Source organism: Phyllobates terribilis, unplaced genomic scaffold, assembly GCF_046119375.1.
Source record: "Phyllobates terribilis strain yellow unplaced genomic scaffold, ASM4611937v1 Scaffold_2__4_contigs__length_985480577, whole genome shotgun sequence".
Classification (NCBI taxonomy): domain Eukaryota; kingdom Metazoa; phylum Chordata; class Amphibia; order Anura; family Dendrobatidae; genus Phyllobates; species Phyllobates terribilis.
Window position 1 is genome coordinate 643511318 of NW_027362762.1, and position 144179 is coordinate 643655496.

Sequence of the window (144179 nt, forward strand, 5' to 3'; positions counted from 1 at the left end):
AGAGCCTGTTGCGCATAAGACTTAACTTGCACTGGCTGTGCGGCTTCTTATTAAATGCTACTGTTCTACCGTTTATGAGGACTCTTGTCAAGTGTGTCTGGTCAGCAAGTGAAACAACCTACGTGTCTGTGCCTGAGGGTCAATACCCCTGTGTGAATGAGAGAAGCTGCAGCACATGGTCTATGGTCGCCCTGAGAAATGGTTCCGCCAGAATTCCAAAGAATTCGTGTAACCTGTCTCACCCCTATCTGAACCTAGCGGCGTGCGTGTAACAAAAGGGATTATGATTGCATGTTTGAACAAAAAGGGAAAGATACCCGAAGAAAGAGAGAGGTTAAATATTTAAGTTAGATGGGTGTTGACAGCTGGGAAAAGGGACTGATGGAGATGTGAGGGAATAGGGTCACTGTTGCAGGTTGTAAGGCGAGAATAAGCGAGTAGTCTGGTCACTTCTTTTTCTGTGACAGGCTTGAAGATGGAAAGTGAACATGAGGTGCAGGAGGGAAGGGGATCCAGACTCTGAGGGGATTGTGCAAAAATGTCTTGACTGATATGATTGATTTTTTGTAGGAAATAAGTGGCCAGATCATCAGCGCTTAGGTTAGTGATGACGAGGGTCTTTACTTTAAGGCTTAGCAGGGAGTGGAAGGTTTCAAAGAGTCGTTTAGGATTGTTGGCTTGAGATGTGATGAGGGTGGTAAAGTAGACTTGTTTAACCAGATGTAGAGCAGAGTTATAAGTTTTGAGCATGAACTTATAGTGGATTAAGTCTTCTGCTGAAAGTGATTTTCTCCACAGACACTCAGCGCACCTTGAGCAGCGCTGGAGAAAACATGTTTGCATCGTGTGCCAGGGCTGCCGTCTATGCCGGGTCATTCTGTGCTGCTTCATCCAGGGCACTCTGCAATGTGTTGTTATAGTGTGACAATGCTGAGTCTGGACAGGAGAGGGAGAGCATGGGAGCTAAAGATGACTGTAGATTGTTCATAAGCTGCTGGGTATTGATGACACGTAGATTTCTGTGTGTATGGTTCTAGACCCATGCTACAAGGAGAAGCTCTAGACCCATGCTACAAGGAGAACTTTCTATTTCTCCTTCCCGTGGTGGAGCGGTCTAATGTAATGTTGCAGTAGCAGAAGGCCCTTGTTGAAGAATTATTAAAAAAATTCCTATCTGACAATGCTGGCGGCAGAGGTCACAGTTTGCTGGACAACCAAGGAATACAGGCGAGGGAGACACAAACCAGATGTGGCAGAGGCAGGTGAACACTGTCAAAGGTCTGGGACAGTTTTCTCAGGCCCTCCCAGTGCTCAGGCCCTGATACGTGGGGTACTCTGACAAGGAGGGAAAAGTTTTGGAAGATGCTGAAGGACTACCTTGGCGACCGTACCAGCGTCCTCCGTGATACCTCTGTACTAGTGTTGAGCGAACATGCTCGACACTGCTCGGTACTCGTCCGAGCATCACGCTACTCGGGATGTTCGGCGAACACCGAGCATTTCCGGGTTACTCGGACGGGAGCTCGGGTCTCCGCCCTGCATGTTTGGCGCTCTTTACAGAGCCAATGAACATGCAGGGATTGCCAGCCAGTCACTGTAATGCTGCAGCCATGTTGGTTGTGGGCATTACAGTGATTGGCTGGCCGCACAGCGTCACCTCGAGTTAAAACCGGGCGCCGCAATCTTGGACACAGTCGCTCCGGATTAGACAGTGTAGGGACAGCGCTGCTGATTTAGGGAGAGATATAAACTGCGAAATAGTTAGTGTAGGGTCTGTAAAGGCTGCCAGAACAAACAAACAGTCCTTTTCAAGACTAATATCCATCCCAGATACCAGGCAGGCAGGCTGTATAGGAGACACAGTGGTTATACCAGCAAACGCTGCATTACAGTCCTGTGTGCTCCTGTTGCTGAAATTGCTGGACTTAGCACCAGGTGTCGAGGGCCAGGAAAAATCCTTTTTTTTTTCATCTAAATCCTCCTTTTTTTTCCCTCCTTCACACTGTACAAATACCCATCTTATTAACCTTTTGGTGTGTCCCCCCCCCCCAAAAAAAAGCATGTCTCTGATTTTTCAGACACAAATATAACTGTTGAAAATAGTCTGGTGTAGGCTAGAGAAACAGAAGTGTTGTTTTGCACTTCCACGGTTCAAACCTCTGTATTATCCATTTTGGGCCATTTGTATCTAAAAAAAAAACAGTTTGAGTGTGTCGCTCACTGTTCAGCCGCAAATCTATATATTTAAAAAAGTCTGGTATACCCAAGTAAACAATAACTGTGGTTTTGCCATCCCACGGTAAAAAATCTCTATTATTCAGGTTTTGGTATATTTTCCGTAAAGAAAAACAGTAGTGTCTCCTGATTGCTGTGACACAAAAATATATCTGTTGAAAATAGTCTTGTGTAGGCCCAACATCCCAGTGTGGTTTCGCAGTTCCACGGGTCAAATCGCTGTACTATCCAGTTTTGGGCCTTTGGTATCTTAAAAAAAAGCAGTTTGAGTGTGTCGCTCACTGTTCAGCCGCAAATATCTCTATTTAAAAAAGTGTGGTATACCCCAGTAAACAATAACTGTGGTTTTTCTCTTCCACGGTTCTAATCTACTCTTTTACCCTTTTTCCATTGATAGTGCAAGTGTAAGCTATTTTACTTCATTTACAATGGGCAAGGCGCGTGGCAAGGGACGTGGAAGTCGACGTTCTGGTGATGGTTCGTGCAGAGGACGGGGCCATGGCCAAGGTGAAAATGTGCCACAACCAACAGCCACATCTTCTCGCTCCCACTTCTTGACCGAATTACTAGGGAAGCACAGAACAACACCAGTATTGAGAACTGATCAGTGTGAACAGGTTATTAATTGGATAGCAGATAATACTTCCAGTTACCTGGGCACCACCACCTCCGGTCTGTCTTCCACACGGTCAACTCTTAGTAGCCGTGAGTCTCGACCGCATACTCCTCCTCATCCTGATGCTCCTTCCTCTCACCATGCCGAGTGTCGTCAGACAGCAAGTGATCCCACACTTGGACACTCTGAAGAGCTGTTCACTGGTCCATTTCCATATTTGGGCCCCTCGCCTGATACGCTTGAAGTGGTGGAAGAGGAGATCCCATGTTGCGATGCCCAAATATTTGAACAGCCACGGCCACAGGAAGTCGACGTTGGCAATCTGTCACAAGAGGTGGACGATGACGAGACACAATTGCCAGGAGGTGAGGAGGAGGATCGTGGTGCGCAAGTGGAAGAGGAGGAGGTGGTGGATGATCTAGTAACTGACCCAACGTGGAAGGAGGACATGCAGAGTGACGCCAGCAGCACACAGGGGGAGGGAGGCAGAGTACCCCAACAGGCAGGAAGAAGCAGTGTGGTGGCCGCAGACAGAAGGCAGGCAACCGTTCCCCGTAACACCAACACGAGGGACGTTGCCAGTACAAGCGGTAGGTCTTCCAGAGTCTGGAATTTTTTTAAAGACTCTGCTGATAACCCCAAAAAGGCCATATGTTCCACCTGCCATGCCAGCATCAGCAGGGGTGACAAAACTACCAGCCTGACCACCACCAGCATGATCAGGCACATGGTAGCAAAGCACCCGACTTTGTGGGGCGAAACCCAGGGTCCACGACCAGTGTCAGTGGGTGTCACCACTTCTTCTTCCACTGTTGTGCGTGCAATAGAACCCCCTGTTGTGTGTGCAAGGCAATCCCCTGTCCATACTGCATGTAAAGATGCCCCCTCCTCTCAGTCTTCACTTGTTATGGCAGTTTCTCAAGAAACAGCATCAACGTCCACGTCCACGTCCCACCGCAGCGTTCAATTGTCCATATCCCAGACCTTTGAATGAAAGCGGAAATTCGCAGCTAACGCCCCACAGGCCGCAGTCCTAAATTCGCACATTTCACGACTGCTTTCGTTGGAAATGCTGCCTTTTAGGCTGGTGGAGACGGAATCCTTCCGCAATCTTATGGCGGTGGCCGTCCCTCGGTACTCGGTCCCCAGCCGACACTATTTTGCCCGGTGTGCCATCCCCGCACTACACAAGCACGTGTCCAAAACATCTGCCGTGCCCTCAACAACGCAGTTACTGGGAGAGTCCACCTGACAACGGACACGTGGACAAGTGCTTGTGGCCAGGGACGGTACATCTCTCTGACGGCACACTGGGTAAACATAGTGGAAGCCGGGACCCAGTCGGACCTTGGGACGGAACACATCCTCCCCACACCGACGATTGCGGGCCCTATGTCAGTCAAAGTTGCCCCCACAGTGTACAGCTCCTGCGCATCCTCCTCCTCCTCCTCATGTTCAGCCTTCATCTCAGATATCACCACATCAGTTACAAGCTGGAAGCATTGCAGTACTGCCTCCGCCAAGAGGCAACAGGCTGTGCTGAAACTCATAAGCTTAGGTGATAAACCTCACACTGCTTGTGAGTTGTTGTCAGCTGTGAAAGAGCAGGCAAATCTGTGGCTGAGACCGCTGAACCTACATCCCGGCATGGTCGTGTGTGACAATGGCCGTAACCTGGTGGTGGCTCTGAGGCGAGGTGAGATCACACACGTACCATGCCTGGCTCATGTGCTTAACCTCGTGGTTCAGCGGTTTCTTAAATCGTACCCCAAGTTTCCAGATCTGCTCGTGAAAGTACGCCGCCTGTCAGCTCATTTTCGCAAGTCGGCTACAGCTTCCGCCACCCTTGCTGTGTTGCAGCAGCGTTTGCAGCTTCCGGCACACCAACTGGTGTGTGATGTCCCCACACGTTGGAACTCTACCCTCCACATGTTGCAAAGGATTTGTGAGCAGAAGAGAGCAGTTGTGGAGTACCAGTTGCAACAAGGCCATCGATATTCAGGTCAGACTCCACACATAAGACCTCAGGAGTGGACCTGGATGTCTGACATATGTACCATCCTGACATACTTTGAGGAGGCCACCAAGATGGTGAGTGGCGATGACGCCATCTTTAGTGTCAGCATCCCACTTGTCTGTCTTTTGCAATGCTCTCTGCAGAGAATTAAAGAGGAGGCATTGCAGCCAGAGTATGATGAGATGGATCAAGAAGCCGTAGCGAGCGATTACACACAGCCCAGCCTCATCTCATCCCAACGTGCATTGGGGGACAATGAGGGAGAGGAGGAGGAGGAGGAGGAGGAGGAAGAACAGGAGCTGCTATCATGCGTTGTAGACGGTTGTACCTGTACAAGTGTCATACCGTCGGTTCAGCGTGGGTGGCCTGAGGACAGGGGGGAGGAGAAAGAGGAGGAGGAGGAGGAGGAGAGCATGGTCAGTCGTCATCATGGTGAGGACATGGAAATCTTGCCCATTACCAGTCTGGCACGCATGGCTGACTTTATGTTACGCTGCCTTAACCGTGACCCTCGCGTTGTCAAAATGTTGGGTGACAGACATTACTGGTTGGTGACACTTGTAGACCCCCGCTACAAGGAGAACTTTCACTCTCTTAATCGTGAGGTGGAGAGGTCTACAAAAATGGGGCAGTACCAGAAGGCCCTTGCTGCAGAACTCTTAAAAAAATTCCCATCTGAACACGCTAGCGGCAGAGGTCACAGTTCGTTGCCCAACCAAGGCGTACAGGCGAGAGAGATGCAACTCCAATCCAGCAGAGGCAGGGGAACACTGTCAACGTTCTGGGACAGTTTTCTGACACCCGCCCAGCTTACAGGCCCTGAGGCGCGGGGTACTCTCACAAGGAGTGGAAAGTTTCAAAAGATGGTGAGGGAGTACCTTGCCGACCGTACCAGCGTCCTCCGTGATTCCTCTGTGCCTTTTAATTATTGGGTATCCAAGCTGGACACTTGGAATGAACTCGCTCTGTACGCCTTGGAGGTCCTGGCCTGCCCTGCCGCTAGCGTGTTATCGGAGCGTGCTTTTAGTGCCGTTGGGGGAATTATAACTGATAAGCGCACTCGCCTGTCAACTGACAATGCTGACAAGCTGACCCTTATCAAAATGAACAAGGGCTGGATTGGGCCAGACTTCTCATCACCACTAAATGACAGCAGAGTAACATAAAGTCAAATCCACTGTGTTATTTCGGGAGGTGTATTCACATGCACCGCTTCACACCCACACATGGGTATACGCTTCCTCGTTTCGGCTGTTTTATCTTCTTCTCCTTATCCTCAGCCTCCACCACCACTATACCACCAGGGTGCCAGCATTGCAAGTTCCTCCGTCCTTATTTTTGACAGCTTTTGCTTGCAAGGCATAAGCAAATACTATGGGACACCCACTCCCCAATAATGGGACTTATGTTTGTAATATGCTGTACTGCATGGCTCTTGTAAGGGGCATTGCAAGTTGCTCCGTCCTAATTTTTGGCAGCTTTTGCTTGGAAAGCATAAGCAAAAACTATGGGAGACCCACTCCCCAATAATGGGACTTATGTTTGTAATATGCTGTACTGCATGGCTCTTGTAAGGGGCATTGCAAGTTGCTCCGTCCTAATTTTTGGCAGCTTTTGCTTGCAAGGCATAAGCAAATACTATGGGACACCCACTCCCCAATAATGGGACTTATGTTTGTAATATGCTGAACTGCATGGCTCTTGTAAGGGGCATTGCAAGTTGCTCCGTCCTAATTTTTGGCAGCTTTTACTTGGAAAGCATAAGCAAATACTATGGGAGACCCACTCCCCAATAATGGGACTTATGTTTGTAATATGCTGTACTGCAAGGCTCTTGTAAGGGGCATTGCAAGTTGCTCCGTCCTAATTTTTGGCAGCTTTTGCTTGCAAGGCATAAGCAAATACTATGGGACACCCACTCCCCAATAATGGGACTTATGTTTGTAATATGCTGTACTGCATGTGACGCGCCCCCTGGGCCGTGTGTACACGTGTGTGGGATACCCGGTGCCGGGTCTCTGGGGTCTGTAGTCTCCGTGGTGGTGACCCGGTCCCGTGGCTCAGGCTGGTCAAACCAGTGGCAGTCTTTCTTAGGTTTTGAGGTTAATTGTCCGACTGCGCCACCCGTGGATTGCGGTCAGGGAGTACCACCGCTGCGAGGCAGACCGCTGAGGCTGGTGTTGTGTGCGCAGCAGAGAATGGGAGTATAGCCTCAGGGCAGTGAGTGTGGATGATGGGGGTGATGGTGCACGAGCGCAGCAGGAACGACTCAGAGTCTTTGCAGTGCAGTTCAGGGTCTTTACTGATGATTATAAGGTAAACCCTCCCGGGAGTACTGGCTAGCATAAGAGGCCTGGTCAGTCTGTGAGCAAGCAGGAGTTCCCCTGGCCAGGTGGAGTTGTAGGCCTCCCCGTCTGTCTGCAATTTTCCTGGCTACCTTGCTGTAAGTGGGTAGAAGTAGCCCACATCCCTGAGTGTACCGTGTAGTGCTCACCCGTATGGCTGGTGACTTAGGGCCTTCTGTTAGCCTCCGCTCCACGACGGCAGTGCTGGTCCCTTGCTTGTGACTGAGCCTCCGGGCTTCTATGGCCAGAGGACCTGAAATCCCCTGCCGGCTGGTTTCTGCTGCTGGATATATAAGTCCTCACAGCCTCGGACTCCTGTGTCCGGTTCCTATTGTCTTCTGCCAGGGCGAGCTCTGCTCAGCTTCCAGCCCCTGGTCTTTAGCTCCTAACTCCAACAGAGCTCTTTGCTGTTTCTTTCCCTTGCTCTCACTCTGACTCTGACTGTTCTCTGTTCTCTGACTCACTCAACCCCGCCCCAGATCCAGTTTATAAGGGCAGAATTCTCCCCTCCCAGGACTGGGGCAGGAGGATGTTGCATGTTTAAGGGATCCTGACCAGGAAACCTCCCACTTGCTCTCCGACGTAATATCTCTATTACTGTGGTGACCAGACCCCTGGGGTGCCACACATGGCTCTTGTAAGGGGCATTGCAGTTCCTCATAATTTTTGGATAGCCTTCCATTCACTGCTTAGGCCAACAGTGCACAGGAGACCCAGTTGCTATAAATGGAAAAAAAGGTTTAGTTAACGCCCTCTGACCTCCATGTGATTTCCAAGGGGCATTGGAGTGCCTCAAAATTTTTGGTAGGCATTGCACTCACTGTTTGCCCTATAACTGTGTAGCCGAACCGCTCCTTTTGTTACAGAAACATATCCTACAAGACATATCTGGTTGACTGGCCTGATATTGATGTGAATCGTCCCTGTTCCTTCAGCTCTTTCTCCTTTGCCACTACCTCATCCATCATTTATCACCAGAAGCTTTGTTTTAACGGGAGCCATAGAACTTGGATAGTAGCAGGAAAACATCCAGCAATCCTCGGAGGAGGTAGGATATGCGCCAAAACGCTGACCACCTCAGGCCTAGCCGCTACTACATACATGCGCTTGCATTACAACAAAACAAAGCAGATGCTAACTTCTATCATCCTCATCATGCTCCTCACCGTGGCACTCTCAACTCCCCTGATGGAGAAGCCAGGGCCCACCGGAGGAGTCTAATAGTCCGGTGGGCTCGGCCAATGCTGCCCTAAAGCAGGCCAGGCTAAGAAAAGTGTGGGAAAGGTTACCGGGACAAATAGGGGTGGCTGGGGACCGAGTATGGACACCCGGCCACCCCCTGGAGGCTGGGGAGCAAGCGGGGACACCCGGCCACCAGGCGGCTGGGGACTGAGTATGGATACCAGGCCGCCGACACAGCCATGGCGTGGTGGCCAAATTCCGCCTCCACATGCCTTAAAGGCCCAATTTAAAGTGCAAGCAAGCAAGCTGTATGGTATTGCAGCCTGGGTGTGGGTGGGTGGCAGGCTGCATACTTGCGCTTGCATTGCAAGTAGAGATGAGCGGTGTTCGACTAGAACTGTTCGCCAATCTCAAATTCGAGCTGTTTTGGGCGGTGTTCGAGTTGTTCGACGAACCCGAACGATTTGCAAAAAATTCGGCTGTTCGAGGTTATGTTCGATAACTGTTCGTGCACCAAAAGCGTGTCCTGCATGTCTGGCGCTATTTAGAGCACCAATCATGCAGGGATTGTCTGCCACTCACTGTAATGCCACAGCCATGGTGGTTGTGGCATTAGAGTGATTGTCCAAATCGATGGGAACTGTGCTCACAGTGAAACATGAAAAGCCGGCAATTCAGCAGCGGCATACACCGGTACCCGACAATTTAGAACCGAAAGAATAGAGCTTCACACATAGATTAGATAGATAGAAACATGTCAGTCACATATATAAGAAGTACAGTGACAGTGTTGATTACTGTACTTGCCATTTAGTGTAAAGGATTTATTAAAAAAAATATTAGTGTTTTCATGCACCGTCTCTTTAAAAAAGCCGGCCGGCAATTCAGCAGCGGTACCCTGACAATTTAGAATGGAAGGAATAGAGCATCACACATAGATTAGATAGATATAAACATGTCAGTCACATATATATGAAGTACAGTGACAGTGTTGATTACTGTACTTGTCATTTAGTGTTAAAATAAAGGATTTATTTAAAAAAAAATTAGCGTGGGGTTCCCCTTAATTTTAGGCTCTAGCGGAGGTTAAGCAGACGGCTGGGGCAGATGTTTGAAGCCTGGGAAGGGGTAATACCCATGGAGCTTCCCAGGCTACTAATATCAGCCCCCAGCTGAATGCCTAGCCTTTACTAGCTATTAAAATGGGGGACCCCCCAAAAAATTGACGTGGGGTCCCCCCTATTTTAATAGCTAGCAAAGGCTAGGCAGACAGCTGGGGGCTGATATTAATAGCCCAGGAAGGGTGCCATGAATATTGGCCCCCTCCCAGGCTAGAAACACCAGCCGTCAGCTGCCCCAGAAATGGCACATCCATAGGATGCGACAATTCTGGCACTTAGCCTCGCTCTTCCCACTGCCCTGTAGCGGTGGCAGTGGGGTAATAGGGCTGGGGTTGATGTCAGCTTATAATGCCAGCTGACATCAAGCCCAGGTTAGTAATGGAGAGGCGTCTATAAGACACCCCCATTACTAACCCCATAGTCAAAGTTAAAAAAAAACACAAACACCCAGAATAAAGTCCTTTAATTGAAATAAAGACACAATTCTTTATTGTTCTAAATTAAACCATACTTACCGTCACGCCCATTCCAGCTGAAGCCAACGATCCCCTGCAATAAAAGAAAAATAATAAAGCAACATCATCCTTACCTTTCCATGGTTCCCACGACAGCTTCAGCTCTGCTACATCGAGATGACAGGCTGGACCGCAGCAGAGCGCTGCCATCCAGCCTGTCATCCCGCGGACACTGAGAAGCGCAGGCATGCTTGCGCTCCTCAGCGTCTCTCTGTGACGGCATCCAGATGAGCCGAGGTCATGTCCAATGAACTCGGCTCACCTCATGCACGTCACTGACAGCGTGGGAAAATTCTCACGCTGAAGCGCTGAGTGCAGGAGAATTCTCCCACGCTGTCAGTGACGTGCATAAGGTGAGCTCATGTCCAATGAACTCAGCTCACCTCATGCACGTCACTGACAGCGTGGGAAAATTCTCCTGCACTCAGCGCTTCAGCGTGAGAATTCTCCCACGCTGAAGCGCTGAGTGCAGGAGAATTTTCCCACGCTGTCAGTGACGTGCATGAGGTGAGCCGAGTTCATTGGACATGACCTCGGCTCATCTGGATGCCCTCACAGAGAGACACTGTGGAGCGCAAGCATGCCTGCGCTTCTCAGTGTCTGCGGGATGACAGGCTGGATGGCAGCATTCTGCAGGTCCAGCCTGTCATCTCGATGTAGCAGAGCTGGAGCCGTCCTGGTAACCATGGAAAGGTAAGGATGATGTTGCTTTATTATTTTTCTTTTATTTCAGGAGATCGTTGGCTTCAGCTGGAATGGGCGTGACGGTAAGTATGGTTTAATTTAGAACAATAAAGAATTGTGTGTTTATTTCAATTAAAGGACTTTTTTCTGGGTGTTGTGTTTTTTTTAAATACTTTACTAGAAATTCATGGTGGTCATGTCTAATATTGGCGTGACCCCATGAATTTCGGGCTTAGGGCCAGCTGATAATGCCAAGCTGGCCCTAACCCCTTTATTACCCAGTGAGCCAACGCATCAGGGCCCTGGATGAGTTGGGTACAGCGCCAGAAGATGGCGCTTCTTTGAACGCGCCATTTTCCGGGGTGGCTGCGGACTGCAATTTGCAGCGGGGGTGGCCCAGAAAGCTTGGGCCTCCCTGCGCTGCGGATTCCAGCCCCCAGCTGCCTAGTTGTACCTGGCTGGACTCAAAAACAGGGTGAAGCCCCACGTCAATTTTCTTTAAATTATTTCATGAAATAATTAAGAAAAAAAGGGCTTCCCTATATTGTTGTGTCCGGCCAGGTACAAATAGGCAGCTGGTGGTTGGGGGCAGCCCGTTCCTGCCTGCTGCACCTGACTGGACACAAATATAGTGCGAAGCCCCACGTCAATTTTTTTTAAATTATTTCATGAATTTCCTGAAATAATTTAAAAAAATTGAAGTGGGGCTTTGCACTATATTTGTGTCCAGCCAGGTACAGCAGGCAGGAACGGGCTGCCCCCAACCACCAGCTGCCTATTTGTACCTGGCCGGACACAACAATATAGGGAAGGCCTTTTTTTCTTAATTATTTCATGAATTTCATGAAATAATAAAAAAAAATTGAAGTGGGGCTTCGCACTATATTTGTGTCCAGCCAGGTACAGCAGGCAGGAACGGGCTGCCCCCAACCACCAGCTGCCTATTTGTACCTGGCCGGACACAACAATATAGGGAAGGCCTTTTTTTCTTAATTATTTCATGAATTTCATGAAATAATAAAAAAAAATTGAAGTGGGGCTTCGCACTATATTTGTGTCCAGCCAGGTACAGCAGGCAGGAACGGGCTGCCCCCAACCACCAGCTGCCTATTTGTACCTGGCCGGACACAACAATATAGGGAAGGCCTTTTTTTCTTAATTATTTCATGAATTTCATGAAATAATTAAAAAAAAAATACGTGGGGCTTCGCCCTATTTTTGTGTCCAGCCAGGTACAACTAGGCAGCTGGGGGCTGGAATCTGCAGCTCAGGGAGGCCCAAGCTTTCTGGCCCCCCCCCGCTGCAAATTGCAGTCCGCAGCCACCCCGGAAAATGGCGCGTTCATAGAAGCGCCATCTTCTGGCGCTGTACCCAACTCATCCAGGGCCCTGGTGCGGTGGCTCACTGGGTAATAAAGGGGTTAGGGACAGCTTGGTATTATCAGCTGGCCCTAAGCCCAAAATTCATGGGGTCACGCCAGTATTAGACATGACCGCCATGAATTTCTAGTAAAGTATTTAAAAAAAACACAACACCCAGAATAAAGTCCTTTAATTGAAATAAACACACAATTCTTTATTGTTCTAAATTAAACCATACTTACCATCACACCCATTCCAGCTGAAGCCAACGATCTCCTGCAATAAAAGAAAAATAATAAACCAACATCATCCTTACCTTTCCATGGTTTCCAGGACGGCTCCAGCTCTGCTACATCGAGATGACAGGCTGGACCGCAGCAGAACGCTGCCATCCAGCCTGTCATCCCGCAGACACTGAGAAGCGCAGGCATGCTTGCGCTCCTCAGTGTCTCGCTGTGACGGCATAAAGATGAGCCGAGGTCATGTCCAATGAACTCAGCTCACCTCATGCACGTCACTGACAGCGTGGGAAAATTCTCACGCTGAAATGCTGAGTGCAGGAGAATTCTCCCACGCTGTAAGTGACGTGCATGAGGTGAGCAGAGATCATTGCACATGAACTCACCTCATGCACGTCACTGACAGCGCTTCAGCGTGAGAATTTTCCCACGCTGTCAGTGACGTGCATGAGGTGAGTTCATGTCCAATGATCTCTGCTCACCTCATGCACGTCACTGACAGCTTGGGAGAATTCTCCTGCACTCAGCGCTTCAGCGTGACAATTCTCCCACGCTGAAGCGCTGAGTGCAGGAGAATTTTCCCACGCTGTCAGTGACGTGCATGAGGTGCGCCGAGTTCATTGGACATGACCTCGGCTCATCTGGATGCCGTCACAGCGAGACACTGAGGAGCGCATGCATGCCTGCGCTTCTCAGTGTCCGTGGGATGACAGGCTGGATGGCAGCTTTCTCCTGCGGTCCAGCCTGTCATCTCGATGTAGCAGAGCTGGAGCTGTCCTGGGAACCATCGAAAGGTAAGGATGATGTTGGTTTATTATTTTATTTTTATTGCAGGAGAACGTTGGCTTCAGCTGGAATGGGCGTGGTGGTAAGTAGAGTTTAATTTAGAACAATAAAGAATTGTGTGTTTATTTCAATTAAAGGACTTTATTCTGGGTGTTTGTGTTTTTTTTAACTTTTACTATGGGGTTAGTAATGGGGGTGTCTTATAGACGCCTCTCCATTACTAACCTGGGCTTGATGTCAGCAGGCGTTATAAGCTGACATCAACCCCAACCCTATTACCCCACTGCCACCGCTACAGGGCAGTGGGAAGAGCGAGGCTAAGTGCCAGAATTGGCGCATCCTATGGATGCGCCATTTCTGGGGCGGCTGACGGCTGGTGTTTCTAGCCTGGGAGGGGGCCAATATTCATGGCACCCTTCCTGAGCTATTAATATCAGCCCCCAGCTGTCTGCCTAGCCTTTGCTAGCTATTAACATAGGGGGGACCCCACGTCATTTTTTTGGGGGGGGTCCCCCATTTTAATAGCTAGTAAAGGCTAAGTATTCAGCTGGGGGCTGATATTAGTAGCCTGGGAAGCTCCGTGGGTATTACCCCCTTCCCAGGCTTTAAACCTCTGCCCCAGCCATCTGCTTAACCTCCGCTAGAGCCTAAAATTACGGGGAACCCCACGCCAATTTTTATTTTAATAAATCCTTTATTTTAACACTAAATGACAAGTACAGTAACCAACACTGTCGCTGTACTTATTATAAATGTGACTGACATGTTTCTATCTATCTAATCTATGTGTGAAACTCTATTCTTTCTGTTCTAAATTGTCGGGTACAGATGCTGAATTGCCGGCCGGCTTTTTTAAAGAGACGGTGCATGAAAACACTATTATTTTTTTTACTAAATCCTTTACACTAAATGACAAGTGCAGTAACCAACACTGTCGCTGTACTTATTATAAATGTGACTGACATGTTTCTATCTATCTAATCTATGTGTGTAGCTCTATTCTTTCTGTTCTAAATTGTCGGGTACCGCTGCTGAATTGCCGGCCGGCTTTTTTAAAGAGACGGTGCATGAAAACACTAATATTTTTTTTACTATATACTTTACACTAAATGACAAGTGAAGTAACCAACACTGTCACTGTACTTCTTATATATGTGACTGACATGTTTCTATCTATCTAATCTATGTGTGATGCTCTATTCCTTCTTGTCTAAATTGTCGGGTACCGGTGTATGCCGCTGCTGAATTTGCCGGCCGGCTTTTTTAAAGAGAGTGTCTTCTGAGCAGTTTGTCAGCTTTTGGACACCTTTGCAGGTGTTTTCTATGTGTTTCTATGTATTTTTGTTTGCCTGCCATTGGTTTTAACGGTGTTCGACAGTGTTCTAAGGTGTTCGACGAACAGTTCGACGAACAGTTCCTCGAACATCCCGGTGGTCGACGAACCGAACCGAACCCGAACACTATGGGGGTGGCTCAACACTAATTGCAAGGAATGGGAGAAGTACAATTGAACACTGCCCTGGGACAAGGGCTTGAATGGGGATAGTTGCAAGTCTGCAACGACAGGTGCAAGGTGGGAGGCATCTTCGCATGTATCATGAACAGGGGTTTGGCATGCACACACTACAGCGGAATAGGCTCTCCTTCCCACTAAATGCACTGGGGAGGGCACAGGTAATGTTTTGGTATACACGCTTAATCTTATGTATAAGGCACACCAGGACAAATAGGGGCGGCTGGGGACTGAGTATGGATACCTCACTGCCGAAGCAGCCATGAGGTAGTGGCCAGCTTCGGCCTCCTCCAAACTAAAAGGCCCCATTTCAAGTGCAAGCTAGCAGTATGGAATTGCAGTCTGGGGGTGGGTGGGTGGCAGGCTGCACACTTACACTTGCATTAAAAGAAAACATAGCAGATGCTAACTTCTGTCATCATCATCATGCTCCTCACCTTGGCACTCTCAACTTCACCGATGGAGAAGTCAGGGCCCACCGGAGGAGTCTGGTTCTCTGGTGGGCTCGTCCAATGCTGCCTAAAGCAGGCCGGGCTAAGAAAAGTGTGTGGGGGGATGTTCCAAGGAGAAATAGGGGCGGCTGGGGACCGTTTATGGACACCCGGCTGCCCCCAGGCGGCTGGGGACCGTGTATGGATTCCAGGCCGCCAACACAGCCATGACGTGGTGGCCAGATTCTGCCTCCACATGCCTAAAAGGCCTAATTTCAAGTTCAAGCAAGCAAGCAGTATGGTATTGCAGCCTGGGGGTGGGTGGGTGGCAGGCTGCATACTTGCGCTTGTATTGCAAAGAATGGGGGAGGTACAATTGAACACTGCCCTGGGACTAGAACTTGCATGGGGATAGTTGCAAGTCTGCATCTTCTGATGCAGCAAGGATCACTTATGATGGGCACACTTTTAGACAGTGACCTGGGAGTCAGAGATGCTTCCAGGGGTCTTCCCATGCTGTTCCCATGTCTTTTCAGCACTTTATGCATGTGTCACACAGCACATGGCCAGATAAGGTTGTAAAATGTTAAAATGACATTTCCCGGTGAATGCATTTGTCATAATTGAAAGCAATACAAAAGTGCAAAAACGCATAAAAAATGCTACTTGTGAACATAGCCGAAGGTGTGGAGGAGTATTTTTGTTTTTGGTCATTTATTTTAACTTATACACAAGTCTTTTCCCTGGGAAGGATGTTCCTTAACATATTTCACAGGAAAAAAGTTTCACTTTCGTTTTTGAACGTTTTATTGTGAGCCCGTAAAAGTGGCTTAATACCTCTGACCACGTTGTTGACAGCAGTGACCTGGGGGTCAGAAATGCTTCCTGGGGCGATCCCCATGCTGTCCCCATGTAATTTGAGCACTGTCACTATCGTTTTGGGCACTTGTTAGGCTTTTAAAAGACTGCCGGGGGTGCCACCGCAAAAATGCTTGAGGCTCCCATAGACTAACATTGGGCTCGTTGCTCGGGTCGAGCACCCGAGTATCACGACGAGCTCGGCCCGAGCTTCAAGCACCCGAGCATTTTAGTGCTCGCTCAACACTACTCTGTACCTTACAACTATTGGGTATCCAAGATGGACACGTGGCATGAACTGTCTCTCTACGCCCTGGAGGTCCAGGCCGCTAGCGTTTAATCAGAGATGGTTTTTAGTGCCCCCGGGGGCCTTATAACTGATAGACACATCCTGTCAAGCTGACTCTTATCAAAATGAACAAGGGCTGAATTGGGCCAGACTTCTCAACATAACCGGATGATAGCATCGGAATATAAACTCAAATCCAATGTTTATTTTTTTGGAGTCTATTCCCATGCACCCCTTCACACCCAGACATGGGTATACGCTTCAGGATTTCTTCCATTTTATTTTGCCCTCCTTCATCTTCTCCTCATCCCCTACCACCAAATCACCAGGGTGACCATCAAGCAACGCTCACATAATTTTTTTAAGGTTGTTTATGATGCACGTAGGAACTATTTTTGGAGTCCCACCTCTAACTTTATATATAATATATATGTATATCCCCCAGGGGTCAATGTTTTTCAGTCTAGGAGACCCACTCCTTAATTATAGAAAATCAATTTTTAGGCCCTCCACTACGTCTCTTCAAATTGGTATTGGAGTGTGTCCTAATTTTTGGAAGCGCTTGAACTTGCTGCATACGTAATAACTGTATAGGAAACCCACTCCTTAATAATGTTAAGGCCAATTCAAATAAATTCTATATTCTACAATATTACCTCTCTTGTCTGAAATTTGTTTATGGGTGAGATATCGCAGTATGGATAGCGCATTCCACCAATCCAGCCAGGTATTATTGCCTTATATTGCGTGCTGCTGGTGCTTTTGATACCACTGTTAGCTACATTTAGAATAGAGACAGGTGCTAGGTGGTATCATCAGCTCGACATGAGTGTTCATTCTGGTTGCCTAGTTCTCTTCCACAGTCCATTACTTGATTTTTTTTCCATGCACTCATTGACTGATTCATAATTTTTATGGTGATCTGTACTCAGAAATTTATCATAGTTGACAGAAATTAATCGAAGTTGGCAGACATTTTTCATATTTGACAGAAGTTAATCAAAGTTTAAAAAATGTACTGATTTAATGTGTCCATTTTCAGTTTCTCTGTAGCTTCTGAATGTAAGATTTAATGGTGGAAGACTTGAAACTACTGGAGCTGAAATTACCACTACAGAACTCTCCAGTGCATTATTTCCATCCATTTCTGTGTGCGTCTTGAAGTATATTTGGGGTCATTGTCCTGCTGGAAGACCCCTTGACCTAGGATGCAAACCCAGCTTTATGACACTGGGCACTACATTGCAACCCAAAATCCTTTAGGAATCTTCACATTTCTTGATGCCTTAAACATAATTAAGGCACCCTGTGCCAGAGGCAGCAAGACAGCCTTTAAATATCTTTGAACCTCCACCACATTTGACTGTAAGCACTGTGTTCTTTTATTTGTAGGCTTCATTCCAATTACAGTAAACAGTTAAATGATGTGCTGCTTTACCAAAAAGCTCTATCTTGGTCTCATCTGTCCCAAGACGCCTGCTGGCCCTCTAAAAATAGTGGGGGCCACCTGCTGTCACTCTATAGATTGTGAGGGCGGCTTGCTGGACATCCATAAATTGTGAGGGCCGCCTAATTGACATCAAAATTTCAAACTTTACAGAATATATATTAAAAAGAAAATGTTACCACCTCAGATGAATATGTTATATTGCAGTAGAAATATCCGACTATGAAAAGCATAGCTGGTTGATGACCCTCTAACAATAGCGATGGCTGACTGCTGGCCTTTTAACAATAATAAGGGCCGCCTGTTGTCCCTGTAAAAATAGGCATTGTGACTTTCAGAGTCCCTCCTTCATAAACGAAACAGGATGTGTCTGATCATGTCTCACACAATACATGGCCAGATAAGATAGTTAAATGTTAAAATTACATTTACTGGTGAATGTATTTTTCACCATTGAAAGCAATGTAAAAGTGCAAAAACGCATCAAAAACACTATGTATGAACATAGCCCAAAGTACAGAAGAGCATTATTTTTTGTTTTTGTTATTTATTTGGCCTTATATGCAAGTCATGACACTGAAAGAATGTTTCTTAACATTTCTTCAAGGAAATCCATTTTAGCTTAGTTTTTTGTATGTTTTATTGTTAGTCCGTAAAAGTGGCGTAATACTCTGGCAAAATTGTTCACAGATATGGTATTGGTCAGCGACCAAGTGTGAATAGGTTTGAACACACAACTGGCAGACTTTAAATTGAGTATAATATTTGTCACATTTCCAAAAATGTCTGTATTATTACTGCAGTAATATGGGATCACATCTGATGACCACGGTTTTAGCCAGTGGCCTAATAGATATTGTATTAGTCAGTAGAGATGAGCGTTGTTCTACTCGAACTGTTCGCCAATCTCAAATTCGAGCTGTTTTGGGCGGTGTTCGAGCCGTTCGACGAACACGAACAATTTGAGAAAAATTCGGCTGTTCGAGGTTATGTTCGATAACTGTTCATGCAACAAAATCATAACTGGATTTTTTCTCAGTAATGATGAAAATTAATGTTAATACGCAGTTTGAGTGTACAGCGGGGTGGGGGGAGGGGCAGGGGATGGATCTCTGCAGGAACAATGAAGATCTCCATTTTTTTTTTCTCTTTCCCGCATTTACAGTGGGGAGGTGCAATCTGTCAGCCTATCAGCAGCGCACACACGGAGTGAAGTGCTTTTTTTCACACAAGCAAGGGCATGTGTCATTGGCAGTGTATGTCACATGTCCTTGCCCTATAAGACCAAGCCATTTTCCCCGTCGCCACCATTTTCTCACTGCTGCAGCTGCGTGTTAGACGGCACCGCTGTTGCTGTGTGCGCTATACCTTGTTAATTTCAAGCCAATTTTCGCACAAATCTACAGATAGCTTGGGAGTAGGGAATAGTTGTGATTGCAGTCCTTTTAAGGACTAGGTTACAGCATTTCCTACGACTTTTATCAGGCAGGTCTGTGCTCTTAAATAGATAGATTGTGGGAGTAAAGACTAATTGTAATTGGAGTCCTTTTCAGGACTAGGTTACATCAGTTCCTATCAGTTTTTGCCAGGCAGGTCTGTGACAGTGCTGTGCAAGTTTTTTTCACAGCATTTGGCTGAATCTAGCAAAGCTAATCCTTTTTGGCCTATTGCAGAGTGTGTTAGTCAGTGGAGTAGAATATCTGTGTTGCAAGATATACCACCTGTGTATAGAATACCAATTTTTTTACTGCACCTAGTGAAGTAAAATCTTTTGAGCATAGCATCATCCTATTAGTCCATCTATACTGACCTCCATCAGGTTGCAAATTGAATATAATTTTTTTCTGCATCTAGCTCTGAAAAAATATTGGGCTTCTAGCTGTGTGTGGGACTTGTTGTATTAGTCCATCTATACTGACCTCCATCAGGTTGCAAACTGAATATATTTTTTTCTGCATCTCCCTCTGAAAAAATATTGGGCTTCTAGCTGTGTGTGGGACTTGTTCTATTAATCCATCTATACAGACCTCCATCAGGTTGCAAACTGAATATATTTTTTTCTGCATCTACCTCTGAAAAATATTGGGCTTCTAGCTGTGTGTGGGACTTGTTGTATTAGTCCATCTATACTGACCTCCATCAGGTTGCAAACTGAATATATTTTTTTCTGCATCTACCTCTGAAAAAATATTGGGCTTCTAGCTGTGTGTGGGACTTGTTCTATTAATCCATCTATACAGACCTCCATCAGGTTGCAAACTGAATATATTTTTTTCTGCATCTACCTCTGAAAAAATATTGGGCTTCTAGCTGTGTGTGGGACTTGTTGTATTAGTCCATCTATACTGACCTCCATCAGGTTGCAAACTGAATATATTTTTTTCTGCATCTACCTCTGAAAAAATATTGGGCTTCTAGCTGTGTGTGGGACTTGTTCTATTAATCCATCTATACAGACCTCCATCAGGTTGCAAACTGAATATATTTTTTTCTGCATCTACCTCTGAAAAAATATGTGGCCTTCTAGCAGTGTGTGGGACTTTCTCTATTAGTCCATCTATACTGACCTCCATCAGGTTGCAAACTGAATATAATTTTTTTCTGCATCTAGCTCTGAAAAAATATTTGGCCTTCTAGCAGTGTGTGGGACTTTCTCTATTAGTCCATCTATACTGACCTCCATCAGGTTGCAAATTAAAAATAATTTTTATCTGCATCTACAGTACCTCTGAAAAAATATTTGGGATTCTAGCTGTGTGTGGGACTTGTTCTATTAGTCCATCTATACTGACCTCCATCAGGTTACAAATTGAATATAATTTTTATCTGCATCTAGCTCTGAAAAAATATTTGGCCTTCTAGCAGTGTGTGGGACTTTCTCTATTAGTCCATCTATACTGACCTCCATCAGGTTGCAAATTGAATATAATTTTTATCTGCATCTAGCTCTGAAAAAATATTTGGCCTTCTAGCAGTGTGTGGTACTTTCTCTATTAGTCCATCTATACTGACCTCCATCAGGTTGCAAATTAAAAATAATTTTTATCTGCATCTACCTCTGAAAAAATATTTGGGCTTCTAGCTGTGTGTGGGACTTGTTCTATTACTCCATCTATACTGACCTCCATCAGGTTGCAAACTGAATATATTTTTTTCTGCATCTACATCTGAAAAAATATTGGGCTTCTAGCTTTGTGTGGGACTTGTTGTATTAGTCCATCTATACTGACCTCCATCAGGTTGCAAATTAAAAATAATTTTTATCTGCATCTACAGTACCTCTGAAAAAATATTTGGGCTTCTAGCTGTGTGTGGGACTTGTTCTATTAGTCCATCTATACTGACCTCCATCAGGTTGCAAATTGAATATAATTTTTATCTGCATCTAGCTCTGAAAAAATATTTGGCCTTCTAGCAGTGTGTGGGACTTTCTCTATTAGTCCATCTATACTGACCTCCATCAGGTTGCAAATTGAATATAATTTTTTTCTGCATCTAACCCAGCCAATAGTTTTGGCCTAATACCACAGTTTGGCCACTCAGCTCTGCTCGGTTCCCATCCATTGTTTTTTTGTGCAAACAACTCCAGAGTTGTGAATTATTTAACCACCAAAATGAGTGGAAAAAGGCCTGCTGCTGGTGGAAAGGGGAATAGGCGTGTTGGGAAGGGGAAAAAAGGTTGTGTCCGTGGGGTAGGTGTTAAAGCAACAGTAACATCTGCAGAAGAAAGACCATCTTCCAGCCAAACTAAAATGTCTACTTCTTTTAGCGGACAATGTGATAAGATCCCTTTCTTACGGCCACGCCAATCGCTACAAATTCCAGATGAGGCACAAAAACAGCAGGTGCTTCAACGGATATCAAGTGCTCCTTTAAGTGGGCTCTCCTCCACATCAACTTCAACATCACAAATACTCCAGTCCTCAAAGGTGTCACCCCAATCGCACTTGCTTCCTCACAGCTCCCAAATCTCCAGCTGCCCGTCTGAGTATGAGGTAGAACAGATGGTTGAGTCTGCAGAGCTGTTTACTCATACTATAACCTGGGAATCAGAGGTCGACTCCAGCGCTTCTGTGAATCCAGACGAGGAAATGATCTGCACTGATGCCCAGAATCTTTATGAGTCGGATCCAGGACCAGACGCAGAAGGTTCTGACCATAATGTAGACCCTCATTCCCAAACTGTAACTCCTGTTGGTGGAGACAATGAGGAAGATGATGATAAGACTCAAATACCTGATTGGAGCGACAACTTTAGTTTTTTGTCAGGGCAGGAACAGGTTGGCTCTGAGGACGACGGGTGTGATAACGCACAGGGTGATGATGATGAGGTTGGAGATCCCACTTACTGTCAACCCACAGTCAGCCAAGAGATGAGGTCAGCAGAGGAGGTGGAGGAAGATGCTAGTGACGACGAGGTCAGGTTGCGCCTTCCTGGACAGAGACGTAGTACTGGAAGCACGTCAACAACTGCATCCTCAAACACAACTCTGCCTCTCACCACAAGTCGTGGTGGCTCTTCAGGTCGCATGGGTGCTAAGCCTTGCATAGCCTGGGCATTTTTTCAGATCGATAAAGATGACCCAACTCGTGTTATCTGTAACATTTGTCAGCAAAAGCTAAGTAGCGGCCAAAAAATACATAGTTTGAGTACTTCATGCATGAACCGGCACATGGACATGAAGCATAAGTTGCAGTGGGAAGCTCAGTGTGCTACAATGCGGCCTAGCCGGCCGGGCCAACCACCGTCTGCCATATCTTGTGCATCCGCGGCCTCTTCATCCTCTGTGACTGGGGGGACAGCAGTCACACCTGTTTTGGGGCGCAGACCTGCCACCCCTTTACCCGCAACAGCCAGCGTGATTGGCAGGTCATCATTCTCTTTGGAGGTGGTAACACCAGCTGGTGTTTAGCGCTGTCCGACATCAATAGCACCACCTTTGGATCAAGGCAACCTAACATGTCCGCCTGCATCTTCCTCACAGACCGGAAGTTTGCCGGGGACACCCTTATCAACCCCGTCTTAGCACAATAGCCAGCCCTCGGTCCCTCAGATGTGGACAAGTAAAAGACCATTTCCTCCTAGCCATGAGAAAGCTAAGAGGTTGAATTTCACCATCTGCAAGCTCTTGGCTACAGAAATGCTGCCTTTCCGCCTGGTGGACACAGAGGATTTTCGAGACCTTATGTCCGTCGCAGTGCCCCAGTACCAGATGCCCAGTCGGCACTACTTCTCAAAGAAAGTTGTGCCTGCGCTCCACCAGCATGTCGCACACAACATCACCGCTTCTTTGAGAAACTCTGTGTGTGACAGGGTGCATTTCACCACAGACACTTGGACGAGTAGGCATGGACAGGGGCGTTACATGTCGCTGACTGGGCACTGGGTAACTATGGTGACAGCAGGACAAGGGGCTGCTGTCCAAGTCTTGCCGTCCCCGCGAGTTGTGCGTCAATCCTCTTTATGTCAAAGTTCCTCCACTGCTTCTGCCTCCTCAACCTCCTCTCGGTCTTCCACCTGCACCCAAAGCCTGTCTGGTCATGCCACAAGCTTTCTAACTGCGCAGAAGGGATCCTGCACACCTCCTTACTATGCTGGCAGTAGGGCTCAACGTCATCAGGCGGTTTTTACATTGAAATGTCTGGGAAATGTGAGTCACACAGCTGAGGAGTTGTGGTCAGCTCTGGAGAACCAATTTCATGAATGGTTGTCTCCACTGGACCTGAAACCAGGGAAGGCCGTGTGCGACAATGCTGCAAACCTGGGTGCGGCCCTTCGCCGGGGCAATGTCACACACGTGCCTTGTATGGCTCACGTGTTGAACCTGGTTGTCCAGCAATTTTTAGCCCACTATCCCAGACTAGATGGCCTTCTGCAGAGGGCACGGTCGCTGTGTGCTCACTTCCGCCGTTCGCATCCCGCAGCTCAGCGACTTACATCTCTACAGAAGTCGTTGGGCCTGCCACTTCACCAGCTAAAATGCGATGTGCCTACCCGGTGGAATTCAACTCTGCACATGTTGCAGCGACTGTGGCAGCACCGACAAGCCCTGGTACAATACGTTCTGACGTATAGCCTGGGCCAACGAGATCCAGAGGTGGGGCAAATCACGCTGGAGGAGTGGTCTCAGATCAGGGACCTATGCACCCTTCTGCACAGTTTTGAAATGGCGACGAAGATGTTTAGTGCTGACGATGCCATTATCAGCATGACTATTCCGGTGATTTACATGCTGGAGCACATGTTAAACAGAATTCGGAGTCAGGTGGTGGCACAAGAGGAGGTGGAGGAAGTAGAGGAGGAGGAGTTGTATGCGGAAGGGCTAACATCTGCAAGGTCCAGACGATCGGCAGCACCAAGGCGGCAGGCATGTGAGGGTGGGGGAGATGGTTTTACCAGGGCGCATGGTAGCAGCCAAACTAGTGAGGAAGGTGCAGGAGCCCAGGAAGAAGTGGAGGACGAACTGATGGAAGACTCATCAGATGAGGGAGACCTTGATCACATTTCTGTTGTGCGAGGTTGGGGGGAGAGGACAGAGGAAGGAAGCATGATTGTTACCTCGCCACCAACACAACAGGGACTTGGTGCTCCTGGATGCGCAACACACATGAGTGCCTTCTTGCTGCACTACCTGCAACATGACCCTCGAATTGTGAGAATTAGAAATAATCCTGACTACTGGGTTGCCACACTGTTAGATCCCCGGTACAAATGTAAATTTGCAGAAATTATTCCTGCCATAGAAAGGGATGTACGCATGCAGGAGTATCAGCAGAGACTGTTGCAGAATCTTACATGTGCTTTTCCACAAAATACCAGTGGTGCACGTAGTGAATCTCACAGTTCCAACTTGCCAACCGTGGGACCGTCAAGTGTTCAGCACTCAAACCGTAACAGAACCACAGTATCTGCTGGTAACATCAATTTTGCGGAATCATTTCACCACTTTTTTAGCCCATCCTTTGCAAGGCCACAGGAGACAAGAAGTCTGACACATAGTCAACGCCTAGAGACGATGGTACAGGAGTATCTCCAAGTAAACATTGAAGCCATGACTGTGTCACTGGACCCTTGCTCTTTTTGGGCTTCCAATCTGGATAAATGGCCGGAGCTAGCCACTTACGCCTTGGAGATCTTGTCATGCCCCGCAGCCAGCGTTCTGTCTGAACGTGTGTTCAGCGCTGCTGGTGGTGTGCTGACAGATAAGCGCACGCGGCTCTTCACTGATAATGTAGACAGACTCACGTTCATAAAGGTGAACAAATCATGGATCCGAAACGACTTTTCTACCCCTGTGTCATCCTGGGGAGAGTAAAAGCTTGATGATTGGTTAAAATCACCCTACCAACCGTTTTAAGCTTTCAAATTACTAATCATGTTTATCTGTATCTTGGCAGGAAAATAATTTGGGCTTTGTAGCAGTGTGCAGCACTGATTCTATTAGGCCATCTATAATAAGCTCCACCAGATTTAAAATTACTAATCATGTTTATCTGTATCTTGACTGGAAAATAATTTGGGCTTTGTAGCAGTGTGCAGCACTGATCCTATTAGGCCATCTATACTAAAGCTTCACCAGATTTAAAATTAATAATAATTTTTAGCTGCATCTAGCCCGGAAAATAATTTTGGGGCTCCGAGATGCGCAAGACACATAAGTGCCTTCTTGCTGCACTACCTGCAGCATGACCCTCATATTGTCAGAATTCGAAGTAATCATGACTACTGGGTTGCCACACTCTTAGATCCCCCAAACTTTTCGATCAACCTTTTCATTTTAATAAAGACCAAAAAAATGGTCATTTTTGAAATTATAAGCATTAGCAGGTTGTTAGAAACTGAAATCAAACAGTTTTCAACTCAAAACTTTATTCTAGGTGATGTTACATTTTCACATAGGACCCCTTGTTCGAAAGGAGCTTCTGAACTCTCTCGTCCATTGAATTTGTCAGGTTTTGGATGGTTTCTGCTTCAATTGTTTTGCATGAGGACAGAATACCCTCCCAGAGCTGTTGCTTAGATGTGAACTGCCTCCCGCCATCATAGACACTCCTTTTAATGATGCTCCAAAGGTTCTGAATGGGGTAGAGGTCAGGGGAGCATGGGGGTCACACCATAAGTTTGTCCCCTTTTATGCCCATATCAGCCAGAGTTGCAGATGTTTTATGTGCAGCATGAGATGGTGCATTATCATGCAAAAAAATTATCTTGCTGTGAAATACACGGTTCTTCTTCTTGAACCATGGCAGGAAGTGCTGTTTGAGAAAATCCGCATACATTATGGAGTTCATCTTTAGCGCCTTCAGGGATCCTAAAGGGGCCGACAATCTCTCTCCCCATGATTCCAGCCCAAAACATTACTCCACCTCCTCCTTGTTGGCGCTGTAGCCGTGTTTGCGTGGGGTGTCCATCAACCAGCCATCCTCCACTCCATCCATCTGGACCATCGAGCGCTGCACGGCACTCATCCGTGAACAAAACAGTTTTGAAATCAGTCTTCATGTAATGTTTGGCCCACTGGAGCCGTTTCTGCTTGTGTGAAGTGGATAGAGGAGGTCGACAGGATGGCGTATGCACAGCTGCAAACCTCTGAAGGACCCTGCATCTTGTTGTTCAGGGGACGTTGGAGGCACCAGCTGCTTCAAAAACTTGTCTGCTGCTATGACAAGGCTTTTTTGCCGCTGCTCTTTCAACCTGACGTAATTGCCTGTAGGAAAGAGTCCTCAATTTGCCCTTATCAGCACGCACACGTGTGTACTGTGAATCAGCTACATACTTCTTGATTGCCAAGACACTTCATCCTGATCATCGCACAATGTTGATTGTAGTCATGCCTTGACCTAAACACTCCACAATTTGTTGCTTCTCAGCAGCCGACACATCCTTTTTCTTTCCCATTTTGGCAGAAAATGTAGGCTGCTTAATAATGTGAGACAGCCTTCTTAAGTAGTCTTGCCTTTCATTGGACACAACTGCCAAACTAATTAGCACAGGTGTCTGCAATTGCTTACAGTGATATAAAGAGCCCTGACACACATCACCATCAATGAGTTTAACTGACAAACAAACAAATTCTTCCCTTATCACTCCTAAACACTTTTTGCATAATAATTTGGAACACAGTGTACATGTGCTTTTCCACAAAACACCAGTGGTTCACGTAGTGAATCTTACAGTTCTAACTTGCCAACCGTGGTCTGTATGGAGTTGTTCAATAAAGGGCCCAAAATTAAGATAACATAGATGGGAGAGGTCTCTATGAATAGGAATTCCTAAGTATTTGATACCCTGTGAGGGCCAGGCAAAGGGAAAGTTGGACTGGATGGAATCCTATATGGATTTGGGGAGGGAGACATCGAGGGCCTCAGACTTCGCTGCATTGATTTTAAAATTTGACCATGTAACAAAGTGATCTATTTCAGCCATAACAGCATGGATGGATATATGTGATTGAGTGATATATACTAGGACATCATCAGCAAATAGAGAGCACTTGTACTCGGTGCCTCCCACCTCAATCCACCTAATATTGGGGTTATGGCGAATTGATGAGAGCAGGTGCTCCGTCACTAAGATGTATAAGAGAGGGGACAGAGAACATCCCTGCCTTGTCCCATTGGTGATTGTGAAAGGTGATGAAAATGTTCTGACGCGCCCCCTGGGCCTTGGGACACCCGGAGCCGGACCCTTTTTGGTGGATGCTGGTGGTTGTAGTCTCCGTGGCGGCGACCCGGTTCCGTGGCTCAGGGCGGTCAAACCAGTGGCGGAACTATTTATGTGGTTTTGATGTTTAAATGTCCGACTACGCCACCCGTGGATTGCGGTCAGAGTGAACCGCCGCTCCAGGGCAGACCGCTGAGGCTGGTGTTGTGGGTGCAGTAGAGCGTAGCATAACTCCCCTCGGGAGGAGTATAGCCTCAGGGCAGTGTATGCGGAGGATGGGGGTGATGGTGCAGGGCAGCAGCAGTAATGACACGGAGTCAGTGATGCAGTCCAGGGCCTTTACTCACAGTTCTTATTATCCAGACCACGTCTGCAGGTAACGGCTGCCCACGTCGTACTGTGCTTACCAGGTGAGGGGCTCAGACAACTCCCAGATAACTTTGGAGCGCTTCACAGGACCCCCTTTGTGTGTCCTTTGTCTGGCCTTTCTTACCAACCCTTCTGTCCGGCTGCCTCGGGCCTCCTCTTGGTAAACTTGGCGCCAGTTTCCCTGACCCTATGTGGTGCCTTCCTAGTGGGTGTAGCGAGGGGCTGCGCCACATAAAATGTCACAGCCTCCTGTTTCTAGCTGAGGGTCGTTTCCTGCCTCCACTAGTTTCGGGGACCGGTCTCCCCCTTTGGCCTGACCCCTCCACGCAGGTGGATTCGGGCGTGCGATGGCGACTCGCCCGTCCGCACCCCTGGGATCCCTTCGTTCCTCGTTCCTGGAGCCTTCTCCGCTCCTCTTCCTTCCTTCTCCCTCTTCCAGGCCTGGGCCTCTGTTGCTAGGCCCGCCTCCGGAGCAGAGCTCATGCAGAGCCCCTGCTCCCTGCCACTTCTGCTCAGACTTCTCTGCACTGAACTAAGATGGTGCCCACCTTTTATACTCCCTTCTCAATGCACCCAGGAACTGCTTCCTCCCTGCTCCTGCACTACAGGGTTCCCCTTCCTCAGTGTTCCCTCCCCCCACTCCAGCCAGGGACAGGGACTGTCGTGCCCATCTCAGGGGCATATTGGTCACCCTGCCCCACGGCAATGTGGTGTAATGCATGCAGGTGTCTGGTCCTGATCCACACTACATCCTTACCTGAGAGTGAGATATCACACCTCTGGGTGAGGTGCAATACCTCTGTAGCAACCGAGCCCTCAGGGTGCTACAGTTCCATTTATCTTCAGCCTAGGTGACGTATTGTGATACAGGGCCGTGATTTTGGCTATAAAAGGGTCCCCTAGACCCCTACCCCAAGCTTTTTAAGAGAATCATATATGGCGTGCCAGGAGACTCTATGGAATGCTTTCTCAGCATCCAACGAGAGTATCTAATTACAAATTTTTAACTGCATCTAGCCCAGGAAATACTTTGTGCCTAGTAGCAGTGTCTGCTAGTCAGCGGATTATCCCGGCTGTTAAGCAAGCTACACCACCTGTAGTTTGGTCACTTAATTTTTTCAAAGGAAATGCTTCGGGACCACGGGATACTCAGTGAAGAGCATCAGGAGGCACCCCAAGGCATAGGGGCTGGGACTGGCAGTAGGATGCCTTGCGGTGGACAGCCGAGCTCGATCCTTATAAAAGCTTTTTAACTGCAGCAGCTTTAGTGGACGCTACTGGAGCTGGAATTACGCGGCTGCTGGCATGAGACTTGCCCTCCAATAGATCCTTGTAAATGGATTTAAAGTGTATTCATTCAAATTAGAGAGACAATTTAAATTAAAAAGCTTAGAGCTGCCTCCACCACAGGGGGGATCGCTCGACCCACCAGCGGACAGGCACCAGTATTGGAAGAGGGGGGCTGGCCGTCAGGGTTCACCGCGGCTCTGGCACAAACCCGGCGATGCGGAGGTGGCACGGGCAGGAGCGGACTGAACGTGTCGGCTTCTCACTTTTTGGATTTTAGAAGGGCATGACATGCCTATATCTGTGTCTCCCCCTCCTTTTACTCCTCCACCTCTTTTCTTTTCGCATGACTATATGTACTTGTCACTTTTCCATGTGTTAGTTGTGTCTTCTGAGCAGTTTGTCAGCTTTTGGACACCTTTGAAGGTGTTTTCTATGTGTTTCTATGTGTTTTTGTTTGCCTGCCATAGGTTTTAACGGTGTTCGAAGGTGTTCGACGAACAGTTCGACGAACAGTTCGGCGAACACACGGGTGTTCGACGAACCAAACCGAACTCGAACACTACGGGGGTGGCTCAACACTATTAGTCAGTGACCAAGTGTGAATAGGTTTGAACACACAACTGGTAGACTGTAAATGGTGTATAATATTTGTCACGTTGCCAAAAATGTCTGCATTATTACTGCAGTAATATAGGATCACGACTGATGATGAGCAAGTTTCTCTGCTTCCACAATACAGCAATGCTATTAGAATTAATCAAATATGGCTGTATGCTGCTAACAAGCAAATGTAGCAGTAAAAATGGTGTATTATGTTGATTTTCATCAAAATAATCAGGATTAAGAGCAAAAAGACTATTAGCCCTGATATCTAGGGCTATGGACAGCAACAGAAAGAACATGCATTGGACCCTATTCTGTTGTCTATGCTCTCCACAAACTCTGCATGCCTAATTACTGCTATCACCAGGATTATTATTCAGTAGAATTAGTACTCAGAAGGACTGTTAGTGTAGATTTGCAATGCTGTGGAATACCTGATTAAAACAACCACCAATTCGCTCCTTCACTCAGCCCTCTCCTTACTCTGCCTGTTTCTGGGGTAAACTGTAACGAGCATAGGGTCCCGAGTCTTATATAGTCCCGATGATGCTATGCGGCCAGCCAATCACTGTAATGCTACAAAAAACACGGCATTAAGGTGACTGACAGGCAAACCATGCATGTTAATTGGATGTCTAAAATGTGCCAAAAATGCGGGTCGGGAACCTGAGCTTCCGCTCGAGCTTTCCAAAAATATTCGTCGAGCACCGAGCCTCTCGAGCACTGTAATGCTCGGGTGAGTACAGAATAGTGTGGCAATCATGCATGCAATGCATTCAAAACATATCCACACTTGGTCGCTGACCCATAGCATCGCTATACCGCCACTGTCTATAAAATTGGTCATCAGACGTGACCAAATATTACTGCGGTAATAATCCTGACATTTTTTGAGAACTGAAAAATATTATACTCCATTTAAAGTCTGCCAGTTTTGTGTTCAAAACATATCCACACTTGTGTATATATATATATATATATATATATATATATATATGTATATATATATATATATACAGTACAGACCAAAAGTTTGGACACACCTTCTCATTTAAAGATTTTTCTGTATTTTCATGACTTTGAAAATTGTACATTTACACTGAAGGCATCAAAACTATGAATTAACACATGTGGAATTATATACGTAACAAAAAAGTGTGAAACAACTGAAAATATGTCTTATATTCTAGGTTCTTCAAAGTAGCCACCTTTTGCTTTGATGACTGCTTTGCACATTCTTGGCATTTTCTTGATGAGCTTCAAGAGGTAGTCACCGGAAATGGCCTTCCAACAATCTTGAAGGAGTTCCCAGAGATGCTTAGCACTTGTTGGCCCTTTTGCCTTCACTCTGCGGTCCAGCTCACCCCAAACCATCTCGATTGGGTTCAGGTCTGGTGACTGTGGAGGCCAGGTCATCTGGTGTAGCACCCCATGACTCTCCTACTTGGTCAAATAGCCCTTACACAGCCTGGAGGCGTGTTTGGGGTCATTGTCCTGTTGAAAAATAAATGATGTCCAACTAAACGCAAACTGGATGGAATAGCATGCCGCTGCAAGATGCTGTGGTAGCCATGCTGGTTCAGTATGCCTTCAATTTTGAATAAATCCCCAACAGTGTCACCAGCAAAGCACCCCCACACCATCACACCTCCTCCTCCATGCTTCACGGTGGGAACCAGGCATGTAGAGTCCATCCGTTCACCTTTTCTGCGTAGCACAAAGGCACAGTGGTTGGAACCAAAGATCTCAAATTTGGACTCATCAGACCAAAGCACAGATTTCCACTGGTCTAATGTCCATTCTTTGTGTTCTTTAGCCCAAACAAGTCTCTTCTGCTTGTTGCCTGTCATTAGCAGTGGTTTCCTAGCAGCTATTTTACCATGAAGGCCTGATGCACAAAGTCTCCTCTTAACAGTTGTTGAAGAGATGTGTCTGCTGCTAGAACTCTGTGTGGCATTGACCTGGTCTCTAACCTGAGCTGCTGTTAACCTGCGATTTCTGAGGCTAGTGACTCAGATAAAGTTATCCTCAGAAGCAGAGGTGACTCTTGGTCTTCTTTTTCTGGGGCGGTCCTCATGTGAGCCAGTTTCTTTGTAGCGCTTGATGGTTTTTGCAACTGCACTTGGGGACACATTCAAAGGTTGCCCAATTTTTCAGACTGACTGACCTTCATTTCTTAAAGTAATGATGGCCACTCATTTTTCTTTACTTAGCTGCTTTTTTCTTGCCATAATACAAATTCTAACAGTCTATTCAGTAGGACTATCAGCTGTGTATCCACTTGACTTCTGCACAACACAACTGATGGTCCCAACCCCATTTATAAGGCAAGAAATCCCACTTATTAAACCTGACAGGGCACACCTTTGAAGTGAAAACCGTTTCCGGTGACTACCTCTTGAAGATCATCAAGAGAATGCCAAGAGTGTGCAAAGCAATCATCAAAGCAAAAGGTGGCTACTTTGAAGAACCTAGAATATAAGACATATTTTCAGTTGTTTCACACTTTTTTGTTAAGTATATAATTCCACATATGTTAATTCATAGTTTTGATGCCTTCAGTGTGAATGTACAATTTTCAAAGTAATGAAAATACAGAAAAATCTTTAAATGAGAAGGTGTGTCCAAACTTTTGGTCTGTACTGTATATATATATAAATACAGGAGTGCACAGCAAATATGGAGTCCAATAATATTAAAGAGGGTGCTAACTAGTGTTGAGCGAGCATGTTCTATTAACCCCTTTGCCGAGTATGCTCGGGCTGAGCTCCGAGTGTTTACAGCTGCTCGGTGATATGTTTAAATTGCTCTCATGTGCACGATTTGCGACTGTTTGACAGTTTTATTACATGGGAGGAATGTCTATTTCTTACACATTCCTCACATGTAATAAAGCTGTCAAACAGTTGCAAATCATGCACAAGGGAGCGATTCAAACATATCACCGAGCAGCTGGAAATACTCGGAGCTCGGCCCGAGCATACTCGGAACAGAACATACTCGCTCAACACTAGTGCTAACCCATGTGGTATAACCAAGAATACAAGTAAAAGAGAAAATAACCACATGTACGGAGCAGCACACTTCTATATATGAAAGGTATAATTTTATTCCAGAAACTTTGTAGACAAAACATTTAAAAACATTTAAAAAGTATATAGAGACAAAGGGGTCTGGCCCTCATGACTGCTCAAGTTAATAGATGGTCACCAATACAGATAGTGCAATAAATAGACAATAAATAGACAATGCTGTGTATATCATGCAATAAATACATGTGTATATAACATATCAAAATACACAGATAGAATTTACAGCATAGAGTCCATGAACACTGTAAAGGATAAACCCGAGAAAGCAATAGCCACAACGTGATTTTTTTTGCCACCTAATCATCAAGATTTGTGCAATATAAGAGCCCATTGTCTAATATAAATAAACGTGTAATATCAAATCCTTAATGCTCCTGCAAAATAGCACTATAGTCTTACAAGGTATTCTTATATAAAATCCCAATAATGCAAAAGATCTCTTATTATCAATATACAGGGATAAATATCCAAAATAAATACTATCTATAGCCTATATTCAGCGTAAGCTAAGTATATCACTTGATCATACCCATCTGCATATATCTAAATATAACACATCCGCATATACAGGATGTAATGCCCGGCAGAAAGAGATGTAGGCAGGTGTACCCCGTCACTGTGGATAGCGCTAAAGTGTACCAGTCATGTGGATAGGATGAAGGACCAGAGCCCCATGCCCCACGCGTATCGCCGCGTCTCCATGCAGCTTCGTCAGGGGAATAACGTCCACTGGTTCCCGACTTATCTTTATATCATGGTTAAATAAGCTAATAGTATACTGGTGTGTTTCCTCTGCCAACATCATCTCGACCGGACCGGAAATGACATTATCGGCTGGAGGGCGGAAGTGATGAAGTCAGCCAGGAGAGTCTGAGTGTGGGCAAACACCTTGCCCTTACTATGCTGTTGCACAACCACAAAAAAAAAACTCCCCATGTCTGTGCAGCTATGCTGCTTCCTACAGGGAGCCTGTAACCATGTTAGCCACCTTATTCACATGACAGGCTGATATGTAATTGAAGGTAATGCCCAAAAACTAGAAGATGAACACAAGCCCTAATATATAGATGAGGATAGGGAAAATGTATACAACACCTGACATATTGATCCCATTTACACATCTGAAATATCCAGCATCAAGATGAACTTTTGCTTTTTAGTTCATGCTATTTATTCTCAATCAGAAAATCAGATGTGAATCAATCTCGTGGGGGCTCAAAGGTGGAGACCAAAATAGTGCCTGTCATAGCCCCACATTAGATTGAGGGTTTGAGAGAGAATGCATGTACATGTTTGCAAGCCAACATGGTATATAGTATGACATGATACTTCCTTACCCCATATCATGGGGATATCATACTGATACTTATTATATATATTAAAGGCCTCCCAAAAAAAAAAATAATAATTTTTGTGATGTGAATGTGTATATACAGGAGTACTTCCTATTTGTCACAGAGGCTCCCTACGCACAATATCCCAATCCCGATGGTACCCGCTACTGCATGGTGAAATGTTTTAAGATTAGCTCATCTGAGAGGCAATTCAGAGGATTAACAAGCGGCTGGAGGATATCATCTGGAGGAACCCGGGAGAATACCCGTTTATCCAACAAAAGATAATCTTCATAGAGTACCTCCAATCTACAATCTACCAAGAGACTATTCCCATTCATACGTGCCACTTTCAAATCACTGAACGCATAACAGAGCAAGGACGGATTGCCAATGTTTTGATAATCATATAATATATCCAGTTCTGAAATATATCATATGTACATCAAGTAGTCGGAGGCAAAAGGGATAATGCAGTAAAAAGGCCTGCTGGAGTTATAGACCGATCGAATTATATCAAACAGATACCACCATAGCTAGGTGTAAGGAGACCTGTCTGCCCCTCCAGATAGCTAATATTTGGATAATCAAATAATTAATCCAGCTCTAAGCTGTCCTGTCAACACATCTGGGGGAGGGGGACACGAAAGAAGGCCTACTGGAAATGTTGACCCATCCAATCATCTAAATCAGATACCAAGAATGCTAGGTGTAAAGCAACATCTCCCCCCTCCAGTAAACATTGGTTATTTTAGAGGTTCAAGTTTCAGGTAGTCAGGTATCCGGCTTCGTAGAACACCAACAATGTCACTTTCCAAGTCCATAAAGTGTCCGGATGACTCAATGGGGAGAGAATATATATTCTACTGTCAGTTGATACGAGGAAGTGAATTCCTATGGGATTCCGCTGATGAAGCCCATTTCGAAGTAGTCATTAGTAGTCTGGGTCCGCCAAGAGGCCTCTCTCTCTTCCCAATCCATCTCAAAGAAGTCAACAGGGTGTCCAGACCAAGTAGACAATTATATATCATATTACAAATAATGCCGCAATAGACAGCGTGCTACTCTCAAGAAAGATCTCCCAAAAGGAGAGACCAAAAAAATGCATACAGTACAGACCAAAAGTTTGGACACACCTTCTCATTTAAAGATATTTCTGTATTTTCATGACTATGAAAATTGTACATTCACACTGAAGGCATCAAAACTATAAATTAACACAATTTTTCGGACTGACTGACCTTCATTTCTTAAAGTAATGATGGCCGATCGTTTTTCTTTACTTAGCTGCCATAATACAAATTCTAACAGTCTATTCAGTAGGACTATCAGCTGTGTATCCACCAGATTTCTGCACAACACAACTGATGGTCCCAACCCCATTTACAAGGCAAGAAATCCCACTTATTAAACCTGACAGGGCACACCTGTGGAGTGAAAACCATTTCCGGTGACTACCTCTTGAAACTCATCAAGAGAATGCCAAGAGTGTGCAAGGCAGTCATCAAAGCAAAAGGTGGCTACTCTGAAGAACCTAGAATATAAGACATATTTTCAGTTGTTTCACACTTTTTTGTTAAGTATATAATTCCACATGTGTTAATTCATAGTTTTGATGCCTTCATAGTCATGAAAATACAGAAAAATCTTTAAATGAGAAGGTGTGTCTAAACTTTTGGTCTGTACTGTATATATATATATATATAGATACAGGAGTGCACAGCAAATATGGAGTCCAATAATATTAAAGAAGGTGCTAACCCATGTGGTATAACCACACTTAGTCGCTGACCAATACCATCGCTATACTGCCACTGCATAAAAACGTGGTCATCAGACATGATAAATATTACTGTGGTAATAATTCTGACATTTTTTGCAAGCTGCAAAATATTATACGCCATTTAAAGTCTGCCAGTTGTGTTTTTATTTTATTTATTTATTTATTTGACTCACTTATATAGCGCTATTTATTCCACAGCGCTTTACAGACAATATTTGCACTATCCCCATTGGGGCTCACAATCTAAATTCCCTATCAGTATGTCTTTAGAGTGTGGGAGGAAACCAGAGAACCTGGGGGAAACTCATGAAAACACGGGGAGAACATACAAACTCCATGCAGATGTTGTCCTTGGTGGGATCAAAACATATCCACACTTGGTCGTTGACCAATAGCATCGCTATACTGCCACTGCATAAAAACGGGGTCATCAAACGTGATCAAATATTACTACGGTAATAATCCTGACATTTTTTGCAAGCTGCTAAACATTATACTCCATTTAAAATGAGCAAGGCGCATGATAAAGGACGGTGAAATTGACCTGAAGCTGATTCCTGTCCCATTTTCTAGCGGTCCGTGGAATATCACTTTTGAAGCAAGACCTGTGTGAAAAGGTTGTTGGTTGGATAGTAGATAATGCTTTCAGTCAGTTTGCCACCATCACCACCCTGTCTTCAGCACGGTCCAGTCTCAGTAGCCGTGAATCTGGACCACATATTCCTCACCCTGAAACTACTTCCTCCCACCATGCTGAGTGCCCGGAGACAAGTGATCCAACACTTGGACACTTCGAAGATCTGTTCACATCTCCATTTATAGATTCTGACCTCTTGCTCTGTCCGCTTCAAGTGGGGCATGAGGAGATCGCATGTAGCGATGCCCAAATATTTGAGCAGCCATGGTCACATGAAGGTGACGGTGGGAAAGTGCAATTACTGTCGCAAGAGGTGGATGATGATGAGACACAATTGGAACTATGAACTCATTGACCCAACCTGGGAAGGTGACAAGCATAGTCAGGACAGCAGAGCAGAGGGGGAGGGAGCCGTAGCACCACAACAAGCAGGAAGAAGAAGTGGGGTGACCACAGACACAAGGTGGGCAACTGTTCCCCAAAAAACCAATACGAGGGAAGTTTCCGGTCCAACTGTTAGGTCTTCCTGAGTCTGGCTCTTTTTTAAAGACTGTCCAGTTAACCTAAAAAAGGCCATTTGCAACATCTGCCATGCTAGCATCAGCAGGGGTAGCAAGACTACCAGCCTGACCACCACCAGAATGCTCAGGCACATGACAGCAAAGCACCCGACTACAGTGCTGGCCAAAAGTATTGGCACCCCTGCAATTCTGTCAGATAATACTCAGTTTCTTCCTGAAAATGATTGCAATCACAAATTCTTTGGTATTATTCTCTTCATTTAATTTGCTTGAAAGGAAAACACACAAAAGAGAATGAAGCAAAAATCAAATCATTGATCATTTCACATAAAACTCCAAAAATGGGCCAGACAAAAGTATTGGCACCCTCAGCCTAATACTTGGTTGCACAACCTTTAGCCAAAATAACTGCGAACAACTGCTTCCGGTAACCATCAATGAGTTTCTTACAATGCTCTGCTGGAATTGTAGACCATTCTTCTTTGGCAAACTGCTCCAGGTCCCTGATATTTGAAGGGTGTCTTCTCCAAACTGCCATTTTGAGATCTCTCCACAGGTGTTCTATGGGATTTAGGTCTGGATTCATCGCTGGCCACCTTAGAAGTCTCCAGTGCTTTCTCTCAAACCATTTTATAGCGCTTTTGGAAGTGTGTTTGGGTCATTGTCCTGCTGGAAGACCCATGACCTCTGAGGGAGACCCAGCTTTCTCACACTGGGCCCTACATTATGCTGCAAAATTTGTTGGTAGTCTTCAGACTTCATAATGCCATGCACACGGTCAAGCAGTCCAGTGCCAGAGGCAGCAAAGCAACCCCAAAACATCAGGGAACCTCCACCATGTTTGACTGTAGGGACCGTGTTCTTTTCTTTGAATGCCTCTTTTTTTTTCCTGTACACTCTATGTTGATGCTTTTTCCCAAAAAGCTCTACTTTTGTCTCATCTGACCAGAGAACATTCTTCCAAAACATTTTAGGCTTTCTCAGGTAAGTTTTGGCAAACTCCAGCCTGGCTTTTTTATGTCTCGGGGTAAGAAGTGGGGTCTTCCTGGGTATCCTACCATACAGTCCCTTTTCATTCAGACGTCGACGGATAGTACGGGTTGACACTGTTGTACCCTCGGACTGCAGGGCAGCTTGAACTTGCTTGGATGTTAGTCAAGGTTCTTTATCCACCATCCGCACAATCTTGCGTTGAAATCTCTCGTCAATTTTTATTTTCCGTCCACATCTAGGGAGGTTAGCCACAGTGCCATGGGCTTTAAACTTCTTGATGACACTGCGCACAGAAGACACAGGAACATTCAGGTCTTTGGAGATGGACTTGTAGCCTTGAGATTGCTCATGCTTCCTCATAATTTGGTTTCTCAAGTCCTCAGACAGTTCTTTGGTCTTCTTTCTTTTCTCCATGCTCAATGTGGTACACACAAGGACACAGGACAGAGGTTGAGTCAACTTTAATCCATGTTAACTAGCTGCAAGTGTGATTTAGTTATTGCCAACACCTGTTAGGTGCCACAAGTAAGTTACAGGTGCTGTTAATTACACGAATTAGAGAAGCATCACATGATTTTTCAAAGGGTGCCAATACTTTTGTCCACCCCCTTTTTTAGGTTTGGTGTGGAATTATATCCAATTTGGCTTTAGGACAATTCTTTTTGTGTTTTTTTCATTGAAGACAAATTAAATGAAGAGAATAATATCAAAGAATTTGTGATTGCAATCATTTTCAGGAAGAAACTGAGCATTTTCTGACAGAATTGCAGGGGTGCCAATACTTTTGGCCAGCACTGTAGATGGGCCAAACACCAGGGTCCATAAACAGTGTCTGTGGGTGATACCACTGCCTGTTCCGCTGTTGTGTGTACACGCGAATCCCCTGTCCACTACACAGGCGAAGATGGCTCCCACCCTGCACCTGTCATTGCACACTTGCAACCACAATCATCAGCAACCACGTCCACGTCCTTGTCCCAGCACAGCGTTCAGTTGTCCCTACCCCAGTCCTTGGAACGCAAGCGCAAAAACGCAGTCACCCACCTACAGGCCACAATGCTAAACTGCCACATTTCTTGACTGCTTGCACTGGAAATGTTGCGTTTTAGGTTTGTTTAAACAAAAGCTTTCCGCAACCTCATGGCAGTATCTGTCCTTTGAACTCGATCCCAAGCTGGCACTCTTTCTCCCGGTGTGCCGTTCGTGCCTTACACAAGCACGTGTCCTAGAACATTACCCTTGCCCTCACCAACACAGTTACTGGGAAGGTCCACTTAACCACGGACACGTGGACAAGTGCTTGTAGCCAGGAACGGTACATTTTACTGACAGCACACAGGATGAATATTGTGGAAGCTGGGACCCAGTTAGGCATTAGGATGGAACAGGTCCTCCAGACGCCAAGGATTGCGGGCCCTGGGTCAATCAGGATTGCCCCCACATTTTACAGCAGTTCCTGCTCCTCCTCTTCCTCTTCAGCCTCCATCTCTGAAACAACCACATCATTTGCAAGCTGGAACCACTGTAGCACTGCCTTGGCCAAGCGGCAACAGATTCTGCTGAAGATAATCTGCTTGCTTGACAAATTAATCACACACTGCTGCAGCATTGTTGAAAGCTACAACAGAGCAGGCAGATCGGTGGCTCTCACCGCTGATCCTTCAACCAGGCATGGCTGTGTGTGACAATGTCTGGAACCTGGTGGCGGCTTTGAAGCTTGATAACCTCGTACACATGCCATGCCTGGCCCATCTGCTCAACTTAGTGGTTCAGTGGTTTCTCAAAACCTACCCTGATCTGCCTGAGTGGCTTGTGAAATTAATCCCATTTCCAAAAGTCAGCTACAGCTTCCATCACCCTGGCAGTGCTTCAGCAGCATTTGCATCTACCAGCTCACCGACTGGTGTGTGATGTCACCACGCATTGGAACTCGACATTGCATTTGTTGGGAAGGATTTGAGAGCAGCAGAGGGCAGTTGTTGAGTACCAGCTTCAACATACCCATCGGTATTCTGGTCAGCGTCCGCACATACCAGCTGATGAGTGGACATGGATGTCTGACATCTGTGCCGTTTTCCAAAACTTTGAGGACTCCACCAAGATGGTGAGCGGCGATGATGCCATAATTAGCATCACCATCCCGCTTCTCTGCCTCCTGAAACATTCGCTGCTCACAATTATAAAACAGGCTTTGCAGGCGGAGCACATTGTGATTGAGCAAGGAACTATATATGGTGGTGCTACACAGCTTAGCCTCATCTCATCTCAATGTGGATTGAGTGATAATGAGGAGGAGGAGCAGGAGCTGGTTTCCTGCACTACAGATGGTACTACCCTCACCACATTAATACCGTCTATTCAGCGTGGATGGCCTAAAGAGGGGGATGAGAGGGAGGAGGAGGACCAGGAGGAGGAGGAGAACATGGACTGTCGTCTTCTTGGTGGAGGCAGGGAAGTCTTCGCTGTTGGCAATACAACAGTTCAGTAAAAAAAATGCATACACAACACCTTCAAACGGGCCCAAAAGCTGCCAAAACACATCAAATTAGGGGTAGACACCTGGTGGAAAGTGCCATGAATTGACCCAGAGTACAAGTACTATAATTATTATTACTATTACAGAGACATTTATTCCATGGAGCTTTACATGTCAAAAGGGGGCACCGACTGGTACAAGAGGAGAGAGGACCCTGCCCGTGAGGGCGCACAAACAATCTACAAGGGATGGGTGATGATACCGTAGGTCAGGGTACAGCTAGTCGTGCAGCGGTATGCTGGAGCGAGGGTTACCGCAGATTGAACGCTTGTCACAAGAACTGGCTCTTCAGCTTCCTTTTCAAGGTTTGCACGGTAGGCGACAGTCTGATGTGTTGGGGTACAGAGTTACACAGTAGTGGAGATGTACGGGACAAATCTTGTATGCGATCGTGACAAAAAGAGATAAGACCATGGGCTGTCCCAAGTCGAAGGTGTAGATGGAAAAGAGCCTGGGTCTTATAACTGAAGCTTAGGGGACACCGACACATAGGGGGTGAGATGAGGAGGTGGTGTGTGAGTGGGAGACACTGAATGTCCTGTCGGTTAGGTATGAAAAGATCCAAGACAGGGCCAAGTCTATGATGGCAAGAGTTGAGAGTCTGTAGTAAGAGGGTATGGTCTACTGTATCAAAGGCAGATGACAGGTCTAGGAGAAGGAAGACAGAGTAGTCTGACTTGGATTTGGCAGTTTGTAGGTCGTTGGTGACTTTAGTCAGGACACTTTCAGTGGAATGGTGAGGTCAGAAACCTGATTTTAAGTGGTCAAAGAAGGAGCAGGAGGAGAGGTGGGAGGACAGTTCAAAATAGACTTATTGATCCAGTAGTTTGGATGCATGGGGGAGAAGTGAGATGGGGTGATAGCTAAACATAGCATGGGTCAAGGGAGGGCTTTTGGAGGATGGGTGTGATCGAGGCATATTTGCTAGTGACAGGTAGAAGAGGGGGATCAGGCTTGGGATGAAGACTGTGGTATGGTTTGGAATGAGGTGGGATGGTATTAGGTCAAGTTCACAGGTGGTGAGATGTGATTTGGAAAATAAGGATGATCTTCCGTGATGGCGAAGAAGGAAGTTTTGGAGGAGGATAGTTTAGTCGTTATGAGAAGGGACTTTAAGCAAAAGCTTAGTCCTATTTTGTCAATCTTCTGCTTGAAGAATTAGGCTAAGTCTTCCGCTGAGATGAGAGGAGAGGAGAGGGAAGGGGAGCTGGTGGACAGAGGAGGGACTTGTAAGTACTGGATAGCTGTTTAGGATTGTGAGACATGTATGATATGAGAGATGAGAAGTAGGTTTTGTTTTGCTGCAGTGAGCAATTGTGTTGCATTTTGAAAGCTTCTGTTACTGGACTCCACTCCCTTTCTTTTGCAGTCACACAGCGGTATGCCTTGTAGATGAGGGGCAGGAAGAACATGTGCTCCAGTAGATGATAAGCACTGTATCAAGTGGCCTCTGCTCCTCATCCTCTACCTTAACATCACACACAGTACAGTCCTCTGAGGTGCCACCCCAATCACCATTGTTTTCACCCACGTCACAACTCTCCAACCAGCTAACTGACTCTGGGGAAGCACAGATGGATGAATCTGCAGAGTTGTTCACACATTCTATTCCTGGGCATCAGAGGTCTGATCCAAAACTTCATAGACTCAAGAGGGGGAAAGCATGTGTAGCGATTCCAAGCCCTTGTCACCAGACGTTAACCCCTGGGAGTGGGCATGGATGGGTTGGAGAAAGATAGACACAAATACACACCAGAACATGGAGAACTAAACTAATAGGAAACAGGGGTTGGAGAACTAAACTACTAAACAGCTAGGGTTGTAGAAGTAAACCACTACACACCAAGGGATGGAGAACTAAACCACTAGACACCAAGGTGTCACTAGACAGCAAGTGTTGTTATCCTCAAGGTGTGCAGGACAAACCTCTGTATCTAACACTTCCTCAAGTGCTTCTGCATCCCCCACCTCCTCTAGGGCCTCCACCTGCACCCCGAACCTCAGCCTTACTGAGACACATGTTCCAACAGTGCACAGAGTATCCCCCCACCTCCGTACTGCGCAGCCAGTTCTCACCGCAATCAGGCAGTGTTAAAATTAATATGCCTTGGAGATCGCAGTCATACAGCTGAAGAGTTGTGGACAGCTCTCCAGGCCGAGTCTGAGCAATGGCTGTCTCCACTGAACCTGGAGCAAGGGAAGGCCGTGTACGATAACGATGCAAACCCGGTGGCGACCCTACGCCGGGGCAACCTCAGACACGTGGCCTGTATGGCTCGCATCCTCAACCTGATGGTACAGCAATATCTCCGCCACTATCCCTGTCTGGATGCGCTGCTGCAGAAACCACGGTCTCTGCGTGCTCACTTAAAACTATAAAAATGAGCAGGATCTTTAGTATAAAAGCCAGACTACTAAACAACGAACAAACGCTTTCATAATGATAAGGGTCACCATCTCCTTAGCTTGCTGGTCTTTTCTATGGGAATGAGCTTGTCTCCAACCAGTCAGGAATATCCAGTGAATGGCATGCCACGGTTTGGTATTAGCACCCAGTACCAGAAGCAAAGCCATCCACAATTTCCGTACTTCAAGAATTTTATTTGGTAGACTGGCTGAGCAAACATTAGTTTCTCACAAAGGAGCTGAAGACACTGAGTGGCAGTAGGTGCAAGTTTCTCCAGCATGACCTGTTTGTTATTGTTAGATATCAGTGGGAGAACATAACTGGGCTTTGCCAAGGTGCCATATTGCATCTTATATTTTATAGACCCTGCACTTGCGGCTTTACATTTTACAGGATGGTGGGGAAGGAGACAGTAGGTTGTGGAGTTGCATTATCTCTGGAGGTGGCAGCGAGGCAATGGCAGGCTGTAAGCAGTCTTGAAGAGATGGGTTTTCAGGTTGTGTCTGAAGGATCCCAATGTGGTGGCTAATCGGACGTGTTGAGGCACAGAATTCCAGAGGATGGGGGATATTTTGTAGAATTATTGGAGGTGATTGGATGAGGAACGAAGGAGATCTGGGAGGAAAGAAGGAGATCTTGGGAGGACCAGAGATTTCGTAAGGTAATATATCGGGAGATTAGTTCAGAGATGTATGGAGAAGAAAGGTTATGGATGACTTTGTACATCAGTGTTAGTAGTTTGAACTGGATACGCTGGGCAATTGGGAGCCAGTGAAGGGATTTTATAGACTGCAATCTTATGGATTGCTGGAGCCAGTCCACAGTAAAAAAGCAGCCATAGAGTGTCCGGGAACCTTCCGGCTATGTGCCCACGATGCAGAAATGCTCAGGATTTTTTCCTGAGCGTTTCTGCATCTCCCTGGCAGAAAAAAGCGCATGCGGATTGTACATGCGTTTTCCTGCCAGGGACAAGCGCTTTCGAAGCGATTTTAGCATCACTTGGAAAGTGCTTGACAACTCGGTCACAGTATATAAATCCATGCAAACAGCATGGATTTATATAGTGTGACCCGAGAGAATGTCAAAAAATAAAAAATAAACCTATACTTACCTTCCGATGGCCCCTGCTGTTTTGCTGCGCTCCTGTCCTGGCTGCCGGCAGATCGCGGTACGCTGTACTGAAAGACCAGCCGTCACATGACTGTGACGTCACCGCAGGTCCTTCAGTCCTGCGCGATCTCTCGACAAGCACAGGGAAGGAGTCCGGGGGCCGTCGGAAGGTGAATATAATCTTTGTTTTTTATTTTATTCTTTTTTTACAGCTTTTAATGGTACCTGGGTGTGGAGGAGACTCTCCTCTCCTCCACACCCGGGTACCATCCGCACATTAGAACGCCAATTACGCAAGTACAGATGCAGTCTTGCGGAATTGGCGCATTCTAATGCAAGTCAATGGCGGTGAAAATGCAGTACTTCTGCAAAATAATTGGTAGTGCTTCTTTTTTTTACGCAATGATAATCCGCAGCAGAAATTTCCGCAGCATGTGCACAGCACATGCAGATTATCATTGGGGGACATGGCAGGCCTTCTACCATGCGTTTTTTAAGCGTTTCTGCAGCGTTTTTGCTGCTGCGGAAATGCTTAAAAAACGCATCGTGGGCACACAGCGTCCCACACATTTTTTTAGCTGCTTCTCAGCAGGGCTGCTTCTCAGCAGGGTTGGACGGGCCCACGAGAGAACCGGAGACTCTTCCAGTGGGCACTGGCTTCTCCTTCAGGAGAGTTCACAGTCCCAAGGTTGCGATAATGATAGAGGTCGAGATGATGATAGAGGCCACCATCTCCTTAGGTTGCTGCTGGTACTTTTCTACGGGAATCAGCTTGGCTCCAACCAACCTGGAATATTTCCAGTGAACTATGACACAACACCATGGTATTAGCAGTGCCCCCAGTCCCAGAAGCGAAGCCATTCACAATTTCCTTCTCAGGAATTTTATTTGGTAAACTGAGTAGCTGCCCAAATACATTAGTTTCTCACAAAGGAGCTGAAGATACTGAGTGGCAGTAGGTGCAAGTTTCTCCAGCATGTTAGATATCAGAGGGAGAGCAGAGAGGGCAGCACAGTTTCTCAGTGGTTAGCACTGAAGCCTTGCAGCGCTGGGGTCCAGGGTTCAAATCCCACCAAGGACAACATCTGCAAGGATTTTGAATGTTCTCCCCATGTTTGCATGGGTTTCCCCCTCAGTAAAAAAGCAGCCATAGAGTGTCCAGGCTTCTTCATCAGGAGAGTTCATGATAGCCATATTCTTTAGCTCGGTGAAAGGACTGGGAAAAAGTATCTAATCCAGGTGTCATTTCTCCCAGGGAGTCCTCTAATGCAGCTTGTTGCATAAGCAATGGCAGCCCATCCAACATCAGCTCCAACACTTCTCGGTGGTGCTTAGTCACAGAGAAAGATCTTTCTTTACGTCTTGAATTTAAACACAACAGAATTGAACGATTGCCAGATCTGCAATGCGTTTTGAGAAATAATGTGCATAAGCAAAGCCATGGTTTAGGCCACTGAAGGTCATTAAGCAAAACTCATACAGCTTTCCCACAGACTGAAAGAGGGGTATCAAGACTTCCAAGACAGCCAAGAGTTCCCTGTCCTCCCCAAGAGGATGACTGTCCATGTTCTCCTCCTCATCCTCCTCCTCCTCATTATCACCCAATCTGCATTGAGATGAGATGAGGCTGGGCTGCATAGTTCCTTGCTCCACCTGCAATGCCTCCTCTTTAACTGTGATCAGCGAAGGTTTCAGTAGACAGAGAGGTGGGATGGTGACGCTAATTATGGCATCATCGCCGCTCACCATCTTGGTGGAGTCCTCAAAATCTTGGAGGATGGCACAGATGTCAGACATCCATGCCCACTCGTCAGCTCTTATGTGCGGAGGCTAACTTGAATGCCGATGGGCGTGTTGAAGCTGGTTCTCAACAACTGCCCTCTGCTGCTCACAAATCCTTCCCAACATCTGCAACGTTGATTTCCAACATTTGGTGACATCGTACAACAGTCGGTGAGCTGAAAGCTGCAAATGCTGCTGAAGCACTGCCAGGGTGGCGGAAGCTATAGCTGACTTTCTGAAATGGGCACACACACGTTGTACTTTCACAAGCAGCTCAGGCAGATCTGGGTAAGTTTTGAGAAACCGCTGAAACACTAAGTTGAGCATATTTGGTGCTCTCTCATTACTAATGTGTACCCCTGTGTGGAGAACAATATGAGCACCGAAAAATTTAAAGATTAAATATAGCCTGCTTTATATACCACGGTACTAAGAAAACCAATTTCGGTTATATCTCGGGAACCACTGTGACAAAAATATCAGCACCAAAGAATTAATTTTACAAGAGTATAAACTTCTTCCACTACATCCAACCCTGTAGATGGAGACCCAATCAGGATTCTCCACATTTAAAAAATTAGTGGTAGACACCAGCAAAGTGGCATCAAATTTAATATAGTAGAAATTGTAGAATTAGGAACAACACATCTTCCCCTAAAGCCAAAGAACTGTTTACAGTTCCCTAAATTAGGGCCTAACACCACCAAAGTGGCATCAATTTGCTTGCCCATCACCTCTTCTTCTTCCATTTGTTCCTCATCGTCACTAACACCTTCACTAACAGTTTTTCTGGTATCGCCAACCCCTCTCGATCGCAGTCAACCACCCTCCCTTGGCAACCTGAGATGTCCCCCAGTGTATGACGTTAGTAACAGAAGAAAGTATTTTTTTAGTGTGGATGAGGCCTGTATAACATAGGAGATATGCTACGAACAATTTCAAACTGAGATGGCCCCTACTGTATCACATTAGTAACAGAAGAAAGTATTTTTTATTGTGGCTGAGGCATGTATAACATGAGAGATTTTCTCCAAACTAATTCAAACTGATATATCCCCTGCGGTATAACGTTAGGAATCTAAAAAAGTCTTTTTTGACTGTGGATGAGGCCTGTATAACATAGAATATATGCTCCAAGATATTTCAAACTCAGATCTAGACTGCTGTATCACGTTAGTCACAGTAAAAAAATAGATTTATTTACTCTGCATAAGCTCTGCATACAGCTGAATTTCACCACCACTAAAATAGGATGTGGCTTTTAGCAAAGTGTATCATGTTTGCCACACAAAAAAATCTTTGGTGGACTCTGCCTAGCAAGACAAAAATCAATTTTTTTACTCTGAAAACAGCTGAAGTTCACCGCCACTAACATAGTAGCGTATAGCAGAGTGTATAATGTTTGGCATGCAAAAAAATCTTTGGTGGACTGTGGCTAGCAACAGAAAAAATCTATTTTTTTACTCTGAAAACAGCTGAATTTCACCCACCAAAAAATGACAAACTGGGCTAACACAGCTTGCACTATCACATTAGCGAATGAAAAAATAAATGTTTTTGTACTCTGCACTCAGAAGCTCTGCACTGACAAGCTCTGCAGATAGCTGAATTTCAACCCCACAATATCAAAAAGTGGCCTACAAGGGCTTGCTTGCTTATTAGCAAGTGCAAAAATAAGATTGAAGGTATACTCCTGCATGGAGCACAGACACTACAACCAGTGCTCAACAATGTTTTATGCCATAGGCCCTGCTCTTTCTGTCAGAATATCAGTAATTGCACAAAAACAAAAAAAAGTGCTGCAAGGTCGATTGAACAGGTACAAGACTTATCTACACTATCTCACTTCCACAGAAGCGTCTATTATCTAGCCAATATCTCTCATTACACAGGAGCTGGGTGCAGGAGCACCATCTAACACGAGTGACATGCATAAAATGGTGCTCAGAGAACATGGCCACTTTTTATATGGAGAGGACATGTGATTTCAGCAGCCAATTGCAGAAGCCTTTGTGTCTGGGACATTATGGATGCTTCCTGCGCTCTGATTGTCTAGCCGCTTGGCTGATTGGCTTTCCTGACTTAATGTTACTGCCTACATGAAAAAAAAAAAAACAGCGTGCTGCTGATCTGACCTGTTATGAGCTATCACCAGCCCTCCCACCATGTCCCCCCGCTCATCATACTCAAGTACTATGCTAGCAAAACTGTTAAAAACGCTGTAGTTGCCCTGCAATCACGTAACAAATTTTGATCGACTTTCCGATCACGCATCCGAATGTGCCACATTCGTGTCGAACTTAAGTTTGGAGATTGAATTTCGAACATATTCGCTCATCACTAAATATTACCTTTCTTATCTGAAATTCGTGTACAGGTGAGCTTGTGGCAGTATGGATAGCGTATTACATGGATCTTGACAGGGATTATTGCCTTTTATCCCTTGCTGCTACAACCAAGCAAAAAAAAGAAACAAAAAGTGTATTCTATTCCCTATTAATACCTCTGTTAGCTGCTTTTAGAATAGGGACAGGGACCTCCTAGTCTGGTCTAGCGTCACCCTGTCTCAACTAACGTCCCTATATAGCCTTCTCAGCTATCGCCGCTCGCGTGCCTCACCCTATTTTCCCTGGCGTATGTCTACGGCTAAGGATGGAAGGAGATGAGTACTAGTCAACCTCCACTAAAACTCTAAAGAAAAGACAACAAGGGTAGACAAACAGGGGAAAATGGCTTAGGATTAGATGAACTCCAAATGTGCACATGGCCTCAAGCTCCAGAGAGGACGAGGTACTGCTCCTGCTAAGCTCCACAAGTAAAAATGAATATAGCCGGCGAAGCACCAGGTATATATACAGTACACTGAGGCCAGAGAGCTAATTAGCAAGAGAGAGGTAGCCGCTCAGTCCTAAAGACAGCCTCCTATCTAAGCATCTGTCTGCAATGCCTGCCAAACATAGAGATCTTCTGCAACCCGCTGCAGGGCGACTGTCTGTCACCTCTGACACACCTGTGACAGTATTGTCTTATAATGCGTGCTGCTGCAAAAAAAAAAATCTATTCTATTCCCTTTTTTATTGGACAATATTACTTCTTTTATCTGCAATTCATGTATGGGTGAGCTATAGCAGTACGGATAGGGTATTACAGGCATCTAGTCAGGGATTATTACCTTATACTCCCTGCTGCAAAAAAAATCTATTCTATTCCCTATTGATACCTCTGTTAGCTGCATCTACAATAGGGAGAGGTGCAAGGTATCATCAGCTGGAAGTGAGTGTTCATTCTGGTCTCATACATCTCCTGCACAGTCCATAACTAGATTGATTTTTTTCCATACACTCATTGACAGATTCATAATTTTTACGGTGATCTGTACTCATAAATGAATCAAAGTTTACAGAAATGTAACATAGTTGACAGATCTTCATCGAACTTGACAGAAATCTTCCAAATTTTACCGAAATTAATCAAAGTTAACAAAATTTACTGATTTAATGAGTTGATTCACAGTTTCTCTGCAGCTTTGGTATGTAAAAGGCAGTGGTGGGAGACTTGATGCTACTGGAGCTGGAATTACCATTTCAGAACTCTCCAGTGCTTTGATTCCATCCATTTCTGGGTGCTTCTTGAAGTATGTTTGGGGTTATTGTCCTGCTGGAAAACCCATGACCTAGGATGCAAACCAAGATTTCTGACACTGGGCACTACATTGCGACCCAAAATCCTTTGGGAATCTTCACATTTCATGATGCCTTGCACTCAGTCAAGGCATCCTGTGCTAGAAGAAACAAAACAACTCCTAAATATCTTTGAACCTCCACCATATTTGACTATAAGTACAGTGCTCTTTTATTTGTAGACCTCATTCCATTTACAATAAGCAGTTGAATTATGTGGTTTACCAAAAAGCACTCTGTAAATTGTGAGGGCCGTCTGCTGGACATCCAAATTTCAAACTTTACAGAATATATACGAAAAAGAAAATGTGACCACCTCAGATGAATACGTTATATTGCTTATAAATCCAAAAGAACATATGAGGGCCTATAAGGTGCAATACTTCAATTCAATATAATCCAAACACAACAAGGAAGTATAGATGCAATAAAATACAAATTTTATTCAAAAACGTTAAAAAGACATCAAATAAAAGTTCAAGGGAGGAGAGGTAAAAATAGAAGACACCCACAGTGACAACAGGTATATATACTATAATCATGTGGACATAATGACAGCTCCAGTCATGTAAGCAATAGTAAGGCAGCGGGATATGTAAAGTGACCAGTGCATAGTGCATATAAGAAATAATTACCACTTTTCTAAAGCTGACAAATAAGCATACATGAAGGAAGCACAATAGTCTATCACATGTGAATTATCTATAATAGAAAATATATAGGATTCAAGAAATAAAGCTTCAAAAATCAAAAAAGCCCTCAATATTGTAAGATACAAGGACAGTGTCCCTGGCACGATTAACAATTGCAGCTGTCAGTCAGCAAGAAGTCACAGAGGAATGAGGGACAAGTCAAAGGGATATAAGAGACTGAAGCAATACAACCTGTGTCACTGCTGGGACCAGACAACCCCAACGCACGTTTCACGTTTCGCTTCTTCGGGGGGAAGGAGGTACATAGAAGTCTCAGGTGCCTTCTTATATAGCGCTACACAAGTGTGCACGTGTGGTGATGGCGGCGCTACCGGAAGTCAGAGCAGGGAAGAAGCCAGAAGCATCGGCGCTCCACGTCACCCATCTCCGCCCACTGCCCGACGCGTCAGAGCGGATGGAGGAGAGAGACGACGCCAAGGAGCACGTAGCTAGGCAACCAGCCCCATCCGCAAACCGGAAGCGCACTCCACATAAGGAGGACAAAAGGGCAGACACAGGCAGCGACGTGTACGGGCACTGAGAGGTAGGAGGAGGAAGTAAGAGAGTGAGAATATGTCAGTAGAAATTACTGCATATGAGAAAGTAAAAGGGATAAGAGTAAATTATAACCATAAGATGGAATAACAAGTATATATGTTGTAAGAGGAAGGAAAAGGGTGATAATATGTCAGTAAGAACTACTAAGTACGAGAATGTATAAAAAATAATAAGAATAAAATATAAATTATAAACGTATGATGAAGTCACAAGTATATATAGAAAGGACAAAAGGGAAAAGTAATAATAATGGAACAAGGGGAGAAAGAAAAAAGAAAAATGGAAGTGAATACCCACTGCAATTTAATAAGTGAATAAAAGCTGAGAAAAAAATAATTCTCAAATTAGTGTACAGCCAGCTAGCCATTAGTCACAGGTGAAAGAGTAATGAAGGAGAGCCAGAACCAATATTAGAATAAATATACAAGCCAAAGCAAGAGAATAGTGCCTCTGAAAGCGACAGCAAGGTGTGAAATGCAATAAGATTCCCTATTCCCTATTGATACCACTATTAGCTACATTTACAATAGCGACAGGTGCTATGTGGAAAAATTCCTCCATAGCTTGGTGCTGCCACGTACCCCAAAAGAAATCTTTGGGGCCAGTTAAAATCAATTTTTTATTGGACAATATTACTTCTTTTATCTGCAATTCATGTATGGGTGAGCTATAGCAGTAGGGATAGGGTATTACAGGCATCTAGTCAGGGATTATTACCTTATACTCCCTGCTGCAAAAAAAATCTATTCTATTCCCTATTGATACCTCTGTTAGCTGCATCTACAATAGGGAGAGGTGCAAGGTATCATCAGCTGGAAGTGAGTGTTCATTCTGGTCTCATACATCTCCTGCACAGTCCATAACTAGATTGATTTTTTTCCATACACTCATTGACAGATTCATAATTTTTACGGTGATCTGTACTCATAAATGAATCAAAGTTTACAGAAATGTAACATAGTTGACAGATCTTCATCGAACTTGACAGAAATTTTCCAAATTTTACCGAAATTAATCAAAGTTAACAAAATTTACTGATTTAATGAGTTGATTCACAGTTTCTCTGCAGCTTTGGTATGTAAAAGGCAGTGGTGGGAGACTTGATGCTACTGGAGCTGGAATTACCATTTCAGAACTCTCCAGTGCTTTGATTCCATCCATTTCTGGGTGCTTCTTGAAGTATGTTTGGGGTTATTGTCCTGCTGGAAAACCCATGACCTAGGATGCAAACCAAGATTTCTGACACTGGGCACTACATTGCGACCCAAAATCCTTTGGGAATCTTCACATTTCATGATGCCTTGCACACAGTCAAGGCATCCTGTGCTAGAAGAAACAAAACAACTCCTAAATATCTTTGAACCTCCACCATATTTGACTATAAGTACAGTGCTCTTTTATTTGTAGACCTCATTCCATTTACAATAAGCAGTTGAATTATGTGGTTTACCAAAAAGCACTCTGTAAATTGTGAGGGCCGTCTGCTGGACATCCAAATTTCAAACTTTACAGAATATATACGAAAAAGAAAATGTGACCACCTCAGATGAATACGTTATATTGCTGTAGCAATATACGGCTATGCAAAGCATTGCTGGCTGACGGTCTTCTAACAATAGTGAGGGCTGACTGCTGGCCCTCTAACAATAGTAAGGGTCGCTTGATGGCCCTCTAATGATAGTAAGGGCCGCCTGATGGTCCTGTAAAAATAGGCTTTGTGACTTTCAGTGTCCCTCCTTGATAAATGAAACAGGATATGTCTGATCATGTCTCACACAGCAAATGGCTAGATAAGGTAGTAAAATGTTAAAATTACATTTACTGGTGAATGTATTTTTCACCGTTAAAAGCAATGCGAAAGTGTACATTATACGGGTTGAGCGCCTGAGCATTACGATTTACTCAACCTGAGTTTTGAGTACCCGAGCATTTTCATGCTCGCTCATCACTAATTCCAACCTTTTTTGAGCAAGATAAGAGAAAAGTACTGTAAAAAAAATGTTACCAAAACCAATGTCAGCATATTAATACAGTGGAAAAACCAAGAGGGTTCCAGCATCTGCCAATGATTAGAAGTTTAAAACATGACTTTTAATGAAAAAAGCTTAAAATTAAAAAAGTTATTTTTCAAAAACATGTCAATAAAGTGGGAGAAGGGGAAGTGGTGACATGGGGGAGGGAGATAAAAAGGACACAGGTGTACACATTTCAAGCTGTGAAGCTCTTAGTCCTGACAATGAATGTGCCCAAATGGACTGAATTTATAGCAAACAGGAAAAGGAGATTAGCAGCTGGAGCACATGATTATTTCAGGTGTATTTCAGGTGTGTGCTGTAGATGAGTGGTGTGAAGGTGAAAATAGGCTGTGAGACAATGTTTGGAAGTAATCCCTTGCCATGGCAGGTAGTGTAGCCAGTGTGAACATTGCCCTATATGTCCAAACATAAAATAATGGTATAAAAGATGTCTAAATCTAGATATAGTCTTATTGTATAAGGGCTCTTTCACACGTCAGTGTGTTCGCTACATGTGGTGACAGTTTCCACACGTACAGGAGACAGTGACATACGCAGACCAATTCAGTTAGCGCACATGTCAGTGTGTTTCCATGGACCGTGTGTCCGTATGCTCCACACGTAGACATATCCTTTTTTTACACACTGCATGTTCCGCAAAATGTCTCATGCTGAACACACACGGATGACAACCGTGTGTCATCAGTGTGACAAGTACCGTCGCCTGGAAATTAGTGTACAGTTAGCACTGACGCTGAGGACTCAGGGAGAATGAGCTGCTAGAGGGGGCTCTGCACTGAGCAGAGCTCATTGAGTGACAGGACACTGCTCCTGAGCTCAGCGCAGCTCCGGGGCCCATTCGCTAGAGCAGCTCATTCTCCCTGGCTCCTCGGCATGAGCGGTTAGAGGATTATAGCAGGGGACTCTCTGGACAGGTGAGTACAAGGATTTTATTATTTTATTCTTATTTTTACAAATGGACTCTGCGGAAGCAGACTACTACTCCCAACATTGTCCCTTGCTCATGCTGATCACAGCGCAAGCAGGGGACAATGATGAGGGCAGCGTTCAGCACCCCACCTTGGGAACAGTACCAACTGTACACTGATTCTCAGGCAGCAGTACGTGTGATCCTGATGTGGCACACATATGCCACACAGGTGCACACGGACATGAATATCTCTGGTACTGCTTTTTACGGTACCGGAAATATCCGGACGTGTAAAACCAGCCTCAGAGAATAGACCGAAAATCTAACAAAAGGCTTCAGAAATTATTTGGTCACTACAGTAAGATATTTGCTTGGAAATATTTATGGAGGATCAATTATTTTGTGTGGATATGATTGCTACATTGCAAAGAACCCTGCATGTCTGAATAAGACTCAAGGAGATACACTATGTTGGAAGTAAACAACATTAGAAACCAATTCTTATATGAAGAACTACAAACTTCATCGATTCCAATTTTAGAGAACCATGTGCTGTGTGCAGTATTATATAGTTTGTATATAGAAAAATAAAAAATTCTATGTGGTGCACAAACATTTCAAGTGTGACATTTTAATATGGAATAAAACTGTATGAGTAGTTGTAATATAGCAAATAAAGACGTTGTTTATACTGAGGAAAAGGTTGTTTCATTTGGATATAATTGCAACGTAGCAAGGAACTCTACATGTCTGAATAGGACTCAAAAATATGCGCTGCTTTGGGAGTAGACAACATCAAAAACCAATACCATATGATAGACTACAAACCTCATTGATTCAATTTTTAGAGCATCATATGTCATTGTATAGTATTGTATACTGTAGCTTATATATAGAAAAATAAAAAAATCTGTGTGGTGCACAAACACTCTAAGTGTGGCATTTTGGGATGTAATGAAACTATATGAGTGGTTATAGCATACCAAGTAAAGACGTCGTTTATATTGAGGAAAATATATTTGTTCTATGTCAGTTATTTCATATGGATATAATTGCTGCATTGCAAAAAAATCCTACATGTCTAAATAAGACAAACCTACAAGAAGCAAAATGAACAAAACCCTGCTGTAAATAAATAAAAAGCAAGTGCATTTAAATAAAATAGGGTTCTTAGCAACACTGTTTTTGATCAAAAATAGTATATAAGCCATCCCACCATTGACTAGGTGAACCTGTTCGGGACGGTCCTACACTGTCTAATATTAAAAACCTTACCATGTGTCAAAGTTGACCTCAATGTGTGAATAAGGGCCGACAGAGGACTGAGTCCCAAATTGTGAACACCAGGCTAGGGAAGCTTTAAATATATTATCCAGCTCTAGGAAGGGAGGCCACACCCAAGTTTGCACAGAATGCAAAAAATACAAAGGAAAAACACAAAATTTTAGCTGAATGTCGGAATAAGACTCAGGAAAATATGTTACGTTGGGAGTAGATGTAACACAGGTGCCGGAATGCAACGCACAGAGACCACGAGGCGGGAACAGTCAGGGGTTGATTATATGTTTAACAATTATTTTAAAAGGGGGGGTTAGTAACAATGATAATAACAGTAACTTGAATTACCAAAAGCAACCTTTCAGAAAGTGACAATAAAGTTCTTTTCTGTAATGCGGTGCACCCAGTCGTAGGAGCCACGACGTGAATTCTCTGTTTCTCTATATGGCTGGAAATGACGGCCCTGCTCACTCGCGCTGTTCCTCCATTTCTGCTGGCGTGCCTCTCCTGTCGCAGTCTTCTCTCAGCTCTTCTTGGCTTGACCATCGGTGGTAAGCTCTCAGGCTTGGGGCAAGGGGGTCCAGGCCTCAGCTCTTGACAGGCGACTTCGGGTCCCAGGATCTTAATCAAAGCAGAGAGCGGGTCCTGGCTCTGGCCAACATGCGCAGAACTCGGGGCACTTCTTTGAGTGGTCCGGACCTTATGAGGCGGCATCCGGCACTTAGGTGATGCAAGCCTCCTGCTGAGGCCTGTCACAGTACACAGTACCTCTGGAGCACATCTCCTCTGCTCTGCAGCTTAGCACCAAATCACCCTGTGGCTTGACGTGCTGGGCTTTTATATCCAGGAAATCCTTCCTTTAGGTCACCTGATCAGATCCGGCATCTGAATTTATTCCCCCTTCAAATCTTCTAGCGCAACTTGGTTCCGCTTAATTTTGCCTGACCAGCAGATGGCAGTCTCTCCTCACCACTGGCACATCATGCAAGAGTTCTCCTGATGTTTCATTGCCTTCTATATTCCTCACCCCATTTTGCTCGTCAGTCCTCGGGCGAGTGGACATCTTGAGGGATTGATGTCTCTTCACAGGCAGTGCAAGTTCAGCCAAGAGTTGAGAACACTCATCCTAGGCATACCGGTTAGGAGGAATTCCGGCATTGGCCCATGCAGTCCTGCGGGTCTCCTCTTGCAGAGGTGGCTCTGGAGTTCCCGAAGAATTAGTCACTGGGGATTGCAAATCGCTTCCCGGTTCATTCTTTGTCCCACTTGAGAGTGGCATCGGCAGTTACGGCAAACTCAACGGTACTGTTGTCCATCCTTCCTCATCCTCTTAGGCCCCTCTTTGTGGCACTTCAACCACTTCTGTTGGAGCCTCAGCCCCGTTACTGTCCTCCGCTTCAGAAGAGAAGGGCCGCAGCATATTTCGGTGCAACACTCTAGGTGTTGCGGTGTCATCTCCCTTGGGTCTGACCTCGTAGACCGGGTTATCTGGATGGACCTTCCTCACTACTCGATAAGGTACTGCCTCCCAATAGTGATCAAGCTTGCTCCCAGACCACTTGACCTGCACTAGCACATGGTCCCCTGGCTGGAGTTGTCCACCCGAGGTAGGGGACTGACTTGAATGTTCCACTTGCCGAAACTTATGCTCAACTATTCTTCTCACTGCGTGAAGTCGGCGTTGGTGCTTCCGAATCCAGTAACTTGGGCTACTGCCCGGACAGGGGTCTTCTGAGTCCAACTCCAGTTCAGTGATCTCTCGTCCATTCCACCCAAACAGCAGCATGAAGGGAGTGTGACTCAATTATTATACACCCACACCAACTCAAACACAAATTCAGGCCACTTCATCTTTGTGTCCTTTTCCAGGGTTCGCAACATTTGCAACAGGGTTCGGTTAAAGCGCTCGCAGGCTCCTTTCCCCTTGGGATGATACGGCATCATTCGGGATTTATTGATTCCATAGATATGATACAATTCATTCATCACTCATCCCTGGAAGCAGGCCTCCTGGTCTGAGTGCATTCGCTTCATGCACCCATATATTCAGAAGAAGTCCTGACAGATGGCCCTAGCTGCAGCTTCCGTTGCCTGGTCTCGGGTGGGGGTCACCACCGCGAACTTGGTGAAGTGATCAGTCTTCATCAAGCAATACCCGTAGCCATTGTATGAAGTTCCAATCATCAGGTAGTCAATCATCAGGACCTCCAAGGGCACAGAAGTTCGGATGGACTGAATAGGAGCTCTCAATTCGAGGGGTTTATTTAGCTCACATCAGCAACATTTTTGACAGACTCCTTCATCTTCTTGCCGCAGTTGGGGCCAATACACCATCCATTGTAACGACCAAAAGGTCTTCTCCACACCAAAGTGGAAACCCCTCTCATGAGCTTCCTTAGCTAGTTGCACTACTAGCACTTCTGGAATCACCACTTGCCAGGTAATATCGAACTCTGAGGTAGTTGTATCCTTTGGCGCATCAGGCCATCTTTCAGGAAGAGCCTTTCCCACTGGCCAAGATTTGGAGGGTAGTTGGGAGTGAAGCAGCCCTGGCCTCCTCATCAGATCTTTGCCCCAGGGCAACCCGTTTTCTCAGTTTTGATAGTTCTCGGTCTAACTGTTGCAGATGTACACGCTCGTCTCTTGAGCAGCCCAGCATCTGGGTGGGTCTGGGCTCTTCTTCAGACTCCTGGGTGGCTATCACAGCAGCGCAAAACTGTCTGAAATCTGGGACCTCGTCACCTTCAAATTCTTCGTCTATGTCTCTTTTTCACCCAGCTTGGGTGACTCTTGACAGTGCATTTGCATGTGTGTTCAGGGCCTTAGACCGATAGGAAATCATGTACTGATATTTGGACATCCTTGCGACCCACCGCTGTTCTAACGCACCCAGCTTCGCATTCTCTAAGTGGGCCAAGGGGTTGTTGTCTGTTCGCACGTCCACTTCTGATCCCGACAAGTACTCCACCAATTTCTCAGTCATGGCCCATACCAGTGCCAGTAACTCCAGTTTGAACGAACTGCAGTTGTCTGGATTCTTCTCTGAGTCCCGCCGTGACCGACTGGCCTACCTGATCACCCACTCTCTTCCTTCTTATACTTGAGCCAATACTGCTCCCAGCCCATACAAGCTCCCATCAGTGTACAACACAAAGGGCTGTGAAAAGTCAGTATAGGCCAGGATTGGGGCATCCGTTAGTGCCATCTTCAATTCTCGGAATGCTTCCTCTTGTCATGAGCCCCACTGAATAGGTTAATGCTTGGGTCCCCCTGCTGTTCCTCTCAGCAACTCATTGAGCAGTACTGCAATCTTAGCGAAGTCTTTTATGAATCTGCGGTAGTATCCGTTGAGCCCCTGGAATGTCCACAGTTCTCTCAGGTTGGTAGGTGTGGGCCACTTCTAAACTGCAGCTACTTTCTCTGTGGTGGGGTGCACTACTGCACTGGACAGATATTCAATCTCCCGCCTAAATAGGTGATATTTGCTACGCTTGATTTTTAACTCGTGTCTTTGAGGCTGCTCCAACACTTGCTCTAGTTGGCGGAGGTGAACTTCAAACGTGCGGAATAAATAATTATATCATCCAAGTATATCAAAAAATCTACCTGAGGAAGATAGCTTCTGCTATCGAAACGCGTTGTGGCGTTAGAGAGTGTACTAAACAATAAAAGGTTTGTGTGTTATAACCTAATCCCCTGTCTAGTTGTTCTAGCGCTTCACTAACACCGCACAATTCCTTCTTTCTTGAAGTATATCAAAGTGGCTTTGAAGTTGAGATCCCCCAAGCAACTTTCCATCGGCCGCTGAAAGGTCCCTGGCGCATTTGTGACACCCCAGGGGTCTGGTTGCCACAGTGATAGAGATATTACGTCTGAGAGCAGGTGGGAGGTCCTTTGGTCAGGGATCCTGTGCATGCCACACCTCCTGCCCAGTCTTGGGAGGGGAAGGACTTCCCCTATATAAACCCGGGGCTGAGGCAGAGTTAGTGAGAAAGAAGACAGAACAAGAGTAGAGAAGAGAAACAGTCACAGGAAGAAACATCAGGAGCTCTGTGGGGAGCAGTGTTACAACGAGTCAGGGGCTGGCAGCTACAGAGCTCGCCCTGACTGAGAAGATTTCTTACCGGACCCGGAGTCCGAGGCTGTGGGGACTAACTCCTACCCAGCAGCAGAAACCGTCCGGCAGAGGATTTCAGGTCCTCTGGCCCAGAAGCCCGAAGGCACGGTCACACGCGTGGGACCAGCACCGCCATCGTGGAGCGGAAGCCATTAGAAGGCCCCGAGTCACCGGCCATACGGGTGAGCACCACACGGTACACTCAGGGACGTGGGCTACTTATTCCCGCCTCTAGCAAGGTAGCCAGAAGAGTACAGTTAGTTGGGAAGGCCTACAACTCCGCCTGGCCAGGGGAGATCCCATCTGCTCAAGGACTGACCAGGCCCCTATCACTAGCAAGTACTCCGGGAGGGTCTATCTTTGTCACCAGTAAAGACCCTGAACTACACCGCACCGTCTCTGAGTGGTTCCTGCTACCCCCATCATCCACGTCGGCTGCCCTGAGGCCATACCCCTCCCGTTGGGGGTTATACCATCCACGCTGCACCATCCTTCCACCGGCCTCAGCGGTCTGCCCTGCAGCGGCAGCTCCATAGCTGCATTCAACGGGTGGCGTAGTCACCAACCATCTACTGCTAGTACATCGCCGCTCAGTTTGACTCCCTGGGCGCGGACCGGGTCGCCGCCACGAGACTACAACCCTCAAGAGATCCGGCTCCGGGTAAGCTCCCGCGTGCGCAACGCAGCGCGACACAGGCCCAGGGGCGCGTCACATTTGTCAGTCCAAACGGCATCCGGTTGAACTCGAACAATAGGGAGGACAAAGGCTGTCTTCGGACGGTCCTTCTCAGCTACTGGGACTTGCCAATAGCCACTAGTTAGGTTTAGGGAAGAGAAGAATTTGGCGCTCCCCAATGCAGATAGGGACTCTTTGATTCTAGGTTAGCGATAGAAGTCTCGCACAGTACATGCATTAAGCCTTTGGTAGTCCACACAAAACCTCAGGGTACCGTCCTTCTTCTGAACCAACATGATAGGGACTCTAGCTCTAGCGGATCATGCCATTCCGCAACATGAGGGACAACAGTCCTTTCATCTCCTGATACATTTGAGATGGGATCTGCCGATACCTTTCTCAAATGGGAGCAGTAGTTCCTGTGGTGCTGAATAGCCTGGGTGCACCCAAAGTCATCTTCATGCTGTGCAAACACCCCCTGATACCGCTGTATTAGTTGCTCAACCTGTCTGACTTGGCTCGCGGATAACTCAGTAAGGTTAGCCTCCATCTGTTCTAAAAGATGACGTCCAGCCAGTGGTTCTTTTCCATTCTCTTGACTGTTGAGCGACACCTTTAGGGTCCATGGTTTACCTTTCACAGGTGTCAATCCTATAGCATGAGCTCTGGTGAGATCTGCTGGCATTATACAAACTCGAGCCACCTCTTGTCAGGGCAACAACTGTAGACTTGCTCCACTTAGATTGATGCAGTGCACAGGTACCTGCCCCTGCCGCACGGTGGCTAGGGTGTGTGAGCGAAATATGCTCTCTTCTATGCCTTCCGAACTCCAAATATTAAAATTATATTTTCGAGATCTCGAGGAAATCAATACAGCACAGCCTTATATGGTGTACTAGAAAAGACTTCTGCTTTATTAACATATGTGGCACTTTAAATAGAGTCAGAGACAAAGGAATAGTTCCCTCTGACCTATGAACCAATAGTAGCTTTAGGGGAGTGAACAGTACTGTGAAACCTCACTGCCCATCAGTGTTACCTGATGACCATTACATAAGAGTGAAGACAAAATGGATACCACAGACAAACAAGATGGATTCTTTTCTCTCACATTTCCCCCCTTTTGTGTCCAATTATGGCATCTCAGTAGGTATATAGGAGCGCGCTAGTCACGTCCTCGGGACTTTCCTACCTGCTTCCCTACCTAAATACCTATAATTGTATCACAACAATGGATCTTTTCTTGTCTGGGATCCATAGTATACAATCAGCGGTTCTGTGACACGGTTTTCCTTACATTTAAACCTGAGTAACTTAGGTGTAACATAGATCAGCGCTTTTACGGCTACATATATCAACAAGCAGAATAATAATAATTGCATACATGTATGTATAAACCCTGAGAGCACCCACCTAGACCCTTGAACCAATTGGTGGGATTCAGGAAAGAGAATGTTTCTGCCCACCAGGAGTCCTTGCTTGCGTCATGTTCCTGTAACCACTTATCCCTTATTTCTGTTATCTTATGTATATCAGTCCTGACCTGGAGATTTCCCATAATGTCAATGTAATGACAACATGCAGGACCGATGATCTGACACATCCCTCCTTCCTTAGTGGTCAGGTAGTCCAGCACTATGGTGTGTTGGTTAGTGGCTACAATCAGCTGCTTAAGTATTATATTAGATGCATTCAGGACATCAAGCACCTGGAAGATCTGGTCATCTAGATGATCAGTCGCCTTTACCAGCTTATTCCACATCTGCGTTATGGATGGGTAAATTAATAAGCTGCTCACAATCTTATTTGCCACCCCAATTTCTACAAGATGAGGTTTACCATTGGGTCTGGGATTGTTGTCTGCAGCTCGTCTGTACAGTGTGTGTAGAGGGATTGCTTTAACATTTACTCTGGTGTGAGGCACTATAAAGGTTTATGGGGTCAGGAAGGCCAGTGTGCAGACCCCTGTGAAGTTATTAGGTAACCACTTGTAGGCCTGATGTCCACATACAATGTACAAGCTCTCTGGTGCTGCCATAACAGTGTTATTGAATAGACTAGCAATCCATTTAGACAACAAGGTGGAGCTTAATATGTCCATCATTTCTTCCTGATACCGAGTGTCATTTGACATAATACCTGATATCATTCTTTCCAAGGTGACACTTACACAGTGAAGCTCAGGATCGACCGCTACACACTGTGTGATGTCGGTAGCAGACCCATTACACTCAGAATACTTAGCTGTAGAGAAAGCGACATCTCTTGATCTTATCTGGATGCAGCTGAAAGAGGTGAAGTTCAGATAACAGGAGAGGTCAACACAACTAGAAGCCGAAGGCATTCATGTCTGTCTTAGAGGTGGACCACTCCTGTTGAACAACAACCATGGCTCAGTCACCCATGCAGCTACAGGCAAACCTACAGCTCTCTCTTTCCTATTGTTATCTAGCTTAGTGGGAAAAGTGCGGTTACTCAAATAGAACATTTCTTTCAAAGTCACTGGAATGGCTAAATAAGGCATAGTATTAGAGCTCACAAGACTGTGAGTGCAAATCCAACAGTCTTTTGGTAATGTACTCGTGTCCATGTCTTTTAAAAGTACTTGGTGATGTCTAATGAATTTATTATTCCAGTCATCATTCAGAACCCCATTTAATGTCTTTGCTAGAGGCAATGCCACCACTATCCCCATTAGTACTGGCAAAAAGGTCATCATTCTGCTGGTGGAGTGACTCGTTTACAGTGGCTGGCGTGTATCCAAGTGGATTTTCCCTCAAGCTTCACCGAAGTTGCTGTGTCAGAAGAACTTGGAATGTCCCATCAAATCTTGGATCAAGGCTTTTTCTAACGTGTCTTTTTAGGACCACCCAGTCTCCAGGCTTGAGATCCTGTGTTCCAGACACTGATTCAGGGTCTGGAATGGAAGAATACACCAGTTTATGCACACTGTTTAGGCGATTATGCAAGGCTTGCACATAGCTAGTCAGGCTGTCATTCTGCATCTGAAGTGACTGTGGGAAATATAACCCTGTTCTAGGTACTGAACCAAAAAGTATCTCATATGGAGAGAAACCTGTTCTTCTACCTGGAGTGTACCTTATTGAGAAAAGAGCTAGAGGCAAGCATTCGGTCCATGGTTTGCGGTTTCCTCTTTTGCCTTCTGAATCTTTAACTTTAATGTCCCATTCAGTCTTTCTACCTTCCCACTACTCTGTGGATGGTAAGGTGTGTGTAAACCCTGCTCAATTCCCAAAGACTTTAAGATCTCTCTCATGATCTCTCCAGTGAAATGTGTACCTCTATCACTTTCAATCACTTCAGGAACCCCATATCTACATGCCACCTCCTTCATGAGTTTTTGAGCAGTAACCTTTGCTGTAGCTTTCTGCACCGGATATGCCTCAGGCCAACCTGAAAAGAGATCAACACACACAAGCACAAACTCATATACCCCTACCCGTGGTAGTTGTATATAGTCAATCTGAAATCTCTGGAACGGGTAGAGCGGATGAGGGCTGTGTTTCTGCTGGGTCTTTACAGTTTTCCCTATGTTGTGTCGGGCACATGTCATACAAGACTGTGTGTGCCTGGCTGCCTGGGTACTGAACCCTGGTGCCACCAAAGCACACATAGCTGTTTTTGACAAATGTGCTAGTCCATGGGTTACCTGGGCCATCATTGAGTAAAGAGCTCGCGGCAAGCAGAGCTTACTGCCCTTTTTCCACAAACCTTCCTCAGTCAGCTGGGCTCCCTGTGTCTCCCACTCCTTCTTTTCCTGTTGAACCGCCTGTTTCTGCAGGGATTTAAGAATATCAGGAGTGATAGGTGCCACTGAGGTCATGGTCTGTACCGCTGCTAGACTCTCAACTCTAGGACTCTTTGCTGCTTCCTTGGCGGCGGCATCCGCACGAGCATTTCCTCTAGCTTCATTGGTGTCAGCTCGAGTGTGAGCTTTTATCTTCACCATGCCAAGCTTAGTTGGTAACAAAAGAGCCTCCATCAGAGCTTGCACGCTCTCTGCATTCTTTATAGGTTTCCCATTTGATGTTAGGAAAGACCTGGCTTTCCATATTGGACCATAATCATGACAAATTCCAAAAGAATACCTGCTATCTACATACACATTGGCAGTCTTACCCTCAGTCGCTCTACACGCCTCAGTGAGTGCCCTCAGCTCTGCCTCTTGTGCCGATAGGTGAGGAGGGAGTGGTTCAGCTTTTATTACCTCATGTTGTGTGACCACAGCATATCCAGTGTAGAACCGACCAGCGTCTTGATATCTGGATCCATCTACAAAAAACTCAAAATCTGCATTAGCAATGGGTTCATCTGAGACATGTTCAAACCCTGCCGTCTTTTGTTGCATCAGAGCTAAGCAATCATGGGGTGTATGTATGTCGGCTTTTTCCTCCTCTGACAGAGAATGTAAAAATAGATCATTTTCCCCAACTTCCCCCCCTTTTGAATCCACTGGCAGAAGCGTAGCTGGATTCAAAACTGTGCATCGCTTGAGTTCTACATTTGGGGGCATGAGAAGGGCACATTGAAGTCGAAGTTGCCGGGCCATTGAAATGTGTCTAGGTTATACTTGACTGAGGACACCATGAATGACATGTTGAGTGTAAAGTGTGACCTTGTAATTGACTCGCCCCCTGGGCCATGGGGCACTCGGATCTGGGCAACAGGGCAATAATGGGGGTAATAGTGGCAACCCGGTCCGTGGCTCAGGGTGGTCAGGCCAGTGGCAGTCTTCTATATTCTTTGCAATGTCCGACTACGCCACCCGTGGATTGCGGTCAGGGTTAACTGCCGCTGCAGTGCAGACCGCTGGGGCAGATGCAAATGTGCAGCACTGAATAGTACAACTTCCCAAGGGAGGAGTATGGCCCCAGGGCAGCATATAGGTGGATGATGGAGGGGGTGATTCCGACCGCAAAAGCCAGGAAATGGAGGCCTCTTAAACAGTTCAGGGTCTTTATTAGGACAGGTGAGTCGACTCAAAAACAGTCCCGGCTAGGAGGGGGCCTGGATGTCTGAGAGCAAGTGGGAAGCTGGCCCTGATCAGGGTGAGGGTGTAGGCTTACCGTGCTCTCTGCGCTCCTTCTGGCTATTTCCCTCCTTGTGGTGTAATAGCCCATGTTCCTGAGCTCACCGTGTCTTCTCGCCCGTATGGCTGGCGACTTGGGTCCCTTTTACTCTTGGCCTGGTGCGGCTTCACCGGTCCCTTCTGCTGTGGCGGAACCTCCGGGCTTCTTAGGCCAAAGGACATACAGTCCCCTGCGGACTGGTTATTTGCTGTAGGACTTGGAATCCTAACAGCCTCGGACACCAAAGTCCGGTAGATTAGTTTCTCTATCTGCCAGGACAGGCTCGCTTCGCCTCTTGTCCCTGGCTCGTGGCTCTCCTACTGCCACACGGCCTCTTAGGCTGCACCACAACTGTCTGTCCCTGCTCTGTGACACCTCTCAATCCAGAGACAGGTTGTCCAGTTCTCCCTAGCCCTGCCCCCAGTTACAGCTTTTATAGGGGCAGCCTGCTCCCCCTACTGGCCTGGGACAGGAGGTGCTGCATGCTAATGGTCCCTGACCAGAGAACCTCCCCCTTGCTCTCAGACACAGCTTTATTAAACATTTTGTGGCATCCAGGCCAGGGTGACACATTCCCCCCTAGTAAAATTTAGTACTCCGGGACTAAACAAGAAACAAGAACACTTATGCATGACCATAAAACATGACAAGGCAAGTGAAGACAAACGATGCACAGGTTGAGTTCTTAAGGTCACAGTGTGGTCTGTGACTGGGTGTCCATTTCACCAACAACAACGGGGAGCCTTAACCAGGTGGGGGTCTGCCCTAGCCCCAAGTCCTTGACAGTCCTTATTTCATTCCTTGGTTAGGCTCCGAACGCAGTCCATACAAAGTCCTGGTTATTAAAAGTTCATAACCTTTTAGTCCGTACGGCAACTGTAAGAAACTGAAATACACAATTACTAATCAAGCAGGTAACTTTGCAAACATTTCAACACTTGGCAACAGGGTTATTTACAGTTTTAGTGCACCCTATATTTTCCAGCGAGCGGGTATCTGCCCCTTTGTGCTCCTGGTTGACCTGCGCAACCCACTGTCTGGTGGTGGTCTAACCTGGTTTTCTTCACTACCATTTAGGGTACAGTCACTGGCTAGACTTACAGGCAGGGCAGGCAGCTGTCTGCGGGTCCTCTGGCTTACCGCAGGCATGGCAGGCTCACTGTCAGCAGAGGGTTGACTCTCCTGGGCTGCTGGTACAGGCTCTTCTGCCTCTGGGGCTGCTCGTTCTCCTTCACCTTCCTGCTCTGGTGTAGGTTGCTGCTGCTTGGGTTGCAGGAAATGCAGGACGGGTACCACTATGGCATCGTTTATTCGAGTCCAGGACTGAGGGAACTCTCTGAGAACGGTGCTGATCATTTCTTCCTTGTCCTCTGTGGGTTCAAGTTCACTTTGATCCTCTTCGGCATTCCGTAGTTGCTCGGGGCACCTATTTAGATGGTCTCTGGAGACGGTACTAGTGGTTTCTCCTCCATCCTTGGTGATCACGCACACCTTTGGGTTGTTATGATCAGACTGCAGTACGGTGTAGGGTTCCCTTTCCCACTGGTCGTCCAACTTGTGTAGCCTTCTCTTTCGCTTCAGGACCTGCTCACCAGGTTCTAGGTGACCAGCAGGGGCGTGTTGGTTGAAGAGTCTCTCTTGCCTTTCTCTCACCTGGGCCAGGCTCTTCTCCACACTCTCCTGTACCTTCTTGTACTGCAGTTGCCTTTCCGTATCCCAGTCTGCATCTGGGGAGGTGTCCTCGGGTGTTAGGACTCCCATCTCCAGGTCTATGGGCAGCTTACCTGGTCTGGCTCGCATCAGGTAAGCCGGGTGCAGTTTGTAGCATTCACCGGGATATGGTTGTATAAGTCTATCAGGTCCGGTAGTTTTTCTGGCCACAGGCTGCGTTCCTCCAGGGGCAACGTCTTGAGGAGATCAATGACTATATTGTTCATTTTCTCACACATCCCATTGGTTTGTGGGTGGTAAGGCGTTGTCCGAATCTTCTTACAGCCATAGAGGTTGCAGAACTCTTGGAAGATTTCGGCCTCGAACGCTGGACCCTGGTCTGTCAGGACTTGTTCCGGATACCCGTGTGGGTGGCAGAAGTATTGCTGGAAGGCTCTGGCCGCCGTTTGAGCTGTCAAGTCTTTTACAGGGACCACCACTAGAAATCGGGAATAGTGGTCCACGATTGTCAGGGCATAAACGTATGCTGACCAGCTTGGAGCCAATTTGACGTGGTCCAGAACTACCAGCTCAAGAGGCTGCGTGGTGACGATGGGCCTCAAGGGTTTCTTCTGGCTGGTGCAGTTCTTCCTCCTTAGGTTACAAGGGCCACAGTCTCTGCACCACTTCTCTACAGCACCTCTCATGCCGACCCAAAAGAACCGTCCTCTTAGCAGGAACTCCAGTTTCTTCCAGCCGAAGTGCCCCGCTCTGTCTTGGTAAGCCCCCAGGACCATAGCTGCATCCCGCCTTGGGACCACGACTTGCCAGGTCAGCTCGTGTGTCCGGTGGTTGACAAGTCTTCTGCACAGCTTGCCTTCATAGAGGAACAGCTTGCTCTTCTCTTTCCATAGCTGTTTGGCTTCCTCTGGAGCATCCGGATCTAAGCGGGCGTCTTCCTGGGTCAGCAGGTCTTTCACCATGCGGATTGCAGGGTCACTATTTTGGGTCTCGGCCCAGCTGTGGTGAGGTAGGGGATTGATCATAATGGTTGTTAAATCTTCCTCCTTCACGCGGTGGGAGTATTGAGCGGCTCCATACCTGTGAAACGCGGGGAGTTCTACCTCCTCCAGCTCTTCTGGGTCTTCGTCACCTTCAGGTAAGTGAGGCATTCTCGATAGGGCGTCAGCATTGGCATTGGTTTTGCCTGCCCGGTACTTGATCACGAAGTCATAATTCGAGAGTCGCACCATCCACCGCTGTTCTAGGGCACCTAGTCTTGCATTGTCCAGGTGTGTCAACGGGTTGTTGTCCGTGTACACGGTGAACTTTTCGGAGGCCAGGTAATGCTTAAACCATTCTGTGACAGCCCACACCACTGCCAAGAATTCTAGCTTGAAGGAGCTGTAATTCTCCGGGTTTCTTTCAGTGGGCCTCAGCTTCCGGCTGGCATATGCGATCACCCTTTCTCTGCCCTGTTGGTTTTGCGACAGTACGGCTCCCAGCCCCATGTTACTGGCGTCTGTGTGGAGAATAAAAGGCTGGCCATAATCGGGGTAGGCCAGGATCTCATCCCCCGTGAGGGCCATCTTCAACTGGCGGAAGGACTCCTCTTCCGGCTTGTCCCACTTGAAGGTTGGCCTTTGACTTCTGGATTTGGATTGACCTATCAGGAGGTCCTGCATTCGAGCTGCCATCTTAGAGAATCCGGGGATGAACCTTCGGTAGTAGCCTACCAACCCGAGGAACTGCCTCACTTCTTTGATGTTTGAGGGGCTTGGCCAGCTCTTGATTACTGTGACCTTGTCAGGGTCGGGGGCTACTCCTTCTGCACTCACCACGTGCCCTAGGTACTGGACCTTCGGTTTCAACAGGTGACACTTTGATGGTTTCACCTTCAGGCCATAGCCTGCTAGGGCTTCGAACACCTCTGCCAGGTGGTTTAGATGGTCCTCGTAGGTCTTCGAATAGACGATCACGTCGTCGAGGTAAAGTAGGACCGTCTCGAAGTTTCGGTGCCCTAGACAGCATTCCATCAGCCTCTGGAAGGTCCCTGGTGCGTTGCAGAGCCCGAAGGGCATACAGTTGAACTCGCTCAGTCCCATCAGGGTGGTGAAGGCGGTCTTCTCCTTGTCAGCCTCTGCCACAGGAACCTGCCAGTACCCGCTAGAAAGGTCCAAAGTAGAAAAGAAGTTAGCTGATTTTAATGTGGCTAAAGACTCCTCTATTCTAGGCAGCGGATATGCGTCTTTGTGGGTGATACGGTTGATTTGTCTATAGTCCACGCACATTCTCATGGTGCCGTCTTTCTTTTTTACCAGAACCAAGGGGGCTGCCCAGGGGCTACAGCTAGCTCTAATGACCCCAGCTTCTTTCATTTCCCTCAGCATGCCCTTTGCGTTCTGATAATGTGCAGGGGGTACATGTCTGTGCCTCTCTTTTATTGGTGGGTGGCTCCCCGTGGGGATGTGGTGTTCTACCCTTTTCACTCTGCCGAAGTCCAGCGGGTGCTTACTAAAGATTCTCTCGTACTCCTGAACCACCCGGTAGACTCCTTCTTTTTGGTGCAGGGGAGTGGAGTCAGTACCCACATGGAGTTTCTGGCACCAGTCCTCCTTTTGTTTCTGGGAGCCATTACCCTTCACCTGTGGAGATGGAGGCAAAGGCTCCATGGCCCTGATAGCTTTGTGTTCGACAGCAAACAGTTTGGCAAGTGTAGCGTACCTGGGTAAGTGTACTTCCCTCTCCCCAATGTTGAGAATGCAAACGGGCACCCTCCCATGACGGACATCAACCACCCTCCGGCCTGTCAAAATGGTGGGCCTGCTGTCTGAGTACACGGGTTCTACCATGGCTTGGTAGTCTCTGCCTTTCAACCCGATTGCAGTCCGACACCAGATCATCATTTTACTTTTGGGAGGCATGGAAATGGGGAATGGGTCACTCATTCTTACGCTACCGATCTCACCACCAGACAGTTCTACCTGCTGCCGTCTCATCAGGGCTTTTATCTCTTTGTTGAGGACTCTCTGTTGGCTGGAACTAGCATTCACCGCCACCTGTTGTAGAATTCCAATTACCTCTGAAAGACAATTTTCAATCACGTTAGTACCCACAGTTATTTTAGGGTGACTTTCACGACGGTCAATGTCCACAATAATTACTCCCTGTGTCGGCAGTTCAACTTTACCAATCTTAATGGTCATCTCCTTGAACCCCATCTGCGGCACGGCCAAGCCATTACTGGCGATGATGCTCAAGTCACTGTCTGGATACCGTGTTATATCAGCATCAGTCCAATACTGCTTAAAAAGTACATAAGGGATAGTAGTTACTTGTGACCCGGTATCCAGCAAGGCGCTCATGGGGATACCGTCCAGCACCACGGGTAAAACCGGGCGCCCCCCCAACGTACTTATTACGCCAATTGTAAGGGCCTGGTGATCTTATGCCTGGGGGTTGGCCCTCTGCCCCAGGTTGGACCCGTTTAAATTACAGTACCTGGAAATGTGTCCGGGCTGGTTGCATCAATGGCAAATGGGCTGTCCATCCTCTGCGTAGCGGTTTGTGGGCCTCCCTCGGAACGACGGGGTCCTCCTCTGTCGACGCCACGGGACATCCTCCGGACTTGAAGCCAACTCGATGGGTCTTGACGGGTCCACTTGTAACGCCTGGACGGTCCTGGTCAACACCGCGACGCTCCTGGTCAGCTCCTGGACTTGGTGGTGCAGATCTTTCGATGGGGCTGGGTTCAGGGCCTGTGCATCGGCCCCCACAGAGTCCATAGAGGAGGGCGCCGCCTCCTGGTGGTAGGTGAGAGCAGGGCGCCGGGGGTTTATAGCGCCACTTGTTGCGGGTTCACGGAGCACCCTTATGGCCCTGTCCTTGAATTGGGCAAAGGTCAGATCAGGGTTCTGAAAGAACATGAGGCGCAGCTGGGTCCTGTGGGCGCTAGACAGCAGACCTTCTATGAACTGTTCTGTTAGTAGCTTATCCGTGTCCTGCACTCTGTCAGGGTCAGCTTGTTTGATGGCTCTCAAGGCTTCCTGCAAATTTAGGGCATAGTTTCTGATGCTGTCCTGTGCCCGCTGCTTACATCCGTAGAACCGCATTTTAATTTCAGCGGAGGTACGTGTATCAAAGGTACCCCGCAGCCGGGCAAGAATGTCCTTTACGGTCCTTTTCTCCTCAGCCGGCCATGACTTTACCTCCCGCTGGGCTGCGCCAGTTAACTGCCCTGTCAGTATGCTGATCTTCTGTTCCTCTGTCAGGGGGTAATCTTGGAATAAACTGTACAGCCTTTCCTTAAAGTCAGTTAGTGCATGGAGCTCCCCTGAAAACTTGGGCAGCCAGGCCGCTCCAGGGATGTAAGGCAAGGAGAATGGCATCACCGCTGCTGTAGCTGCGCTGGTGGTAGTGGGCGCCTCCGCGTCCGACATCTTCCTCCCCCCTAGTTAAGCGTGGCCTACCTTCCGACGATCCTCTTCTGTAGGCCGCGGCTCTGCTGGTGCTGCTCCGGACGAGGACCTTGCGTCGCGTCCTGGTGATGTCAGCGTCGCTCTCTCTCCCTTCCAGGACCTTGCGCAGCGTCTGTGCGTAGGGCGGAGCTTCGGGTCTCGCGCGGTTTGGACGTCCACGCCCCTCTTCTTCCCGCGCGGAGACCTGCAAATGGCGTCCGATGGCAGGAAAACGGCTGAAGATGGCGGGAAGCTGCTGAAGATGGTGGGAGACGGCTGAAAATGGCGGGAAATGGCTCCGGATGGCGGGAAACCTCTTTTTAACGTACGTGTACAGTCTTTTTCAGGCACGCAATACCCGTCTGTGGCGGGTTGGTCACAATCCTGCCGACTACGCCAAAGCTGACTCGCCCCCTGGGCCATGGGGCACTCGGATCCGGGCAACAGGGCAATAATGGGGGTAATAGTGGCAACCCGGTCCGTGGCTCAGGGTGGTCAGGCCAGTGGCAGTCTTCTATATTCTTTGCAATGTCCGACTACGCCACCCGTGGATTGCGGTCAGGGTTAACCGCCATTGCAGTGCAGACCACTGGGGCAGATGTAAATGTGCAGCACTGAATAGTACAACTCCCCATGGGAGGAGTATGGCCCCAGGGCAGCATATAGGTGGATGATGGAGGGGATGATTCCGACCGCAAAAGCCAGGAAACGGAGGCCTCTTAAACAGTTCAGGGTCTTTATTAGGACAGGTGAGTCGACCCAAAAACAGTCCCGGCTAGGAGTGGGCCTGGATGTCTGAGAGCAAGTGGGAAGCTGGCCCTGATGAGGGTGAGGGTGTAGGCCTACCGTGCTCTCTGCGCTCCTTCTGGCTATTTCCTTCCTTGTGGTGTAATAGCCCACGTTCCTGAGCTCATCGTGTCTTCTCGCCCGTATGGCTGGCGACTTGGGTCCCTTTTTACTCTTGGCCTGGTGCGGCTTCACCGGTCCCTTCTGCTGTGGCGGAACCTCTGGGCTTCTTAGGCCAAAGGACATACAGTCCCCTGCGGACTGGTTATTTGCTGTAGGACTTGGAATCCTAACAGCCTCAGACACCAAAGTCCGGTAGATTAGTTTCTCTATCTTCCAGGACAGGCTCGCTTCGCCTCTTGTCCCTGGCTCGTGGCTCTCCTACTGCCACACGGCCTCTTAGGCTGCAACACAACTGTCTGTCCCTGCTCTGGGACACCTCTCAATCCAGAGACAGGTTGTCCAGTTCTCCCTAACCCTGCCCCCAGTTCCAGCTTTTATAGGGGCAGCCTGCTCCCCCTTCTAGCCTGGGACAGGAGGTGCTGCATGCTAATGGTCCCTGACCAGAGAACCTCCCCCTTGCTCTCAGACACAGCTTTATTATACATTTTGTGGCATCCAGGCCAGGGTGACACATAATCAAGAACTACTTCTGTGGCCTTTTCAATCATTGCTTGAACCGCAGAAATGGCTCTAACACAAGAGGATGCCCCCCTGGCAACAGGATCTAGCCTAGCTGAGTAGTAGGTGACTGGTCTTTGTTGTTGTCCATGCTTTTGGGTCAGTACTGAAGTGGCATGGCCTGTCATCTCAGTGCAGAACAAAGAAAATGGTTTAGTATAGTTGGGTAGAGCTGGTGCAAAGGTAATCGAGAGTTTTAGAGAGTAAAAATTTTGTTCAGCTTCTGAGGTCCGATGGAAGGGTTGTGTAGACAGACAATCATACAAGGGCGGCATGAGCTGGGATGCTGATCGTATCCATGGCCTGCAATATGACACCAGACCCAGGAAAGTTCTAAGTCGTGTGAGGTTTTGGGGCAATGTAAGCTGTTGTATTGCAACTTTCCTTTCCTCTGTTAGATGTTTAGTACCTTGAGCCAGGAAATGACCTAAAAACACTACTTTCTGCTGAAAAAATTGTAATTTGTTTTTAGAGGCCTTACATCCATGTTCTGCTAGGAAACACAAAAGCGAGATAGATGACCCGTTACATGACATTTGGTTAGGACAGCAAAGTAAAAAATCATCCACATACTGAAGCAACCTCCAGATAAGGAGGAGTCCATTTTTGCAAAACTGAAGACATTGCAACAGTATACATAGTGGGTGAATTTTGTGCACCTTGAGGTAGCACCGTCCATGTATTCTGTTGATGACCATGAGTGAAAGCAAATAAATACTGGCAGTCTGGGTGCAGAGGCACAGAAAAAAATGCATTTGCTAAGTCAATCACTGTGAAATATGTGGAATTGTGTGGAATTTGAGCCAATAAAGTGTGCGGATTTGGTATTATGGGTGTTATAAGCTCAGTGACCTCGTTCACAGCCCTCAAATCATGAACCATACGGTAGTTTGCTGGTTGTCCTTTTTCAACTTTTTTCTTTATTGGGTACAGGGCGCATTACAGGTGGAGGTGGTAGGAATGATTGTCCCTGACTTGAGTAATTCTTGAATTGATACTCCAATGGCTGCATCTTGTGCAGGGCTGAGGGGGTACTGTTTAACACGTGGCAGCGGAGCACCTGGTTTTAATTTTACCTCCACTGGTGGGACTGGTAGTCTGCCGACATCAGTCTTCCCAGTCGCCCACAATGTTTCAGGGACCTGAGCTAGAAAATCATCTGGAAAATGATTTTCGTCCTCAGATATAGACTGGTGAAGGTACAAAAACACTCCAATTGCACAGAGTTGCTCTTCTGTGAGATTAGAGGTTAATGATACCGTCCCATCTCCATTCTATTGAATGTTTGCTTGCAGAGCACGAAGGACATCTGCTCCCAACAGATTTGTTGGTGCTGTGTCACTAATCAAAAATCTGGTAATCAGTCTTTGGGATGGGTGTAGTGTCACTGCAAGAGGTTTGGTAAGTGGTGTATTTCTTGGATCACCATACACCCCAATACATTCAATAAAATCATCGGTGATTTCCCACGGAAAAACATTTTTTGCATGCATGACTGCCTTGACTGCCCCAGTATCTATTAAGAAATCTAATGTTCTATCTCCAGGCAGAGTTAATTTAACCATTGGGGTAGGACCTGTAGAACTTGGAACTAAAATAGGGTGCATGCTAGCTACTGGGTTGCCGAATTCCTAGTGTGAAGAAGAATCATTCACAGCAATCTGCTGAGTGGGAGGAAGCTGCTGCTTGGGGGGTGCTCTGCAGTTTCTTTGTAGGTGACCCTTCTGTCCACAGTTGTAACAGATGATAGAGCCATGCCTCCTGCCATACCTCCCTTCCTCCCCCCTTCCTGGTAAGACATAACGCCTTTTTGTTCTGCAAGGTTGAATCAACTCTTGCTCCACCCCTTTGGCTACTTGTAACAAATCCTTTGGGTCCTTACCTCTCCACTCTGGGCATGCTTTTACAAGTCCCTCTCTAATTGGTTTCTTTAACCCATCTACAAAAGCATTTCCCAATATAAGTATATTAAGAGTGTCCCCTGGAAAATATCCCATATCTGTCCAAGTCATCTGTAAATGGGCAAAATATTTTTCTACAGCTTCATCTTTTTCCTGAGTTATGTCATTTAAAGATATAGATTGTTCTCTCTGTTTTGTCAATGTCCAACGCTGCAACATCTTACAATATTCTTCCCCTGACTCTAATGTCTGTAAATATTGTGTTCCATGTCTGTCAATCAGATAGTCTTTTGACGGTCCCGTCTCTTGCTTTATAATATGTGCAGTCACATCTCCTCCTTTTGCGTCTACTAACGATTCTAAATCCTGCCATGTACAGTTGTATGTAACCTGTATCTGCTGAATTTGTCTATAGAAGGGAACAGGCTTCTTGTCAGGGTCAGAAAGCTGTTTCATCATAGCTAATTGCTCACTTGGGCTCCAAGGCTTGTATTCCTTTATAGTCACCTTGTGAGGGGGGGCCATGCCTCATGTGCGAGGAGTACTGGTTAGTGTTGAGCGATACCTTCCGATATCGGGAAATATCGGATCGGATTGGATCGGACCGATACCGAAAAAGTATCGGATATCGCCGATTCCGATACCGGAAACCAATGCAAGTCAATGGGACAGAAATATCGGAATGAAAATAAACCCTTTCTTTCCTTGTAGGTTAATTCTACATGAAGGAAAACAACTAAGAATAATGTAGAATGTATTGGGGGAGGTGGGGGAGACAATAAAGGCATAGAGGTTTAGCCCAATCAAATGGAATAGCAGGAATTAATATTTTTTTTTAAGACGCTCTGAGTTACGGAAATATTGACTATGTTAAGTATTTTTATATTTTGTCAGATATTTATGTTTCACTACTTCCATGCTCTTCACCTTCTTTTTTACTTCTCCCACACTTTCTCCTTCATCATCCTCAGCATCTTTTTCATCCACTTCTTCTTCACCTTCTTCATCTTCTTCTTCTTCACCTTCTTCGTATTATTCTTTTTTTTACATTCTTCATATTCTACTTCTTCATCTTCTTCATATTCTTCTTCTTCATCATATTCTTATTTGTGACAGGCATTCCTGTAGTTGTTATCTATAAAAGGTTGGACATTACACCTTTCGTTCTGCCCGTCACAAAAGATTTACAACAGGATTTGTCCGCGTTCAGTTTGGCCTGCAGCAGCAGGTCTTTTCCAGGGGCACCACGAGGAGGAACGGACTCACCCCCATACACTGCTTAGTCATCTTCTGCTTATAATTTAGATATTATCTTTTGCTCTGATTTTTAGTCTTATGCTTAATGTTCTTCCGCTTTTTGTTCTGCAGCTTCTTGTATTTCTGCTTCTTGGTTTTCTGTCTCTTGTTCTTCTGTATCTTGGTGCTTGTCTTCTCTTCTTTGTCCTCTTGGTTAACTTCTTCAGGGTCATCTTCTTGGTCTTCTTCGGGGTGGTCTTCAGGGTCGTCGTCTTCGGGGTCCTCGTCTTCTTCGGGTTGGTCTTCTGGGTCCTCGTCTTCGGGGTCCTCGTCTTCTTCGGGGTGGTCTTCAGGGTCCTCGTCTTCCTCAGGGTGGTCTTCAGGGTCCTCGTCTTCTTCGGGGTGGTCTTCAGGGTCCTCGTCTTCTTCGGGGTGGTCTTCAGGGTCCTCGTCTTCAGGGTCCTCGTCTTCGGGGTCCTCGTCTTCTTAGGGTTGGTCTTCAGGGTCCTCGTCTTCAGGGTCCTCGTCAGGGAGATCCAGAGTGATTACCAAGAACCATTTCAAAAAGCTTGAACTTGGAAATGTAGCAGAAGGTACAAGAAGGCTGAGGAACTACCGAGGACCAGCTGACGGTACTGGAACCCGGATGGGTAGCAGAAGGTACAAGAGCCAATGGAACTGCCGAAGACCAGCTGACGGTACTGGAACTCGGTTACTAAGCAGGAGGTACCTGTGCCAGAAAGCACTACCAAGGACCAGCAGACGTTGGTGGAACTTGGATACCGAGAAGGAGGCACCTAATCCAAAGGCACTGCCGAGAACCAGCTGATGGTACTGGAACCCGGATGGGTAGCAGAAGGTACCCATGTAAAAAAAAGTTCAAGGCCGCGAGCAGGCCGCAGTTACCAAAACCCACAGTCCTACAGGGGGTACTTGTCCTATTGGCACTATGGAACCAGCCTTCATTGCCAGATCTCGCAGCCCACATAGGAGTCACCTAAACTGCAGGCACCATAGAGTCGGCTAACCCGACCACAACACGACAGGACAACGCATTGGAGGCAAAGTGACGTTGACACTACCCGGAAACAGCTGGCGTGCTGGAACCAGGCTGGGCAGGAGGGAGTACCCGTGCCAAAGACACTGCGGGGAACCAGCTGACGGTACTGGAACCCGGATGGGTAGTAGAAGGTACAAGAGCCAATGGAACTGCCGAAGACCAGCTGACGGTACTGCAACTCGGTTACTAAGCAGGAGGTACCTGTGCCAGAAAGCACTACCAAGGACCAGCAGACGTTGGTGGAACTTGGATACCGAGAAGGAAGCACCTAATCCAAAGGCACTGCCGAGAACCAGCTGACGGTACTGGAACCCGGATGGGTAGCAGAAGGTACCCATGTAAAAAAAGTTCAAGGCCACGAGCCGGCCGCACTTACCAAAACCCACAGTCCTACAGGGGGTGCTTGTCCTATTGGCACTATGGAACCAGCCTTCATTGCCAGATCCCGCAGCCCACATAGGAGTCACCTAAACTGCAGGCACCATAGAGTCGGCTAACCCGACCGCAACACGACAGGACAACGCATTGGAGGCAAAGTGACGTTGACACTACCCGGAAACAGCTGGCGTGCTGGAACCAGGCTGGGCAGGAGGGAGTACCCGTGCCAAAGACACTGCCGACAACCAGCTGATGGTACTGGAACCCGGATGGGTAGTAGAAGGTACAAGAGCAAATGGAACTGCCGAAGACCAGCTGACGGTACTGGAACTCGGTTACTAAGCAGGAGGTACCTGTGCCATAAAGCACTACCAAGGACCAGCAGACATTGGTGGAACTTGGAAACCGAGAAGGAGGCACTTAATCCAAAGGCACTGCCGAGAACCAGCTGACGGTACTGGAACCCGGATGGGTAGCAGAAGGTACCCATGTAAAAAAAAGTTCAAGGCCGCGAGCCGGCCGCACTTACCAAAACCCACAGTCCTACAGGGGGTGCTTGTCCTATTGGCACTATGGAACCAGCCTTCATTGCCAGATCCCGCAGCCCACATAGGAGTCACGTAAACTACAGGCACCATAGAGTCGGCTAACCCGACCGCAACACGACAGGACATAGCATTGGAGGCAAAGTGACGTTGACACTACCCGGAAACAGCTGGCATGCTGGAACCAGGCTGGGCAGGAGGGAGTAACCGTGCAAAAGACACTGCGGGGAAACAGCTGGCGGTGCTGGAACCCAGGGTAAATACTAAAAACAGAGTGGAGCCAGAGGTGTAATTGGAGCAAGTTTTAAATCAGTAGTGCAGTGGATGTGGACAAAGCAGGAGAATTTGCCGGACACACAGCAGGGGAACAGCTGACGTTACTGAACCCCAATAACACTGGAGCAAGCGTTGACTGTGCAGACGGCACTTCTGAGCAGCAACTAGCGGTATTGGAGCCCAGGGTAAATACTAAAAACAGAGGAGCCAGAGGTGTATTTGGAGGAGGTTTTAAATCAGTAGTACAGTGGATGTGGACAAAGCAGGAGAATTTGCCGGACACACAGCTGGGGATCAGCTGACGTTACTGAACCCCAATAACACTGGAGCAAGCGTTGACTGTGCAGACAGCACTTATGAGCAGAAACTAGCGGTATTGGAGCCCAGGGTAAATACTAAAAACAGAGGAGCCAGATGTGTATTTGGAGGAGGTTTTAAATCAGTAGTACAGTGGATGTGGAAAAAGCAGGAGAATTTGCCGGACACACAGCTGGGGATCAGCTGACGTTATTGAACCCCAATAACACTGGAGCAAGCGTTGACTGTGCAGACGGCACTTCTGAGCAGCAACTAGCGGTATTGGAGCCCAGGGTAAATACTAAAAACAGAGGAGCCAGAGGTGTATTTGGAGGAGGTTTTAAATCAGTAGTACAGTGGATGTGGACAAAGCAGGAGAATTTGCCGGACACACAGCTGGGGAGCAGCTGACATTACTGAACCCCAATAACACTGGAGCAAGTGTTGACTGTGCAGATGGCACTTCCGAGCGCCAACTGGCGGTGTTGGAGCTCAGGGATAATACTGAAAACAGAGGAGCCAGAGGTGTAATTGGAGCAACTTTAAAATCTGTAGTAGTGAGAATGTGGACAGAGCAGGAGAAATTGCCGTCCGCACAGCAGGGGAACAGCTGACGTTACTGAACCCCAATAACACGGCAGCAAGTGTTGACTGTGCAGTCGGCACTTCCGAGCGCCAACTGGCGGTGTTGGAGCTCAGGGTTAATACTGAAAACAGAGGAGCCAGAGGTGTAATTGGAGCAACTTTAAAATCTGTAGTAGTGAGAATGTGGACAGAGCAGGAGAAATTGCTGTCCGCACAGCAGGGGAACAGCTGACGTTACTGAACCCCAATAACACGGCAGCAAGTGTTGACTGTGCAGACAGCACTTCCGAGCGCCAACTGGCGGTGTTGGAGCTCAGGGATAATACTGAAAACAGAGGAGCCAGAGGTGTAATTGGAGCAACTTTAAAATCTGTAGTAGTGAGAATGTGGACAGAGCAGGAGAAATTGCCGTCCGCACAGCAGGGGAACAGCTGACGTTACTGAACCCCAATAACACGGCAGCAAGTGTTGACTGTGCAGACTACACTTCCGAGCGCCAACTGGCGGTGTTGGAGCTCAGGGATAATACTGAAAACAGAGGAGCCAGAGGTGTAATTGGAGCAACTTTAAAATCTGTAGTAGTGAGAATGTGGACAGAGCAGGAGAAATTGCCGTCCGCACAGCAGGGGAACAGCTGACGTTACTGAACCCCAACAACACGGCAGAAAGTGTTGACTGTGCAGACGGTACTTCCGAGCGCCAACTGGCGGTGTTGGAGCTCAGGGATAATACTGAAAACAGAGGAGCCAGAGGTGTAATTGGAGCAACTTTAAAATCTGTAGTAGTGAGGATGTGGACAGAGCAGGAGAAATTGCCGTCCGCACAGCAGGGGAACAGCTGACGTTACTGAACCCCAATGACACGGCAGCAAGTGTTGACTGTGCAGACGGCACTTCCGAGCGCCAACTGGTGGTGTTGGAGCTCAGGGATAATACTGAAAACAGAGGAGCCAGAGGTGTAATTGGAGCAACTTTAAAATCTGTAGTAGTGAGAATGTGGACAGAGCAGGAGAAATTGCCGTCCGCACAGCAGGGCAACAGCTGACGTTACTGAACCCCAATAACACGGCAGCAAGTGTTGACTGTGCAGTCGGCACTTCCGAGCGCCAACTGGTGGTGTTGGAGCTCAGGGATAATACTGAAAACAGAGGAGCCAGAGGTGTAATTGGAGCAACTTTAAAATCTGTAGTAGTGAGAATGTGGAGAGAGCAGGAGAAATTGCCGTCCGCACAGCAGGGGAACAGCTGACGTTACTGAACCCCAATAACACGGCAGCAAGTGTTGACTGTGCAGACGGCACTTCCGAGCGCCAACTGGCAGTGTTGGAGCTCAGGGATAATACTGAAAACAGAGGAGCCAGAGGTGTAATTGGAGCAACTTTAAAATCTGTAGTAGTGAGAATGTGGACAGAGCAGGAGAAATTGCCGTCCGCACAGCAGGGGAACAGCTGACGTTACTGAACCCCAATAACACGGCAGCAAGTGTTGACTGTGCAGACGGCACTTCCGAGCGCCAACTGGCGGTGTTGGAGCTCAGGGATAATACTGAAAACAGAGGAGCCAGAGGTGTAATTGGAGCAACTTTAAAATCTGTAGTAGTGAGGATGTGGACAGAGCAGGAGAAATTGCCGTCCGCACAGCAGGGGAACAGCTGACGTTACTGAACCCCAACAACACGGCAGCAAGTGTTGACTGTGCAGACGGCACTTCCGAGCGCCAACTGGTGGTGTTGGAGCTCAGGGATAATACTGAAAACAGAGGAGCCAGAGGTGTAATTGGAGCAACTTTAAAATCTGTAGTAGTGAGAATGTGGACAGAGCAGGAGAAATTGCCGTCCGCACAGCAGGGGAACAGCTTACGTTACTGAACCCCAATAACACGGCAGCAAGTGTTGACTGTGCAGACGGCACTTCCGAGTGCCAACTGGCGGTGTTGGAGCTCAGGGATAATACTGAAAACAGAGGAGCCAGAGGTGTAATTGGAGCAACTTTAAAATCTGTAGTAGTGAGAATGTGGACAGAGCAGGAGAAATTGCCGTCCGCACAGCAGGGGAACAGCTGACGTTACTGAACCCCAATAACACGGCAGCAAGTGTTGACTGTGCAGACGGCACTTCTGAGCGCCAACTGGCGGTGTTGGAGCTCAGGGATAATACTGAAAACAGAGGAGCCAGAGGTGTAATTGGAGCAACTTTAAAATCTGTAGTAGTGAGAATGTGGACAGAGCAGGAGAAATTGCCGTCCGCACAGCAGGTGAACAGCTGACGTTACTGAACCCCAATAACACGGCAGCAAGTGTTGACTGTGTAGACGGCACTTCCGAGTGCCAACTGGTGGTATTGGAGCTCAGGGATAATACTGAAAACAGAGGAGCCAGAGGTGTAATTGGAGCAACTTTAAAATCTGTAGTAGTGAGAATGTGGACAGAGCAGGAGAAATTGCCGTCCGCACAGCAGGGGAACAGCTGATGTTACTGAACCCCAATGACACGGCAGCAAGTGTTGACTGTGCAGACGGCACTTCCGAGCGCCAACTGGCGGTGTTGGAGCTCAGGGATTACAGTTCAGGTGGTAGAAACATGAACAGAACAGGAGACCTGGATACTGTTGCCAACCAATTATTTATTCTGGAAGAGGACTGGCAAATTCATGAGAGATCCAGGCCTTGTTCATTTTGAGAAAAGTAAGCCGGTCAACGTTATCGGAGGATAGTCGCATGCGACGGTCTGTTAGTACACCACCTGTGGCACTAAAGACGCGTTCCGATAATACACTAGCAGCAGGGCAAGCTAGCACCTCCAATGCATACTGACTAAGCTCTGGCCATGTATCCAGCTTACAGACCCAAAACTTGAAGGGAGAAGAGCCGTCGAGGAGTGCACTAAGAGGGCAAGACATGTAGTCTGTCACCATCTGACGGAAACGTTGCCTCCTGCTGACTGGAGCCGTCTGTGATGGTGTAGACATTTGTGGCGGCGGGGACACAAAACTTTGCCACATTTCGGCCATACTGGTCTTGCCTTGTGCTGAGGCGCTGTTTCTGCTCCCTCTTTGTGCAGAGCTTCCTCCACTGCCTCGACGCACTGAGCTGCTTTGTAAAGCACTAGCAGCACTGCTCTCGGTTGGAATGGAGAACATGATGGAATGCACCAGTGCATCTTGGTACTCCCGCATTTTACGCTCCCGGTTCAACGGTGTTATGAGGCTTTGTAAGTTGTCCCGGTAGCGAGGATCTAGGAGGGTGGACACCCAATAATCAGCCGTGTTGAGAATGTGGGCGATGCGGCGGTCGTTTCTCAGGCACTGCAGCATGAAATCAACCATGTGCTGCAGACTGCCAACTGGCCAAGAAACGCTGTCCCCTGCTTGAGGCGTGATCTCTGCCTGCTCTGCATCACCCCACCCTCGCTCTAGATACTGACTACTAGAGCATTGTGTACCTCCCTCCTCTGGACAGATGTCTTCCTCATCCATTGACTCCTCCTCATCCTCCTCACAAAGTGTCCCCTGCCTAGGCCTTTGTGAGGAACCACGTTGCACAGACTGTAGAGAAGCAGATGGCATTTGTGACTCCTCATCCTCCACCTCTTCCAAAACCTCGTCCCTTAGTGCTTGCAGTGTTTTTTCAAGCAGGCAGATAAGGGGGATAGTCATGCTTACTAGTGCATCATCTGCACTCGCCATCCGCGTGGAATAATCTAAGGCACGCAAAACGTGGCAAATGTCCTTCATAGAGGCCCACTCAGTGGTGGTGAAGTGTGAACGGCGCGCACTGCGACTTGTTTGCGCCTGCTGCAGCTGGTACTCCATTACTGCTGCCTGCTGCTCACACAACCTCTCCAACATATGTAACGTTGAATTCCACCTGGTGGGTAGGTCACATATTATGCGATGTTCCGGAAGACGTAATCGGCGCTGCAGAGCTGCAATGCGTGATCTTGCATTGCTGGAACGCCGCAAGTGAGCGCACTCTATGCGGACCTTGTGAAGCAGTGCATCAAGATCCGGATAGTCCCTCAAAAAACTCTGCACGACCAAGTTGAGCACATGTGCCAGACATGGGATGTGAGTGAGGTTGCCTGGGCCCCGAGCTGCCACCAGATTTCGACCATTGTCACACACTACCATGCCTGGCTGGAGATTCGCTGGCACAAACCACACGTCGCTCTGCTGCTTGATGGCATTCCAGAGCTCCTGCGCTGTGTGGCTTCGATTCCCCAAAGAAATTAATTTTAATACGGCCTGTTGATGTTTGGCAACGGCTGTGCTCATATTGGTCATCATAACAGGTAACCGTTCACGGGTCGATGTGGAGGTAGACCGTGAAGGCTCCTGCAGCGCTGATTCAGAGGAACTGGAGTATGAGGAGGAGTCAATGTGTACAGACTGGATTCCTGCAATCCTTGGAGTTGGCAGAACACGTACAGCGCCACTCTCAAGATCTGTACCCGGCTCCACAACATTTACCCAATGGGCAGTGAGGGAAAGGTATCGTCCCTGTCCATGCTTACTGGTCCACGCATCGGTGGTCAGGTGGACCTTGCTACTGACGGCGTTTTGTAGCGCATGTTTAATTTTTCCCTCCACATGATGTTGCAGGGCAGGGACGGCTTGCCTGCTGAAATAAAAGCGGCTGGGCACGTTGTATTGTGGGACTGCCAATGCCATAAAGTTACGGAATGTGTCAGTCTCCACCAGCCTGAATGATAGCATTTCAAGGGCCAGTAGTTTAGCAATGCCAGCATTCAGAGCCTGTGCTCGGGGGTGGTTTGCCGAGTATGGGTGCCTTTTCTCCCATGCCTGTGCTATCGATGGCTGTAGACTGGCCTGGGAGTGTGAGGATGACTGGGAAAGTGGTGCTGTGGGTGGAATTACACTGTGTCTCTGTACAACAGTGCCAGAGATTCTTCCATGGCAATCCTGTGAGGAAGCAGAACCAGCTGTGTGTGAGCTGGAGGAAGAGGCTACAACACGAGCTGAAGAGGTGGTAGGTGGCGCTGTCGGTTGGCCTAGGTCTTCAGTGTGTTTTTGTAACTCCACCACGTGCTTGGTCCGCACATGTTTCCACATATTTGTGGTATTGAGGTTGCTGACACTTTTCCCTCTTTTCACCTTCTGATTACACAGCTTGCATTTGACAAAGCAAATGTCATCTGCAACTGTGTCAAAAAAGGACCAGGCACTGCAAGTCTTGGGAGCGCCCGCTTTGGATTTTGGAAGAGCCATGCTCCTAATGGGTGCCGAAGTGGAGGCTACAGGCAACCAAGTCTGCCCCCTCCCTCTCCCTCCTTTTTGGGCTGTTCGGGGAATCTCTTCCTCAGAGCTGCTCCCGCCACCTTCCTGTCCCTCACGCCATGATGGGTCAAGGTCCTCATCATCTACACCACCCTCTTCAAACAACTGCTTCTCCTGGGTAGTCTCGACAGCACAGTACGCACCAGAAAGTGGCACCTGAGTCTCATCATCAGATGCGTACTGAGGTGTGCTGCTGACCATAGGCACTGGCCCACCCGCCTCTTCAGATTCAGAGAGACAAAACGGTTGCGCATCACTGCATACTACCTCTTCTTCAAATTCTCGAATTCTGCTTGGCTGGCCCCCTCTTTCCAAGCCAAGAGATTCAGAGAACAGAAGTAGAGATGGCTCCTGTCCAGGGCTCTCTGACTGCCTGGGCAATTTGGCAGGTGGTGAAGAGACAGATGGGTGCTCTTCAGTGCTCAGGACCTGAGAGGATCTGGAACTAATTGAAGTCGATGCGTTAGCTGCCATCCATCCGACAATGGCTTCAATTTGGTCCTCCCGCAGCAGTGGAGTACGGCTAGCTCCTACAAAGCTGCGCATAAAGGACTGTTCCCTGGTAAAACTGGGGGATGCTGAGTCACTGGTGCCCGCAGCAGGCACAGAATCTACACGTCCTCTCCCTGCAGGCACAGAATCCTCACGTCCTCTCCCTGCAGAAACTCCACGCCCACGCCCACGCCCACGACCACATGCCTTACTCCCTGCCTTCTTCATCTTGGTAGACTGATAAAGATAGGCAGAAAAGTACTAAGGGCTTAGTGTGCTTATTCCTGAACAGCTGCTAACAGGTATAAGAAACACTAATTTTATAAAGTGTGGACTAGACTTTAATATGAGCTAATGTGGCCTACACAACTGTAAAGTGGAGTGTTTGGTGAACTTTATTTAGGTGTCACAAAAAGACACTGGATGTGCCTAAAGATGTAATAACGATAGTATCACAAACTTTTTGTAGCTATTACAATGTAGGAAGGTAACCTACAATGCAATAGATGAGGCTACAAAAATAGGCTAATACTAATCTGGCTGAGGCTGCAGGGCCCAATGCTGCAGAAAGGCTCCTCTAACTACTCCTATATAGTGTGTTTGGAACCAATTTAGCTGAATACGGATGGAACCACAACACTAATAGGAGAAATCAGGAAAAATTATGAATTGGCAAAAAAGGACAATGTATGAGGCAGTGACACACACTGAGAGCACTACAACCAGACGTGGTTGAAGCACACACTACAGGGTGAGCTGCACTCACACACCAGACCTTGCAGACAGCGGTGAACAGTACAGATGCAGAGCACTGTGCACTAGCGCTGCAAGACCAAAAAAATTTCTCTATCTACTCCTATATAGTGTGTTTGGAACCAATTTAGCTGAATACGGATGGAACCACCACACTAATAGGAGATATCAGGAAAAATTATGAATTGGCAAAAAAGGACAATGTATGAGGCAGTCACACACACTGAGTGCACTACAACCAGACGTGGCTGAAGCACACACTACAGGGTGAGCTGCACTCACACACAGACCTTGCAGACAGCGGTGAACAGCACAGAGAACTGTGCACTAGCACAGCAAGGCACAGCGATTTATAAAGTAGCTTGGGTAAAGCAGAATAGACCAAATAGGTAGCTAAAACTGTCCCTCAGAACGACAGCGTCCTATCCCTAACTGAATTCACAGCAGAGTGAGCTCAAAATGGCGGCGGCGGCTTTTATAGTGCATCATGACATCATTTCAGCAGCCAATCACAGCCATGCCATTAGTTAAGATGCCTACATGCCTAACAGGATGTGCCCACACTTCTTAGGATCCTCATTGGCTGAATAAAATGAAAATGGCTCATTGCATTATGGGAACTTCCGATTCCGGTATACGATATTGCAAAAGTATCAGAATTAAGTATCGGAATTCCGATACCGCGAATATCGGCCGATACCCGATATTTCAGTATCGGAATGCTCAACACTAGTACTGGTCATTGGTATGTGAGAGTATCCTCTATCAGCCCCCCTCTCACTGCTCTCTTCCCCCTCCCCATCCCATGTAATTAGCTCTGGGGGAGGAGGTGTACTATCCGCTACCACATGCGTCTTTGTTATAACTGGTAGAATAGGAGCATTTGGGGAACTGAATTTAGATTTAGTTGTCTTGCAATTTGAACAGTTATTTTTCCATCCCAAATTCTGTACCCTACATACTGTACATGTCCACCATCCTGTTACGTTATAAGGAGGAGGTACTGATGATTCTGTCTCATTATGTCCGTCCAGTCCATTATCAAAACATTCATACAAAATTCTATTTCCCATCGTGGTTTCTTTACAACCTCCACTTATTACTTCTTCAGACACTTTCTTCCACTGTTCAGCTTTTTCTGTCAGCCCATTGTCCAACAACTAACCACGATGCTCTTTCATGAACAGTCTCCACTTAATCACATCCAGACTTCCCTCAAAGGGCATTCCAGCCTTTTTCAACATTCTTGTACAATCTCTGACAGCATCTTTTCCTTCACGTTCTCTAACTATTCTTTTTGCTGTTTTTCCAATTGTATCTTTGTTCCATTTACTCGACAAGTTTCCCATACTTGCCTCAAAATCAGTGCTAGCACAGTATCAACAATATTCACACAGCCAAGGGTCCAATAGGCAGGCACACAGCCACAGATCCTACAATACACCCAGTAAATGGTCTACAAGATACTCTTCCTGCTGAGTTGATCAGTCTCCGCAATTAAACAAGATGCAGCAACACCAACAATTCTCTATGTTTTAGTACCACGATATCACAAACACTGATCAGATCACATGCACACAGTTCAAAAAGGCATAGGTAGCTCTTCCCTGTTCTTGGACTAGACTATTAATAGCAAAAATAACTCACCCAGATTGGAGGTGACCAGCTCGCAGTAAAAGTGAAATACAATTGTAAGAATAAGCTTCTTACCTTATGCTGCAGCGATTGAATTCACATTTCCTGGAGGGTCCTCCTCACTCTAGATCCGGATGGTATAATGCACGTCTAGTCCCAGCACCAAATTCTGTGAGCGGAATACGCTTTCTTCTATGCCTTCCGAACTCCAAATATTAAAATTATATTTTCGAGATCTCGAGGAAATCAATACAGCACAGCCTTATATGGTGTACTAGAAAAGACTTCTGCTTTATTAACATATGTGGCACTTTAAATAGGGTCAGAGACAAAGGAATAGTTCCCTCTGACCTATGAACCAATAGTAGCCTTAGAGGAGTGAACAGTAATGTGAAACCTCACTGCCCATCAGTGTTACCTGATGACCATTGCATAAGAGTGAAGACAAAATTGATACCACAGACAAACAAGATGGATTATTTTCTCTCACAGGTACGAGCAACCAAAAGTCTGGAGAGCATATCCTCTCCCTCCATTGGCTCCATCTGGATGTCCACCCCCTCTAAGGATACATGTGCCAGTACTGGAACAGTGAGTACAGTCTGTCCCACTAGCAGTGTCACTGTAGCTTCGGGCAGTATCGATATCTTATTGAGATATTGGGAGGCAGCGGGTAACTTTTGGATTTGGCTGACTCACGTGAGATGCTGAAATACTCTCTTACTGGTCAGGTCCTATTGTTTTTGTCGGGGCCCTCAGCCAAGAGCTGCCGAACTTCTTTTAGCACATTCATACCCAGGGTTACAATGGGTCCTCCTCCTCCAGATCCTGTAGTCAGTGCTATCCCTTTTCGGCCGATGTCTTTTCCGCACACCCGGACAGACATCCACACTACTCCCGCTACAGGAATAGGTAGTTGATTAGCCGCCACCAGCTGGCCAGTGGGTTCTTTCTGGGAGCAAGCAACTTCAGGAAAGTGACTTTGGAAATATGCCTCAGGCATAGTGGTCATCTGAGACCCCATGTCCATTAAACAGCGAATCTGATGCCCATTAAATTCAGCCCAGATAATGGGCCTCTCGGAGACAATATCCTCAAAGTTCTCCCTTCCACCCTCTGAGTCTCGGAACACCAAGGTATGCTCTATGATCGTGGGGCGCATTAGTTTAACAGCTGCCCCGTCTTCTCCTTTCTTGATCTGCGCAGTCTTTGGAGATATGTCCTTTTCCACCGCAGGTCCAACACTCTGGCCCGCGTTCCACCGATGGGCTGCATACACGGCATAGTGGAATTCGGAAGGAGCGCCTCTCTTGCTCTGACCTCCGTCCACATGGGGCTGCGCTGTCCGCCAGAGGGATGGCAGCAGGGGTCCCCTTAATATTGCACAGCTCACCTTGAATATCCCGGATCTCTTGATGAATCTCCCGCACCCATTTGGTCTCATTACGGGTTGATTCTGGAGTGGCCACTTCATGGCTCCAGACTGTGGCATTGAGAACAGGGATCTCTTTCTCCAAGACTCTAGCTTTGGCCTAGACCTCAAGGAAGCCCAGATCAGGACTCAAGCGCAGTCGCTCCTTTAAAATGTCTTTTCTGGGAGGGAACCTTCAGGCCAGCAATTAGTTGGTCATCCAACACTTTGTCTAATGGTCCTCGTTCTCGGTTCTCATCTCGAGCCTTCTTGACGATATGGGCCATCACTTCCTGCAATGCATTAACATATTGATTTATGGTCTCTTTTGCTCCTTGGACCACTGAAACAACCGCAGATGTAAGTGCCCCAGGTCAATGGTATCACCGTGCATGTCTTCCAAGATCTTTATCACTTTGTCCACTGTGTCACGGTCCCCAGGTGGGCAGTACATCGCAGTCTGCCGGGCCTCCTCATCAAGGGTTAGAAGGGCCAGCTCAGCCTGGGCGGAAGGGATCGGGGATACATGCGTAGCATACTTCTCAGCCTTTCTACCCAGTCCCACAGTGACATGCAGCTCCCTGTTAACTTGGGAAGCTTGCCATATGTCCCTTGCCAAGACCTGTCACAGACTGGTTCACCATCTCTGTGTCTGAATGTTGCACCCTGCTGACTACGCCAAATTCAACACAGGTGCCGGAATGCAACGCACAAAGACCACAAGGCGGGAACAGTCAGGGGTTGATATAATCACTTTGTATGTATAACAATTATTTTGAAAGGGGAAGTTAGTAACAATGGTAATAAACAGTAACTTAAATTAACAAAAGCAATCTTTCTGCAAGTATCAATAAAGTTCTGTAATGCGGTGCACCCAGTCATGGGAGTCACCACGTGAGTTCTCTGTTTCTCTGTTTGGCCCTAGCCAGGGTCACCGGTTCTTCCCGCTAGGCCACAAGTCTCTTCCGGATATAGTCAATCAGATCACTTTTAGCCTCCCACGCACCAACCGGCCCCCTCCCAACCTGAAGTCCTAATCCCAACTGTAACCGGTACCGTGGGTGAAAGCTGGAAGTGATGGCCCTGCTAACTCTCGCTGTTCCTCCGCTTCTGCTGGTGCGCCTCTCCTGTCGCAGTCTTCTCTCAGCTCTTTTTGGCTTGACCATCGGCGGTAATCTCTCAGGCTTGGGGCAAGGGGGTCCAGGCTTCGGCTCTTGACAGGAACTTAATCAGGGCAGAGCGGGGGTCTTGGCTCTGGCCAACATGCACAGAACTCGGAGCACTTCTTTGAGGGGTCCAGACCACATCAGGCAGCATTCAGCACTTAGGCGACGCAAGCCTCCTGCTGAGGCCTGTAGCGCGGGCCTCTGCGGTACCTCTGGAGAACGTTTCCTCTGCTCTGCAGCTTGGCACCAAATCTCCCTGTGGCTTGGCGTGCTGGGCTTTTATATCAAGGAAATCCTTCCTGGAGGTCACCTGATCAGGTTCAGCATCTGAATGTACTCCCCCTTCAAATCTTCTAGAACAACTTGGTTCTGCTTGATTTCACCTGGCCAGCAGATGACAGTCTCTCCTCACCACTGGCACATCCTGCAAGAGTTCTCCTGATGTTTCATTGTCTTCTACTACATAGACAACATAAAAAACCGGCACCATATGATGGACTACATACCTCATTGGTGCCAAAATTAGAGCACCATGTGTTATGTGCAGTATTGTATGGCTTGTATATAGGAAAATAAAAGATTCTTTATGTGGTGCACTAATATTTTGTATGTGACATTTTAGTATGGAATCAAATGGTATGGTTGTGGTAACATATCGGGTGAAGACTTTGTTTATACTGGGAAGGTATTTGCTCTATGTCAATTGTTTTGTGTGGATATAAATGCTGCATTGAAAAGAACCCTACATGCCTGAATAAGACTCAAGAAGATACGTTACATTGTGAGTAGACAACATCAAAAACCAAAACCTCTTCCGTTCCGACACTATGGTGAGCTGTAGGCATTTCTTTTGGGAATGCCTAGATGAAACATTTCTATAGAAGTGGGCTTTCGTCAGTTGAAAACAACAATCTTATGGAGGAAAGTAAGCATATCTCACCATGTGGTAATTCAATATGGACCAAGACAAGTGATTATAGATTATCAATAGTGATGAGCGAGTCTATTCATTATTATTCGATATTCGCACTGATAGTACGGTATTCGGGTTACTCGTTATATTGCGAGTATTCTACAAGCATAGGAAAAGATCGCTGAGCTGCTAGGGAGAGTGTTTAGGCCTCTTGATAAAACAAAAGCCCTTTTAAGGGCTACCTGCAGTGTACACTAGTTCAGTGTAGAGTAGGGAGGGAGAGATACTCGAGCAGGGACAGTTTAAAGGAGCCGCTCACTAGCTCCATAATACCACCAAAAAATACTTCTTTTCAGAGCTGAAGACACACAACAAAGTCAGAGTACAGGGAGGGAGAGATTGTGTATTAGGTAGGGAGAGGTTAAAGTATTCTTCCAGTGTCCATCTTAAAACAGCTCTTGTCAGAGGCAAAGCAATATTTTTCCAGCACACAGAGTAGTAGCATTTTGTGCTGCCTATTTTTTTTAAAAGCACTGGTCTATTTTCCCTGCTGTTTTAGGGGTCAGAGCCTGCCTTCTGCTGTCCACATTAGTCTACTTAAAAAGACGGTTAGTGCCCAACGCAAAGCAGTAGCCCAAACATTTCCTACTGCCTGCTACCAAGCACGCACCAGGCCATTTTCCCCGCTGTTTTTGGGGTGACAGCCTGCCTTCTGTCCATATTAGTCCACTTAAAAAGGCGTTTAGTGCCCTACACAAAGTAGTAGTCCAAACATTCTCCTCTCCAATCCGTCCTGAATGTGGCAGGAAGGTTGGTATTTCTGTCCAGCCGCTTCACCGATGCTTCCATCTTGTGCCAGTCATTACACTGGTTGCCCATTCGCTACAGGGTCCAATATAAACTCATCACTGTCACCCACAAAGCTCTCCACAGTTCTGCACCGCCTTATATCTCCTCTCTCATCTCTGTCATGTACCCTCCATTCTACAAATCACCTAAGACTAACATCCCCCATAATCCGAACCTCTCACCTCCATCTCCAAGACTTCTCTCGTGCTGCACCATTTCTCTGGAATGCTCTACCCCGGACGATCCGACTGATGCCTAGACCCCACGTCTTCAGGCGAGCTTTAAAAACCCATCTCTTTAAACAAACCTACCATCTCAACTACTCAGTAAGCTAACTTTCCCCTGTTCCCTCCTTCTAAATATTATTCAGAATCTGCACACTATTATTTTTCTGTCTCCATACCCTCCATGCACACGATAACTGCACTCAATTCTTGATTATTGCACTTAAGCATACTGGCTGATGACCGGATCATGCAGCTTTATATGAAAATCCCTACTTATTATAATTGCCAGACCTGAAATAAGCACTTTTCACCTATTGTGTCCACCCATTTCCTTGTAGAATGTAAGCTTGCAAACAGGGACCTCACGACTAATGTAACTGTTTAAACTGTATTACCTTGTATTGAATTTATTGTATGTACATGTCCCCGCTTAATTGTAAAGTGCTGCGGAATATGTTGGCGCTATAGAAATAAAAATTATTATTAATATTATTGTTGGATAAAATGTGTTGGTCTTGCTACAGACAAATACACATGAACTGTGCCTTCCAAGCTGCAAAAAAAGCAAATGTTCTGTGTCCCCAACAGTAGAAACAGTATCCATCCTCTCCTCACGCCGACTCACCTCCTCCTCCTCTACCACCTCGTCCTCTCCAGCCCATCCAGGCTGGACAGACTTGATACTTGGATTGGGAGTCCCCTCGGTAACACAGAAAAACAAGTCCTCTCTCTCCTCATCCTCCTCATCTTCCTCCTCATCACCCAATGTTGCCTCAGATTATTGGCTGGGCTGGGTAGTATCACCCATTGGGAAATCTGGCTGCGTACCAACATGCTGGGCACTCAAACCTTCTTCTTTGAGGTTATGCAGTGATAGTTTCAAGATACACAGCAACGGGATGGTTACGCTGATAATAGCCTGATCACCGCTCACGAGATTGGTGCAGTATTCAAAGTTCTCAAGAACCTCACAAATGTCAGCGATCCACACCCACTCGACAGTTGTTATGTGTGATGGCTGACTCTCAGTCTGACGGGCATGTTGAAGCTGGTATTCAGCTACTACCCTCTGCTGTTCACTAATTTCGCCAACATATGATAAGCTGAGTTCCAACACGTGGGCAGGTCGCAAATGAATCGGTGACTTGGCAAATTCAAGCGCTTTTGCAGCACTGTAAACAAAAGCGGTAGAGGAATGGCGGAAATGGGCGCTAATATGGCACACCTTCTCAAGTAGCTACGGCAAGTCACGGTAAGTTTTCAGAAATTTCTGAACAACTAGGTTCAGCAAGTGAGCCATGCATGGCATGTGTACCAGCTTGCTGACCTTTAAAGCCACCACCAGGTTACGCCCATTATCGCTGATGACTAGAGATGCAGCGGGAAGAGATACTGATCGGTCTGTTGTTTTAAAGCTTGCCACTGCTCTGCTGCAGTGTGTGCTTTCTGACCTAAACAGATCAGCTTCAACAGAGTGTGTTGCCAGTTTGCCGATGCGCTGATGCACAGGTCCCAGCTTGGTAGTGATGGGGCGGGTAATTCAGTAGAGAATGAGGAGCAGGAGGAGGGGAGAAAGTAAGTGGAAGATGAAGAGGCGGAAACCCTGACCGAAGTTGGGCCCGCTATTCTTGGCGTGGGTAGGATGTGTGATGTTCCGATTTGCGCCTTTGATCAGGTTCACCCAGTGTGCTGTGACAGAAATCTATTGTCCCTGTCCACAACAACTTATTCAGGTGTCTGTTGTCAGGTGGACCTTCCCGGTTACGGCGTTGGTGAGAGCACGGTTCAGATTGTTTAACACGTGCTTGTGTAACGCAGGGACTGCACACCTGGCAAAATAGTGGCGGCTGGAAACACTGTATCGTGGGGCAGCTACAGCCAAGAGATCACGGAAAGACTGTGTTCCCACAAATGGCAACATCTCCACAGCTAGCAATTTGGCAATGTGCGAGTTTAGTATTTATGCCTGTGGGTGCATGGGTATTTATGCTTTCTTTCCATGCTCTCAGGCAAGAACAATTGGATGCTTCGCTAGGACAAAGAAGTGGATGTGGTTGATGTTTGTTGTGTGTGAGCAACAGCAGTTTGTGGGCAGGAGGTATGAGCACCTGCTCTCTGAACAGCAGATTCTGAAGGACATAGCCCAGGCGACATGGCATTAGTTTGACCCGCAGATGCGGATTTGGTAACCTGGTGTTCCGCCCCCCTACTGCGGTGCTTGGCTGCCGTGTGGTGTCGCATACTGGTGGTGCTCAGGTTGCCTTTGCCCTGGCCTCTGTTCAACTTGGTATGGCAGATGCTACAGACTACAATGTTTTTCTCTGAAGGACTTTCAGAAAAAAAATTCCACACAGCAGCTGAATGCCCCCTTGCCCTGACTTGGCGCACAGCGGGGGTGCCCTTGCGAACAGTTGACCCAGTTCTCACTTTGGGCAAACCATGACCCCTTGGTGCCTGTGTTGGTACTACATAGCCATCATCCTCTGTGTTGCTGTCATGGCTATGCGTGCCAACGGTTCAGGTCAGATCAGTGGATTCATCATTGACCACCTCGTCTTCCATCTCATTTTCCTTCCAGATGACATTGGAGGCTGACCTGATGGCAATTGTGTCTCATCATCATCAGCCTCCACCTCTGGAGACAGTAAATGATGTTCCTTCAAGTGGCTTTCTTCTGGCCATAGGTCCTCAAATACTTGAGCATCAACGCACGCCACCTCCACTTGTCCCTCTTCAATGCTGCACGGTGATAGGCTAGAGCCAACCAAAGGATACGTACCAAACAGATCCTTGGAGTGGCCAAGCTTGGGGTCATATGTCTCCTGTGACTGATAATGGTGGGAGGAAAAAGAACCAGATTGGATTGGCCAGCCTTCTGTGTATCCACAGTAGACTGTGAGGTCGTGGAAGATTTGTTGCTGCTTGACAAATGTGTAGAGGCCTTGTCTGCTATCCAAGACAGAATCTGCTCTCGCTCTTCTGGCTTCCACGCACATTTATGTTCTGGACCGGGAAATTTTTCCAGGAACATAATGGATGCATCAAGCTTCTTCTAACCTGACACAGACTGAGTGCCTTCTCATGCACCACTGACAACACCACGTTCACGTCCACGTCCCTTAACAACAGACTTTTTTGACATTTTGGGTTTTGTTGACAGATTTTCAAATATTGATGGCACAAGCCAAGCTAGCTGTCACAGCTAAAATAGTGAGTCAACCATGACTCAGCGCATAGGGCTAATTTCTACAATCCCTATGCACATTGTGCAGTGGACAAACCACGACAGTATTCCTACTCCAGCCTAACTACTATTTGTGATTGGAGGCCCTTGGGATGGTGGCTTTCTGCGTCAACCATGACTCAGCCCATAGGGCTAATTTTTATAAACCCTAGCCACATTGTGCAGTGGAGAAATCTGGAATGTACAGTGGTCCTACCAAACTAATATGTGTCATTGAAGGCCCTTTTCACAGGTTATGCTACATTGTGACTGCGATAGGGGATACATATTCAATGGAAATGTACTGTCAGTCACCCTATTTGGCAAAAAAACATGCCTGGCTTGTGTCACAATGTGACTGAGATAGGGGATACATATTCAATAGAAATTTACACTGACTGTTGATGACCGATTGATGGCCCTCTGAAAACTTTAATTGAGGGCCACAACTACTACAGTACTCCATCAAAAGGTATAGAAAAGCTTTATTATATACATAATTCATTAAAAGACAATACATAGCATTAATAGTTGTGACACATGATTAGGACAAGCAGACAAATGGTCCCGCATATAATAAGTGGGTCTCTCCAGAGGGTTCGCCCCTGGGATCAAAGGGTGCATGCTCACACCAGAGCAGGGAAAAGAGCGCATGGTCAGGGCAAACCAACAATCACTCCCATATGGACCGTGAGGACCAGATAGACCCAAAGGTCATGTTGTACCTGACTTACCCTGGTGTAGGAGGGCCCCAAACTTATAAGAGACCACACAAGGACCAGACACTGGGTGGGAACAGCCTCGACGCGCATTTCGCCGGTGGTATAGTTCAGCTTTATCAAGAGGCGTGTGTGATGGTACAATCAGGACCTTTAAATACGCCCAGATGTGTCATATGACACATCATGTGGTCGTCCAAGATGGCCGCCGAGTAATAGATGATAGGCGGCGCATGCGCAGTGGGCATCACACATCCCGCGCTCGCTCCCCAGCCGTCATGACGTCGGCGCGTGGCCGGAAATGCAAATGAATGCTATTCCCGGCGGCGCGCCGAAGGCATAAAGACAACCGAGCGCGGCACAGCACAGGACAGACCGGGCGCATGCGCACTACATCTGTGTGGGAGGTGAACCAGGGACTGGATAACAGTAACAGAGGTGAAACCACATAAAAGAGAACAGTATCCCAACCAGTCAAATTCAGATGGCTATTCTAGCCAGCCAGCACCATACTGTTGTTCTATAGAACCTAATGTCATAATACTGTATAATAGCGTTTAATGCTGGTCATGGAAATACAGCCAAATAGAAAAATATGAAAGAAGGGGATAATGCATTATATCAAAGTCAAAAGAGTACATATGTCTTTACAATTCACATTATATCAGCATAAATCCCCTTGCAAAAGGGGACATATAGTACCAAAGAGTACACAACTGTGGATTTCTCAGCATGGTTTCAATCGGTCATAAGTCGCAAGTGTCAAAAAAGGGTCCACGGATGAAATGTACATCCCAGCCACTAATCAAATTGCAGTAGCAGCATATATATCGGAATCTTCATTACTCTCTTGTAGACATCAGAAGACAAAAAAGTTCAAGACACAGGTCATCTGGCGTAGATGTACATCAAAGAAAAAGGTTCTGGAGCACAATCACTGTAGGGGAAAAGGTAAGTACAAAAGGAATAAAAGAAAAGAGATAAAAGATTAGAAAAAATATATTAACCGGTTCCCGACCGCCCACTGTAGATAAACGTCGGCGCTTGCCGGGCTCTGTGCAGTGCCGACGTTTAAAAACGGTGGGTGGTCTCGCAGTGCTCATGACCCCCAGGGTCCTGCAAGCACTGCGATTCCGGTGCAGAGCGTTAGCTCTGACAGGGTACATCATCGGGACCTGATTAGATCAGGTCCCAGTGATGTTAACCCTTTGCTGTCTTCTATATGCTGTGATCTATAGTGATCGCGGCATATAGGAGACAGCAGGAAGAGAGGGGGTCGTCTTACTTACCTCCGAAGACCTCCGTTTCGTTTGAGGACCTGGGGTTGCTATGGCAGCTGGAGGTCACATGACCGCCTCCAGCTCTGCCATATATGGTGTCCTTCCTGTCTGACTTCAGCCTGTATGTAGCTGAAGTCAGACAGGAGACTCTGACTGAAACAGTCAGTGAAGATCTCATATAATGTAATATATGTGTATTACATTACATGAGATCAGTGATCAGAAAAATAAAAATTAATGACCCATACAGGGACTAAGTAAAAATGTAAAAAAAAGTAAAAAAAAAGTTTTTAAACTATTAAAAAAAAAAATCACAAAATAAATAAAAATAAATAAATAAAATATTAAACCAATAAATCCGTAAATTATTACAAAACCAAAAAAAGTACACATATTTGGTATCGCCGCGTCCGAAACAACCCTAGCTATAAAACTGTCACACTAATTAACTCCTTCTGTGCACACCGTAATAAAAATAAATAAAAAACGAAGCAAAAAAATATATTTTCATCATATCGCCAAACAAAAAGTGGAAAAAAATGCGATCAAAAAGCAGAATAGAAATAAAAATGGTACCACTGAAAACGTCATCTTGTTCCACAAAAAAAAGCCGCCATACAGCTCCATCAGCCAAAAAATAAAAAAGTTATAGCGCTCAGAATAAAGCAATGCAAAAAAAATATTTTTTTTTCTATAAAATTGTTTTATTGTATAAAAGCGCCAAAACATGAAAAAAATACAGTAAGTGTAGTATCGCTGTAAACGTACTGACCCGAAGAATAACGCTGCCTGATCACTTTTACCACACGCAGAACGGCATAAAAAAAAACTCAAAAAACAATTCCTGAAGTGTTTGTTTTTGTTAACTTTACCTCCCAAAAAACGGAATAGAAAGCGATCAAAAAATGTCACGTGCCCAAAAATTGTTCCAATAAAAATTTCAACTCGTCCCGCAAAAAACAAGCCATCACATGACTCTATCGGCCGAAATATGGAAAAATTATAGCTCTCAAAATATGGTGATGCAAAAACTAGATTTTGCAAAAAAAGCGTATTTTAGTGTGTGACAGCTGTCAGTCATAAAAACCCGATATAAATCTGGTATCTCTGTAATCGCACCGACCCGAAGAATAAAGTAATCTAATCAGTTATATCACACTAGGAACGGCATAAAAAATAAATAAAACAAATATTATTCACCTGCTACTGATTTGTTTATTATGTCTCCCAAAGATCCCAGTAAGGCTCTGCTCACATTTATCCTGTGCTCTGCGCTGAGCACTTACACCAGAGTTTCCGTGTAAATCTCTGAAATACGTGATTCAGCCAGCACCCATGATGGAAGATTCCCTGCAATGAGGCAGATATAGGCCACTGTGGATGCCGTCTAGCCTGGGATCCCACGGTGTCATTTGTTTTAGGCGTGCATAAAAGTGCGGTTGGCCACAGTTTTGTGCACTTCTGAAAAAAAGGACACCACTAAACAGAGGCCAGACGGAGTCCAGAGTAACTCTGCTGCCTCATTACAGTGAATGGATCCTGCAGGGGTTTCATCTGAATTACATCACTTGGAAAATTAGATGGAAACCCCGATGTAAGTGCTCAGCCTAGAGCGCCGGATAAATGTTACGTAAAATGTTCCCAATAAAAGCTTCAAGTCAGTCCTCAATAAAAGCTAGTCCCCACTCAGGTCCATCATCTGTTAAAAATATAAGGGACTTCCAAGTTACTGGTAGCAGAAAGGCTCTGGAAAAGCAAAATAGTCCTTGCCCCCCAAAAGAAATTCAGAAATTTTGTGCTCCCAAATCCAAATGCCTATTCTACAATAATTTGTTCTCCAATTGTCAAATAGCGCTCCTTCCCCCTCAAATCTCACCGTATGGCTAAGTGGTACGATACAGCCACATATGGGGTATTGACACTTTTAGAAGAAATTGTGTGACATATTTCGGCACCATTTTTACCCATTGCCCTGTGTGAAAATGTAAAATCTGAGGGTAAAACATTTTTTTGTGGTAAAAATATAATTATGCTTTTTTCACTGCCCAATGGTATAAATTTAAAAATTAAAAAATGCTCACTACTTCCCTAGATGAATTCCTTGAGAGGTGTAGTTTACAAAATGGGGTCACTTGTGGGGGTTTCTGCTGTTTTGGCATGTCAGCGACTCTTCAAATGTGACATGGTGTCTGCTGCCTATCCCAGCCAACATAGCGCTTCTTTCTCTTCCGAACCCTTCCGTACACCAAAGCAGTGGTTTTCCCCCACATATGGGGTATCGGCGTGTTCAGGAGAAATTGCACAACAAATTTCATGGTGCAATTTATCCTGTTACCCTTATGATAATACAAAATTAGGGAATGAAAAACATTTTTTGAGGGAAAAATGTGAAAATTTTATTTTTACGGCTCAATATTATAAACTTCTGTGAAGCAGCTGGGGGTGCAAGGTGCTCACCACATATCTAGATAAGTTCCCTAAGGGGTCTAGTTTCCAAAATGGTGGCACTTGTGGGGGGTTTCCACTGTTTAGGCACATTAGGGGCTCCCCAAATGTGACATGGCGTCCGCTAATTATTCAAACAAATTTTACATTCAAAAAGTCAAATGGCGCTCCTTCCCTTTCAAACCCTGCCATGCGCCCAAACAGTAATTTGCCTCCACATATGGGGTATCAGCGTGTTCAGGAGAAATTGCATAACAAATTTCATGGTGCAATTTATCCTATTACCCTTATGATAATGCAAAATTAAGGGATGAAAAACGGTTTTGTGGGAAAAATGTGAAAATTTTATTTTACAGCTCAATATTATAAACTTCTGTGAAGCACCTTGGGGTTCAAGGTGCTCACCACACATCTAGATAAGTTCCCTAAGGGGTCTAGTTTCCAAAATGGTGTCACTTGTGGGGGGTTTCCACTGTTTAGGCACATCAGGAGCTCTCCAAACGCAACATGGCGTCCGCTAATTATTCAGACAAATTTTACATTCAAAAAGTCTAATGGCGCTCCTTCCCTTCCGAACCCTGCCGTGCGCCAAAACAGTGGTTTTCCCTCACATATGGGGTATCAGCACGCTCAAGAGAAATTGCACAAAAAATTTGGGGTCCATTTTTTCATGTTACCCCTGTGAAAATAAAAAAATTGGGTCTAAAGTAACATTTTTGTGAAAAAAGTTAAATGTTAATTTTTTTCTTCCACATTCCAAAAATTCCTGTGAAGCACCTGAAGGGTTAATAAAGTTCTTGAATGTGGTTTTGAGCACCTTGAGGGGTGCAGTTTTTAGAATGGTGTCACTTTTGGGTATTTTCTGTCATAAAGACCCCTCAAAGTGACTTCAAATATGATGTGGTCCCTAAAAAAATGTTTTTGTAAATTTTGTTGGAAAAATGAGAAATCGCTGGTCAACTTTTAACCCTTATAGCTCCCTAACAAAAAAAAAATTGGGTTCCAAAATTGTGCTGATGTAAAGTAGACATGTGGGAAATGTTATTTATTAACTATTTTGTGTGACATATCTCTCTGATTTAAGGGCATGAAATTTCAAAGTTTGAAAATTGCAAAATTTTCAAAATTTTCGCCAAATTTCCGATTTTTTCACAAATAAACGCAAGTGATATCGAAGAAATTTTACCACTATCATGAAGTACAATATGTCACGAAAAAACAGTCTCAGAATCAGGGGAATATGTTGAAGCGTTCCAGGGTAATTACTTCATAAACTGGCAGTGGTCAGAATTGAAAAAATTGGCCCGGTCACGAAGGCAAAAACAGGCTCTGGCGCGAAGTGGTTAAAACTAAAAACATAAAGCCATGGTCCAGAAATAAACACATCATGGTCCGCAGGAGAGCAAAAACACTGAGCGTGTGATATAATCCGTCACTTCTTCTAAGAGGAAGGACAAGAACCCCAAACTCTCATTAACGCCCCGCGGAGCCAAGGTGTCTAAAGTGACGATCCATCTGGCCTCTTTTTGGGCCAGAAGTTGCTTGCCATTTCCACCCTGGGAGCCAAAATGTATGACGTCAATGCCGCGAAACTTTAGTGTCCACGGATCGTAGTTGTGGACTGCCTTGAAGTGACGCGGCAGTGTCTTGAGCTCCCTGGGGTCGGCCACCGTCCGAGCAGCACCAATGTCCCGTACGTGTTCACGAACCCTGATTCTCAGCTCTCTAGTAGTGAGTCCTACATATATTAATTGGCAACCACATGTAGCATAATATATAACATGGGTTGTACCGCATGAGATGTAATTGCGGATTTTAAACTCACGAGAGCTTTCAGAGGACGTGAACAAACTGCTGCACAGGACATTGGCGCAGGCGGCACAGTGGCCGCAAGGGAACGAGCCAACCGTGGGTCTGTGGGACCCAAATGGATTCGTCAGGGGAGGTATATCATGGCTGGACACCAGTATATCGCCCAGGTTATTGACCCGCCGGGGGGTCATTTGTAGATAGCTTCCTAGAGATTCACGCAGGGAGGGCTCCGCACTGAGAACACCCCAATGACGTAAAAGGATCCGCCGCATATTCCCCCACTCATGATTATATGTGGAGATGTAGCGGATTCTTTCCGTTGTTACCCGTTTGGATGAGTTCGAGGAATAAATCAGATGGTTACGGAGTGTGTTCCGTGCTCTTGAGTAGCCACGGCCGATGCAGCGATTGCTATACCCCCGTTGTCTAAAACGTTCCGCCAGATCTGAAGCCTGTCTTTCAAACTTATGGTCGGTGGAGCAGATCCGCCTCATCCTTAGGAACTGTCCGACCGGTACGGCATGAATTGTAGAAGGATCATGTGCAGAGGCAGCATGCATTAAGGAATTGACCGAGGTGGGTTTTCTGAAGACATCAGTCTGGATGATGTGGTCCTCAGCCACTTCCAGACTGATGTCTAAGAAGTCAATCCGTTTGTGATGGTATGTATAGGTAAGCCTAATGGAACGATTGTTTGAGTTAAGCTGCACCATAAAATCATCAAGTTCCTCCACCGTCCCCCGCCACAATAATAAGATGTCATCGATGTATCTAAGCCATGACACGACGCGGTCGGCGCCACGCACGCCCTCGTCGCCAAAAGTATCTCTCTCCTAGGACCCCAAGAAGAGATTGGCATATGAGGGCACACATGAAGCCCCCATCGCCGTGCCACGCCTCTGTAGATACACCGCATCTTTGAATAGAAAATAATTGTAGTGAAGGACGAAGTGGAGGAGCTCAAGGATAAAATTTCGTGAGAGGCCGTCCAGATTGGATGCCCCAAGGAAGAGGCGGACCGTAGAGAGGCCCAGATCATGGCTAATACATGTGTAGAGGCTCTCAACATGGGCCGTGACTAGCAAGATACCATCCGTCACAAGGACGCCATCAACGCGCCTCAAGACATCCATCGTGTCCTGAATGTATGAAGGAAGTGTCTCCACTAATGGGCGGAGGTGGCTGTCAATATATTGACATATAGGACCACACAAGTTACCTAGCCCTGACACGATTGGACGTCCCGGCGGGTTGAAGGCATCCTTGTGGATTTTTGGAAGTAGGTAGAAAGTAGCAGTTTTAGGGAATCGAACAGTTAAAGCTTCAACTGTTTGCTTGTTAATAATTCCCTGATCACAGGCCCTGCCCAGGATCCCCTGGAGCGCAGCAGAGAAGGAGGCAGTAGGATTAAAGGGTAGCCTCGAGTATGTCTTGGTATCCCTCAATTGGCGTAACGCCTCCCTCTCATATTTCGAACAGGGCCACAGTACAATGTTCCCTCCCTTGTCCGCTGGTTTAATAACCACATCACGAAGTGATTTCAACTGTTCTATCGCAGTATGCTAGGAATGAGTAAGATTGTCAAAGCGTCTGCGTGTAGAAAGATGTCTCAAATCCTCCGTCACCAGGCGCACAAATATCTCAACCGTCGGGCTCAGGGACAGGGGAGGGAACCTTGTGGACCTAGGATATCTCGACTGTGGTAACCCACCTGTCTTTGGGGGTTGTTCCTGCTCCATAAGAAGGTCCTCCAAGTCCTTCAATGCCTCCATCTCTGCTGCAGTTACAGGGCCATCCTCACCATGTGGCCTAGAATGTAATTTTTTAAGAATAAGTTTACGCGCAAACAGGTGGAGGTCCTTCAGGGCAGTAAAAATATTAAATGCATTGGTAGGTGCAAAAGATAAACCCAGCCCCAGAACCTCCATCTGTTTTTCAGTTAACACGTGATTTAATAAGTTGACAATGTGGAGCCCACTCCAGGGAGCACTAACCTGATAAGGCATGGCACGTGTTCTTCTATTAGTAGGTCTTGTTTGAATCTTAGAAGATAGGAGGCTATCCACATCTGGGTGGCCACCTGGGTTGCCACCTGGGTTTTCTGACAGTATTTGTTCACTGTTGGAGGTAGTTGAATCCCTTGTCGTTGGCCGAGACCCACGCTATTCCTGAGTACATTGAGGAGAATCTTGCTAGGGGATTTATCCAGAAATGCACCTCTCCGGCTTGAGCAGGATTCTTCTTTGTCAAGAAGAAAGACGGCTCGCTTCGTCCATGTATTGACTATAGGGGTCTAAACCAGATTACCATCAAAAATAAGTACCCCCCTACCTCTCATCTCGGAGTTGTTTGACCGCCTAAAAGGTGCGAAGATCTTTGCACCCGGTGGTCATCTACACTGACCATAGAAACCTCGCTTATTTGCAGAATGCCCAAAGACTAAACTAGTGTCAGGCCAGATGGTTATTATTCTTCGCTCGATTCTGCTTTACTTTTCACTACCGCCCGGCAGACAAGAACATTAAAGCCGACGCACTATCCCGTTCATTTTTGTCTACCGACCAGGAGGAGGAGCCTCTTCATATCATTGATCCCTCCAAAATAATGACTGTTGCTCCATTTGACCTGTCTCATCCACCTCCCGATATGACCTTTGTAGCAGTTCAGGATCGGAAGAAGGTTTTACTGTGGGGTCATTCGTCCAAACTTGTTGATCATGCCGGCCAGAGGAAGACATTTCTGCTCATTGCCCGACATTATTGGTGGCCCACCCTGTGCAAGGATGTTGCGGACTTTGTCGCGGCTTGTCCCTCTTGTGCCCGTAAGATACCTAGGCACCTTTCAGCCGGTCGTCTTCTTCCTCTTCCGTGCCTTCTGCTCCGTGGCAACAAATCGCAATGGACTTCATCACGGATCTCCCTGTTTCTGCCGGTTGTACTGTCATTTGGTTGGTCACTGACCGCTTTTCTAAGATGGCACACTTCATTCCCCTGCCTGGTCTTCCATTTGCACCGGTGCTGGCTAAGCACTTCTTCCATCACATCTTTCGTCTTCATGGCTTACCCCTCCACATTGTCTTGGATCGCGGAGTTCAAATCACTTTGCGCTTCTGGAGAGCAACGTGCAAGTTGCTGGATGTCTCCTTGGATTTTTCTTTGGCCTATCATCCTCAGTCCAATGGCCAAGTTGAACAGATCAATCAAATCCTCACCAGTTTTCTTTGACACTTTGTCAACGCTCACCATAGCGATTGGGTTGAGCTCCTGCCCTGGGCCGAGTTTTCCTATAACAACCATGAGAGCGAGTCTTCTGCTAAAACTCAGGTTTTTGTGGTCTACGGTCAACAACCCCGGATTGCGTTTCCCGTCTCCTCTTCAGTGGACAATCCTGCCGTGGAGTCTCTCATCAGCAAATTTTCTGCAATTTGGGAAGAAACTAGATCCTCGCTTCTTCAGTCCTCGGAGCGGATGAAGAAGCATGCTGATAAGAGACGTCTGGATCCGCCTCAGTTCCATCCGGGAGACAAGGTCTGGCTTTCTTCCAAATATGTTCATCTTAAGATACCATCTTACAAGTTGGGTCTGCGGTTCATTGGTCCGTTCGAGGTTCTGAACCAAATTAATCTGGTGGCTTACAAGCTGAAACTACCGGCCTCCTTACGGATTCCCAACTCCTTTCACGTGTCTCTCCTCAAACCAGTTGTCCTTAATTCTTTCTCTGATGATCCAGGTACCACCCCAGCTCCAGTCTCCGCTGAGGACGTCTTTGAGGTAGAAAACATTTTGGCCACCAAGAGGATAAGAGGAAAGACTTTCTTTCTTGTGGATTGGAAGTGGTTTGGTCTTGAGGAGAGGTCTTGGGAGCCCAGGGAGAACATTCATACCCCTCATCTGATGATTACAGGTACCATCCCAGATTCAGTCTCCGCTGAGGACGTCTTTGAGGTAGAAAACATTTTGGCCACCAAGAGGATAAGAGGAAAGACTTTCTTTCCTGTGGATTGGAAGGGGTTTGGTCTTGAGGAGAGGTCATGGGAGCCCAGGGAGAACATTCACACCCCTCATCTTCTAGAAAATTTTTTTGCGGGCTTAAAGAAGAGGGGGCGTAAAGGGGGGGGTACTGTAGCATCGGCGTCTCAGCCTCCTGCCGGGCAGAGACGCCATTCCCCTCACCGGTACGGCATCTTCCTGTTCCCCTGCTGCTAAGGCACTCACTGCGTGCAGCTTTCCGGGTACTGTGCTTAGGGTGAGCGGGTGCTCCCTCCCTCTTAAAGGGGCCGCGCGCCATCCTAAAGAGTCCCCGGCTAATGGCCGGAGGACTCCCCTATATTAAGCACCTCCTTCAAAATGGAGGTACCTGTGCAAGGTTGTTTTTTGTGTGCTAACACTCTCCTCAGCCCTCAGGTTCCTTGCCCGCCAGTCTGTCTAACAGTCCTGCCCGCCTGTCTGTCTAACAGTCCTGCCAGTCAGTCTGTAACAGTCCTGCCCGCCAACCTGCCTACCCGGAGCACCTGCCAGATTACCTGCCGTGCTCGCCAGCCTGCCAACCCGGAGCACCTGCCAGTTACCTGCCGTACCCGCCTGCTCGTTTTCCCAGAGTACCTGTATGGCTATCTGCCGTACCCGCCTGCCTGTCTGCCTGGATCACCCGCCAACCTACCTGCTGTGCTCATCCGCTGTACTGGTCAGCGACTGTCATCTGACCCGTGGGAATCACCTGCTCTCACACAAGGTGGGTCCCAGAGTGGCACCTGGTTCACCTGCCCGGTCCCTCCTTGGTTCATGGAGTCAAATAAGCCGCCGTGTGACCTGGGTTGGTCTGAGAAGTCACTTAGTTACGTCCCTCTGGTCCCTCCATGCATCAGAGCACAGAGGTTCCACCACCTGAACCAGTAACAGTTTGCACAGGCCGTAACAGGTATCGCAGTATGGATAGCATATTACATCGATCCAGCCAGGTATTATTTATGCCTTATACTGCTTGCTGCTGGTGCTGCCCAAAAAAATGTAAAATCTATTCTATTCCCTATCGATAATGCTGTTAGATGCATTTACAATAGGGACAGGTGCTGCTAGGTGGTATCATCAGCTCCACATGAGTGTTCATTCTGGTCGCATAAACGTCTTCCACAGTCCATATCCTTTTTTTTAGTATTTCTTTGGCCTTATATACAAGTCATTGCTGTGGAAAGAATGTTTCTTAACATTTTTTCTATTTTAGCATGTTTTTTTTTGTCAGTCCATAAAAGTGGCGTAATACTCTGACAACATTGTTCATTGTTCATTTGTCAGCGACCAACTGTGAACAAGTTTGAACCCACAACTGCAATACTTTAAATGGAGTATAAGAGTTGACACACTGACAAAAATTGCTGGATTATTAGGGTAGTCATATGGGATCACATCTGGTGGCCACAATTTCAGGCAGTCACCTAATAATATGGTATTCGTCAGCGACCAATTGTCAATTGGGTCAACAAAACATAGCTGGCTGACCTTCAATTCAGTGCAATATTTGGCACGCTCCACAAAATTTCTGTATTATTACGGCAGTCATATGGGAATATGGGATCATGGCTGATCATTAAAAAAAGTTTCTCTGCTTCCACAATAGAGCAATGTGAATAAAACCCCAAAAATCTGGCTTTGAACAAGCAAATGGAGCAGTAAAATGGTGTACTCTGGATTGCATTCTAAGCAAATAAGCAGGATTAAGATAAAAAAAAATGATATCTCGGGCTATGTCTACGGATATCTGTAACAGAAGAAGAAGACAGAACGTGCAATGGACCCTCTTGTGCTGTATACACTGCCACAAACCCTGCCTGCCTAACTCCTGCTATCAAGATTAATTTATGCAGCTGAATTAGTCCTCAAAAGGGCTGTTAGTTCAGATGGATATATGTATACTCCTGGAATTCCACTACCTATATCTAATTATTACACCACCAATCCTATCCCTCACGCAGCAGCACTCCCTACTCTGCCTGTTTCCGGGATAGACTATGATAAGCATATCATCACCAAGTCTTATATAGACATAATGAAGCTATGCGAACAGCCAATCACTGTAATGCCACAAACCAACATGGCTACGGCATTACAGTGCCTGGCAGACAATCCCTGCTTGTTCATTAGTCTCCTAGTGGTCGGTCTCCTAGACAATGAGCTAACTCCTTCATGATGATAGATGCCACCATCTCCTTAGCTTACTGGTACTTTTCTGTGGGAATGAGCTTGTCTCCAACCAGCCAGAAATATCCAGTGAATGACACGCCATGGTTTGGTATTAGCACTAAGTACCAGAAGTGAAGCTATCCCCAATTTCCATATCTCAAGAATTTTATTTGGTTGCCTTGCTGCCCAAACATTAGTTTCTCACAAAGGAGCTGAAGACACTGAGTGGCACCAGGTGCAAGTTTCTCCAGCATGACCTGTTTTTTATTGTTAGATATCAGAGGGAGAACAGAATTGGGCTTTGCCAAGGTACCAGATTGCAGATCTTAAGTCTTATAGATTGCTGTAGCTAGTCCGCAGTAAAAAAGCAGCCTTTAAAGTGTCCGGGAACCTTCACACAGACTTTTCTTAACCAGGGTTGCTACTCTGTGAGAGTTGTATTTCATCACAGCCATATTGTCACGAATAATTTGGGGATTCAAGGTAGCTCTGGTTATGCTGTAATTTAAATGTAGTTTTTTCCTTTTGGTCCAGTAAGGGTTAAGTTTAGTCTCTTGCTGGCTGCCTTTTGAGCATGGTCAGCTGATGTTAGTTGGTGCCACTCCCACCTCCCTTTAAATAGTCACATGATGCATCCGCTGACTGCCGGTTATAGTTCATTCTATGCTGACATCTTTGAATGAGCCAGTCTCTGGAGAAGCTGTGGTGTTTGTTGCAGTTGCAGCAGTTAATTTTCCTGTTGGAAAGCTAAGTGTATTTTGTGCTGTTATCTTCCCATTGTGTGTTTTACCTTCCTTGTGCTGTCCTATTGTATTGGTGAGACTAGTGTATCCCTGTCCTGCTCACTAGCCAGGTTAAGTCCAGGGCCTGCGAGGGCTTAAGCACGTGATCGCGCATGGGTGGATTGACCCATCTAGCGACTATAGTGGAGCTTAGAGACAGACACAAGTCGGTGTCAGGAGGTGTCCCTTCCCTTGTTCCCTATGGCTAGGGCCCTACTTCCCCCAATATCATCCCGTTGCATCCGTGGTTTGTGCCGTTCGCTGGACATCTCCTTGTCATTATGACGCGCCCCCTGGGCCATATTCTTTAGGGGAATACCCGGAGCCGGATCAGATGGGGGTTGTAGTCTCCGAGTGGCTGTGACCCGGTCCGTGCCCAGGGTGTCAAGCTCAGAGTATGTGGCAGTCCTACAGATGTTACAAAGTTCTTTATGTCGACTACGCCACCCGTTGGATTGCGGTCACTACGGCCGCCGCTGCAGCAGGGTCCGCTGAGGCTGATGGTGTTGGTGCAGCTTTAGATAGTATAACCCCCAACGGGAGGGGTATGGCCTCAGGGGGTCAGGTGCAGAGGATGGGGGTTGTGGTGGTGCAGGGATGATGGTAATTAAAGACAGAGTCGGGTTGTGCAGTTCAGGGTGTTTACTTACTGCAGATATTCCGGTCACTCCGGCCTTGAGTGACCACCCGAGCCGTGCTGCGTCCACCAGGTCCTGGATTCAGCCAACCCCCAAGCAAGTCCGGAGCGTGTCCCTGAGCCCTCCTTCTTGTCCTTTCTTCTGGCCGTCCCCACCAGGGATCCACCTAGGTCCAGCTCCCTCGGGCCTTCTGTTGGGAGACCCTTGGCCTTGGGTTCCCTGACCCTACACGTGGTTTGCCTTCAGGGTGGATGTGGTGGGTGGCCGTGGCAGATCCTGCCCACGGCCTCCGGTCTCTGGCTGAGGTATGCTTTAGCCCCCACCAGTTTGGGATCCGGTACCCTGTTGCCAACTCTTCACCCTGGGGTTGTACTTGGGTTCTCAGAGTTCCTTCTGTCTCCCCCTCTGGGTCTTTCAAACTCCTCTCTCACTCTTGCTCTGGGGCTGCTCTGCTCCTCTTCCTCTGACTTCTCTGCAAAGACTGGCTGACTGACTGACTGACCCTGATCTTAGATGGTGCCCACCTTAAATACTCCCTCTATGTGTGAGCTCAGGTGACCAGCACCCAATGAGCTCCTATCTTTACCCAGGCTGCTCCCCCTATCTGCCCCTACACTACTGGGATGTACCACCCCCCTCCCACTCCAGCCAGGAACAGACTCGGTCGTACCTGCACATTTCTAAGTGGGAGTACCGTTGGTCTGTTCCTCGGAAATGGGATGTGTGTAGTGCATGCAGCTGACTGAGCTCAGTTCCACACTCCATCCTTACCCGGGAGTGGAATATCACACCTCTGGGTGAGGTGCAATACCCCTGCAGCAGCCGAATCCTCAGGGTGCTACATTCCCCCCTGGTAAATCACAGCACGTCCTCGGGCTGTAAGATATAAACAACACCAAACATACAATTTTTTTGCATAAACAACATAATAAAACATCATATAAAACTTTTCATAAATAACATTCTCGTAGACTTCTCTTGCTTCTAGCTCCTCCTCCGGACACTGTGCAACGTGTGCCCGGGAAAAGTGCAACAGTTTCTCTAGAAAAATGGTTTTCCTATAAAACCGGTAGGGGGCGCTTTAGGAAGCGCAACTATATACAAGGGGATATGGCCGCTCTCAGTTCTCGGCCAGGTATTTAGGAAAGGGATGACCGCTCTCAGTCCTCGGTCAGAGGGGTTAAGGGAAATACGGGTAACAGTTCAATTTGCTGGTCCCAACGGGGACTATAATAGCAACAACAGTTCACTGTGCCCCGACGGGCAACTATATACAGCTTGTACTCTGCTGTACTCAACGACGACGTCCTCCTGCTCTTTCTTTGTGGTTACCTTTAACTTCAGACCCGTCCGGGTCCTCTTGCTCCTCCTCACACCGCAGCTCCTCCTCCGTCAGGCGATGCACATGGAGGGCGTAGGGTCCTTTGGCACACTTGTGCCGGGTGAAGGTGACCTCGTCCCCTACATACAGGTCACGACCTCTGTGTCCCTCCGGTAGGTGGGACTCAACGTCTCTTCTTGTCACGAAGACGTCACCTGGGGTGCGGTGATCTCGGATGAAGCCCCACCCGTGCTGCATATTAAACTTGATCACAGTCCCGGTGGAAGGGGGACCATGAGCTGCACGGGGACTCCTCCTGGCCCGGCTCTTCTGCTCCGCGCTCCTTATCTGGGCTTGTTGTTCCCGGACCCGCCTCTCTCTCCGCTCCCTCTCAAAGACCTCGAGCTGCTGCCGGCAGCACTCTGCACGCTCCGCTGCAGCTGCCCGGGTCTCCTGAGTGAACCCCATGAGGTCTTCTCCGGTGGGGTCCCACTCAAACTGTGCCTCCTCTAGCGGGGGCGAGGTCCTTTTTACGGACTTTGGAACCGGAATCAGGGGTTCATCTAGGGGCCTCTCTTTCCGGAGTCGGGGATGGTGAAACTCCGGTGGCCATATAAAGGGCTGCCCATCCGGGCACGTATGTTGGGCGAACAGATCTTCTCCCAGATGCGGCACTCTTGGTTTTATGGGCGCGGTGGTGGTGGCGCCCGGGTTGCCCAGGCCTTGCGGCCAGGCCTGGGGCACCTGGAAAGTGAAGGGCACCGTAAGGACGGCGGCGCCCTGGGCTACTTGGCCCTGCGACCAGGCCGGTGGCTCCGCGGAGGTAGGGGGCGCTGTTGGTATTGCGGCGCCCGGGGGTACTAGGCCTTGCGACCAGGCTGGTGGTACTTCCTGCTTGGTCACGCTCGGGGTCGAGGCGTGTGACGTCACAGGGGTCGCGGCTGCGGCTTCCGGTTGAGGCCTAGTCTGTGGCGGTGACGTTGCGGTTACGGGCACGGCAGGGGGTACTTCGGGCTCTGCGACGGGGAGCTGGGGCAGGTACGCGGTTTCCCGGTTTGGGGTAGAGACGTCCCCTTTACCTGCCTCCTTTCGTTCGGCTCCCTTCTTGGCGCCGTCTCCGGCCTTGAGTCCTCCTGCGCCATCCTCAGAGGCGGTCTGTCTCCTCGTCTCGGGTGGCGTGCTCCGCTGACGAGTCTCGGTCCGCTGGGCCATCTCTCGGCTCCACTCTGCCAACGTCTCTCGCTGCACCCGGGCCATCCTCCGTGCGAGGCCCTCCAGCACAGTCTGCGCACACTCCCGATCTCGGGGGAGCTGTGCCAGGACCTCCACTAAGCCTAGTGGGGTCGTTGCTTCTAGCAGGCTCCTGACCAACGGGTCGGTGCTGCTCTGCTCTCCTTCCGTTGTCTCCAGCAGGCTCCTGGCCAGCGGGCCGGTGCTGCTCTGCTCTTCTTCCATCTCCGGGTAAGCTTCTTCTGGACTCAGCTCTAGGCTTCTTGTCTCCGGGTGCGCTCTCTCCAGACTGCTCCAGGCGACACCCATCTTTGCTCCCTTCTTCTCAGTCCTCCCACTTCGAGGGCGGTCCCGGGGCCACTTGGTGATTGTCAGCTCCAGGGGCAGTTCTTTCACGCTGACAGACACCTCTAGCATCACAGTCTCTGTTGGTGGGGGCGGTTTCCACTTTTGGCGCCATTTTCGGTCCTGGCCCACGATGGGAGGTGGCCTCTTGCCACCCTCTGGCACGCCCATAATGGCGTCCGCTCCCCCAAGGCGGGAAATCTTCGGAAATGGCGGGAATCGTCTCCCAGTGGCGGGAAACTCTGCAGATGGCGGGAAAAAGCTGTTAATGGCGGACAACCGGCGGGAATCGATCTGTGATGGAGTCCGATGGCGGGGACCCTCCGGAACCGGCAGGAGACTTCTTTTTGAGGTAAACTCGTTCTTTTCTTCAGGCACGCAGTACCCGGTTGTTGTGGGCACGTAATCCTGCCGACTACGCCAAAGTTGACGCGCCCCCTGGGCCATATTCTTTAGGGGAATACCCGGAGCCGGATCAGATGGGGGTTGTAGTCTCCGAGTGGCTGTGACCCGGTCCGTGCCCAGGGTGTCAAGCTCAGAGTATGTGGCAGTCCTACAGATGTTACAAAGTTCTTTATGTCGACTACGCCACCCGTTGGATTGCGGTCACTACGGCCGCCGCTGCAGCAGGGTCTGCTGAGGCTGATGGTGTTGGTGCAGCTTTAGATAGTATAACCCCCAACGGGAGGGGTATGGCCTCAGGGGGTCAGGTGCAGAGGATGGGGGTTGTGGTGGTGCAGGGATGATGGTAATTAAAGACAGAGTCGGGTTGTGCAGTTCAGGGTGTTTACTTACTGCAGATATTCCGGTCACTCCGGCCTTGAGTGACCACCCGAGCCGTGCTGCGTCCACCAGGTCCTGGATTCAGCCAACCCCCAAGCAAGTCCGGAGCGTGTCCCTGAGCCCTCCTTCTTGTCCTTTCTTCTGGCCGTCCCCACCAGGGATCCACCTAGGTCCAGCTCCCTCGGGCCTTCTGTTGGGAGACCCTTGGCCTTGGGTTCCCTGACCCTACACGTGGTTTGCCTTCAGGGTGGATGTGGTGGGTGGCCGTGGCAGATCCTGCCCACGGCCTCCGGTCTCTGGCTGAGGTATGCTTTAGCCCCCACCAGTTTGGGATCCGGTACCCTGTTGCCAACTCTTCACCCTGGGGTTGTACTTGGGTTCTCAGAGTTCCTTCTGTCTCCCCCTCTGGGTCTTTCAAACTCCTCTCTCACTCTTGCTCTGGGGCTGCTCTGCTCCTCTTCCTCTGACTTCTCTGCAAAGACTGGCTGACTGACTGACTGACCCTGATCTTAGATGGTGCCCACCTTAAATACTCCCTCTATGTGTGAGCTCAGGTGACCAGCAGCCAATGAGCTCCTATCTTTACCCAGGCTGCTCCCCCTATCTGCCCCTACACTACTGGGATGTACCACCCCCCTCCCACTTCAGCCAGGAACAGACTCGGTCGTACCTGCACATTTCTAAGTGGGAGTACCGTTGGTCTGTTCCTCGGAAATGGGATGTGTGTAGTGCATGCAGCTGACTGAGCTCAGTTCCACACTCCATCCTTACCCGGGAGTGGAATATCACACCTCTGGGTGAGGTGCAATACCCCTGCAGCAGCCGAATCCTCAGGGTGCTACAATTACGTGACACATATTCTTTAGGTTGGTGAAAGGACTGGCATAGAGGGAAACCATATCTACTCTGGCTGTCATTTCTCCCAGGAAGTCCACTAATGCAGCTTGTTCCATAAGCAATGGCAGCCCGTTCAACATCAGCTCACACTTCTCAGTGCCTCGACACACAAAGATCTTTACGCCTTGAATTTCCTGACTAGAGAGATGGGCAATGGCCTGATCTGCAATGCATTTAGAGAAATAACGTGCATAAGCAAAGCCACGGTTTATGCCACTGAAGGTCATCATAAAGTGAAACTTATACAGCTTTCCGACAGACTGAAAGAGGGGTATCAAGACTTCCGAGACAGAAAAGAGTTCCCTGTCCTCACCAAGAGGATGACTGTCCATGTTCTCCTCGTCCTCCTCCTTCTCATTATCACCCAATCTGTGTGGAGATAAGATGAAGCTGGGCTGTGTAGCATCACCCTATATAGTTCCTTGCTCCGCCTGCAATGCCTCCTCTTTAATTGCGAGCATCGAGCGTTTCAGTAGACAGAGAAGAGGAATGGTGATCCTAATTATGGCGTCATCGCCGCTCACCATCTTGGTGGCGTCCTCAAAGTTTTGGAGGATTGCACAATGTCAGACATCCATGCCCATTCATCAGCTCTTATGTGTGGAAGCTTACCTGAATTCCAACGGGCGTGTTGAAACTGGTACTCATCAATTGCCCTCTTCTTCTCAAAAATCCTTCCCAACGTTGATTTTCAACGTATGGTGACATTGCACACCAGTCAGTGAGCTGGAAACTACAAACGCTGCTGAAGCATTGCCAGGGCGGCAGAAACTGTAGCTGACTGTACGAAATGGGCACACACGCGGCGTACTTTGACAAGCAGCTCCGGCAGATCTGGGTAGGTTTTGAGAAACTTGAACCACTAAGTTGAGCACATTTAGTATTCGCTCATCAGTAATGTGTACCCCTGTATGGAGAACAATATTAGCACCAAAGAATTAAAAGATGAAACGTAGACTGCTTTATATGCCATGGTAGGAAGAAAACCAATTTCGATTTTATCATGTGTACCCCTGAGAGAACAATATCTGCACCAAAGAATTAAAAGATGAAATATAGCATGCTTTATATACCACGATAGTAATAAAAACTATTTTGATTTTATCATGTGTACCCTTGTGTGGAGAACAATATCTGCACCCAAAAATTTGAAACTGACATCTGACCTGCTGTATGACGTTACTACCAGAAGAAATATTTTTTTTTACTGTGGATGAGGCCTGTATAACATAGAATATATGCTCCAAACTATTTCAAACTGAGATCTCCCCTGCTGCATTTTTGTTTATTCTGCAGGAGCTCTGCACACAGCTGAATTTCACAGGCAGAAAATGACAAGGTGAGATGTGGCTTACTGTATCACAATTGTAACAGAAGAAAGTATTTTTTTAATGTGGATGAGGCCTGTATAACATAGAAGATATGCTCCAGACAATTTCAAACTGAGATCTCCCCTGATTTATCACGTTAGTAACAGAAGAAAGTATTTTTTTTAGTGTGGATGAGGCTTGTATAACATAGAAGATATTCTCCAAACAATTTCAAACTGAGATCTCCCCTACTGTATCACGTTAGTAACAGAAGAAAATATTTTTTTAGTGTGGATGAGGTCTGTATAACATACAAGATATGCTCCAAACAATTTAAAACTAAGATCTCCAGGACTGTATCATGTTAGGAACAGAAGAAAATATTTTTTTTAGTGTGGATGGGGCATGCATAACATACAAGATATGCTCTAAACTATTTAAAACTGAGATCTTCCTTACTGAATCACTTTAGTAGCAGAAGAAAATGTTTTTTAATGTGGATGGGGCATGCATAGCACACAATATATGCTCCAAACAATTTCAAACTCAGATCTACAATGTTGTGTCACCTTTGTCACAGAAAAAAATAGATTTTTTTACTCTGCATGATACAGCTTAATTTCACCGCCAGAAAATGACAAGGTGAGCTATGGCTTGCTGTATCACATTAGCAGCTGAAAAAAAAACTTTTTTTTTACTCAGCACCAGCTCTGCAGACAGCTGAATTTCAGCATCACTAAATGAAAAAGTGAAATATGGCTTGCTGTATCTCGATTTTTTAACTCAGGATACAGCTGAATTTAAACACCACAAAATAACAAGGTGGCCTATGGCGTGCTGTGTCACATTAGTCCCAGAAAAAAATAGATTTTTTTTACTCTGCATACAGCTGAATTTGAACGCCACAAAATGACAAGATGGCTTATGGCATGCTGCGTCACGTTATTCACAAAAAAAAAGATTTTCTTACTCTGCATACAGCTGGATTTCAACGTCACAAAATGACAAGATGGCCTATGGCATGCTGCATCACGTTAGTTACAGAAAAAATAGATATTTTTACTCTGCATACAGCTGAATTTCAATGCCACAAAATGACAATGTGGCTTATGACGTGCTGCGTCACGTTTCTCACAGAAAAAAAAAAAATTTTTTACTATGCATAATGGTGAATTTCACCCCCACAAAATGACAAGGTGGGCTACTATGGCTTGCTGTATCACATTAGCGACTGAAAAATGTCTGCTCTTTATATAGAGAGGGACATGTGATTTCAGCAGCCAATGGCACAAGCCCTTGTGTCTGGACATTGTGAATGCTTTGTCACGCAAGGTGAGGAAAGGAATAAGTATGCAAAGATGGGAAGAGGGGGGAAGGGAGCCCAACAACTAGGGAAAAGGGGACTGGAGAACCCTAGGCAGATCTAATATCACCCTGCCTACCCTATCGTCCCTATATTGGTTCTGCACCTATCGCCGAGCAGGAACCTCAACCCTGAATGTCCCTAGAGCTAGGCCCTAGATAGGGAGGGGATGGGAAGAGCACTAGTCAGGGCCCACTACAAACTAAAGACAACAAGGTAAACAAACAAAGGGGATATACTAGCTTGAGCAGACACCAGAGAGATAACGCCAACTGTACTCCAAGGTCACAAAAGATGAGACTAGCCAACTGCCAGTACTCCAAGCCTGCACAAAGGTACATAGAACTATCACTGGTGACTCTCTGGAGAAACTGAGAGTTTTTAACTACCAAGCAAGGGTGTGTCAATAAGCTGCAGAAGGTGGAGGTGTCACGGGTGTGTTGCCACGAAGATCGTCACGAGTACACAGCCTGACTTCTCGCAGCTGACTTGTTGGTGCTTTGTGTTTCTCGGCAGTGAGGGAGTTAATTCTCTCTCTCTCTCTGGGCTAGATGAGGTCCAGCCTCGCCCAGCTGCAATCAATACTTCTGTAGTGAGACTCCTTCATATACCTGCTGGTCTGTTTGGGAGGTGTCGGTGAAAGCATTTCATTCAGACTGACAGAGCGGATCGTGGTGTTTGGAGTTGCTGAGATAAGTGTATTTGCAAGTGTTTTTTCCCTTTCCTCGCTTTATCATTAATCTCCTTTCCCGTTGGTTTTCCCTCTGTTGTAGTTGAGAAGTTGTTTGTATGCAAGGTGGTTTTGGTTTTTCCCTTGTACTGTCTCGTTCGTCTAAATACTGTGTTTGGGCATATTATTTCTTGTTCCCTTTGGTTGTGATCGGGGTCCTTCTCAGGACTAGATTACTGAGGTGCAGGGATCTTCAGGAGGTAGGGGTTACGCTGGCGGCCTGGACCTCTGTACCTTTAACAGTACCTCCAGGTTGAGGGATTAGTCAGGGCCCCAGCTTAGGGTCAGCTTAGGCCCCCTACCTCCAGTATACAGAGACAGCGTGACATTTTCACCGACCCACTTAGTTTTTCTCCAGCTACTATGGATCCAGTAGCCGGTCTAGCTCGGCAATTGCAGAGTTTGTCCATGGAGCTGGCGGACGTTAGGTCCAAGGTTTGGCATCCTCAGGAGCAAGCCGGACCAGAACCTAAAGTAGCTCTCCCTGATAGGTTCACTGGGGGGCGGGACAAGTTTTTTGTTTTCCGGGAGGCATGTAAATTGTACTTTCGGCTGCGGCCTCGGTCATCGGGGAGTGAAGAACAAAGGGTGGGAATTGTCATCTCGCTCCTACAAGGGGACCCACAATCTTGGGCGTTCTCTCTTCCCCCGGGTTCCCCGGCTCTCCAGTCAGTGGATAGGTTTTTCGCTGCCCTGGGACTCGTATATGATGACCCAGATCGGATCTCCCTTGCTGAGTCTAAGTTACGTAGGATCCAGCAGGGAGATCGTCCGGCGGAGGAATTCTGTTCGGAGTTCCGTAGGTGGGCCACAGACACCCAGTGGAATGACCCGGCTCTTAGGAGCCAGTTTTGTCATGGTTTATCCGACAAATTACAGGATGTGTTGGCACAGTATGACTCTCCCGTGTCTCTGGAAGCCGCTATGGCCCTCGCTATTCGCGTGGACAGACGGCTTCGGGAGAGGTGCGGGATAACTCTACCCCCTGTGATGACTCCACCTCCTACAAGGTCCCCTCATATGGTGGTTCCCCTGGTCAGTCCAGAGGAGCCTATGCAATTAGGAGGGACATCATTTCGGGGGAGGGGACCGGTGGTGCGCCATAAGGCAGGAAGGTGTTTCTTCTGCGGGAGAAAGGGACATTTTATTGGGGGGTGTCCATCCCGTCCCTTGCAGAGTGAAGAGTCGTCGGAAAACTGTTGATCCCAGGTTGTGTGGTGGACGGCAATCTGGGAGTAGGTATTACGTCCCTAGGTTCGTCTCAGTTTCTCGTACCGGCGGAGGTGGTGGTGGGTACGAGAACTGAGAGGATATCTGTTCTTCTGGATAGTGGGGCCGGGGCTAATCTGGTTGATGCTCGGTTTGCCCGGGTTCAAGGTATGCGGTTGAGTGAGTTGGCTAAACCCATCCCCATATTCTCGATCGATGCCAGGCCTCTCGGGCAGGGAAGTTTTTTGCAAGTTGTGCATGACGTAAAACTTCAAGTGGGGGCAATACATAAAGAACTGTTGTCTTGCTACGTGTTGGAGGGTCTTCCCACTCCTATTGTGTTGGGCCTTCCTTGGTTAGCTAAGCATAACCCGGTTATTAATTGGCAAACCAGGGAGATAAGCCAATGGAGTAAATTCTGTAATAAAAACTGCATGAACACGGTCATTGGTGCGGTTACTCCTTGGGTCTTACCTCCATTTCTGGCGGACTTTGAGGATGTATTCTCGGAGAAAGGGTGTCAGGAACTACCTCCTCATCGCGTGTATGACTGTTCTGTAAAACTGCTCCCTGAGGCCAAGTTACCTAAAGCTAGGTTGTATAACCTTTCTGGTCCTGAGAGGCAGGCCATGAAGGATTATATCTCAGAAAGTCTGGCTAAGGGGCATATTAGACCTTCATCTTCACCGGTGGCTGCGGGGTTCTTCTTTGTTAAGAAGAAAGATGGAGGCCTACGCCCTTGCCTGGATTTCCGTGAACTTAATCGGATTACGGTCCGAGATCCGTATCCGCTCCCACTTATTCCCGATCTCTTTAATCAGATCGTGGGCGCCAAATGGTTTTCTAAGTTGGATCTCAGGGGGGCGTACAATCTGATTAGGATGAAGGAGGGGGATGAATGGAAGACGGCGTTTAACACTCCGGAGGGGCATTATGAGAACCTTGTCATGCCATTCGGTCTGACTAATGCCCCGGCGGTGTTCCAACACTTTGTTAATGACATTTTTCGCCGCTTGGTGGGACAGTTTGTTGTCATATATCTGGATGATATCCTAATTTACCCGCCGGATCTGGTGTCTCATCAGGAGCACGTTAGGCAGGTGTTACAGATCTTGCGGGATAATAAACTGTATGCCAAGTGGGAAAAGTGTGTGTTCGCCGTACAGGAACTCCAGTTTTTAGGCTTCCTGGTTTCAGCGTCCGGTTTTCGTATGGACCCTGGGAAAGTGCGGGCAGTTCTTGAGTGGGATCGGCCAGAGAATCTTAAGGCACTACAACGTTTCCTGGGGTTTGCTAATTATTACCGGAAGTTCATTCGTAATTTCTCGTCCATGGTTAAGCCTCTCACTGACATGACTAAAAAGGGGACGGATTTTTCTAGGTGGTCTGACAAGGCTTGTCAAGCATTCTCCTCTTTGAAAAAATGTTTTGCCTCGGCGCCCATACTCATTCAACCTTATGCGTCTCAGCCATTCATTGTAGAGGTAGACGCTTCGGAGGTAGGGGTGGGAGCAGTATTGTCACAGGGTTCGTCCCCTGGTAAGTGGCATCCGTGCGCCTTTTTCTCTAAAAAATTGTCGTCCGCTGAGAGGAATTACGATGTCGGCAATAGGGAACTCTTGGCCATTAAGTTAGCTTTTGAGGAGTGGCGCCATTTTCTGGAGGGGGCTGTTCATCCGGTCACCGTCATCACCGATCACAAGAACCCGCTATGTCTGGAGTCCGCGAAACGTCTGAATCCCAGACAAGCTAGGTGGTCATTGTTTTTTACCAGGTTTAATTTTGTCGTTACATATCGTCCTGGGTCAAAAAATGTAAAGGCGGATGCCTTATCTCGTAGTTTCCCGGGGGCCGGGAATACGGACGACCCGATTCCTATCCTTCAGGAGGGGGTGGTGGTTTCGGCAGTATGCTCTGAGCTGGAGGAGGAGGTATTGGAGGCTCAGGGGGACGCCCCTGTTGGACCTCCAGGGAGATTGTTTGTTCCAGATCAGTTGCGACAAAAGGTGATCGAGGCACACCATAACTCAGTTTTTGCAGGACACCCGGGGAGTAAAGCTACTGTGGATCTCCTCTCGCGTCGGTTTTGGTGGCCTAATTTACATAAGGAGGTGGTAACTTTTGTCGCGTCCTGTGGGGTTTGTGCGCGCTCTAAGACCTCACATACCCGTCCGTCTGGGGCCCTCTTACCTTTGAAGATCCCGGAGCGTCCTTGGACTCATCTGTCTATGGACTTTATTACGGACCTCCCTCCGTCTTCGGGTAAAACGGTCATACTCGTTGTAGTGGACAGGTTCAGCAAGATGGCACATTTTATCGCTCTTCCGGCTCTCCCTAATGCTAAAACTCTTGCGCAGGTGTTCATTGGGGAGATTGTGAGGCTTCACGGGGTACCCTCCGAGGTGGTGTCTGATCGGGGGTCTCAGTTTGTGTCTAAGTTCTGGAAGGCGTTTTGTGCACGGCGGGGGATGCAGTTGTCATTCTCATCGGCTTTTCATCCTCAGACCAATGGTCAGACGGAACGTATGAACCAGAGCTTGGAGACATATCTCCGGTGTTTTGTGTCAGAGAACCAGGAGGACTGGGCTTCTTTCTTACCTCTGGCAGAGTTTGCTCTTAATAATAGGCGGAGCGAGTCCACTGGTAAGTCCCCGTTTTTTGGGGCATATGGTTTTCACCCCCAGTTTTGTACTTTCAGTGGGGGGGGCTCTTCGGGGGTTCCTGAGGAGGAACGATTTTCCTCATCACTCGCTTCAGTATGGAGAGGGGTGCTGAAGAATCTGAATACTATGGGGAACCGATACAAACGTATGGCTGATAGGAGGAGAGTGTCTGGTCCGGACCTAAGTGTGAACGATCGGGTATGGTTGTCTACCAGGAATATAAAACTTAAGGTTCCCTCCTGGAAACTGGGTCCCAGGTTCATCGGGCCGTACAGAATCAGTTCTATTATTAATCCGGTGGCATTCCGTCTTGACCTCCCCCCTACGTTTAAAATTCACAACGTGTTTCACAGATCATTGCTTAAGAGGTATGTGGCGCCGGTGGTACCGTCACTTTTACCTCCCCCTCCAGTGGTTGTCAATGGTAACTTGGAGTTCCAGGTATCGAGGGTCATTGATTCACGCTTTAATCGCCGGTCCCTTCAGTACCTGGTTCATTGGAAGGGGTATGGTCCTGAGGAGAGGATGTGGGTTCCTGCGTCGGATATTAACGCAGACCGATTAGTTCGGGCCTTCCACACGACTCACCCGGATAAACCTGGCCCTGAGGGTCCGGAGGCCCCTCGTAGAAGGGGGGGTACTGTCACGGGTGTGTTGCCACGAAGATCGTCATGAGTACACAGCCTGACTTCTCGCAGCTGACTTGTTGGTGCTTTGTGTTTCTCGGCAGTGAGGGAGTTAATTCTCTCTCTCTCTCTGGGCTAGATGAGGTCCAGCCTCGCCCAGCTGCAATCAATACTTCTGTAGTGAGACTCCTTCATATACCTGCTGGTCTGTTTGGGAGGTGTCGGTGAAAGCATTTCATTCAGACTGACAGAGTGGATCGTGGTGTTTGGAGTTGCTGAGATAAGTGTATTTGGAAGTGTTTTTTCCCTTTCCTCGCTTTATCATTTATCTCCTTTCCCGTTGGTTTTCCCTCTGTTGTAGTTGAGAAGTTGTTTGTATGCAAGGTGGTTTTGGTTTTTCCCTTGTACTGTCTCGTTCGTCTAAATACTGTGTTTGGGCATATTATTTCTTGTTCCCTTTGGTTGTGATCGGGGTCCTTCTCAGGACTAGATTACTGAGGTGCAGGGATCTTCAGGAGGTAGGAGTTACGCTGGCGGCCTGGACCTCTGTACCTTTAACAGTACCTCCAGGTTGAGGGATTAGTCAGGGCCCCAGCTTAGGGTCAGCTTAGGCCCCCTACCTCCAGTATACAGAGACAGCGTGACAGGAGGTCGCTGCTGGGTCCTAAAAGGAGAAGGATATAACTATACTATAGAGATGAGAGTATCAAGAAGGTGTTTGCAATGCCAAGCACATTGACCTTCTACAGCCGGATCCAGAGCGACTGTCTGTCACACAAGACAAGACACACCCGTGACATGCTTCCTGCGCCTTGATTGGCTAGCCGCGATTTGCACACATAAAGTTAGGAGAAAAAAAAAGAGATTACAAGCATGCCACTGCTCTGAGCTCCTCTGCGCTCTCCCCAGCCCCTCCCCTCATCAAACACGTTTCCCCGCTCATCATATACCACCAATATCCTAGCCAAAGTGCTAAAAATACTTTAGTTGCAATGCGATAATTTCCCACACTTTTACCAAATTTTACTGATTTTGCTGATTGTAAGAAAAAATTCTTGGGTTTCCAATCACGAATCTGAATGTGCCATATTCGTGCCGAATTTGAAATTTGCGATTGTTTTTTGAACATATTCGCTCATCACTAGTTTTAGTTAATTAATTTCTCTTGTACTTTGTCTATAATTGCTAGTTCACATGAATTGCGGCATATTTTTTTACTGATCACTGGTAATATGGCCAATTACACTGCACTCCATAATGATGGCTGCCAGCCTGCGCATGCGTTATGCTATCCCACTACTCTTCTGTCACATCCGCCCTCCGAATTGGCAGTGCGCATGTCCGTGACTTCATCGGAAGTTTTCTCCCTGAAGTGCGCTCTCCCAGAGATGCTGGTCATGTGACCGCTCCTTCCGTTTTGGCCGCACACCGCACGTGCTATTATGCTGACCGCCAATGATGAGATCTATAAATAGTAGACATGATATCAGCTATCTACACCCCTATTTTGAAAAAGCTAACGAGAAACGTGCACGCGGTGATCCCCTGGGAACGTCATACTTGCGCCTACACTTATGGGTGAGTGATAATTACTATGCACTTTATGGGCATTATGCCATTTGGCTATTCTGCCACCATTGTTCAATAGGAGTGAATAATAGTGAGTTTAGCACAGGCACTTTATTAGATTGTTTTCCTTTTTACTTATTAAATACTAATCATGAATATTTCATGAGTTAGGGGATCCATTCCTTGAGTGGTTCCTCAGAATTGCATTCCGATTCAGGAATTACTCTATATCTGGGGCTGTGCATGATTATCATTAATACCTTATACTTACCTGTCTTGTTCCTCGGGTGACCTCTTATCCTCTTTCTATCTACCTCTGTTTTATGTTTTTTGTATTCATGTATGAATTTTTTATAATTAATAAAGTTAAATCAATTAATATTTACATGAGGTCAGCACTAGTGTTGAGCCACTCCCGTAGTGTTCGAGTTCGGTTCGGTTCGTCGAACACCCGTGTGTTCGCCGAACTGTTCGTCGAACTGTTCATCGAACACCTTCGAACACCGTTAAAACCAATGGCAGGCAAACAAAAACACATAGAAACACATAGAAAACACCTTCAAAGGTGTCCAAAAGCTGACAAACTGCTCAGAAGACATAACTAACACATGGAAAAGTGACAAGTACATATAGTCATGCGAAAATAAAAGAGGTGGAGGAGTAAAAGGAGGGGGAGACACAGATATAGGCATGTCATGCCCTTCTAAAATCCAAAAAGTGAGAAGCTGACACGGCCAGTCCGCTCCTGCCCGTGCCACCTCCGTGTCGCCGGGTTTGTGCCAGAGCCGCGGTGAACCCTGATGGCCAGCCCCCCTCTCCCAATACTGGTGCCTGTCCGCTGGTGGGTCGAGCGAGCCCCCCTGTGGTGGAGGCAGCTCTAAGCTTTTTAATTTAAATTGTCTCTCTAATTTGAATGAATACACTTTAAATCCATTTACAAGGATCTATTGGAGGGCAAGTCTCATGCCAGCAGCCGCGTAATTCCAGCTCCAGTAGCGTCCACTAAAGCTGCTGCAGTTAAAAAGCTTTTATAAGGATCGAGCTCGGCTGTCCACCGCAAGGCATCCTACTGCCAGTCCCAGCCCCTATGCCTTGGGGTGCCTCCTGATGCTCTTCACTGAGTATCCCGTGGTCCCGAAGCATTTCCTTTGAAAAAATTAAGTGTCTAAACTACAGGTGGTGTAGCTTGCTTAACAGCCGGGATAATCCGCTGACTAGCAGACACTGCTACTACGCACAAAGTATTTCCTGGGCTAGATGCAGTTAAAAATTTGTAATTAGATACTCTCGTTGGATGCTGAGAAAGCATTCCATAGAGTCTCCTGGCACGCCATATATGATTCTCTTAAAAAGCTTGGGGTAGGGGTCTAGGGAACCCTTTTATAGCCAAAATCACGGCCCTGTATCACAATACGTCACCTAGGCTGAAGATAAATGGAACTGTAGCACCCTGAGGGCTCGGTTGCTACAGAGGTATTGCACCTCACCCAGAGGTGTGATATCTCACTCTCAGGTAAGGATGGAGTGTGGATCAGGACCCGACACCTGCATGCATTACACCACATTGCCGTGGGGCAGGGCGACCAATATGCCTCTGAGATGGGCACGACAGTCCCTGTCCCTGGCTGGAGTGGGGGGAGGGAACACTGAGGAAGGGGAACCCTGTAATGCAGGAGCAGGGAGGAAGCAGTTCCTGGGTGCATTGAGAAGGGAGTATAAAAGGTGGGCACCATCTTAGTTCAGTGCAGAGAAGTCTGAGCAGAAGTGGCAGGGAGCAGGGGCTCTGCATGAGCTCTGCTCCGGAGGCGGGCCTAGTAACAGAGGCCCAGGCCTGGAAGAGGGAGAAGGAAGGAAGAGGAGCGGAGAAGGCTCCAGGAATGAGGAATGAAGGGATCCCAGGGGTGCGGACGGGCGAGTCGCCACCGCACGCCCGAATCCACCTGCGTGGAGGGGTCAGGCCAAAGGGGGAGACCGGTCCCCGAAACTAGTGGAGGCAGGAAACGACCCTCAGCTAGAAACCGGAGGCTGTGACATTTTATGTAGCGCAGCCCCTCGCTACACCCGCTAGGAAGGCACCACATAGGGTCAGGGAAACTGGCGCCAAGTTTACCAAGAGGAGGCCCGAGGCAGCCGGACAGAAGGGTTGGTAAGAAAGGCCAGACAAAGGACACACAAAGGGAGTCCTGTGAAGCGCTCCAAAGTTATCTGGGAGTTGTCTGAGCCCCTCACCTGGTGAGCACAGCACGACGTGGGCAGCCGTTACCTGCAGACGTGGTCTGGATAATAAGAACTGTGAGTAAAGGCCCTGGACTGCATCACTGACTCCGTGTCGTTATTGCTGCTGCCCTGCACCATCACCCCCATCCTCCGCATACACTGCCCTGAGGCTATACTCCTCCCGTGGGGAGTTATGCTACGCTCTGCTGCACCCACAACACCAGCCTCAGCGGTCTGCCCTGCAGCGGCGGTTCACTCTGACCGCAATCCACGGGTGGCGTAGTCGGACATTTAAACATCAAAACCACATAAATAGTTCCGCCACTGGTTTGACCACCCTGAGCCACGGAACCGGGTCGCCGCCACGAAGACTACAACCACCAGCATCCACCAAAAAGGGTCCGGCGCCGGGTGTCCCAAGGCCCAGGGGGTGCATCAGAACATTTTCATCACCTTTCACAATCACCAATGGGACAAGGCAGGGATGTCCTCTGTCCCCTCTCTTATACATCCTAGTGACGGAGCACCTGCTCTCATCAATTCGCCATAACCCCAATATTAGGTGGATTGAGGTGGGAGGCACCGAGTACAAGTGCTCTCTATTTGCTGATGATGTCCTAGTATATATCACTCAATCACATATATCCATCCATGCTGTTATGGCTGAAATAGATCACTTTGTTACATGGTCAAATTTTAAAATCAATGCTGCGAAGTCTGATGCCCTCGATGTCTCCCTCCCCAAATCCATATAGGATTCCATCCAGTCCAACTTTCCCTTTGCCTGGCCCTCACAGGGTATCAAATACTTAGGAATTCCTATTCATAGAGACCTCTCCCATCTATGTTATCTTAATTTTGGGCCCTTTATTGAACAACTCCATACAGACCACGGTTGGCAAGTTAGAACTGTAAGATTCACTACGTGAACCACTGGTGTTTTGTGGAAAAGCACATGTACACTGCGTTCCAAATTATTATGCAAAAAGTGTTTAGGAGTGATAAGGGAAGAATTTGTTTGTTTGTCAGTTAAACTCATTGATGGTGATGTGTGTCAGGGCTCTTTATATCACTGTAAGCAATTGCAGACACCTGTGCTAATTAGTTTGGCAGGTGTGTCCAATGAAAGGCAAGACTACTTAAGAAGGCTGTCTCACATTATTAAGCAGCCTACATTTTCTGCCAAAATGGGAAAGAAAAAGGATGTGTTGGCTGCTGAGAAGCAACAAATTGTGGAGTGTTTAGGTCAAGGCATGATTACAATCAACATTGTGCGATGATCAGGATGAAGTGTCTTGGCAATCAAGAAGTATGTAGCTGATTCACAGTACATACGTGTGCGTGCTGATAAGGGCAAATTGAGGACTCTTTCCTACAGGCAATTACGTCAGGTTGAAAGAGCAGCGGCAAAAAAGCCTTGTCATAGCAGCAGACAAGTTTTTGAAGCTGCTTGTGCCTCCAACGTCCCCCGAACAACAAGATGCAGGGTCCTTCAGAGGTTTGCAGCTGTGCATACGCCATCCTGTCGACCTCCTCTATCCACTTCACACAAGCAGAAACGGCTCCAGTGGGCCAAACATTACATGAAGACTGATTTCAAAACTGTTTTGTTCACGGATGAGTGCCGTGCAGCGCTCGATGGTCCAGATGGATGGAGTGGAGGATGGCTGGTTGATGGACACCCCACGCAAACACGGCTACAGCGCCAACAAGGAGGAGGTGGAGTAATGTTTTGGGCTGGAATCATGGGGAGAGAGATTGTCGGCCCCTTTAGGATCCCTGAAGGCGCTAAAGATGAACTCCATAATGTATGTGGATTTTCTCAAACAGCACTTCCTGCCATGGTTCAAGAAGAAGAACCGTGTATTTCACAGCAAGATCATTTTTCTGCATGATAATGCACCATCTCATGCTGCACATAAAACATCTGCATCTCTGGCTGATATGGGCATAAAAGGGGACAAACTTAATGTGTGACCCCCATGCTCCCCTGACCTGTACCCCATTCAGAACCTTTGGAGCATCATTAAAAGGAGTGTCTATGATGGCGGGAGGCAGTTCACATCTAAGCAACAGCTCTGGGAGGGTATTCTGTCCTCATGCAAAACAATTGAAGCAGAAACCATCCAAAACCTGACAAATTCAATGGACGAGAGAGTTCAGAAGCTCCTTTCGAACAAGGGGTCCTATGTGAAAATGTAACATCACCTAGAATAAAGTTTTGAGTTGAAAACTGTTTGATTTCAGTTTCTAACAACCTGCTAATGCTTATAATTTCAAAAATGACCATTTTTTTGGTCTTTATTAAAATGAAAAGGTTGATCGAAAAGTTTGGGGGATCTAAGAGTGTGGCAACCCAGTAGTCATGATTACTTCGAATTCTGACAATATGAGGGTCATGCTGCAGGTAGTGCAGCAAGAAGGCACTTATGTGTCTTGCGCATCTCGGAGCCCCAAAATTATTTTCCGGGCTAGATGCAGCTAAAAATTATTATTAATTTTAAATCTGGTGAAGCTTTAGTATAGATGGCCTAATAGGATCAGTGCTGCACACTGCTACAAAGCCCAAATTATTTTCCAGTCAAGATACAGATAAACATGATTAGTAATTTTAAATCTGGTAGAGCTTATTATAGATGGCCTAATAGAATCAGTGCTGCACAGTGCTACAAAGCCCAAATTATTTTCCAGCCAAGATACAGATAAACATAATTAGTAATTTGAAAGCTTAAAACGGTTGGTAGGGTGATTTTAACCAATCATCAAGCTTTTACTCTCCCCAGGATGACACAGGGGTAGAAAAGTCGTTTCGGATCCATGATTTGTTCATCTTTATGAACGTGAGTCTGTCTATATTATCAGTGGAGAGCCGCGTGCGCTTATCTGTCAGCACACCACCAGCAGCGCTGAACACACGTTCAGACAGAACGCTGGCTGCGGGGCATGACAAGATCTCCAAGGCGTAAGTGGCTAGCTCCGGCCATTTATCCAGATTGGAAGCCCAAAAAGAGCAAGGGTCCAGTGACACAGTCGTGGCTTCAATGTTTACTTGGAGATACTCCTGTACCATCGTCTCTAGGCGTTGACTATGTGTCAGACTTCTTGTCTCCTGTGGCCTTGCAAAGGATGGGCTAAAAAAGTGGTGAAATGATTCCGCAAAATTGATGTTACCAGCAGATACTGTGGTTCTGTTACGGTTTGAGTGCTGAACACTTGACGGTCCCACGGTTGGCAAGTTGGAACTGTGAGATTCACTACGTGCACCACTGGTATTTTGTGGAAAAGCACATGTAAGATTCTGCAACAGTCTCTGCTGATACTCCTGCATGCGTGCATCCCTTTCTATGGCAGGAATAATTTCTGCAAATTTACTTTTGTACCGGGGATCTAACAGTGTGGCAACCCAGTAGTCAGGATTATTTCTAATTCTCACAATTCGAGGGTCATGTTGCAGGTAGTGCAGCAAGAAGGCACTCATGTGTGTTGCGCATCCAGGAGCACCAAGTCCCTGTTGTGTTGGTGGCGAGGTAACAATCATGCTTCCTTCCTCTGTCCTCTCCCCCCAACCTCGCACAACAGAAATGTGATCAAGGTCTCCCTCATCTGATGAGTCTTCCATCAGTTCGTCCTCCACTTCTTCCTGGGCTCCTGCACCTTCCTCACTAGTTTGGCTGCTACCATGCGCCCTGGTAAAACCATCTCCCCCACCCTCACATGCCTGCCGCCTTGGTGCTGCCGACCGTCTGGACCTTGCAGATGTTAGCCCTTCCGCATACAACTCCTCCTCCTCTACTTCCTCCACCTCCTCTTGTGCCACCACCTGACTCCGAATTCTGTTTAACATGTGCTCCAGCATGTAAATCACCGGAATAGTCATGCTGATAATGGCATCGTCAGCACTAAACATCTTCGTCGCCATTTCAAAACTGTGCAGAAGGGTGCATAGGTCCCTGATCTGAGACCACTCCTCCAGCGTGATTTGCCCCACCTCTGAATCTCGTTGGCCCAGGCTATACGTCAGAACGTATTGCACCAGGGCTTGTCGGTGCTGCCACAGTCGCTGCAACATGTGCAGAGTTGAATTCCACCGGGTAGGCACATCGCATTTTAGCCGGTGAAGTGGCAGGCCCAACGACTTCTGTAGAGATGTAAGTCGCTGAGCTGCGGGATGCGAACGGCGGAAGTGAGCACACAGCGACCGTGCCCTCTGCAGAAGGCCATCTAGTCTGGGATAGTGGGCTAAAAATTGCTGGACAACCAGGTTCAACACGTGAGCCATACAAGGCACGTGTGTGACATTGCCCCGGCGAAGGGCCGCACCCAGGTTTGCAGCATTGTCGCACACGGCCTTCCCTGGTTTCAGGTCCAGTGGAGACAACCATTCATGAAATTGGTTCTCCAGAGCTGACCACAACTCCTCAGCTGTGTGACTCACATTTCCCAGACATTTCAATGTAAAAACCGCCTGATGACGTTGAGCCCTACTGCCAGCATAGTAAGGAGGTGTGCAGGATCCCTTCTGCGCAGTTAGAAAGCTTGTGGCATGACCAGACAGGCTTTGGGTGCAGGTGGAAGACCGAGAGGAGGTTGAGGAGGCAGAAGCAGTGGAGGAACTTTGACATAAAGAGGATTGACGCACAACTCGTGGGGACGGCAAGACTTGGACAGCAGCCCCTTGTCCTGCTGTCACCAAAGTTACCCAGTGCCCAGTCAGCGACATGTAACGCCCCTGTCCATGCCTACACATCCAAGTGTCTGTGGTGAAATGCACCCTGTCACACACAGAGTTTCTCAAAGAAGCGGTGATGTTGTGTGCGACATGCTGGTGGAGCGCAGGCACACCTTTCTTTGAGAAGTAGTGCCGACTGGGCATCTGGTACTGGGGCACTGCGACGGACATAAGGTCTCGAAAATCCTCTGTGTCCACCAGGCGGAAAGGCAGCATTTCTGTAGCCAAGAGCTTGCAGATCGTGAAATTCAACCTCTTAGCTTTCTCATGGCTAGGAGGAAATGGTCTTTTACTTGTCCACATCTGAGGGACCGAGGGCTGGCTATTGTGCTTAGACGGGGTTGATAAGGGTGTCCCCGGCAAACTGCCGGTCTGTGAGGAAGATGCAGGCGGACATGTTAGGTTGCCTTGATCCAAAGGTGGTGCTATCGATGTCGGACAGCGCTCAACACCAGCTGGTGTTACCACCTCCAAAGAAAATGATGACCTGCCAATCACGCTGGCTGTTGCGGGTAAAGAGGTGGCAGGTCTGCGCCCCAAAACAGGTGTGACTGCTGTCCCCCCAGTCACAGAGGATGAAGAGGCCGCGGATGCACAAGATATGGCAGATGGTGGTTGGCCCGGCCGGCTAGGCCGCATTGTAGCACACTAAGCTTCCCACTGCAACTTATGCTTCATGTCCATGTGCCGGTTCATGCATGAAGTACTCAAACTATGTATTTTTTGGCCTCTACTTAGCTTTTGCTGACAAATGTTACAGATAACACGAGTTGGGTCATCTTTATCGATCTGAAAAAATGCCCAGGCTATGCAAGGCTTAGCACCCATGCGACCTGAAGAGCCACCACGACTTGTGGTGAGAGGCAGAGTTGTGTTTGAGGATGCAGTTGTTTACGTGCTTCCAGTACTACGTCTCTGTCCAGGAAGGCGCAACCTGACCTCGTCGTCACTAGCATCTTCCTCCACCTCCTCTGCTGACCTCATCTCTTGGCTGACTGTGGGTTGACAGTAAGTGGGATCTCCAACCTCATCATCATCACCCTGTGCGTTATCACACCCGTCGTCCTCAGAGCTAACCTGTTCTTGCCCTGACAAAAAACTAAAGTTGTCGCTCCAATCAGGTATTTGAGTCTTATCATCGTCTTCCTCATTGTCTCCACCAACAGGAGTTACAGTTTGGGAATGAGGGTCTACATTATGGTCAGAACCTTCTGCGTCTGGTCCTGGATCCGACTCATAAAGATTCTGGGCATCAGTGCAGATCATTTCCTCGTCTGGATTCACAGAAGCGCTGGAGTCGACCTCTGGTTCCCAGGCTATAGTATGAGTAAACAGCTCTGCAGACTCAACCATCTGTTCTACCTCATACTCAGACGGGCAGCTGGAGATTTGGGAGCTGTGAGGAAGCAAGTGCGATTGGGGTGACACCTTTGAGGACTGGAGTATTTGTGATGTTGAAGTTGATGTGGAGGAGAGCCCACTTAAAAGAGCACTTGATATCCGTTGAAGCACCTGCTGTTTTTGTGCCTCATCTGGAATTTGTAGCGATTGGCGTGGCCGTAAGAAAGGGATCTTATCACATTGTCCGCTAAAAGAAGTAGACATTTTAGTTTGGCTGGAAGATGGTCTTTCTTCTGCAGATGTTACTGTTGCTTTAACACCTACCCCACGGACACAACCTTTTTTCCCCTTCCCAACACGCCTATTCCCCTTTCCACCAGCAGCAGGCCTTTTTCCACTCATTTTGGTGGTTAACTAATTCACAACTCTGGAGTTGTTTGCACAAAAAAACAATGGATGGGAACCGAGCAGAGCTGAGTGGCCAAACTGTGGTATTAGGCCAAAACTATTGGCTGGGTTAGATGCAGAAAAAAATTATATTCAATTTGCAACCTGATGGAGGTCAGTATAGATGGACTAATACAACAAGTCCCACACACAGCTAGAAGCCCAATATTTTTTCAGAGGTAGATGCAGAAAAAAATATATTCAGTTTGCAACCTGATGGAGGTCAGTATAGATGGACTAATACAACAAGTCCCACACACAGCTAGAAGCCCAATATTTTTTCAGAGGTAGATGCAGAAAAAAATATATTCAGTTTGCAACCTGATGGAGGTCTGTATAGATGGATTAATAGAACAAGTCCCACACACAGCTAGAAGCCCAATATTTTTTCAGAGGTAGATGCAGAAAAAAATATATTTAGTTTGCAACCTGATGGAGGTCTGTATAGATGGATTAATAGAACAAGTCCCACACACAGCTAGAAGCCCAATATTTTTTCAGAGGTAGATGCAGAAAAAAATATATTCAGTTTGCAACCTGATGGAGGTCTGTATAGATGGATTAATAGAAAAAGTCCCACACACAGCTAGAAGCCCAATATTTTTTCAGAGGTAGATGCAGAAAAAAATATATTCAGTTTGCAACCTGATGGAGGTCTGTATAGATGGATTAATAGAACAAGTCCCACACACAGCTAGAAGCCCAATATTTTTTCAGAGGTAGATGCAGAAAAAAATATATTCAGTTTGCAACCTGATGGAGGTCTGTATAGATGGATTAATAGAACAAGTCCCACACACAGCTAGAAGCCCAATATTTTTTCAGAGGTAGATGCAGAAAAAAATACATTCAGTTTGCAACCTGATGGAGGTCAGTATAGATGGACTATTACAACAAGTCCCACACACAGCTAGAAGCCCAATATTTTTTCAGAGGTAGATGCAGAAAAAAATATATTCAGTTTGCAACCTGATGGAGGTCAGTATAGATGCACTAATACAACAAGTCCCACACACAGCTAGAAGCCCAATATTTTTTCAGAGGTAGATGCAGAAAAAAATATATTCAGTTTGCAACCTGGTGGAGGTCTGTATAGATGGATTAATAGAACAAGTCCCACACACAGCTAGAAGCCCAATATTTTTTCAGAGGTAGATGCAGAAAAAAATATATTCAGTTTGCAACCTGATGGAGGTCTGTATAGATGGATTAATAGAACAAGTCCCACACACAGCTAGAAGCCCAATATTTTTTCAGAGGTAGATGCAGAAAAAAATATATTCAGTTTGCAACCTGATGGAGGTCTGTATAGATGGATTAATAGAACAAGTCCCACACACAGCTAGAAGCCCAATATTTTTTCAGAGGTAGATGCAGAAAAAAATATATTCAGTTTGCAACCTGATGGAGGTCTGTATAGATGGATTAATAGAACAAGTCCCACACACAGCTAGAAGCCCAATATTTTTTCAGAGGTAGATGCAGAAAAAAATATATTCAGTTTGCAACCTGATGGAGGTCAGTATAGATCCACTAATACAACAAGTCCCACACACAGCTAGAAGCCCAATATTTTTTCAGAGGTAGATGCAGAAAAAAATATATTCAGTTTGCAACCTGATGGAGGTCAGTATAGATGGACTAATACAACAAGTCCCACACACAGCTAGAAGCCCAATATTTTTTCAGAGGTAGATGCAGAAAAAAATATATTCAGTTTGCAACCTGATGGAGGTCTGTATAGATGGATTAATAGAACAAGTCCCACACACAGCTAGAAGCCCAATATTTTTTCAGAGGTAGATGCAGAAAAAAATATATTCAGTTTGCAACCTGATGGAGGTCTGTATAGATGGATTAATAGAACAAGTCCAACACACAGCTAGAAGCCCAATATTTTTTCAGAGGTAGATGCAGAAAAAAATATATTCAGTTTGCAACCTGATGGAGGTCTGTATAGATGGATTAATAGAACAAGTCCCACACACAGCTAGAAGCCCAATATTTTTTCAGAGGTAGATGCAGAAAAAAATATATTCAGTTTGCAACCTGATGGAGGTCTGTATAGATGGATTAATAGAACAAGTCCCACACACAGCTAGAAGCCCAATATTTTTTCAGAGGTAGATGCAGAAAAAAATATATTCAGTTTGCAACCTGATGGAGGTCTGTATAGATGGATTAATAGAACAAGTCCCACACACAGCTAGAAGCCCAATATTTTTTCAGAGCTAGATGCAGAAAAAAATTATATTCAATTTGCAACCTGATGGAGGTCAGTATAGATGGACTAATAGAATGATGCTATGCCCAAAAGATTTTACTTCACTAGGTGCAGTAAAAAAATTGGTATTCTATACACAGGTGGTATATCTTGCAACACAGATAGGCTACTCCACTGACTAACACACTCTGCAATAGGCCAAAAAGGATTAGCTTTGCTAGATTCAGCCAAATGCTGTGAAAAAAACTTGCACAGCACTGGCACAGACCTGCCTGGCAAAAACTGATAGGAACTGATGTAACCTAGTCCTGAAAAGGACTCCAATTACAATTAGTCTTTACTCCCACAATCTATCTATTTAAGAGCACAGACCTGCCTGATAAAAGTCGTAGGAAATGCTGTAACCTAGTCCTTAAAAGGACTGCAATCACAACTATTCCCTACTCCCAAGCTATCTGTAGATTTGTGCGAAAATTGGCTTGAAATTAACAAGGTATAGCGCACACAGCAACAGCGGTGCCGTCTAACACGCAGCTGCAGCAGTGAGAAAATGGTGGCAACGGGGAAAATGGCTTGGTCTTATAGGGCAAGGACATGTGATATACACTGCCAATGACACATGCCCTTGCTTGTGTGAAAAAAAGCACTTCGCTCCGTGTGTGCGCTGCTGATAGGCTGACAGATTGCACCTCCCCACTGCAAATGCGGGAAAGAGAAAAAAAAATGGAGATCTTCATTGTTCCTGCAGAGATCCATCCCCTGTCCCTCCCCCCACCCCGCTGTACACTCAAACTGCGTATTAACATTAATTTTCATCATTACTGAGAAAAAATCCAGTTATGATTTTGGTGCACGAACAGTTATCGAACATAACCTCGAACAGCCGAATTTTTCTCAAATTGTTCGTGTTCGCCGAACGGCTCGAACACCGCCCAAAACAGCTCGAATTTGAGATTGGCGAACAGTTCGAGTAGAACAACGCTCATCTCTAGTCAGCACTCCATCTCTTACTTTGATCAGGATATCAGTAACAGTAGCAGACAGAATGGACTCTATTCAGTTGTATACACTCTGCCAAAACTATGCCTACCTAACTCCTGCTATCACCAGGATTGATATGCATCTGAATTAGTCCTTAGAAGGACTGTTAGTTTAGATGTATATTGCTGTGGAATACCTCACTAAATAAACCGCCAATTTTCTACCTCACTCAGCTGCAGCTCTCCCTACTCTTCCTGTCTGAAGGGTAGACTGTGATGAGCATAGGGTCACCGGGTCTTATACTTACCTGATGAAGCTATGCGGGCAGTCAATCACTGTAATGCCACAACCAACATGGCTACAGCTTTACAGTGAGTGGTAGGCAATCCCCGCATGTTTATTCGCTGTCTAAACAGCGCCAAACATGAGGGGTGGGGACTCGAGCTCCCACCCGAGCATTCAGGAAATACTCACTTAGCGCCGAGCATCTTGAACAGTGAGATGCTCGGGCGAGTACCAAGCAGTTGTGAGCACGCTCACTCATCACTATTTATTACATAAATTGCAGTTGGCCAAGTATACCACATGTGTGGTATTGCAGTTGATAAAGAATTTTATGCAATATTGCATTTTATTATTGTGGGCCAAAAAAGATTGTATTTTAAGCATATATTTGCATATTGCACATTTGGATGTACCACATTTGAAATCACCTTTGAAAGATAGCCACGTTTTTTGGGGGCGAAGGAGAACAGTGAAACAGACTGTGGGACAACATGTCTCCTAGTGATTTTGATCGAAGGACTGAATGCCTTACCCCTGATGACAGTATGCTTGCTACTTTCTCGTCCTGGAAAAGAATCGGTAGATTCTCGCTGAAGATAGAGGTAATATCATGGTAGTGCGTGCTGTATGCAAAAACAAATGTAATTGCTTTTGAGACTTTATTTTGTGGACATGTAGGGGGTGATTCAGAAGGTCTATACGTGATTTGGACATAGCTATACTCTCAGCTCTAGTAAGAAATGGTTTACTGTAACCTCTGGTGGGAAGTCTTATCGATGGTTAGACACTCTGATTTAAAGGTAATGTCATTGGAACAAGCATGGCGGGGTCTGATAAATTCTCACACTGGGAGGTTCTTAATTACAATGTGGGGGTGACAGCTTGTCGCATGTAGAACAGAGTTACCACCTGTCGGCTTGTGGTAGTGTTTGATCCCAATGGAACCTTTATTGGGGTTACCCATTAAGAAGACATCGAGAAATGGGATATTGATACCAGATAAATCGACAGTAAACCATAAATTAAGGGTATTGTTGTTGAGAAAAGAGAGAAATTTTGATTGTACGCATGTATTGATGTTGTCAGACCATATAAACAGGAGGTCATCAATATACCTGCCCTACCAAATGATAACTTGAATGGATTTGTTGGCAGGTATAGGACCATCTCCTCCAACCAAGTCATGTACAAGTTAGCCAGAGAGGGTAAGAAACTTACACCCATGGGGCTACCTAATACCTGAAAATAAAAATCATTGTCAAAGGAAAAAAAGTTATTATTGAGTAGAAAAGTAGTGATGAGCGATGAGTAGATATCCGATCTCCAAACTTAAGTTCGACACGAATGTGGCACATTCAGATTCATGATCGGAAAGGCGAGTAAAATTTGTTAAATTCAGGAAAATCGGTAACGTTCGGCGAATTTACATGGTTACATGATTGCGGGGCAACCACAGAGTTTTTAACAAATTTGCTAGCATAGAGCTCGTGTATGATGAGCGGGGAGACGTGGTAGATAAGTGGAGGGGCTGGTAATAGCTCAGAACAGGTCAGATCAGCGGCGCGCTGTGTTTTTTTTTTTTCCTGTAGGCGGTAACTTTAAGTCAGGAAAGCGCAGCTAGCCAATCAGAGCGCAGGAAGCATCCACAGTGTCCCAGACACACGGGCTTCTGCAATTGGCTGCTGAAATCACATGTCCTCTCCATATAAAAAGCGGCCATGTTCCCTCAGCGCCATTTTAAGCATGTCACTCATGTTAGACGCTGCTCCTGCACCCAGCTCCTGTGTAATGAGAGATATTAGCTAGATAGATGGGCGTTTCTGTGAAAGTCAGATATTTTAGATCAGCCCGGTGCTGTGTACCTGTTCAATAGACCTTGCAGCACTTTTTTTGGTTTTTGTGCAATTACTGAGATTCTGACAGAAAGAGCAGGGCCTATGGCATAGAACAGTGTTGTGCACTGGTTGTACTGTCTGTGCTCCATGCAGACCTACAATCTATTTTTGCACTTGCTAATGTGATAAAGCAAACAAGCAAGCCCTTGTAGGCCACTGTTTTGTAATTGGCCACGTTTTGGAAATTCAACTATCTGCAGAGTTTCTGAGTGCAGGGCACAAAAAACTTTTTTTTTCATTTGCTAATGTGATAGTGCAAGCTGTGTTAGTTTAGTTTGTAATTTTTTGGGTGGGTGAACTTCAGCTGTATGCACAGTAAAACAAATATTTTTTTTTCTGTTAGCAGGCAGAGTCCACCAAATATTTTTTTGTGTGGCAAACGTCATACACTGTGCTATATGTCAGCTACTACGTTAGTGGTGGTAAACTTCAGCTGATTTCAGAGTAAAAAAATATATTTTTCCTGTTGTTAGCCACAGTCCACCAAAGTTTTTTTTTGTGTGGCAAACGTCATACACTCTGCTATACATCTGCTACTACGTTAGTGGCAGTGAACTTCAGCTGTTTTCAGAGTAAAATAAAAGATCTTTTCTGTTGCTAGGCAGAGTCCAAAAAATATTTTTTCTGTTGCAAAAGTCTTACACTCTGCTATATGCCACCTAGACCTTTTAATGGCACTGAAATTCAGCTGTTTTCAGAGCTTGTGCAGAGTCAAAAATTTTTTTTGCTGTACCTAACATTATACAGCAGGCTAGATCTGAGTTTGAAAATCAAAATGCAGCAACGGGGATAATAGAAACAACTACACAAAAGTAAATATAGATACCAGCAGGTGTAGTTCTATAGAAACTTAAAACTTAACGTTTAATACCATTAGATAAAATATATGCCAAATGCAAGGACCTAAAAACACACAGTTTGACTGCCTGTGGTATATAATAACCAAGAGAACTTCCATATATTGTTACTTCCAGAGATATAGATATATGTCATATAAGCATATTGCATCTCTAACACAAACCAAGGAAATGGCAAATAGGAAAAAAGATAATGAAGCCCACAGTACACTATATCAACTTATTGTACCCCAATATGTGGGAACATGAAGGCATTCACCCTGAGATATGGGAACATGAAAACACTCGCCCCATCAATGGTGACCAATTAACTCTGCTATATAGAAATGGAACATCCTCACCAATTTTGATGACTGTCCATGCTCTCGGATCTCAGAGGGGGCTCCATATGGTGGTGGTGAACCGAAATTCATAAGGTCACCAACCAAATACCGCTCCCCAGATGCCGCTCCCGACGCGTTTCTTAGCCTTAGCTATTCATCAGGGGAAAGAAAAAAGAGGACATGCGGTATGCACGCTGCCCAAAGTCGCGCAGCTCATTCACCAGACAGCGCTACTTCATGCTCTATTAGATCCTCTTTTGAATCCTAATCGCGCTCTGTTCACAATCGTGTCACTTCCGGTTCCGGTCACCTGACATCCGGTATGTGGAACGCAGATGCCGGCCGTGACACGCAGACGTCACTTCCGGTATGCGCGTCATAGACAAGGGAAAATCGCACATAACGGAGCGACAGCTAGGGGACACGCAGGATCACCAGCCGGCATCCTGCTTTGGATGTCACCATAAAAGGAGTCTCATCCATGAATATCCCAAGCCATGGAAAGTGTCCAGAACATATAATAACTGGCACTTAACCTGGCAACATACCATATGTACCGCGGTATATATAAAACACGCGTTCATTTTACCCCAGTGGTTAGAAAGCTGGAAATGCTTCATAAGTCCAGAATCGCACAGTGAAGCTACGGCCCAGCCCCAGGAGCGCACTTTAAACCCAAAATAGTGATGAAAGAAAAATGACAAAAACAGAAACAAAAACTTATATAAAAATAGGGAGGAGAGGGGTATGAAGGGATGTGAGGGAACATAAGGGAAGAATGGAGAGGGACCGCACCTCATAGAGTTAGAGAGTTAGAGGAATGTATGTAGGGAACCAGGGGACCTATAAACATCCCTATTCAGCACCTGAAGTAATATCCCTACCTGACAGTGGAGGTTGGCACCCTATAAACCTGCGCAAATGGCGCCCCCACTCCTCGACGGCTGTCCCTACACTCCTCTCCCTAATTCACCCTATATCTATAGGAACGGCCTGTAAGACAGCTGCTCATTGAGGCCGTAGGGACCCGTTGTCCGCATTCTGAAGATCCACTTCGTCTCTCTTTGCAGGATCAATTTGTCCCAGTCGCCCCCTCTTGGTGGGGCCGTAACTTTGTCAATTCCCATGTAGCGTATTATATCCCTACTGTTCGGATGTACGTTATTCACGTGTTTTGCCAGGGGGGTATCTCTTTTCAGGGCGATATCTCTTTGGTGCTCTCCTACTCTTCTTCTCAATTCTCTCTTTGTCTTCCCTATATATTCCATTCCGCAGACACATTTAGCCATATAGATAATTCCCTTCGATCTACAATTAATGAAATGTTTGACAACAAATGTTTTTCCGGTGACATTACTTATGAAGTCTTTCCCTTGCGTAATAACTTTACATGATACGCATCCACTACATCTAAAACAGCCAGTTATGGAGCTTTTCAGCTTTTTGTTCCCCATATGGCCCATATAGTGACTGTGGACCAATCTGTCCCTAAGGGATCTGCCCTTTTTATATGTAATCATAGGTCTTGAGTCGACCATGTTACCAATATCCTCGTCCATTAATAGAATCGGCCAATGTTTTTGTAATATCCTACGGACTGTATACGACTGATTAGTGAAAGTAGTAATGAGTCTGCAGAAGGTGTTGTCCTTATCCACATTTGGGGATGGGTGTAAAAAGGAGGAGCGGTCCCTGGCCAGAGTCCCCCCATAGGCCTCAGCTATCACCTTCTTTGGGTAACCCCTCTCATGAAATCTCTGACAGAGATCGGTGGCCTGGGCTCTAAAAGTGGCATCGTCCGAGCAGTTCCTCCGGACCCTCATGAATTGCCCCTTCGGTATGCCCCTCTTAAGGGGGGCTGGATGGTTACTTTCCCACCTGAGGAGAGAATTCGAGGCAGTTTTTTTCCTATATGTACTGGTCTCTATCTCCCCATCCTTTCCTATCCGTATCAAGATGTCCAGAAAGGGCAACTCCTGGGGGCCAAACTCAAAAGTGAAGTGTAGGTTAAGGTCATTATGATTAAGCCTTTCTACAAGGTTTCCAAAGGATGTTTTGTCCCCATTCCACAGAACTAGGACGTCGTCGATATATCGAACCCACGAATTCTCTCCTCAGGTGGGAAAGTAACCATCCAGCCCCCCTTAAGAGGGGCATACCGAAGGGGCAATTCATGAGGGTCCGGAGGAACTGCTCGGACGATGCCACTTTTAGAGCCCAGGCCACCGATCTCTGTCAGAGATTTCATGAGAGGGGTTACCCAAAGAAGGTGATAGCTGAGGCCTATGGGGGGACTCTGGCCAGGGACCGCTCCTCCTTTTTACACCCATCCCCAAATGTGGATAAGGACAACACCTTCTGCAGACTCATTACTACTTTCACTAATCAGTCGTATACAGTCCGTAGGATATTACAAAAACATTGGCCGATTCTATTAATGGACGAGGATATTGGTAACATGGTCGACTCAAGACCTATGATTACATATAAAAAGGGCAGATCCCTTAGGGACAGATTGGTCCACAGTCACTATATGGGCCATATGGGGAACAAAAAGCTGAAAAGCTCCATAACTGGCTGTTTTAGATGTAGTGGATGTGTATCATGTAAAGTTATTACGCAAGGGAAAGACTTCATAAGTAATGTCACCGGAAAAACATTTGTTGTCAAACATTTCATTAATTGTAGATCGAAGGGAATTATCTATATGGCTAAATGTGTCTGCGGAATGGAATATATAGGGAAGACAAAGAGAGAATTGAGAAGAAGAGTAGGAGAGCACCAAAGAGATATCGCCCTGAAAAGAGATACCCCCCTGGCAAAACACGTGAATAACGTACATCCGAACAGTAGGGATATAATACGCTACATGGGAATTGACAAAGTTACGGCCCCACCAAGAGGGGGCGACTGGGACAAATTGATCCTGCAAAGAGAGACGAAGTGGATCTTCAGAATGCGGACAACGGGTCCCTACGGCCTCAATGAGCAGCTGTCTTACAGGCCGTTCCTATAGATATAGGGTGAATTAGGGAGAGGAGTGTAGGGACAGCCGTCGAGGAGTGGGGGCGCCATTTGCGCAGGTTTATAGGGTGCCAACCTCCACTGTCAGGTAGGGATATTACTTCAGGTGCTGAATAGGGATGTTTATAGGTCCCCTGGTTCCCTACATACATTCCTCTAACTCTCTAACTCTATGAGGTGCGGTCCCTCTCCATTCTTCCCTTATGTTCCCTCACATCCCTTCATACCCCTCTCCTCCCTATTTTTATATAATTTTTTGTTTCTGTTTTTGTCATTTTTCTTTCATCACTATTTTGGGTTTAAAGTGCGCTCCTGGGGCTGGGCCGTAGCTTCACTGTGCGATTCTGGACCTATGAAGCATTTCCAGCTTTCTAACCACTGGGGTAAAATGAACGCGTGTTTTATATATACCGCGGTACATATGGTATGTTGCCAGGATAAGTGCCAGTTATTATATGTTCTGGACACTTTCCATGGCTTGGGATATTCATGGATGAGACTCCTTTTATGGTGACATCCAAAGCAGGATGCCGGCTGGTGATCCTGCGTGTCCCCTAGCTGTCGCTCCGTTATGTGCGATTTTCCCTTGTCTATGACGCGCATACCGGAAGTGACGTCTGCGTGTCACGGCCGGCATCTGCGTTCCACATACCGGATGTCAGGTGACCGGAACCGGAAGTGACACGATTATGAACAGAGCGCGATTAGGATTCAAAAGAGGATCTAATAGAGCATGAAGTAGCGCTGTCTGGTGAATGAGATGCGCGACTTTGGGCAGCGTGCATACCGCATGTCCTCTTTTTTCTTTCCCCTGATGAATAGCTAAGGCTAAGAAACGCGTCGGGAGCGGCATCTGGGGAGCGGTATTTGGTTGGTGACCTTATGAATTTCGGTTCACCACCACCATATGGAGCCCCCTCTGAGATCCGAGAGCATGGACAGTCATCAAAATTGGTGAGGATGTTCCATTTCTATATAGCAGAGTTAATTGGTCACCATTGATGGGGCGAGTGTTTTCATGTTCCCATATCTCAGGGTGAATGCCTTCATGTTCCCACATATTGGGGTACAATAAGTTGATATAGTGTACTGTGGGCTTCATTATCTTTTTTCCTATTTGCCATTTCCTTGGTTTGTGTTAGAGATGCAATATGCTTATATGACATATATCTATATCTCTGGAAGTAACAATATATGGAAGTTCTCTTGGTTATTATATACCACAGGCAGTCAAACTGTGTGTTTTTAGGTCCTTGCATTTGGCATATATTTTATCTAATGGTATTAAACGTTAAGTTTTAAGTTTCTATAGAACTACACCTGCTGGTATCTATATTTACTTTTGTGTAGTTGTTTCTATTATCCCCGTTGCTGCATTTTGATACTTGAAATATAAGTGGTATGGCTGGTTTTCTGTCAGTGGGAATAGACACCAGCCAGTGGGCTACTGAGGCCAAAGAGGTCTTTTCTGAGCGCACTTTTGCCCAAAAAAAAAAATACACCCCCACTTTTTCGGCCGCTTTTAGAGAATTAACAAAAATCTACAAACAGCAGATCACATCTTGGTGGGAGGTACAAACACTTGAGAATTACTTAAGGGCAGGCATCGTCCCGAGGAACCTCCGGATCACTCTGTTCCCTTCTTTTCGGTACAGGAGTCAGACCCTACTGGGCCTCTGGGAAAAAGAGGCGACCGCGAGTTCTTTACGATTCATGAAATTGCTCCTAGATGAGGAGAGGATTACATTAGCCGCTTTGAATGAATCATTGAGAACACAAGTGGAATTAACAAAAAAATTTTCCTTGGAACCTGAATTTAACGCTAAGGAAACGTTACTTCAGAACACAATAGAAAGATTTCAATATCATCTGAAGGAACGGAAGCACAAATTTTTCATTAAAGATCTACAAGAGTTCAAGGAAAATAAGGCTTATAATTTCCTCTCTAACAGGAGCCCAAGATACCCGGATACAGATATTTCGTCCACTGACACTGACTTTTCAGAGTCAGAGGTCAGACCCAAACCATATCGTGGTAGACAGAGGGGAAGAGGTGGCGGTAGGATTCGTGGCAGAAACATTAGTAATAGGAGATCCCCCTCTGGGCTTTTTTTAGAGGAGGGTTATCCATTACGCAATCGCCTCAATCTGAGTACCCCCACACCGACATTATGAATCCCCAAATCATAAACTTATCATCGAGAAGCCTCACCTCTGTAGAACTGGAGGTTTTGAATAGGGGTCTGACTTTTGTACCGACAACAGACTACAATTCTTTTGAGATCATAAAAGACGTAAATTTATTTGTGCGCAAGTTGAAGTGGCGCAAGCACTATATTAAGATTGATAAACAGGCATGCGCGGATCTGGGGGTTCGTGAAGAACTTCTACCTGATATTAGAACCCTTTTTCACCTCGGTGATGTGGATCCTAACCTTGAGGGGAATGGCCCATTCACCAATTTGAAACTGAAAAGTACCAAAATGCCACCTCCACAGAGTGATTTGAGCCCTATTGATGTATTTTTGAACATGGTGACTAAAGATTTGAGGGACCTGGAAAATGATTCCAGACGCTTTAGACACAATTTCACTCGTTGCGAGATGCAGGCATTGAGGTCACTAGAAAATGATGAACATATCACCATAAAACCTTCAGATAAAGGGGGTAACGTGGTGATCATGGATACCAGTGAGTACTACCTGATGTGCAGTGCTATACTCAACGTTAAGGAGTGTTATAGCACATTAAAGGCGGATCCCACGAAAAGATTCTCCCAAGATTTGGAGGAACTGGCAAACGAGGCCATGAGGGATGGTACCCTAAATAAACAGGAGAGAGACTTTATCTGTCCAATCCATCCAGTTATGTCTACCTTCTATAGTCTCCCAAAGGTACATAAGGGCCTGAATCCACTGAAAGGACGACCCATAATATCGGGAATTAACAACCTAACGCAAAATTTGGGAATATATTTGGAGAAGGTACTTAAACCCTTTGTTGTAAGCTTGAACTCATTTGTCGGTGACACCAATGACCTGCTTCGAAAACTAGAAGGTATGACAGTTGACAAAGACGTGACTTTGGCTAGCATTGATGTGGAGTCATTATACTCCTCAATTCCCCATGATAGGGGTCTGGAGGCGATACGTTTTTTCCTTATGGGGAGAGGCAAACAATTTGAGCGACACAATCACTTTGTGATGAAGGCCCTTCAGTTTTGCCTGACAAAAAATGTATTTCTCTTCGGTGGGAAGTACTTCCACCAGCTCAGGGGTACTGCGATGGGGAGCCCATGCGCCCCATCGTATGCCAATTTATACCTGGGTTGGTGGGAGGAAACCGTGGT